We start from the raw sequence: 144,179 nt of genomic DNA, 5'->3' as shown, positions 1-144,179 counted from the left end.
CGTTGCTAGGAAAAAGTAGTAAAAAAGCCTATATTACTGAAAGTGGTGTAGCTACAGAATAATGCTATCTAAAAGTTTCCCATATCAGATATAGGCTTGTTAGTCCCACAATTAATATGGCTGGAAAAGGACTGGGATCTAATAATTCTATAGTTAGTCTGTTTTATCATCCCAATTGTATGCTACATATAGCGATTGCCCTGCTATTTTCAAAGTTGTATAACCAGCGCTACTAGTAAGTGAAAATAATCACTGACCACCTGGTTTGTCTTTTTACTACAGGATGATGCTATCTAATGGTTTCCCATATCAGATATAGGTTTATTAATCTTTCGTGATTAATATGGCTGGCGATAGATTAGGATCTAATAATTCTATAGTAAGTCTGTATTATCATTACAATTTATATGCTGACTATAGCGATTGCCCTGCTGTTTTCAGAGTTATATAACCAGCGCTACTGATAGGTGAAAATAATTACTGACCACATTCTGTGTCAGAGAGCGCTCGCGGCGCCGCTGCTAGCTGGCTCACACTTCCGGGTGCGACGTCACATTACCCACAACCCCAACGTACGTTTCACTTAAACAAGCTTTATCAAGAGGAACAGATTGTAGACACAAACAGTGTCTTTATAGCAGGGAGAGCCAATTAGATGCCTGAATTATAACAGACATGGGAAACAACCAATACCAAAGAAGTCATTGGTTGTATCTACAAAGAAATGTAGTAAATTAATATATTGGACATGTCTAAACATCAAAATAAATTATATAATAACAATTGATGAGTATACAAGAGATCCTTAGTGCCAAATGTGTTTTCTATGGGATTATATCTGATGAAAAAATGATATACATTATATATATAATTCAATCACCAGTTTTTTAAATATAGATCCAATAGAGTTAGGGTATGTAATTCAATCACCAATGTATTGAATATAAATCCAATAGGATATAAAAATACATATCTAATATAGAATTCACACAATTGTGTCACCAAAATAAATGAAAGGATAATAATCATAAATTCATGAACCATAGAAGTATAGTTGATTTATTCAAGATAAAAAATCCAAATGGAGAAAAAAGGAACAATGGTATTAGGTAAGTATCATAAAGCTAATGACAAATTCCGAATATAGTTCTCAATATTAGGAGGAATGAGCAAAATGAAAACCATATGATGTCATAATATTAAAAAGAAAATGACATATAGAGTATCAGTAATTGTCTTGAATATAGTATGTAGGATCTATAATATAGGCAATCTACATAGGAATGACATGTAAGATGGAAAATAGAAGAAAAACAGGAGAAAGACAATCCTATCAGCCCAAAAAACATGCATAATTGGTGTTTTCATTTAGACCACTGGGCATAAGAGAATCAAGTAGAAAGATCCATTTAATTTCTCTCTGGAGTAATTGTTTATTTATATTCCCTCCCCTTATGCCCAAATGAATCTGTTCTATGGCAAATGCTTCTAAACCATGAGCTATGCCTCCACGTTCATTTAAGAAATGCCGAGCTACTGTCGTAAGTTGTTTGAATTTTTCTTTGTCAGTCTTTGCATTTCTTATAGTTCCTACATACTCAAGAATACGTGTTTTCATAACTCTACTAGTCATGGCCACATAATATTTCTTACAGGGGCATCTAAGGGCATAGATCACACCTCTGGAATTACAATTGAGGAATTGGTCAATTATATGATTATCTCCAAACTTATCCTTGAATTCTTTTGTTTTGATCATGTGATCGCAGGCTTTACAACTTCCACATTTGAAAGACCCTGTGATAGTGGGTGGATTTTTCTTGTTCTTACAGAAATAGCTTTTAACCAACCTATCTTTCAAATTTCTAGTTTTCCGCCATGTTCATGTTATGTTTACCTTATCGTCCCAAGTGGATTTGAGAACGTTGTTATTTAATAAAATCGGCCAGTGTTTTTGTAATATCTGGCGAATATTTCTCCACTCTTGACAGAAATTGCCAATAAATCTGATTTTATTAGAATTGATTTTAGGTGTTACTGGGTATAAGAGATCATCCCGATCTTTGGTTTTTGCTTCATAAAAAGCTCTCTTTATAATCCGTTTACTATAACCCCTCTCAGATAGTCTCTCTTTTAGTTCTTCCGATCGTATCATAAAATCTTTCATATTTGTACAGTTTCGTCTGATATGTAGGAACTCTCCTTTAGGGATATTCTTAACCACTGAAGGACAGTGAAAACTTGTGTTGTGTAAAATGCTGTTTGTCGCTGTTTGTTTCCGAAAAAGGTCAGTCTCAACCGTATCTCCTATCCCTCTTTTAATTGTAATATCTAGGAAATCAATTTTTTCCAAACTCATCTCATAGGTCAGTCTCAAGTTGTTATCATTGGTGTTCAAGATTGTAATAAATTCTTCAAATTCCAAGGCATTTCCTCTCCACAAGATGAGGATGTCGTCAATATAACGAACGCACATAATTATGTGGTCAGAGAACCTCTTTAAATCATCATTAAACACAGTTTCTTTCTCCCACTGACCCAGGTAGAGATTAGCAAAGGTCGGCCCGCACGCCGCCCCCATTGCTGTTACTTGAGTTTGAAGATAAAACTGATCCTCAAATATGAAGAAATTTCTGGTTAGAATGAATTTTAGTAATTTAATTAGGAAATTACTGAAAGGAACATCTTGATTTGTCTGTAAGAAATATCTCACCGCCTGGATTCCTGTTGAATGACCAATACTGGTATAGAGATTCTCCACATCACAAATTATTAACCATGTGTCTGAATCAATTACAATACCATCTAGTAATTTTAGAACATCCGTGGTATATTTTACATATGAGGGTAGGCAGTTGAAATACTTTCTTAGGAAGACACTAGCCTGTTCGGTCAGACTGCCCATCCCGGATACGATTGGTCTCCCTGGTGGAGTTATTTTATTTTTATGTATTTTTGGCAAAAGATATATGGTTGGAATTCTTGGATTGGCTACCTGTAGAAACTCATACTCTGTTTTATTAATAATCTGTGATTCAAAAGCATTCTTGATAATAGTATCATAAGTCTTCTGGAAATCCCCTAGAGGATTGGAAAAGAGGCGGTGGTAACAATTAGTATCTTTTAATTGGCGGTACATTTCTCGCTTGTACATCTCTGTTGGCCAAATGACCACATTACCGCCTTTATCCGATGGTTTGATTAACACATCATTCCAAAGTTCCATTTCTTGTAGGCATAGATGTTCTTGTCTAGTTAGGTTATTATTGATAATTTGAGAGCGGTTGGTCTTTAAATCATCAAGATCACGTGATACTAATTTTTCAAAAACCATAATTTCTGGAAATTAACATCTTTAGGAAAGAAAGTGGATTTTTTTCTTACAAATAGGTCTGTGAGAGGAAGTAGAAACATCTGACTCCGGTGTCTATTCTTCCATAAGTTGCTTTAAGGTATCAATTGCTTCCATTTCCTCAATGCTATTAAGTGAGGAACTAGGTTCAATTTCATTCTCCCTGTAGTTGGATAGATCTGAAGAGTTTTTATTGTAAAAAAGAGACAACTTCAGTTTTCAAATAAATAAATGTAAATCTTTTTCTCAACAAAAGCGATCAAAATTGGTTACTGGGGAAAAGGAGAGGTCTTGGCGTAAAAGATTTAAATGTATATCTGTTAATACTTTGTCTGACAGATTTATAATTTAGAGGGACTGTCCACTTATTTTCCTCTCCATTGTCATTGATTGAATTCGCGGTTGTCCTTCCAACCCCAATGACTTCTGTCTCTTAAACTTCTTGCCACCTCTCCTGGTGGCTTTGGGCCGGACCCTCCCTCGTCTCCCATTCTGTGTGGCTTCTCTAAAAAATTACTTTGATTGGAAAAATGATCTCTGCTTCGATTGTCCGATCTACTATTTGTAGTCTCACTATTTGAAGCTTCAAAATCAGATGAATCTCAACTACCAACAGGATCTTTATTACTCTTATTCTTTTATTCCATTTGAAGATGGTTCCTTCTAAGTAATCTTTGCGATCTCGAGCAAATTTATTCTTTTTCTTCTCCATTATTATTTTCTCAAATTGTTCCAAATCTCCTTTGTATTTAGTATAAGTCGCTTGGAAACTAGTATCATTTTCAAAATCTTTAAGTCTGGTACTAATTTGTGCTATATCTTTAGAGTACATATTGTCACGGTCGTCTGTATTTCTTGATCCGATTCGGGACCCTTGGGACTAGCTGGAGCAGGACTGAAACAGAACCTAGCAGCCTGGATGATCTTCCTGCTCATGTTCTTGCTGAATGTAGAATATAGCAAGGGAATGAGCAGTCCGGAAATGCTGATATGAACAGAGCACTTGGAAATGCTGGCAGGAACAGAGCACTTGGAAATGCTGGCAGAAACAGAGCACTTGGAAATGCTAGCAGAAACAGAGCACTTGGAAATGCTGGCAGAAACAGAGCACTTGGAAATGCTGGCAGAAACAGAGCACTTGGAAATGCTGGCAGAAACAGAGCACTTGGAAATGCTGGCAGAAACAGAGCACTTGGAAATGCTGGCAGAAACAGAGCACTTGGAAATGCTGGCAGAAACAGAGCACTTGGAAATGCTGGCAGGAACACTGGAGCCAAGAACTATCCTCTGGAGAGAAGTGTGTTGTTCTGGCAATGAACAGATCACTGTAGCAGGTTTAAATAGTGTGTCACAAACAACTATTGGCTGTACAGTTCATGTGATCACAGCTATTGAATCTGGTTAGTCTGGAAAGATCACCTGACTGCATCCAAGATGGCCGAGCCCATGCAGCAGAACAAACAGTATGTGTTTGTTTACAAACGGAGGTGTAGAGGACTGGAATGCTGCAGACAACCAGAGGGGACCCAGCTAGCCGTGATATGACAGCGGCGGGTAAGGTAAGTGCAGCTAAGATCCCGATGTGTGACACATATCTAGAGTAAGTGTATCATGTTTAAGAGTTACCTGCATCAAATCTTTGGAACATTTGAGTAAGATGTTCTCCCATTCAGTTTTGAGTTCAGCAGTAGCCAACTGATAAGCAGGATATACCCTTGGTCTAAGACCCCGTGGTGTCAAAGAGTGTTTTAAATAATTTTGTGTGGTGGTTAAATTCCACCATACCCTATTTTGTTTAAATAATATTTTTAGTCTATCCAGGTCCTCTTTCCAGGTATTATCACCTTGATTTGTAAAGTCATTATTCTTTTCAGGACAAATCAAATTGATACTTTCATTCCATTTCTCACATCTACTATTGAGATCTGCTTGGATATTGAAATTAGCCATAATAATTAAATAATTGAAATCCAATATAGAAATGAATTGTCATCCTCTATTAGTATGTCACTAAGGGCTAGATTTACTAAGCTGCGGGTTTGAAATAGTAGGGATGTTGCCTATAGCAACCAATCAGATTCTAGCTGTCATTTTGTAGAAGGTACTAAATAAATGAAAGCTACAATCTGATTGGTTGCTATAGGCAACATCCCCACTTTTTCAAACCCGCAGCTTAGTAAATCTAGCCCTAAGTATGTTCAAATATTATATAGTAAAAAGCTTGTGCTGAACAATAGAGACTGAGAAAGAAAACTCAGCAATCATTTATAGAGAAAAGGAAGGGAAATCATCCGCACAGAGCTAGGATACACCTCATTGCTATGAGACAGAATATATACTGTTGAAATGAGGAGGTGCTCTTTCCATTTTCAACATGAAAGGGAATAGGAAAGAAAAGTAATGGACTGTCAAAGCACTCCAATCCAATATAGGTGCACGTGTAGATATTATACAGGGCAAATGCCTTTATTAAATGTATCTTAAAAACATATCAGCACAAGTAGTACTAATGCCCTCATTGGTAAGAAGTGAAATATATATAAAAAAAAGAAAGAATAATGTGAGAGAAAAATAAAGTAGTGTATTAAAAATAACCACGGATTGTGGATCCAGGAGAAAAAGCAGGGCTCTATTATTCAAAAATAGATCAAATCCTTATGTTTCCTACTATCACCAGAAGTGTATTGCATAAGATGGAAAATGTATAACAAATGATGTTGAGATAGGATATTATACAACCATATGTTCATGGAGAAAGGAACCAGTATATGTATCCATTTCAAGGGGAGAGATAGAATGGAGAGATCTATATTAATTCAAATAATGTTACTGTAAGGTATCACTATCTGGTGGTTACCCAAAACATATATTGAATATCCATGTAGGAACTACATCCATGCTCTTAATATAATAATATTTAAAAAAACTGGTGATTGAATTATATATAATGTATATCGTTTTTTTCATCAGATATAATCCCATAGAAAACACATTTGGCACTAAGGATCTCTTGTATACTCATCAATTGTTATTATATAATTTATTTTGATGTTTAGACATGTCCAATATATTAATTTTCTACATTTCTTTGTAGATACAACCAATGACTTCTTTGGTATTGGTTGTTTCCCATGTCTGTTATAATTAGAGTTGCTCACTGACCACCGTATTTTGGTTTTGGTTTTGGATCTGGATTACCGTCGTGTTTTGGTTTTGTTTTGCAATTTTGTTTAAAAATCAATGTTTTTGGGCATTAAATAACCTAATTTAGTGCTCCACCTGTTTCTTGGATAAGTAAGGTAATTCTAAAGCTAATAAATTAGGAAGAAAATGGTTTAATCCCTGGTAGGCCATACTTGATTCTGCACACAAACCTGGTTGTCTTCCTCTTCATTTTAGCCTATGCAATGCAGCCATCTTCTTTGGGTGTATATTACACCCTCCACTTGTAGTTAAATAGAAAAAAAAAGCAGCCTGCATAGACTGTAGAATTAGAAAGTAAAAATAAATGGACCAAGGTAGTTTGGTGGCTATATATGCCCCACCTTCCCCGGCCTCTACTTGTAGTTGAATAGAAAAAAAGCAGAAAAATTAATGCAAAAGAATGGGGGACACCCGAAAAACAAATGGGAGTGCTAAATATATTTTTTGGGCACTGCTGCAAAAAAGGACTTTTTTGACAGCCAGATAAATTTCTGCAAAAGAATGGGGGACACCCCAACAGCACTTGGAGTGCCAGAAACTGAACAAAAACCCTCCTCTCTTTTACTCTTACTGCTGTAACAACTGATTACAATGGTATTGAATACAATCAATCACTGTCCCTGCGCTGATCTAGCCAGTGTGACCTAACCCTGCTCTCTCCCTCTGTCAAATGGTGATGGATTGCTGTGGAGGCTGGTATTTATGCTTTTCAAATCTCGTGAGAACCGAGCTCAGAAAAACGAATGCGTCACAATGACGTTTTGCCTCGATTTAGAATCCGAATGGGCAGGAGAGTACCGAGCGTGCTCGGCTCGGTACTCGGATACCCTAAATTCGGTAGGATTCGGATCTCGGGGAACCGAGCCCGCCCATCTCTAGTTATATTTCAGGCATCTGATTGGCTCTCCCCGCTATAAAGACACGGTTTGTGTCTACAATCTGTTCCTCTTGATTAATCTTGTTTAAGTGAAACGTATGTTGGGATTGTGGGTAATGTGACGTCAGTTCTGACGGCACACCCGGAAGTGTGAGCCAGCTAGTGGTGGCGCCGCGAGCGCTCTCTGACAAAGAATGTGGTCAATGATTATTTTCACCTATCAGTAGCGCTGGTGATATAACTCTGAAAACAGCAGGGCAATCGCTATAGTCAGCATATAAATTGTAATGATAATACAGACTTACTATAGAATTATTAGATCCTAATCTATCGCCAGCCATATTAATCATGAGAGATTAATAAACCCATATCTGATATGGGAAACCATTAGAGAGCATCATCCTGTAGTATAAAGACAAATAAGGTGGTCAGTGACTATTTTCACTTACTAGTAGCGCTGGTTATACAACTTTGATAACAGCAGGGTAATCGCTATATGTAGCATACAATTGGGATGCTAAGACAGACTAACTATAGAATTATTAGATCCCAGTCCTTTTCCAGCCATATTAATTGTAGGATTAACAAGCCTATATCTGACATGGGAAACCATTAGATTGCATTATCCTGTAGCTACACAACTTTCAGTAATATAGACTTTTTTTATTATTTTTTCCTAGCAGCGCTGGTCATACAATTTTGTTAATATCTGGGCATTTGCTACAGTTAGCATACATTTGGGATGTGAATATAAGACTAACCATAAGGCTTTTGGACCCTAGTCTATGGCCAGTCATAGCTATCAAGGTGTTATGGTTCTGTTCAAAACCAATTCCTTAATTACAGCCATGGAGCCAGACACTTGATATAAACGTTTTAAACTGTTTATTGCAGAAAAGTATAGTCCAGGGTAGGCAAAATAAACAGTAAACAGTTCAGGCTGAATGAAACAATGGATTTCCAGATCTTGGCAAACAACAGGTAAATAATAATGAAATGCAGCAAATAACTTAACTGAAACCAGTTTGCAGTAGTAGCCAGAAACATGCAGGTAATCCAAGAACAAAGACACTTGAGCAGGCTAGGCACTTCAATGACAAGCAAAGGATTCTGGAAAAGGCAGGCATACATAGGCCACAGACAGGTGTGGATGATTAACTAGTTAACCCCTGATAGTAGGAAAGTAGGAAAGGCCGAACAGCAGCACCCCAGGAGAATCACAGGCACTGCAGGGTAATATGCACACAGGGAAACAAGGCAAATAATAACACAGGGCAAAATGCACACAAAGGATACAAGGCAGATCATAACACAAGGGAGACTAATAAGCTTATATCTGATAGAAGTATTACCAATAGATCAGACTCCGCTTATTATATTAAGAACATGGATGTAGTTCCTACATGGATATTCAATATATGTTTCGGGTAACCACCAGATAGTGATACCTTACAGTAACATTATTTGAATTAATATAGCTCTCTCCATTCTATCTCTCCCCTTGAAATGGATACATATGCTAGTTACTATCTCCATGAACATATGGTTGTATAATATCTCAACATCATTTGTTAAACATTTTCCATCTTATACAATACACTTCTGGTGATAGTAGGAAACATAAGGATTGGATCTATTTTTGAATAATAGAGCCCTGCTTTTTCTCCTGGCTCCACAATCCGTGGTTATTTTTAATACACTACTTTTTTTTTTCTCTCACATTATTCATTCTTTTTTTTTTTAATATTTCACTTCTTACCAATGAGGGCATTAGTACTACTTATACTGATATGTTTTTAAGATACATTTAATAAAGGCATTGCCCTGTGTAATATACACATGTGTACCTAGATTGGATAGGAGTGCTTTGATAGTCCATTACTTTTATTTCCTATTGCCAATGTTCTACTCCCAGGATCCAAATTACCCAACAGAAGGTTATACTCCCTTTCTGACCCGGAGACTAAGGCTATGCAGGAGTATGTGGAGGAAAATTTGCAGAAAGGTTTTATCAGACCTTTAAAATTTCCAGTGGGAGCTGGGTGTTTTTTTGTTTCCAAAAAGGACGGTAGTCTACGCCCGTGCATCGACTTTCATGGCCTAAACAAGATCACCATTAAAAACACATATCAGCTCCCACTCATATCAGTCCTGTTTGACCAACTAAGGGATGCTACCACTTACAACAAAATTGATCTTTGTGGCGCTTACAACCTCATACGCATCAGTCTGGCCATTATGAATACTTGGTAATGCTCTTCGGCCTGTGTAATGCACCTGCTGTCTTTCAGGATCTTATCAATGAGGTTTCGTGATTTCCTTGGACAGTTCGTTGTGGTGTATCTGGATGACATCCTGATATATTCTCAGTCTCTGCCACAGCATCGAAACCATGTTAAACAAGTTCTCCTAAGACTTATAGAGCATCATTTATTCGCCAAACTGGAAAAATTTGAATTCGATTTCCAAAGAGTGTCCTTCCTTGGATACATAATCTCCCCCAATGGATTCTCTATGGATTTTTGCAAGGTCTAAGTAATTTTGGAATGGGTACGTCCCACAAATTTGAAAGCAATTCGAAGAATTCTTGGCTTCACCAATTTTTTATCGGAGATTCATCCAAGCCTTTTCTAATTTAGTGGCTCCCATCACTGCTCTTACCCGCAAAGGGGGGATCCCAGTAATTGGTCACCGGAGGCCATTGCGTCCTTTGAAGCCCTTAAAAAGGCATTCACTACTGCTCCGATCCTCAAGCATCCCAATCCACAGTTACCATTCATTCTGGAGGTGGATGCCGCTGAAGTAAGCGCTGGTGCTCTCCTATCCCGGTGATCATAGAGTGCATCCATGTGCCTTCTTTTCACGCAAATTTTCTGTAGCCGAGGGTAACTACTGTGGGGAAAGGAGTTGACTGCGTACTTGTTAGGAACCTCTCTAGCCGGTACAGCACAACCCGGAGTCTGCTCTGCCAGTCAGGTGTTCACTGGAGCCCCTAGTGGTGGGGACAGACTTGGCCGCAGACTAGCAGAGGGTCGTGAAGTGCGTACCGGCTAGGGAGAACCCAGGAAAGCGGAGTGACATCCAGGCAAGGATCGAGGGCCGGCAGCAGACAGCGAATCCAATAAACAAGTCGAGGTCAAGGGTCACGAGCAAACAGGAAGGTTGGTATACACGCCAGAGGTCGGGGTCACAAGAAACACAGGCAGGGTCCAAATCCAGGCAAGGGGTCATACACGAGCAATCCAACAGAATATCCAAAGGACAGGAATAAGGAGCATAGCAGGTTAGCAGACTGGTAACAGAAGCTATAAACGGCAGTGAGGCTGCAGACCCGTACACAGATGGAACAATCAGGGCTTGCCCCTGGATATACACACTTGCAGGCTAATTGCCAGCTATACCATTACCCAATCAGGGCTTGGCCATGGCATGACACTTGCAGGCTAATGCCTGTTAACTCAGCCCACAGGTGGACCTTTCACACATGCGCACGGCTACTCAGCCTGCCGGAGCGCTTACAGACTAATTTCGGCGTCCGGCGTTGCCCTGGCAACGGTCGGCCCAAAATACCGGAAGTGACGTCCCGGTCGTCATGGCGACGGCCGGGGCGTCGGAAGGAGGCAATGTGTGTTGCGACCGTGCCTGAGGCCACCGTGACTGTCTAACAGTACTCCCCTCTTGAGGAGGGGTCAAAGAATCCCGACACCCAGGTTTCCCAGGGAATTTTTTGAAAAATTCTTTGAAATGTTTGGCAGCATGAAGCTGTCTTTGTGGAATCCAGGACCGCTCTTCCAAACCACGATTCTTCCATTGAACTAGGAAGTGCAACTGCCCCTGCACTCTCTTAGAATCGAGAATCTTCTGAATGGTATAATTCCGCGGTTTGTTCCTATTCTGTACAGGCGAAGTTGACGACTGGGATAGACTAGAGCAGGGGTAGGCAACCTGCGGCTCTCCAGGTGTTGTGAAACTACAAGTCCCAGCATGCTTTGCCAGTAGATAACCAGCAGAGAGGTGGCAAGGCATGCTGGGATTTGTAGTTTCACAACACCTGGAGAGCCACAGGTTCCCTACCCCTGGACTAGAGTATAACACAGGCTTAAGGAGGGATCAATGGAATGTGTTGGGGATCCTCAGTGAACCAGGGATTTTCAATTGGAAAGCTACAGCATTGATCTTCTTGACAATGGGGAAAGGACCGATGAATTTAGGCCCCAGTTTCCTGCAAGGCTTTCGGAGCCTAATATTGCGTGTGGACAGCCACACTTTCTGGCCCACTTTGAGGGAGCAGGTGGTACTGTGACGGTCCGAATTTTTTTTTGCAAAAAAACGAGGCTCGTCTCAATGATGACTGCACTTTTTTTCAGATGACCTTGAGATCCCTGGCTGTGGAACAAATTTCCGGAATACCAGCGGACTTGAGAGAGCACAAGGAATTGAATCTGGGATGATAACCAAAATTGCAGTAAAATGGAGAAATTTGAGTAGATGCATTACACAAAATATTGTAGGCAAACTCTGCCCAGGGTAACAAGGAGGACCAGTTGTCGTGAAATTCTGAAGTGTAACAACGCAGGAACTGCTCTAAGGACTGGTTAACCCTTTCAGTTTACCCATTAGACTGAGGGTGGTATGCAGATGAATGACTGATCTTGATGCCAAGAAGGAAACAGAAGGATTTCCAGAATTGTGCTATGAATTGGGACCCACGATCAGAAACAATGTCAATAGGAAGTCCATGGAGATGGAATATGTGCTGGATGAAAAGGACAGCCAGATTTCGAGCACTAGGGAGCCTGGTTAGTGGTATGAAGTGAGACATCTTGCTGAATCGATCAACCACAACCCATATGGTGTTGTGTCTGCAGAGAGTGGCAGATCGACTATAAAGTCCATGGACAAATGAGTCCAGGGTTTTGCAGGAATGAGCAATGGAACCAACTGACCTACCGGACGATTCCTGGGAACTTTATTCCTGGCACAACCCTCGCAAGAGAGAACATAACTCCTGACATCAGTACGAAACTGTTACGGATTACTGGATACACTACTAATCTTGATTAACGCTGGCTTACCTGAAGTGCGGAGTCTAACGATCTCCCCGGTATTCACCAAGAACCGCCGCAAGGCGGGATGGGCTTTGCTGCCAGGAGTCGCAGGTCGCGGTCCTCAGGTTTGCCCCAAGATGTAGTACAGCGGGATAGGAGCAAGATGTGAATGGTCGGACAGGCCGGGTAGGTACACAGGGAGGCAATGCAGACAGAGTCGGAAGCAATCTCAGAGGCAATCAACTGGGTCGGTACACGGGTCACCATAACAGATGCGTGATCAGCTAGCCGGGTCGGTACACAGGAATGGCAGATAAACATATAGAGAGAGAAGCGTGAGACAATCCAGGTCAGGAGCACAGGCAATCAGAAAGGTCAGCAAGCCAGGTCGGTACATGGGAGAAACAGAATCCAGAAGAGTCAGCAAGTGGGGTCGGTACACAGGAGGGCAAACACACAGGAAGCAGGAACAAGGAGGACACATGAATCAGGAGCCAGGAACTGGTAAGTTGCTCTGACACTCACCAAGTGTCAGAGCTATGCTTTTATACTGTGTTCACTTTTGAATTCCCCACCCTAGGTAACGATCATGTGACTGCCCTAGGTAGCGATCACGTGACCGCCGTACCCGGAAGTGCTGCTTTTAGGTCCGGCGGCGCAGCGGGGGAAACGAGGAGGGGTAAGTTTTCGTGACAGTACCCCCTACCTTAAAGGTGGACTCCGGACACCTACACAGGTTTATAAGGAAATCTTTTATGAAAGAGTTTGAGTAGACGGGGAGCATGAAGGTCGACTGCTCTTACCCAGGAGCGTTCCTCGGGACCATATCCTTTCCAGTCTACTAGGAATTGTACGACACCTCTGTTTTTACGGGAATCCAGGATTTGTTTTACTTCATATTCACTCTGATTCTGAATAACAGGAGGAGGAGCCCTAGGATTAGTGGCACATTTGTTAGTAACCACTGGTTTCAGCAATGACACATGAAAAACATCTGGGATACGTAGAGAACGTGGTAAGCTTAGTCTGAAAGCTACTGGATTGATGATCTCAGAGATGGTAAAAGGACTAATGAACCTGGGAGCAAATTTCTTGCTAGGAAATCTTAAACGAATGTTCTGTGTAGATAGCCAAACTTTATCACCGATGGAGAAATTAGGACTGGCTCTTCTCCTTTTATCATAGGCTTCCTTAGAACGAGTGATGGCTTTTCTAAGACTTGATTTGGTTTGTTCCCAGATATGCGAGAAGTTACAAAATAATACGTCCACTGCTGGGACTTCAGAAGCAGAAATTTGGAAAAGGTGGGTAATCTAGGATGGCAGCCATAGAGAACGAAAAAAGGAGAATTAGAGAGAGCCTCGTGGAAATGGTTATTATGGGCAAACTCACCCCATGGAAGGAGATCAACTCAGTTGTCTTGATTGACAGAAATTAATATTCTTAAGAATTTCTCCAATTCCTGGTTGGTTCTTTCTGTGAGGCCATTAGACTGGGGGTGATATGCATTGGAAAAATCAAGCTTGATTCCAGATTTGTGACAAAAGGATCTCAAAAACTTGGATATACACTGAGATCCTCGATCGGAGACAATGTGATGAGGACAACCATGAAGGCGGAATATCTCTTTAACGAAAATATCAGCTAACGAGGAGGAAGATGGAAGACCTCTCAGTGGAATGAAGTGGGCAGTTTTGGAAAAGCGGTCCGTGACCACTAGGACCACAGTACAAGACTTGGAGGGGGGTAGGACCGTAATGAAATCCATGGAGATTTGTGACCACGGGTAATCAGGAACTGGTAATGGAAGTAAATGACCATAAGGCATCCTCCTGGGGGTCTTGTGTTGGGCACATATGGAACATGAAGACACAAACTTCCTTACATCTTCCCGTATGAAAGGCCACCAATAGTTGCGAGATAACAGGGCCCAAGTCTTGCGAATGCCAGCATGACCTGAGAAGAGAGAACGATGAGCCCATCATAGGAGTTTGATGCAAAGAGGTGCAGAAATGAAGCTCTTTCCTGGAGGACAGCTTTTCTTGATATGTGAGCAGGATCAAATGAGCGAGATAGAGCATCTGCCTTGATATTTTTAGATCCAGAACAGAAGGAAATGTTGAAGTCAAATCCGGAGAAAAATAAGGACCATCTTGCTTGTCGAGGATTTAGGCAGCGTGTAGTATTTAAATATAACAAGTTCTTGTGATCAATATAGATGGTGATGGGAAACTGGGCTCCTTCTAGGAGATGCCTCCATTCAAAAAGAGCCAATTTGATGGCCAGAAGCTCCTTGTCACCGATACCGTAGTTCTTTTCAGCAGGTAGCAGGCGACGGGAAAAGAATCTGCACGGACGTAGTTTACCGGTAGAATCTCGTTGAGAGAGCACTGCTCCCGTACCTACGGAGGATCCGTCCACCTCTAGAATGAACGGGCGAGAACAGTCAGGTTGTTGGAGGATGGGTGCTGAGGAAAAGAGAGATTTTAAGGTAGCAAAAGCTTGGGTGGCCTCTTCAGACCATACCTTGGCATTCGCAGACTTACGGGTTAAAGCAGTGATGGGTACCACCAAGGTAGAGTATCCTTTAATGAACTGGTGGTAGTAATTGGAGAGCCCTAGGAACCGTTGTGTAGCTTTAAGGCCCGAGGGTTGAGCCCAATCTAGTATGGCTTTTAACTTGGTAGGATCCATTTGCAATCCAGTGCCAGAGATTATATAACCTAAGAAAGGAACTTGTCTCTGCTCAAAGATACATTTTTCTAATTTACAATATAGATGATTCTTTCTAATACGAGACAGAACCTCCAAGACATGTTTGCGATGTGATATTAAGTCTTGGGAGAAGATGAGGATATCATCTAGGTAGATGACCACACATTGGTATAAAAGGTCTTGAAAGAGTTCATTCATGAAACCTTGAAAAACAGCCGGGGGATTGCACAACCCAAAAGTCATGACCAAGTATTCAAAGTGGCTGTCCCGAGTGTTGAAGGCTGTCTTCCGCTCATCCCCCTCCTTAATGCGCACCAGGTTATAGGCTCCTCTGAGGTAAAATTTAGAAAAGATGGTAGCCCCCTTTATACGATCAAATAATTCTGAGATTAGTGGTAAGAGGGTACCAATTTTTTACGGTGATGGCATTTAGGCCTCGATAGTCAATACAAGGGCAGAGGCCCCCGTCTTTCTTCTTTACGAAAAAAAAACCTGCCCCAGCAGGAGAAGAGGATTTTCGGATAAAGCCTTTTCCCAGATTATCTTGGACATAGTCCTCCATGGCCTTGGATTCAGGAACGGAAAGTGGATACACTCTACCTCGGGGTATTGGTTTGCCAGGAATAAGATCTATGTTACAGTCCCAAATTCTATGTGGAGGGTGTTTCATGGCCTCCTGTTCACAAAAGACATCGGAAAAGATTTGGTAGGGTTCAGGAAGGAGTGCCAAGAGTAACCTCCTGTGGCATTTGGGATCCTCTTTGGGAACTACCTTTGAAAGGCAATGGATAAAACAATGTTGTCCCCAAGATAAGATATGGCCGGACTGCCAGTCCACGTTAGGGAAATGGAGACGAAGCCACGGAAGTCCAAGGATAACCGGATTAGTAGATTTATTAATTACGAAGAAGGAGATACTCTCCTGATGAAGTACTCCAATCTGAAGATGAAGAGGAGTGGTGCGTAAAAAGATGGATCCTTCAGGAATTCTTCCCCCATCGATGGCTAAAAGGGAGATAGGTTGTTCTAAGGCTTGCGTGGGGATGGAGAATTGTTTTACCAAGGCAGCAGAAATGAAATTCCCAGCAGCTCCGGAGTCAAGGAGTGCGGACTGAGAAAAGGTATATCGTCCAGACTGTAAAGAAATGGGAATAGTGACACAATCATTACTATAAGGAACTGAGGGAGACGGAATAAGGGGGCCTAACGACACAGTTCCCAAACACGTTAGGCCCTGTCGTTTCCCGGACGTTTGGGACAAGAGTTCAGAAGATGACCGCTCTCTCGACAATATAAACATAACTTGTTCCGGAATCTTCTGTCCCTCTCTTCGGCCGACAGGCGGGTCCTCGGGAGGAAGAACAGGTGTCTGGAAATTAGGAGCCAAACGGATCATACTACGTCGAGATTGTTCCCTGACGGAATTACGCTCCTTGAAACGTAAGTCAACCTTAATGCAGAGAGAGATGAGATCGTCCAGAGATGTAGGGATTTCTTGGGACACCAGCCCGTCTTTAATCCGATCGGAAAGACCCTGCCAGAATGTGGCCACAAGAGCCTCGTTGTTTCAACGCAGCTCAGAGGCCATAGTTCTGAAGAGAACCGCATACTGACCCACAGACTGGTTGCCTTGGCGAAAACGCAATAACCCGGTACCTGCGTTGGAGACCCTTTCTGGTTCATCAAAGATCTTCTTGAAGGTGGACAGGAAGGTGGAAAGGTTATGCAGGATGGGATAATTTCTCTCCCACAATGGGGACGCCCATGCTAAGGCTTGACCAGACAGCAGCAAAATCACCTAGGCCACCTTAGTCTTCTCAGAAGGACAATTCCCGGGTAACAGTTCAAATTGAATGGAGCATTGGTTCAAGAATCCTCTGCAAAGTTTAGGGTTTCCATCATATTTAGGCGGATTAGGTATCCGCAATTGGGAGGAAGAGGCTGATGCTGCAGGAGGAGGGTCCGGAGCTGCACTCACTGGTGCAGGAGGTCCGGCGGCCACTAAGGTGTTCTGAACAACGTCCAGCCGGGTTGATAAGCTCTGGAGGAATTTCAAAAGTTGCTCTTGGTTCACCTCCTATTTATCCATTCTTCCTACTAAATGCTCCAGTAGATCTTTAGCCGCTGGATCCATGGTCAGAGCAAACTGTTACGGATTAATGGATACACTACTAATCTTGATTAATGGTGGCTTACCTGAGGTGCGGAGTCTAACGATCTCCCCGGTATTCACCAAGAACCGCCGCAAGGCGGGATGGGCTTTGCTGCCAGGAGTCGCATGTCGCGGTCCTCAGGTTTGCCCCAAGATGTAGTACAGCGGGATAGGAGCAAGATGAGAATGGTCGGACAGGCCGTGTAGGTACACAGGGAGGCAATGTAGACAGAGTCAGAAGCAATCTCAGAGTCAATCAATAGGGTCGGTACACGGGTCACCAGAACAGATGCGTGGTCAGCTAACTGGGTCGGTACACAGGAATGGCAGATAAACATATAGAGAGAGAAGCGTGAGACAATCCGGGTCAGGAGCACAGGCAATCAGGAAGGTCAGCAAGCCAGGTCAGTACACGGGAGAAACAGAATCCAGAAGAGTCAGCAAACCGGGTCGGTACACAGGAGGGCAAACACACAGGAAGCAGGAACAAGGAGGACACAGGAATCAGGCGCCAGGAACTGGTAAGTTGCTCTGACACTCACCAAGTGTCAGAGCTATGCTTTTATACTGTGTTCACTTTTGAATTCCCCACCCTAGGTAACGATCATGTGACCGCCCTAGGTAGCGATCACGTGACCGCCAAACCTGGAAGTGCGGCTTCTGGGTCCGACAGCGCGGCTGGGGGACGTGGAGGGGTAAGTATTCGTGACAGTAACGATGGCCACCATACAGTACGGGATAAGATTTCCCATGTTTTCCGGATTCCGGGATGTCCAGCAGTCTTAATATTGTGGGCTTCTGCAAGAACCGCCTTCCTTAAATGGACCGGAACAAATAAACATCGCTCCGGGGTATTTTCAGGAGCTAACCGTTGAAACCTCTGAAGAGAAATGCTCAGGTCTTGGGTCAGCCCAGCGTGAATTATGGAAGAGGGAATGATAGGCTCCAGATTTGTAATTGGAAAATGATGTGCCAAGAAGCTTCTGGACAGAGCATCTGCTCGGACATTTTTAGAACCTGGTCGGTAGGTGATCACAAAATTGAATCGAGTAAAAAATAGCAACCAACGGGCCTGTCTGGGGTTCAGACGTTTGACCGACTGAATATATTGTAGGTTTTTATGATCCGTAATAACGGAAATCCGATGTGTAGCACCCTCCAGCCAATGACGCCATACCTCAAAGGCCCATTTAATTGCCAATAGTTCTCGGTTACCCACATCATAGTTGGCTTCTGCTGAAGAGAACTTACGAGAAAACTAGGCACATGGGTGTAGACGGTGAGTATGGAGGTCCTTTTGGGATAAGATGGCACCGGCACCGGTTTTGTCGCTATCCAATAACGATTGTCGAATCTCGAGTTGTGTTTCCAACGCACAAATATTTATTCTCTAAAGTAGCAGAATAATTCAAGCGAAATAATAATAAGTACAGCCGTTACTTATCGCAGGCGCTCTGGATCCAGAGAACAGTCATTCAAGTCTGAAGTCTGTGGTCAAGATGACTGAACACTACATGAAAAACACCTGCTTATATGCAAACAGAAATACAGTAAAACAATGCAGATGGTGTGGCTTGCATCTATTGGTCCAGGCTTCAGGAAATTCCAGGGGGTTGCAGATCATAGGCTAGTTCAAACTAAAGAATCCAAAGGTGGAGGTCATCTCTCCAGGGGATGTGCTTCTTTCTTCCCGCCAAGACTACAGTTACAACTAGTCTATTAGCATTTTACAGTCAGCATCATATTAAAGGTTTATTACCTAACATCAATAACTAGCATATGCATTGTGCGATCACTTCGCCGAATGCACCGGACAGCTGCTGAAGTAAAGGGGATCAATATGATACCACACATTTCCTTTAACCTGTACCATATGTATTACTAATATGCATATAACGTATAATATTACACATAAACACTACTATATTCTGACATAAATAACTATGTGTTGTGACTATCATTAATATGTGCTATTTACAAAGATGCGTATTGGTGCGAATATGTGTAAATGTGTAAAAAACGCTATTGCCACGTGTTGTGGCTGCGTACGCCCTTCCACGCCATAGCGTGCAATACGCATCTTTTCAGACAAAGACAACCAAGTTTGCTCGATATTAAGTGAAATTACTTTATCCAATTTGCAGACTTCGACAGTTCCACCCTTTGATAGTGTAATAAACTATCACATAATCATCGTTTCAAGTTCAGGATTATACAACACTTTTTCACAGACCATTATCTCGGTATCTCTCACCACCCTTTCAGTCTCGTTCTCAGTGTTTCTCCCAGAAGACTGTTTTCCACACTTCAACACAGTAGGAACACATTTGACACATAAACCAATTGCTAAGATGACACCCAGTATAAGGAGAAGGAGTTTACCTACACTAGCAACCATTTCCTGTATACACTCCCCCAGACCAGAGAACCATTTCACAGGGTGAAACTAGGAGAACCAACCTGCCACCTTTTCCCCGACCTCATATAACGAAGAATTATGGTTCCTTCGAAATTCCCATTTCAGTTGCAGAATTTCATCCTTCTTCCAGTCTATAACCTCTTTGGGGTCATCTGTATTATTGGTGATGTATGTGCAACACTTGACATCACACTGGGTGGCCAAAGTCACATAGTATCCACCAGTAATAGAGGTAAGATAATTCAGTACCAACCTATGGTGCACCAACTCCTTCTTGCACGCTTGTAGCTCCCTTCCAGTATACCTGAAAGTGTCATCATACATCTCGGGGATATTGTCTATCAATTTAGCTAGGTCTTGAATATATTTAAAGTTTAAAGTTCCCCAAGCGGTCCTGGTTAGGTCTAGAGCAACCATAACTTGAAAACCAGCGGTTTCACTAATCAATGTTGTAGCTATGGGTTCCTCACCAGGAACCATATTTCTCTTGCCACGGTGTTAATACTATGTGTGTGTGTGTGTGTGTGTGTGTGTGTGTGTATGTGTGTGTGTGTGTGTGTGTGTGTGTGTGTATGGTGGGGATGTAGTCTTGTGAATACCAACCATTTCTTCATGAGTAATAGTCATGATTTCAGGAACCAGTTTACCTATGAAACACAAACCCTTGGAACTCGGAGTTACCCAGGAATAAGCTTTTCTCCCACAAACAAAGTACACGTCATCTGGGAGAAAATAAGAAACAGTATGCCCATTGATAACATCACACAACGTTTTGACAAAACATACCCCTGCCTAGTGTCTCCATTTGTTCAAGACACGTGTCAGCATGGATAATATTCTTACAATTACCTATAGAGACTTTCCCAATGGATACTTTCTTATATCTGTTTACACGTCCTAGTTTATGGAGTCCATCAACATTTCTGCCTATTGGTGACCTTGCAAATCTCCCTCCAAAATGAGTGTGGCAAGCCATTGTCTGATCTGACAGGTTAGGTTCCCAATTCTCCAGTCGTTTTACGTGTGAGATAATTAGACACAGTAAAGACCGGTCTAAGGAGTATTGCCGAAACTTCAGACTAGGGGACCTAGTGTTATTGTACTTCCCTTCTATAGACCTCCTTCTCCTTAATTCGAGGACCCCAGAGATGTTTAGTGGGAATGGCACTAACCCTATGTTATGCTGTCCCTGAGGCAAAGAAGAGCACATCCAGCACTCAGTTTGGTTTAGAACCTTACCCACTAAGGAGTGATAATCCCCCAGAGGATGCCCGCCCACTTTCTAGATTACCTGTGGACTGGCATTGCTGGATGCATTTCTCTTCAACTAGGGAATCACAGTACTTACAAATACAATATTCATCAGACAATAGCCCCTCACACTGTCTCCGAGTTCCAGAGCTAGCAGACCTTTTCATAACCCCTGGACCAAGCTTGATAATGGGCTGCTCTGTGTATTCTAATAACTTTTCCTTGAAATCCATCTCATCAGTATCACTACCAGATCCTGTCTCTGTCATCTGTTCTCCTTCACAAAAATAGGGTGTCCTATAAAAAATGCAAACAAGAAAAATCCTGGAACAGAAGAAAAACAAAAATCGCCACTCCATCGCTGGAAGGATAGTTTGGGCAACATCCTTGGCTCAGGTGTCTTGACTGCAGGCTTTAGGTCTCCCGGAACAGGTTTACGAGTGACAGATCGGTGTCGTCCGTCTCAGCTTTATTTCGCACTTTCTCCAGGTTACTGACTTTCCTGCAGTGGATAGAATGGACCCAAGTGTCTCTTTCTGCAACCTTCAGTGATGTGGTACTGGTCAGCAGCACTTGGTACGGGCCGATCATAACATATTCCCCGGGTTCAACATCATGACAGTTCGTTTCTGGCATACCAGGTGACAGCAATTTTAGTTTTTCTTGTTGTAGCTTTAGCTGTCTGCTCATTTTTATGAGATATTGCACAGTCACTTCATTATTACACTTCAAGTCGTCTTGTGGACTTACGATCAAATGAGGTTGTCGGCTGAACAGTATCTCAAAGGGGAACAGATTAGGAGGGGGTCTGGGAGTGGTTCGGATGCTATGGAGGACTAGTGGCAAAGCTTTTGGCCACGCCAACCAGGTTCAGCCATTATCTTACCAAGCTTGTTCTTAATAGTACCATTCACTCTTTCCACATTACCGCTGGTTTGTGGTCGGTAAGGGGTGTGAAGTCTGCTACTGATTCCCATGAGCTTATACATGTTCTGGAAGATAACACCGGTTAAGTGGGTACCCCTATCACTTTCTATGATTCTAGGGATACCGTATCTACACGAAAACCACTGAACAATTTTCTTTGCAGTGAACACAGCAGTATTCGTGGCTGCCGGATATGCTTCTACCCAACTGGAAAACACATCAATACATACTAACACGTATTTGAAATTCCTGCAAGGTGGTATTTGGATATAGTTAATTTGTATTACCTTAAAAAGCTCTGTCCGTAGGAGGGATGTGGGATGGCTCAGTTGGTATAGTTTCCCAACGTTTTTCCTCAAACAAGTAAGACATGACATTGCCTTCTTACTGGCCTGAGAAGAAAAAACAGGTGCACACCAGTATGCTCTCACTCGTTTGCACATACCTTCCCTACCCATATTAGTCACACCATGTGCTGACTCAGACAGGCTTGGGTAGTATGCTCTGGGAGCCACAGGCCTACCTTGTCCATCTCTCCAGATTCCCAAGGATGCTTGGCCACATCCCTTCGCCTTCCAGACCGCCTTTTCCTGAAGGGAATAAATCTTACATTTCAATTAATCTCTGCATGTCTAATGTCTGAAAAACCATCATAGTCTTGGTTGATACAGTTATAGGTTGCCCTGCTGCCCATTTAGCAGCTTCGTCCCGCCTGTTGTTGCCCAATGACACCAGAAGTGTGGGCTTTACATTTTATGACGGCTACTGTCTTGGGTAACTGTATCACTGTCAAAAGTCCTTTTATGTGTTGTGAGTGTGCCACTGGCGTGCCTGCTGCTGTCGTAAAGTTTCTAAGACGCCAAAGGGCCCCGAAATCATGCACTACCCACGAAAGGCGTACCTAGAGTCAGTATATATATTGGCTGACTTACCCTTTGCCAACTCACACGCTCTCCTTAATGCTACTAGTTCGGCCACTTGGGCTGAATGAGGTGGGCCAAGGGGTCCAGCTTCTACAACATCCTGATGTCTACAACAGCATAACCAGTACATAGTTCTCCCGTCTCCTTCTGTCTATGACAACTCCCATCTGTATAAAACGTAAAATCTACATTTTCTAAGGGGGTGTCACGTATGTCAGGCCTTGCATTAAAGGTCTGGTTCAGATATTCCATACAATCATGCCTATAAGTATTCTTGCAAAACTCATCACCAACCAGGGTCTCCTCACCTCCCACCATTTGATGGTGATGTTTGAGGGTGACATCAGAGCTAGTTCCCATTTTGTGAACCTAGCTGAAGAGACATGTCTGGTTTGAGCTGAATTCAACAGAGCTGATACTGCATGAGGTGTATAGACAGTTGAATCATGTCCTAATACTACGTCCTCGCTCTTACTTACCAGAAGAGCAGTTGCTGCTACACTTCTTAGACATGTTCCGAGTGATCTTGCCACAGTGTCCAATTGCACTGTAGTATGCTACCGGTCTGTTAACGTCACCATGTTTCTGAGTGAGGACACCTGCTGCACAACCATCAGCTTCTGTACAGTATAGCTCAAAAGGCTTTTCATAATCAGGTATTCCCAATGCAGGTGCTCTAGTCAGACTATATTTAGGATTAAAGAATGCTTGCTCTGACTCCTCGGTGTGTACAACACGTTCTGGCTTTGAGGAAGAGACTAGCTCCTGCAATGGTAATGCCAGAATAGAAAAACCTGGGATCCAGGATCTACAGTATCCACACATCCCCAAGAAGGTACGGATTTGCTTCTGGTTCTGCGGCAGTCATGTGTTGTATTGCCTCAATTCTGTCCATTGTCATGTGTCTTAGGCCCTGGGTGAGACAGTGTCCTAAGTATTTAACCTTAGTCTGACATGGCTGTAACTTGTCCTTTGCCACCTTGTGCCCTGTATGTGAAAGACGAAGTAACAGTAATTTAGTATCATGTAAACATGACATAAAAGAATCAGAGCGCAACAACAAATCATCCACATATTGAATCAGAACAGACCCATTGCTTGGTTGAAAGGATGGTAAACAGTCATGTAAGGCTTGGGAGAAAATACTGGGGCTGTCAATGAACCCCTGGGGAAGTCTAGTCCATGTGTATTGCACCCCCCTATAGGAGAATGCAAAAAAGTATTGGTAGTCAGGGTGAAGAGGGACTGAGAAGAAGGCAGAACAAAGGTCAATGACAGTAAAGTGACTAGCAGACGGTGGAATCTGCATGAGGATGACAGCTGGATTGGGCACTATGGGGAATTGGCTCTCAACAACTTTATTAATTCCCCTTAAGTCCTGGACTAATCTATAGCCCCTCCCCCCCACTCTTCTTCACAGGGAAAATTGGTCTATTTGCTGTGCTGGATGTACGAATTAAAATCCCTTGTTGCAACAGCCTCTCAATAACAGGATACACCCCTAATTCCACCTCCGGTTTTAATGGATACTGTGGGATTTATGGAGCTATCCTACCACATTTTAGATTTACCATCACAGGAGCTAAATTTGCCATCAATCCAGTGTCCTGTCCATCTTTGGTCCATAGGGAACCCGGTATTTCCAGCAACATCCCCTTTACCTGAGATGGACTTTGTTCTATAATGGTAGAGTGTAACATTAACCTTTGTGGGATGTCCAATATATTCTGTACCTCATGCACGACCTTCTCTGGTATATCTAGAAATACCAGGATTAGAAAGAGAAAAAGAAATAGAAAGAGAAAAAGAAATGATCGATTGGGGCACTCAAAATGGACTAAATGTTGGAAATTTTGCCTAGAAAAAGCTTCTAGCGAAACGCGCGTCGGCAGACGCCGCGTTCACTGTTCACCTTATCAATCCTGGTAGTTTAAGATAGTGAGCGAACCTCTTATAGGAATAAGAATAGTTAAATACCTAGCGGGGAATATTAGAACCCTAAGCAATTACCCAGTGTTTCCCACATAGTAGATACAGCCTCAATGCAGTCCTGATACAGCAAGAGGGGACAAGTGTATCGGATCAAACCCTCGTACATAAGAGGGGATAAAAGCTATTGATTATGCCATAATAAGGGCAGCCTAAAACGGATCAATTTGGCTGCACATGATAAGCCCCCAGGGCAGTGAAGCAAGCAATGTAATTTGTGGAACACATACTCCTATAGTGACTGGAGGGATCACTCCGGTCATCACATTATATGCCCCAAGAGTCCGGTTGACCACAATTATATACATTAATAGGCTTATGTTTGGTTAGAACATCGGACATATGTGTCCAGACTAACTGGGCTATTATACAAATACCAGTTTTTTCTGGTACACGGTTTTGGCTTCTTTATAACCTAGGAGCATAGGTATTTATTTTGTATTTCAATTTCAAGAGGCTAAACCCATAGCACTGTTACATAATGTCATATCCAGGGAATTGACTTACCACTGGAACTAACGTTATAAACAATATTTAACACAATTAAAAAAGTCTAGTGGTTTATGGTGCAGTAATGCGGCTGGACAAATCAATTTTGTCCTTTTACCAGTTTCTATATCCTATTAGTTTCATTCCATATTCACTTTTTATATTTCGCTATTAGAATGTTTTAATAATACCAATAAAGAAGTATTTAACAGAATTTAGTCTACATTTATCAAAATTTCAAACATTTAGTCCATTTTGAGTGCCCCATTCCTTTTTCTCTTTCTAATCCTGGTCTATAATAAATCAATGGTTGGGGCGCACCGATCCTCATCATGTATAGCTAAAGCCATTTAGGCAAGATTGACATATACATTATTGAGGAAGTATATGGACTACCTGGTGCGGTTTCTCCCTTTTTGCAATTAAACTCCATATCTAGAAATACACCATCAGGGGTATAGTATATGACACATCCCATTTTGCACAACAAGTCCCTTCCCAGCAAGTTAGTAGGAGCCGCTGCAACCAAGAGAAATGAAAGCTTGGTATGCAGAGGCCTTCTGTGATTTTGGTTATAGGGTAATGTAACATTCTCCCTGTTACCCCCATAGCTGGAATAGTTTTGCTAGTTACCTGTAGTTTAAAAGGAGAAGTTATCACTGCTCTGGCCACCCCTGTATCTACAAGAAAAGTTTGTTTAGTACCAGCTATGTCAATTATCATTGTAGGTTCTTCCCTCAGACTCTCAGTTAACCTTACTGGCTGTAGACTACAGGTATGACCTGACCCCTAGCGCTGACTATCACTTTCCCATGCAGCATTTGATGCTATTATATGTGCGGGTAGCTGTGAGTCTTCTAACCTATGTGTGTCTCTTCTTTGTGGGTATCTATGTGTCCCACCCCTGTGTGTACTGTATCTTTCCTTCCTACAATCCTTCCTGATATGTCCGTCTTCATGGCAGTTGAAACACTTCACTACTCTATGTCTCTGGTTATGTGAGTTGTATGCTGGTGGTCGTGTGTGTTTTCCCTCTAAGACTTGTATACTTACCGTCATCAACCTATCACTTTTCTCTTCCTTCTTTCTAAAAATATTTTTGTCATGTTCCACAGCAGACTCCCTAAGGGAATCTACTGTGATGCCTCTCCAATTAGGTAATGATGTTTGTACCCTTGCCTTTAAGTTCTCCTTTAGACCATTCATTAGTACCGTTACAGCCACCTCCCTATGATGTGGATTCTACCTGATATCTGCTATCCCAGTAAACTGTGTCATTGATGTAAGAGCTCTAGAAAAAATATCAGCTGCCGTTTCACACTCTTTATGTTTAATGGTGAAAATCTTGCTCCAATTTACTTCTACTGGAGAATAGATGGCCAAATGTGAGACAATTTACTGAATATTCTCTTGATTATCCTCATCTGTTAAGGTTTTGTCTTCCTCCAACAAATAATCTTTAATACATTTTTGTATGTTAGTATTGGGAGGAAGGCATGCCCTCAACACCAATCGCCAATCCTTATTGGTTGGTTCATGTGCGTTTCCTAAGTCTTTGACAAACTTCTGACATTTAGCCAACTCTTTTCTAGGATCTGGGAACTCAGTCATAATGGAACGTAGTTCTGATCTAGTCCAGGGACAATGCATTGAAACATTTCTTACAGGAACTATAGCATCCTTATCTGCTTTTCCATTAGGAACTGCTATTGTGCGGACAGGATAAGTACCAATCGGTTCACTACCTTCAGGACTAATCACAGGAATTGCTGCTTCAGTACCTTGGATGTTCTCTCTCCTAGTGGTTACCCCACTACTCTCACCTATCTCAGCCACTGCCCCTGCTGGTGGGACCGCTCCCTTTCCATACTTGCGTTAAACTTCTAACATGTTAATAGCATGGGCAATGGCTGAAATCACGGTGGGTTCATCCTCTTCTTCAGAAACACTTGCTTTAAATTTACTTAAAACAGGATATAACTTAGCAATTTCTTTTTTATCATTTTTAGTAACGGCTGTACTTATGCCCCCTACCGCATAGGGCGGCGGGGGTGTGCTTGCGCAAAGTTCTCCACGTTTCTCAATGGCTACTTCTGCCATGCACTCGTTTTTCGCCACGCCTACTTCCGCTGTGCACTTGCTGCTCTGCCACGTGTTTCCTTCCATTTGCCACAACTTTAAACAATCATTATGTTTAGTTCTCACTTTGTTGATTTAATCAACCACACCTTGTTTTTAACATTATTCGGTACCTCTGAATTGAAACTACCTATCGTTGGGAAAGGTCTAACACAATCCTTGGTCATCTTGACCCACTTGTCGCAATACGCCATTGCGTATGCACCATATTTCTTACACATAAGAAATCTCGCTGAACCAATAGGCCCTTCTTCAAGCAGTACATTGACCATCTCTAGCGTATGCTTAGCACCCATGTTGAACAATATCAAGCTCTATGTGGACCACAGGGCTATCAGCTCCTCGATACCCTGCCTCTCCAACAAATATTGTCAACACTTTGCCACCTGCAATCTACCGCTAGAGATCTTTAACGGCCGTGGACATATTTGCTCAAGCCGCATCCACTCGTTTCCTCTCGCACCAAACGAGGACCCCTAACACAGAAATATCAATGCGGACCACAGGGCTGTCAGCTCCTCAATACCCTGCCTCTCCAACAAATCTGTTGAGTCTATTAAAACTGGCAGCATCTGGCAAAATCAATCAACGAGCCTTGCCAACATAATTCTTCCAAGCTGCTCCCCCAAGTCACAATCACGGCCTTACCGTGCGATCCAATCGCACCGCTTAAAGATACTAACTTTCAGTAAACATTGCGATTACTATTGGACACGCTTTGCGAAAACCTCCTTTGTTTTCGCCACCAGTATACCTGACTCGTATACTGTACACCAGTTGGGCACCTGCCTCGTTATACAGCAACTGACACTCTATTCAACAATAGATCAAACCTTAGTGTATCTAGGTCACAAAATCACACAACATACACCTTTTCTGCGCAGAAAGTCAACTTCCCAACAATATTAATAACGTTTCAGAGACTTTAACAAGTGATTATACTATGCATGTATAACAAACTATCAAAACTATTGTCTAAACACGTGGCAAATCTACCAGAAGTTCACATACGCTATGCAGGAAGTACACATACGCTAAGCAATGCAATACATTTAAAACGCAAAAATGACAATAAAAAGAAACAGTTTTCTCTCTAGATTCAAGTTAGCGCTCCTTAGATAATGCAAAAACGGACATTCGGTTTCACAACACAGAATGATAAACAGATTTTGAACACATTGCGTTCTTACCCGTATATGACGCGTCAATCCACCCTTTGTTTAGGAACCGAAATCAGTAGGTCTTGCGTATCGTCCGGTAGCGTAATTTCCGCGCGAGCCTGGTCCCCATGGCTGTGCCCAACACCTGTAGATAAAATTGCAGATCAAATAAAAAATAATTATGATCCAAAATGAATTTTATGGATGATATTATAAAGTCACATAACACTGGATCCATAGAATCCTGTTTATCCCAAAAAAAATTAACAGACTCCAAACCTAACTCATGTGGTATATTGGAGTACAGTGATTCAACATCACAGGTCAGGAAGGTATAGGTAGATTTCCAACTTACAGACTGAATCAGCTTAAGAAAACTGGTCGTATCCTTTATGTGTGACTTTAGAGATGAAACCAATGGTTGCAAATGAACATCAACAAAATAGGACAAATTACTAGTGAGGGAACCCACACCCGAAATTATAGGTCTCCCAGGAGGTGAAACTAAAGATTTGTGAATTTTGGGCAAATGATAATAAGTAGGTGTCACCGGGTGTTGAGAAAACAAAAACCAAAACGTTATTGTCCCTTCTGATAATACCAAATCTAACATAAATCTCAACTCAGATTGAAAACTTGATGTAGGATCTCTATCCAACTTCCTATAGAAACGGTCATTACTCAATTGTCTAACTGCCTCCATGTAATAATCAGATCTATCTTGAACCACCACACGCCCGCCTTTATCGGCTGATTTAATTATGAGGGTGGTATCTTTCATTAAACTCTTGAGAGCTACTCTCTCTTGGGCAGTAAGATTGTCCCTGATCGGTTCACATACGGATTTATCACAAAGTTTTCTAAAATCTTCCATGGTGCTTCTGTAGAAGCTATCTACATAGGGACCCTTATACTGGAGTGGATAAAAATTGGATTTTGTCTTAAACCTCTTCGAGGACATTGAGGAGTTAATGTCAAAAAGACTCACCTCAGAAGGAGAGTCATTCTCATTGCTCTCCATGTATAAAGATTCTAAGTCAACCAGTGCCATTTGTTCATCAACATCACACAAAATTGGAGAGAGAGCTTGTTTATTCTTCTTAATAGCTTTCAATGCAAAGTATCTTTTCCTACTTAAAGTCCTGATGTAACGATTTAGATCCACAAAGAGATCAAAAAGATTAGGTTTCTCTGCAGGGGCAAATTTTAAACCCTTCTGTAAGAGTTTTAATTCAGATTGTGTAAGTGTTTTTGAAGATAAATTATAAACACCTTTACCTGTTACTGATGATGTGGGTTTCTTATTCGATTTGAACACCCCTCCTCTGGATCCTCTGGCTCTTCTTCTCTTAATCTTTTTGGTGTATGAATATCTAGATCTCGATCTCTTTGAGTGTATGATGGAGCATGATAGCCCCTTCCTAAAAAAGAGGAAGAAGAGGCAGAGGTAGCAGACGAGGTCGCAATGTTCCTGCGGGAAACTACTTTCTCCTGCGGGTCCCTCCTCATAGGTCTAGTATCTTTTCTGTATGGAGCTCGAGCTCCTGTATTATCCAAAGGGTGATCCTCATATTCACTATCAGGTTCTGGATTATATGTATCCCGGTCTAGAGCAGGTCTATAAATTGAGTTATCCTTCTTTGATTTATTATTAGGACCTCTCCATTGGGCAGTCCTGGGTGAGGGAGTATTGTGGGTATTGAACTTCCTATTGAATGGTTGACGAGCTTTACTGTGGAAATCATACTGTCTAGAACCAGTAGATCTATCTCTCCTGTTTGATTCTCCCCTCGGGAACCTATTATAAGTTCTAACTCTATCATTTTCATAATCTGTACGATCTCTCAAAAGTTTACCATCTTTACGAGCTACCAAAGCTCTCTCAAAGTCCACAACCCTCTTATTGATCTTATTGTCCCTTTCTTTATAACCATCAGAGTTTTCATAATCTCTGAGAGAGTCCTGAACTTTTTCAATATCCTTCTGTATCGTCTCAACCTTCTGATTTCTATAGTGAATCAGAAGTTTCATCAATTTGATTGAGCAATTATCCAAAATAACATTCCATTCATTAGTAAAGCTAACATCTTCCTGAAAGGAAGCCATCTTATTTATCCGCAGACCTCTGGGAATAATATTATCATCCACATATTTTTGTAATGTAACTTGGTCCCACCAATGTCTTGTTTCGGATAAGCAAAGTGTTTCCAATTTATTAAATAAACGGTACATTTCCACATTCCCATTAGATTCTACTTGCGATGGTCCAGGGACTACTCGAGAGAGATAGCCCTGTCTCCTCTCAATTCTGTCCGATATACATTTTAAGATAGACATATTGTTGAAAAAAATGAGCCAACAACCTACTAGCTGTAGTATTGATAGGTATAAATACTGAATGGGTGAGCAGCCCAAACAACCAGACACAGCAACAACACAAAGTTAGATATAGAAAGAGGGCGCTCTAAAAACCTATTAGATACCTAAAATAAACAAAACTATGGCCAGTTGCAGCTCTCCTTACAGGCTCTGGGACCTGATTAAGGATATATACATAAACAAAAAGAAAACTGAGAGCGCAAAAAACTGTAAGCCACTAGTTGGAATAATTACAAGTTCATTTATTATATAAAATAACATGTATTTAAAGATGATATAAATATACCATTACACATATTTATAAAACAATAGCCAGTATTGGGTATAACAAAAAACTGGCATATATCAGATTCAACACTCTAGATGTGTCAGAGCACATAAAATATTCCCTAAATGGATTCACAGCAGATGTAATAATAATTGGATATACTCGTGTATATGTATAGGTTGAAACTTGTAGACACAACTAAGTGTGTGAGATGATAATCCAACAAATACACGGCTCAATCCTGGAAAATGAATGTACTAGAGCACACGAATGTAAAAACAAATCCTCATACCGCAGATGATTTAGTCCATGATAATGGTAAAGTCACTCATGAATAATTCAGGAAGTTCATATGAACAAAACCTCATGTGTGAAATCCCCAATTGAGTACACAAAAGTCACCCTCTCTGTGAGAGGAACATTGTTGCCTTTTAAGATGTTATATACTTGATGTTAGTCCCGAATAGGCAATCTAATGTGATAGTAAAGATCACTCATGAATAATTCAAGAGGTTCATATGAACCAGACTTCGTGTATAAAATCCCCAATTGAGTACACAATAGTCACCCTCTCTATGAGAGGAACATAGATGCCTTTTAAGATGTTGTATACTTAACGTTAGTCCCGAATAGGCAATCAGATGTCATGGAGATTCAGCCTCAAAGCAGTATTATATAGAGGTTTGACCATTCAAATCACGGAGGAAGTTTCTTCAACCCCGGGGTATATTAGTGACTCCGCTGTTGCAATCACTGACTGGAATCCAGCAAATACCTGACGCGTTTCTCGGCACTCTGGTCGTTTCATCAGAGGTGTAATTATCAGAACAGACCAGCCTTCTCTATATAGTCAGTGCTTCTAATCACATGGGGATAGTAAACCAATCCTTTATCGCTGATCATGTGATACAATGGTGCAATGGAATAAGGTTCCTGTTTAGAAAAAAGGTTCCCATTCAGAAAAAATATCAGCTGTTGAATACGTCACTTGTAACTCAGCTGTGAAAGATGTAATCCTAATTGTAAGATCCGCTGGTTCAAATCATCATTTGTAGACACCAATCAAAAATAAAAAATAAAAATTTGTTATTGGTGTATCTGGAGATGGTTTTTACACATCAAAACATATCGGATCTGCACAGCTAAAGATACTATAACATATAAAGTAAAATAAAGGTATAAAACAATAATTTTAATGTATAAAAAGATCAATACTACAGATTGTTGGCTCAAAACAATAATAATAATAATAAAAATAAATATAAATAAATATAAATATTAATATAAAGTTCTCATAATTTACTCCTTCTTAACATATATCGAATTAGATCGTTAAAGTCAAATTAAAATTGACTAATTATAAATACCGAGAATAAGTACTTTAAAACATATAGAAACAACTTTAGCAGATATTGTTAAGCTCTATAGTATCATTCAAACCTAAAGGTGTCAGAGTTTTTAACTTAAAAATCCAGTAAGCTTCCCGCTTACACAGCAGATGAAACCTATCCCCCCCCTCTCATAGTTTTGGTAATATGCTCGATTGCCCTAAATTTAAGACCTGTCAAACGACCCTCTTGACATTGAATAACATGTAGAGAGAAACGATGTGTTACATGGCGTACGGATCGCATTTGCATGGCTAAACAATATTAAACCAATATACTTTCGTTCATCCAATTATACAACTTCAACAGTCCACCCTTTGATAGTATAATAAACTAAAACCTTAAAGATGTTATATGCAGGATCTCAGTACCACGTTTCATTGTTATGTAATACAAATCCCCCTTGGTGTATGACCACGCTGTTTGAAGATCTAAACAAGTTATCATAAGAGAGAGTCTTAATCCTCTAAACGATTTATTCTTTTACTATAGACCGTACATTTCTGGAGCTTGGAGATAACCTTTTATATGCCCTTCAAGGGTACAATAAAACATGTAATACATTATTTGGAAAGGTACAGAGTACAACAGATCATGTATCAGTTATACAGAATACTCTACTACAGTTCTTCAAGTTTAACAGGTTCATCTGTCCAACGCATGTCTTTAAGCTCATAATACATTTAAACACTTCATGTTCATTAATAGCATCATCCAATGTCTATCAATAATGTCATATACAATCTCCTTCAGCTTGCGTTAATATACACTTCTAATAATGTCATCAGTTCTTTTCATCAACACTTGTGGGCGGGCTATTGTCTGTTCGTTCTTCCCAGTCTCCCGATACTCAGATTTAACAGTGAGCAGCTTGCAAAGCATTGGGAGACTTCAGACTAAGGGACCTAGGTGTCCTACTTTTTCCCTTAGTGACCTCCCGCCTATAGTTCGGGTACCTCAAGAATATTTAGTAGAAAGAGAACTAATCCTACTTGATATAATCACTGAGGCACGTGTGAGCACGCCCAGCACTTTGTTTGGTCTAAAACCTTACCCTCCCAAGAATGATAATCATTCTCAAGGATGTCTGCTCAAGTCCGAATATTAATGGATTGGCATCGCTGGGTGTATCTCTTTCTAACCATGGGGTCACCGTACTTACGGACGTAATGCTACTCAGACAATAGCCCCTCACACTTTCTTCAAGCTCCGAGGTTTCCAAATCTTCCTTTACCCTTGAATTGAATAGAGTAATTGGCTGGACCGATTATGCTACTAACTTCTCCTTCCTCCCCAATACCTCCTTATCATTACCTGAACCAGTCTCTGTCACCTGCTAATAATCAAAAGAATTAACCGTCCTGAGAAGAGACTGAAATGAGAGAACACAAAACAGGAAAAACTACAACTTCATGCTAGACAACAGTCTTAGCCTTTGGCTCAGGTGCTACTAACTGCATTCGAGGCCTTCCAGAACAGACTCATGAGTGCCCTTGGACCCTTCTCTGAGTGTTGGCCCCTCTGCAGTGGGTGGAATGGGCACCAGTGTGTCTCTGCTACGCTTGAAGCTGTGATGCTGGTAGCCTACACCTGGTACCTGTCTGTCAAATAACCTAAGTTTAAGAAATTATTACTCCACAACTTACTCTCCCGATCCAACATCCTGACAGTTAGTGTGACCTTTCAGGAAACAGTGTTTTGGACGTTCTTGGTTGCTGTCTCACTATTTACCTTCTCTGAAGGTCTAACCTAGCCTCCCAGTTACAATCTCACCTCACGAGGGGTCAAGAACATTTCAAAAACTGACAGGTTAGGAGTCTGCCCAGGAGTGATCTTTTGGTAGCGGGAGAGGACTAGTGGCCGAAGCTATCAGTCACTTCAATCAAGTTCCAACTCTTATTCTATTCAATTCGTTCTACCGAGTACCACTACTTTTTGTTCACACTGGTTTATGGCTAATTGAAAGTATGTGATTTGTTACCACTACTCATATATTATACCTCTATTATCAATAACATGAATACCCCTATCATCTATAATAACTCTAGGACTATCACATTGAATAACAAAAGTTTTGAGTATGACACAGTAATACATTAGACACATTTCAATACACCTTTACCCAGACATATTTCATTGGTACACCAGTGTATACTTGAGGATCCTGCAAGGTGGTAATTGGATGACGTGTATTTGTTTTACCTGGAGGAAAACCCATCAGCAGGAGGGATATGGGATGGCTCTATTGGTCTACTTTGTCCATCTTTCCAGAGTCCACCAAACTCCTCACCACATCTCTTCACCTTCCAGACAGTTTATTCCTCAGGTAACACAAATCTTTATATATTAACCAATATGTGTATGCGTGCATGTGTGTGTTCACATTTTAGAACTAAAATAATACAACGAAAAACAAAACAAAACATAGATTTGTTAGCTGTCACATAAAATCCTGCTGTCTATTTGACAGCTATGTTCGCCCTGGTGTGACAACCATGTATGGTCGTGTGTGTAAGTGTGGACCTTACTAGCAGCTACTTCAGTTGGTAACTGTGTCACTGTATAAAGTCCTCTATGTAGTGTCCTAATCATGTGCTGGTATTGCCATAAAACGATTTCTCAGTCACCTCAACATCGCCCCCTAGACTAGAAAAATGCTGAAGACCAATGTATATCAATCGATTTTCTCTCTGCCAACTCACATGCCATTCTCAGTACCTCACATTCAGCTATTTGACTAAGTGGGAAAGGCAAAGGGGTCTATTTCTATAACACTTTCTTCAAATATAATAGTATCCAGTACATGTCTGTCTAACAGTGAAAAATATAAAACACGAAAATTCTACATTTTCTAGGGTTTCACATTATGTCGTATCTTGTGGTAAAAATCCTACTCCAATATTCTATACAGAGATGCATATCTGTATGTCTAACCTCCAGCAATCTCCTCTCCACCCTTTGTGCATCCATATAAAGGCACATTTTTGAACAGGAGGCACGAATCATAAGACAAAAAAAAAACAACACAGATATGCAATCTAAAAAACATGAATCGTATTTCCACAACAGAACCTTTCTGCTTAAAATCAGCAGTTTCTATACCCATGAAAACAAAACCCCTGACTGTTTCTGTAACTCATGTTAATCTAGTGTGTGTATCTCTGAACTTGTCTTATGTAAAAAAAATAAACATATGTCTTTGCCCCATTGTTGAGACTGTGTCTGATTTTATCTCTACCAGAGCAGAGAGAGAGAAAGGGAGAGAGAGAGGGAGAGAGGGAGAGAGCGAGAGAGAGAGAGAGGGAGGGAGAGAGGGAGAGAGAGAGGTACTAGCGTTTGTGTAAAGAATGAGAAATAGGAAAGCAATGAATGATGGGAATACAAAGATTTGAATACAAACATACATGCAGAAAGGGAGATTTTTACAACAAAATGACAGCTGGATTGGACTCTGACTCTATGGGGAAATGGCTGTATTCATTTAACTATGATCCCTCCCAAGAATGACTAGGAGGTCTTAACCGTGCAATCCAGTGTCGTCCGTCATTTGTTCATTAAGAACTCGGTATCTTATTGACTACATACCTTTTCAACGGACTTTCCTAACTTATAATAGAGAAATGTAAAAATTAACTGTTGATGACTCATCTGAGATACATAAACAATATTTTGGAGCAAAGTATGTATATACTTTTTTGCTGGATAATGATTCTCAGCCAAACAAATTATCATGAGACACTGCAGCCTAAAACAAAGAGTGTTCCATTTGTCTATTGTTAATTAGTCTTTCAAGAGTAATTCTTCTATTTCTCTATCTCACCCCTTTTAAACACTAAGTTTATATATCTTCTGTGTACCCTTATCTGTGAGAAGAAAAACAAGATAGTTATCTTAAAACAGCAAACAAAACAAACAATTCCATTCTTTTCCATCGGCCAGCGATTTAGGAAAGCAAACATGTGACAACATAAAACAAACAAACAAAATCAACAAAGATTAATTTTTAAATCCGTTTCCTGCACACTAAAACTTACCACAGTTTAAACCCCACCTGGTTGTAGGATTACAGGTCTGACCTAACCTCTAGGGTTGGCTATGGTTCTCCCCCAAGGCATTGGCTGTTATGAGGTGCACAGGAAACTGTTGAGAAGTCTCTGAGACTTGTGTGCGCCGTCTCTGTGGGTGTCTGTGTGATTCCCCCTTAGATGGGCCAATTCTCTTTGCTTCCGCTCTTGTCATTGTACAGTCCTTTGCTTGGTGTCCCATTTTAGTGCATCTAAAACACTTCCTCAACTCATGTTGTTTCTTTTCCTTAAATCAGGTGTTATTATGCTGTGGTTGTGTGTGCCGTCCCTCTAGTGCTTGGATACTCACCATCATTAACCTATCACTTAGTGTCTCTTTCTGTTTATTTATATTATTATCATGTTCTATAGCTGACTCCCTGAGAGTATCTACAGTGATCCCTCTCCAGTTTGGTAATGAAGTTTGCACCCTTGTTTTTAAATTAGTACTGCAACAGCAACCTCCCTGTAGTGTACATCATCCTTTATGTCTGATAACACAGTGTATTTGGCCATCGCTATCAGAGCTCTAGAAAAATAGTCCACTGCATTTTCACTATTCTGTTGTTTGATAGTGAAAATTTTACTCCAGTCCACTACCACAGGAAAGTATATGGCCAACTGAGAGATTATGCGTTTAATATTTTCCTGATTGTCATCATCTGTTAAGGACTTCTCTTCCTCCAACATACAATCCTTAATAAGCTTTTGTATATCAGTACCGGGAGGAAGACACGCCTTAAACACCACTCGCCAATCTTTATTAGTTGGCTCATGTGCATAACCTAAATCGCTAACAAATTTCTGACACTTGGCTAAATCTTTCCTAGGGTCTGGGAACTCAGATATAATTGCACGCAGTTCAGATCTAGTCCATGGACAATGCATTTCTACATGTCTTATGGGAACTACGCCATTTCTGTCTGCCTTCCCATTGGGAACTGCTATTGTGCGGACAGGATGCAAACCTACTAAATCACTACATTCTGAACTAGTTGCTGGAATTGCTGTTGTAGTATAATGGATGTCTCCCCTTCTATTAATCTCTACATTATTCTCAACGATTTCAGCCGCTGCCCCTGCTGGTGGAACCATTCCCTTTCCTTGTCCATGTGGTGCCTCTTGCATGTTACCAGCGTAGGCAGTGGCCGAAATGATGGTGGGTTCACCTTCTTCCCTTGATAGCTTATCCTTAACATAAATTATAGGATACAAGTTACTGGTTACATTCTTAACATTTTTGGTATTGGCTGTACTTATCACATCAATCGCATTTGGCTGCGAGGGCGCACGTGTGCTCAGTTCTCCACGCTTTGCACTGCACACTTCCGGAACGCACACTTCCGGTACGCTCATTTCCGCTGTGCGCGTGCTTTTCGCCACACTTACTTCCGCTGTGCATTCGCTGCTCTGCCATGTGTTACCTTCCATTTGCCACAATTTTAAACAATCCTCATGTTTAATTCTCGTTTTTGTTGATTTAATCAACCGCACTTTATTTCTAACAATATTTAACACCCCTGACTCAAAACTACCCATGTTTGGGAAAGATCTTTCACAATCCTTGGTCATTTTGACCCACTTGTCGCAATATGCAGTTGCGTATGCACCATATTTATTAAACATGAGAAATCTTGCTGAACTAACCGGCCATTCATTAGGCAGCACAACACGAACTATCTCTAGCGTTTGCTTCGCATCCATTGTGAAAACAACCTATTTCTCAACGCTACGCAAAAAGACTTTTTTTTTTTACCTGTTCTCCTTTCAAACAGAACCTACTAGAGATTTTTATCCGTGGATGGTTTCACAGGCTACACCCACACACCTCCTAACACAGAAATATCATTGCAGACTAAAGGGCTATCAGCTCCTCGATACCCTGGACTCTACCACAAAGTCTGTTTTGCACCGTATACCCCATATACTACTTATTTAAATCACGTGCTTCTTCAATACACCGTATGCTACATAAAAATTCCACATACTACCTATTCCCACACCATATACAGCTTAGAATACTGTATATTACCTATAACACCGTATACCCTGTATACTACTTATTTAAACTACACCGTATGTTACATAAAAAATCCACATACTACCTATTAAATTACACTGTATGTTACGTAAAAAATCCACATACTACCTATTAAATTGTTCTTATTTCAAACACAACCTTGCTCATCCAGTTTCCCTGGTCAGGCAGCAACCGATATCTCTGTCTTTTCAATAGTAAATCACCTCTTTGTCTGTATTCAGCAGTATGCAAATTCTTCCCTTATCTATCTCTTTTCAACAGTATGCAAACTCTTCTCTTATCTTTATGCATACCAGTCACATAAAACCTTTTGTTTTCTGCACAGAAAATAGATTTCCCAAACAATGGTAGTCTTACAGAGGTTTTAACAAATGCTTATATAACAGACTATGAACATATTAACACATATGTAGACTATGTTACATATATAACAGACTATGAACATGATTGTTTAAACAAGTGGTAACAATAACAGAAGTTCATACACGCTAAACAGGAAGCACACATACACTAGGCAATGCAATACCCTTTAAAACGCAAAACGACAATAAAAAGAAACATTTTTCTTTCTTGTCCCTAGATTCTAGTTAGCATTCCTTCAGATTACGCAACTACGGACATTCAGCTTCTCAACACAAAATGGACAACAGGTTTTGAACACATTGCGTTCTTTCCCATATGAGACGCGTCCGTCAATATCCACCCTTTGTTGAGGAACCGAATTCCATCAGCGTTGCATACCTTCCGGCAACGTAACCTCCTAACTCAAGAGCCCCCAAATTATTAAAGTAATTTTATCGTTTTCAAATAAGCATTGCCCAAGCGATTGTATTGTGTTTCTAACGCACAAAGTGATTTATTTTAGCAGATGTAAATAGTCAACCATTCAATACATTATTATATTATGATACAGTACAGTACAGCACAGCCAATACCAAAAAATAAATACATACCAATGCAATCGCATGCGCTTGCTGCGCACCCACGGGACCCGGTGGACAGTATATCTGTTAGAATACTGTGTCACAGTTGACTGAGAACTAAAGGGTGTGCAGCGATGATTATATACAGTACAGTGTTACACTTGAACAATAGAGATGACGTAGATTGTTTCTATAGGTCCAGACGTTGGGTGGGTCCAGGGCAGACAGGTAATAGGTTGATTCAATCTAAGCAATCCAAAGGTGGGGGTCGTCTCTCCAGGGGGTCTGCTCCTTTTATAGCCAGCATCATACAAAGGATTATTCCCTAATAACAATAACTAAAGTATGCAATGTGCGATCTCTTCGCCGACTGCACCGGACAGCTGCTGATGATTAGGGCTTCAATATGATATCAGGCATGACACCTTTCCTATAACCTAAACCTTTAATAACACTAAAATGTACATATAATCATATTATATAAACTAATAATAAACCAAATATTATCTGCTCATAAATTACAGTGTAACGGTACCAATATGAATACGAATTATATAAATAACTAAATGTTGTAATGCGAGTGTGTGCGTGCGTATTTTACCATGCGAACGCACCATGCCACGTGTTACGTGGCGTACGGATCGCATATGCATGGCTAAACAATATTAAACCAATATACTTTCGTTCATCCAATTATACGACTTCAACAATACTCTTTGAACACCCTTCTCTTTTTTTAGAGTTTACCTTATCCTCGATAACACTATTCACACTAATGTACCCTCACAACTATCTCAATCTGAAGCACGTTTACTCCTCTTGCTTCAGCTGTGCCCTCTTCCACTTCCATGTAAACTCTATATTGAGCAGGGTCCTTTATACCCTTTGTTTTTATGTCTGCATTTATTTTGTCTACCTTGTATGTCCCTGTTTTATGTATATACTGTTTTCCCTACTGTACGGCTCTTCGGAGAACTGTGGCACCTTACAAGTCTACGATAATAATAATAATAATAATAATAATAAATAGGTGTCTGTGCAAATAAGGTTTAGTAACAGTGATGCAAATGCATCAGGTATAGTGGTGTACAGTTACCAGTAATGGAATATATGGGCTTTAGGCCATCTTATTTAGTTGTAATAAATAAGGTATGTTTTTCAATGTCACTTACACATTCCTACTTTACTCTATAGCACATACTACTTAGTTACATAAGGCAGAAGTATCACTTGACATAAGAGTTGTCACTCTTGCATTGTGGAATTGTCACTCTTACTTCTCTGCCTCTCCACAACTGCAGTTATGCTAGCGTACTCATGTGGCTCTAGGTAGTAGTTCCATCTCACCCTGTTCTTGGCTACACTTTGATTTAATAGCAAGAGCAAATGCAGTCTTGGACCTCCCAGATGCAAGCATCCTTGCTTATACCACTCAAGTCATGTGCAGGACAGATTAGCAGCATCCTGCCCTGACTGTATATTCGGTCTAAAGACTTACAGCTCTGTGTAACATCACTGCTACTGGTGCCTCCTCCTCGGAACTTAGACATAGTTGAATATCAGTAGCATTTACTCAAGCAGTAATTATAATATACCAAACTCAGATCTATACTCTGAATGGGCAAGAGACGAAGGGTATCGAACTGGTTTTACCGTAAACAGACTCCTCTCTGTTCCCCATCCTTCCTCCTCTTCTCTGGGTAACCAACCAACCTTCAATCAGGACACCCGATATTCACTGTAAGAAAGCCTGAGTCACTTTTTAAACAGTCAAGTCCCATGCATGTTCTCCTCACATGCCCTTAATATGGCAGATTGCTCGTACGTCACAATGGTGTGGCAGTCACGTCTTAAGAGACATTACACAATAAACTGGAAACCACTTTTTCCAATTGATTTTAGTTTTTTATTGTATATTTAAAGTCACAAAAATAGGCATTTCACCGATTTTATTATTCATAGTTTTGTCTATTGTAAATTTGGCCAAACATTGATAATTAGCCATCACGCATATTAGATTTTGCATAGTGTACTGGTTGCTCAATATCAAAATTAGCTCAGTAGTTAGAGATGTTGAATTAATATAGAATATAAATCCATTCTTAAGGGAATTGGTTTTACAATAATTAAGAAATGTCTAAAGGGAACTAAAATGATAAATGAGCGATTGGAATTGAATATAGATATCTCCTCTGTTTAGTAAATTATACTCTGGCTACAGCACACAAGTCATAAGGATGTGGACTTAGTGTGAATGCATAGAGAGGATCTTCCCGTGGGCGAGGTTGGTCCCTTGGAATCTCAAACGAAAATTGCTGCAGGAGAGTTGTGAAGAACAGGAAAAGTTCCATTCTAGCTAGTTGCTCACCCACACAAACTCGTCGACCTGCAAGAGAACAAACCATATTAATAACATAAATAAAAAAATATATATGTCTTAAACTTAATATGTACAACTTTCTGGAATCCAGCATTTCAGCAGAGGCACAGCGGAGGTTTCAAAATATCTTTATAAACTAAATTACTGTGGTACAACCATGTTTTAAATAATTTTAGTTACCCTATCAGGCCAGTTTAAGTCTTTAGCTTTGGGTCATTATGGTGGCTTAGTGGTTAGCATTTCTGTCTCGCATCACTGGGGTCATGATTTCGATTCCTGACCATGGTCCTCCAGGTTCCTCCCACATCCCAAAAATATACAAGTAGGTTAATTGGCTGCTATTAAATTGATCTTATTGTGTGTGTGTGTGTGTGTGTGTGTGTGTGTATGTGTATTAGGGAATTTAGACTGTAAATTCCAATGGGCAGGATCTAATGCGAGTTCTCTGTTCAGCGCTGCAGAATTAGTAGCTCTATATAAATAACTGTTGTTGATGATGATGATTGTCTAGTGCCACATTCTGCCTCATTTAGACTTAGGACTAATTGTGCATCAGACAAAACCATGTTGAGGACAGGCAGAATTAAAGGTGGGAAGGAAGCAACTCCTAGCTCAACTCTAAATTGCAGTGTAACCAGGGCCTGAATAAGAATCACAGACGCCCTAGGCTACTACACTGGTTGCCGCCCCCCCACCAATGTGCGTATACATATACACACACATTATATATATATATATATATATATATATATATATATATATATATATATAAATAAAATTGTAAAACATTAATTAATACATAAAACACACTTTATTATGCACTTTCTCTCTTACCTGATCTTGCAGCGTAGACTACCTGGTGTTCTCTTTTGCTTGTTCTTGGAGCATTAGCCGTTGGCTGGCTTCTGAAAACTTGGGAGTCCTGTATTTAAAATGTGCAAAAATTGTATTATAGTGCAACATTTTAACAAACCCTGAATAATACAAAACAACCCCTAGTACAGTCAGACAATAAAATATATAACAATTATTTACACTCATATAGTAACATCTACCAGCCCTGTCTATCTAGTATTTAGTATTCTAGTGACCGCTGAAACCACAGTCAGCACCCACATTACCGCCACACAATACAGAGATCCTGCCCTTCCGCAAGCTATTTCATCACCTCCCCCACCAGCCAATTCATCCCCCTTCATTTTTATCAACCCGCACCAGACAGTTTATGACCCCCCCTATCCAATTTATTAACCCCCCCTCTAGCCAGTTCATTACCTCCCTATTGCCATTTCATTAATCCCCCTATCCAATTTATTAACCCCCCTCTAGCCAGTTCATTACCTCCCCATTGTCATTTCATTAATCCCCCCTCTCCAATTCATTAAACCCCCCCTGTAGCCAGTTCATTACCTCCCCATTTTCACTTCATTAATCCCCCCTCTAGCCATTTCATTAACCCCCCATCCAATTCATAAGCCCCCTCTATCCAATTCATAACCACCCCCACCCAATTCATAAGTCCCACCTCTAGCCAGTTAATTACCTCCCCATTTTCACTCCATTAATCCCCCCTATCCAATCCATACTAGCCAGTTCATTAATCCCCACATATCCAATTTATAAGCCTCCCCCCCATTAGCCAGTTCATTAATCCCCCCAGTCATCTCTCCCCCCCCCCTGATATTTAACAAGCTGCACTTACCTTGCTGTCTTCTGTTCCTCCTCTCTCCAGATGCCGGCACTTGTCATCTTCACATGCAGCTAACAGCATCCAACGCTGTTAGCTGCACTGTCACTGCGGGCGCGCTCTGCTTGATTACAGTGGTCACAGGAGATGTAAGATCTCACGTGACCACACTAAGCAATAAACTGCAGCCACACTGACAGCGCAGCTAACAGCGTCGAATGCTGTTAGCTGCGTGATTGGGTACAGGAGCATGCGGGACCGCCCCCTTGAGGACAGGGACGGCCCCATTAGAGGAGAAAGAAGCCGATCGCCGGCATTTGAAGGAAAAAATAAAAACAGCTTGCAATTCTCCCGCGCTGCGCCCCCCAGGACTCAGCGCCCCAGGCTGCAGCCTGATCAGCCTAGTGGTTGATCAGGCCCTGAGTGTAACAATAAAGCTGTCCAGTATTTGTATGGTACACACAAAAGCAGGAAATATTTTCCATGGATGCCAAAACAAAAATTGCATTTGTACCCCTTGCATTGTAACATTATGGGCTAGATTTACTAAGCTGCGGGTTTGAAAAAGTGGGGATGTTGCCTATAGCAACCAATCAGATTCTAGCTGTCATTTTGCAGAAGGTACTAAATGAATGAAAGCTAGAATCTGATTGGTTGCTATAGGCAACATCCCCACTTTTTCAAACCCGCAGCTTAGTAAATCTAGCCCTATGTGTCCAAATGCAAATTTGCAGCCTTTGAGGCTCAGAGTTAAGCATACGTTAATTTTTTGGGGACATACGCATTTCCATACTGCATATGTACGCAAAAATGCACATCATAGACTGGAGACAAAATTTTCATCTGGAGAGGCGGGAGCTTAAGTGTGCAAGGGCTAGTTGAGAATAGTGAGGGCATTTTCCCATAAGTGTAACACTCCCCTGGAGATGAGACATTGTTAAACACTGACAAATCACAAGATACTGCTCTAAGGCGGCATATCTCCTGAAGTACTACAGGACTGGGGCAAAAATACTCCATGATGATAATGATGACCATCAGTAGCACTATCTGCTTCTGATTGGCTGCTTGTATATTAACCCCTCCAGTGAACAGTAGTTATTATTATCATTTATTTAAAAGGCACCACAACAGATCCACAGGACCGTACATGGAATTTACAATAGTTTACAATACACAGATGGCAACGAACCATCACACATTAAATAACACATTATAAAAACTACAAAACACAAAAACTCAATAATAAAAAGACATCTATTAATTAAAAAATTACACACACATAACTTGGTAATGCAGATCAAGTTTTTTACAGGGCAGGGAGTAAGAGTATCAGTAATGTCCAACATGAAGTGGGTGTGGGCTCAAGAAAATAGGACGAGGGAAATAGGCCTTAAAGTACAAAGGGTGGTGCAATAGTAGAAGTAGAACACAAGGAAAGAGGGCCCTGCTTGTGAGAGGTTACATCCTAAAGGGGAAGACACAAATAGGGTGGTACATGGTGGGACAGAGGTGGTCTGTCACTCACCGGACGGTTAGTGCCTCTGGTCTGGTACGTGTCTCTCTCTCATTCCTGCCGGCGCCTGTCCTAAGCCGCGGCCGTCCGCTATCTTGACTGGATTGCGCATGTGCAGGACTCTTGAACTTAAAACCTTGCTTTTAATCCTATTGGTGAATCAATCACCACTCACTATTTTAGGCACCTGTGTCCTTAGTATCGTTGCCTGTTCTTGGTTCTCATTCCCTTGAGACTCCTAGGTGTTTCCTGTGTTCTGCTCGTGTGATCGGTTTTGCTGTGGACAAGTCCTCTCTGCTCATCCGTGATAAACTTGCCTGCTACAGACTACCTCAACTCTGCTGCATGCCTACACCTGGACAAGCCTTATCTGCTCTTCTGTGGTAAACGTACCCGCTATAGACTGCTTGCCATTCCGCTGCATACCTGCACCTGGACAAGCCTGCTCTGCTCATCAGTGATAACGTACCCGCCACAGACTATTTTCTATTCAGCTGCTTGCCTGCATTTGGACAAGTCTCCCTTGCTCATCAGTGGTATACTTGCCGCTACAGACTACCTGCTACTCCGCCACCTACCTGCACCTGGACAAGTCTTCCCATCACCGCAATGGTACAACTTGCTATCCGCAGACCACTGACGCTCCCGCTACCTACCTGCACCTGGACAAGTCTTCCCATCACCGCAGTGGTACAACTTTCTATCCGCAGACCACTGACGCTCCCGCTCCTACCTGCACCTGGACAACTCTTCCCATCACAGCAGTGGTATAACTTGCTATCCGCAGACCACTGACTCTCCCCGCTACCCACCTGCACTGGCACGAGTCTTCTCTGCACATCAGTTGTTATACCTACCTCCGCATTATAGTTGCAAGTCACTGACTCTCCTGCCGCATAGCTGCAAGTCGCTGACTCTCCATCGACATTCCTTATCCTAAGTTGTTGTACTGTTCCAACCATTCACCATACTGCCCAGAGGATCGCTGTGATAAACTCCGCCCCTCTGGTAAGCATAATCACACCTGGTGAATCCTGGTAGAAACTCCTAGTGCCCGTGACATGGTGATAGCCAAGGCAAAAGAGCATAGAGGAGGGTTGATTGGTTTACATTAAGAAATGAGGTTTAACGGTATGCTTGAAGCCTTGGAGAGCAAATGCTACTCTGATAGAGCATGGAAGATCGTTCCACAGGTAGGAAACAGCCCGGGTGAAATCCTGAAGGCATGATTTAGTAGAAGTAATCAAGTAATCAGAGTGGTAGTGAAGCAGCAGTTGTTGGCAGAACAGAGGGAATGCAAACGAGTGTGGGTAGAGATGAAGTTGGAGATGTAAAGGGGAGATTGGTTGAGAGAATTAGAGGTGAGGGTAAGGAATTTAAATTTAATTCTATGGAGGAATTCAATTCTTTCTGAAGTACTGCCGCGCTAAAACTATTACCGTTATCATGGTAGTTTTAGCCCGGCTTTCAGCTCGCAGCTGAGCTGCGAGCAAAAAGCTGGAGTTACTTTTAACAGTAACGCGCCCAATTGAATATGCCCCTATAGGTCACATGGAGCCTGTGTAGGGTCTGGCAAAGAGGAACATCAGATAAAGAATGTCAGGAGAGGAAAAATAAGGCAAGCAGAGGGAATGAGGATAGACTGAAGGCCGGCGTTGAAAAGGACAGAGAGGAGGAGGTTACAGTAATCAAGGTGAGAGATTATAAGGATTTGAATAACAGTTTTGGTAGCTTCCATGGTGAAAAAGGGACAGAACTTGGATATATTCTGGAGGTGGAAGGAGCAGGATTTGGAGAGGGACTGAATGTGAGGTCTGAAAGAGAGGGAGGAGTCAAGGCTGATCCCTGACTTGAGGGACAGAGAAGCCCTGGAGGAGGGAAGACGATTATTTCACTTCTAAAAATATTGAGTCATTAAGGAGAGCAAGGCAAAAAATGGAGTAAATCTGGTCCTGGACAAACCATGTTATTGCAAGGGGTGCAAATTAGTTTATTATTTTGCATGTAAGGAAAATACTGGCAATTTTTCATGTAGCACACATATACTTGAGAGCTTTATTTTTACACAGAAATTTAAAGCTGATATGGGACGTGCCCTAGCGAAATTATAAATCTGTCCCCACATTTTAAATTTACCTCCCCCTAAAATGCAACATGGTTTTGCCAAGGTGTAAAGTTAATCCTCTTTTTGCTTTGCTCTCCTTTTTGACTCGGGCCCATTGAGTTTAACAAAGTCCTTAGACATCCAAGATGACCAAGAGATTTGGGAGCATAATTGGTTCTGGAGGCCATAGAGCTGATGAGGTTACCAAGGAAGGAGGTGTAGAGGGAGAAGAGCAGGAGACCAAGAACGGATCTTTGGGGAACTCCGATGGGTAAATGAAGAAGGGGGAGGTGGAGATGGGTGTAGAGACTGAAAAGAAGTGGTTTGTAAGGTAAAACCAGGAGAAGACAGTGTTACAGAGGCCTAGACATTGGAGATTTTGGGTTTATTGATAACACTGTCAAAACACTATTCTCTCTTGTGTATATGGTATTTCATTCGATTATTACATTGTGTACAAACTTGTTGATTCAACTTGCACACTGTTAACCTGTACCAGTACACACTTGTTGGCGTTAAAATACACATTTTGTCCATGACATACAACTGATGCAGACATACTGTGGTTTTGGAGATTATTGGAGATTATTACTCAACATACACATGTAAGTACACTATTTAAGCATCAGAATCTTCACACATATATTGGGAGCACAAAATGCAGCAGCCATTAAATGAGACCTTTTAGCTGGATTTACTCTAACTCTAATTGCGACCCTTTGTAAAACATGAGGGTAAACTTGCAAAAATCAAGGGTATCAGTATCTCCCAAAAAGTAATGCATAATGAAAAAAAAATGCCTTTACATTTCCATTGGTACGAAGTATACTCTTTCAACATCTGACTATTAGGTTGTAGTTTAAGGATAGTAGTAGTATTTTTTTATATTATATTTGAAAGAGAATACTTCTCTATTTTTTCCCCCATATTCCCCTTTTGGCTATGTGATCTTGTCTCAATTGTCCTAATAATGTATTATGTAGCAGTAAACTGTGGCAAAAATATGTGAGTTATAAAGGACAATTCCACCCAAAAACATTATATTGTGGTATAATTAGAGGTAAGTTAGAGCTGCAGGACGAGACCGGCATTCTAAGAAAGGGGAAAGAGGGCATCATGGGAGTCGTCACAGACTACTACAGCAACCTCAACTCCCTAAGACTATCGGCACAGATGCGGCTGAAATATTCCTGTCAGGTATCACTAACACTAATGATCCTGCAGGTAAAGAGACCATGGACGCCCCCCCTTACACTGGGGGAGCTGCACTTTGGCGTTAGATCCTTTAGGCCAGGTAGGACTCCGGGCAGTGACGGTTTCCCAACTGAGCTCTATGTAGCGCTGGGGGACCTCATTGGCCCGTACCTGCTAGAGCTGTACTAGGAGATGGTAGTGAAGGGCATAATGTCTCCTACTCTGAGAGAGGGACTGATGACGATCCTGTACAAGAGCAAGGGGGAGAGATGTGACCTTAAAAATTTGCGGCCCATCTCTCTCCTGAACGTGGACTACAAGATCCTTGCCAAGGTAGTGGCCAACAGGCTAAAGGTTGTCATTGGACAGATTGTTCATCTGGATCAGACTTGTGGCATTCCTGGTCGCAAGATTGCCGACAGTCTTGCGTTGCTGAGGGACACGGTCCACTAAATCAAAGATCGCCATGCACAAGTGGCCCTGGTCAGTCTTGATCAGGAGAAGGCCTTTGATCATGTTTCTCATGATTTTATGCATAGAGTTTTGTGCAGGTTTGGCTTGGGTGATATGTTTTGTTCTTATATTAACCTGATGTACCTTGATATTTACAGCTTGGTGTTGGTGAACGACTGGATGATTGACCCCTTTTCCGCAATGTCTGGGGTCAGACAAGGCTGCCCTCTTTTACCTCTTCTTTTGTTTTTTTGTATAGAGCTCTTTGCGATGTGCATCAGGAGGAATCCAGAGATAAGAGGCATCATCGCACCGGGACCAAACCGACTAAAGGTCAAGTGTTAGCTTTACATGGACGATTTCACTGTCTTCTGCACTGACCAGCGTTCAGTGACAGCACTTGTCCAGACCTGCGAGAACTTCGGCCGAGCTTCAGGGGCAAAGGTCAACTGCAGGAACTCAGAGGCGATGCTCTTCGGGCAGTGGCACCTGTTATCCCCTGCTGCATTCCCCTTCACAATCAAGTCAGACTTCTTGGTATTTGGTTTGGTGTAGAGGGCACGGCCCTGAAGTGTTGGGAAGAGAGACTGGTGACAGTCAGGCAGAAAGATGTCTTATGAAACCTGAAAGACCTTGCCATCATAGGGAAAGCACTGGTATTGCGCAACAATATTCTTCTCGTTCTGCAGTACACAGCTCAAGCCCATCATGAGAACAGTCTTCCACTTCATCTGGGGCTCCAAAATAGACAGAGTGAAGCAGTTGGTTATGTACAGGGAACCCCTCAAAGGTGGGAAAGAGATCCCAGATATCGCCACCATGGTGCAAGCCTTCTTCGTTTGTAACTGCATCCGCAGAACTATTATTGAAAACAATATTTGCTCTACTGGGAAGTCCACGTCTCGATTTTTCCTCCTGCCTCTTTGTTGGACCCTTGGTTGGGACAAGTGGGAAAGCTCCTTCCTTTACAACTGGACTACACCTTGGTTTTACCTGGATGTTGGACAATTGGTGAGGGAGCACCATCTGGAGGGACTTAAACCAGACTTGTGGAAGCCAAAAACTGTCCACAAGCTCATCAGAGCGAAAGACATTATGGAGTCAGTTCCAGGGCTCCCTGTTGCTACAGCCAAACATGTGTGGGAGAATGTCGCCTCTAAGAGGCTGACTAATGGACATAAAGACATTGCATGGCTGGCTATACAGGGGGGGTGTTATGCACGTGTTGTCGCTATCCAATAACGATTGTCGAATCCCGATGTGTGGTTCCAAAGCACAAAATAATTTAATAGCGTAAAAGTAGCACAATATCAATGCGAAATAAAACAAGTACAGCCGTTACTTATCACAGGCGCTCTCGATCCAGTGAACAGTCATTCAGGTCTGAAGGCTGTGGTCAAAGAAGACTGGTCACTAAGCCCAGAGCCCCTGCTTATATGCAGTCAGAAATACAGTAAAACAATGCAGATGATGTGGCTTGCTTCTATTAGTCCAGGCTTCAGGAAGGTCCAGTGTACGACAGGTCATAGGCCAGTTCAAACCAAAATATCCAAAGGTGGGGGTCATCTCTCCAGGGGATGTGTTCCAATTTTCCCGCCAAGAATCCAGTTTCAACTAGTCTATTTGCATTTTACAGTCTGTATCACTTTAAACATTTATTCCCTAACATCGCTAACTAGAGTATGCAATGTGCGATTCCTTCGGCGAATGAACCGGACAACTGCTGATGAAAAGGGGATCAAAATTATACTAAACATGACATAGTTCCTGCAACCAGAACCTTTGATTTCACTAACATGCATATAACTTATAATATTAAACATAAATACTACTATTTTTCGACATAAATATATATGTGTTGCAACTACAATTAATGTGTACTAATTACAAATGTGTGTGTTCGTGTGAATGTGAGTAAAAGTGCAAAACCTGTTATTGCCACGTGTTGCGGCTGGATACGCCCTTCCACGCCGTAGCGTGCTCTACGCATAATTTCAGACAAAGACAACCAAGTTTGCTCGATATTTATTGAAATGACTTTATCCAAGTTGCTGACTTCGACAGGGGGTCTGCCTCTCACGACATTCATGCACTTCCGGAACCTGTGCAGATATGTTCACTGCCTCTTTTGTATCACCAGAATGGAAACAGCACAGCATATGTTTTGGGACTGCCCCACTGAACAGGCACTTGCCAGGAATCGCCTCATTTTGAAGCGGGAGAAGATGACCATCCAAGACTGTCGCAGGCTGATCCACAGCCTGCTAAAAGACTATAACTACCTTGACAGTCCTGAGGAAGAGGAAGAAGATTGATTGCTGTCTCCCTCTTCTCCTTCTCCCCCTGTGTGTGTTTATTATCATTAGAGATGGTCACTGACCCCCGTGTTTTGGTTTTGTTTTTGGTTTTGGATCTGGATTACCGTCGTGTTTTGGTTTTGGTTTTGGTTTTGCAAAACCGCGATTGAGTGTTTTGGTTTTGTTTGGTTTTGTTGGAAAATCATTTTTTTGGGGCATAAAGTAACCAAATTTAGTGCTCCACCTGTTTCTTGGATAAGTAAGGTAATTCTAAAGCTAATAAATTAGGAAGAAACAGTTTAATCCCTGCACACAAACCTGATTGTCTTCCTCTCCATCTTAGCCTATTGGCAATGCAGCCATCGTCTTTGGGTAAATATTAAACCCTACACTTCTAGTTAAAGATCTAAAGAAATGGACAAAGGCAGTTTGGTATCTGGCTGCATCACCCCCCCCCCCCTCCTCATCCACTTGTAGTAAAATAGAAAAAAAGCAACCTGCATAGACTGTAGAACTAGAAATTCGAATATACATAGAAATGGACAAAGGCAGTTTGGTATCTGTCTGCATCAGCCCCCCCCCATCCACTTGTAGTAAAAAAAGCAGCCTGCATAGACTGTAGAACTAGCATATACAAAGAGATGGACAAAGGCAGTTTGGTATCTGTCTGCATCAGATCCCCTCTCCACTAGGAGTAAAATAGAAAACTATTCAGCCGTTATCTAATCTAGAATAGAAATAGAAATTGAGAAAGGCAATTTGGTATCTGTCTGCATCACAATCATCAACATCCTCATTAGCGCCCTCGTCGCCTACACAAATCTCCCCCTCATCCTCTTCTAATTCCAAAGTGGCATCCTCAATTTGTGTATCACCGGCTACACTCGGGCTGTTCAGGCACACATGAGCAGAACTGCTGAAAGAGCCCCTCTTTATGGGTACATTATCAGAATGCTCACGATTAGACATACCACTGGTGGATGGACTCTCCACAGGGATTGGTGTCATTTCTGATTCTGAGCATACATTATCCTCTAATGCCTTACTGTTTTCTTGCAGCTCCGCTTTGACGCGTAACAGTAGTTGTGTACCACTTGTAGGCTCTGTAACATTTTTGGATCTGCCACTAATAGAGAAAGGTGAAGGCCTTATTCTCTCTTTGCTACTGTGTGTGTAGAATGGCATGTTGGCAATTTTTATTTTATCGGCACTTAACTTTTCCTCAGTTACACTTCTTTTTCGCTTCAACACGGTAAAAAAAAGTTTTCGTGTTTGTTTTTTGGACTGATTTCAAAAGACTGTGTAGTTTTACATCGCCTTTCCCAGATGACGTACTGGGAACACTACCATCAGGACTGGTGACAGAACCTGGTTGCTCATGCTGCTGATATGTGGACTGCTTTGAATCCATTATGAGACCAAAGCACTTGTAGTGCTACAAATTGTTTTAGATACTGCTGACAAACAGGACTTTTGACAGCCAGAAATATGAATGTAAATGAATGGGGGACACCCCAAAAGCACTTGAGACTGCTAAATATTATTTTTTGAGACTGCTAAAAAATAGTACTTTTGACAGCCAGAAATATTAATGCAAAAGAATGGGGACACCCCAAAAGCACTTGGAGTGCTAAATATTGAAAAAAAAGACTCCTCTATCCTCCTCTCTTCTAAATCAATTGTTATCAGATCTGTAATCAGAATTGTAATCAGAATTGTTAGCAGGATTGTATTCTCTGTCCCTGCTCTAATCAGCCTGTGACTACACCCTGCTCTCTCCCTCTGTCAAATGGCGATGGATTGCTGTGGAGGCAGGTATTTATAATTTTCAAGTATCGCGAGAACCGAGCCCCGAGATCCAATGACGTCACGATGATGTTCGGCCTCGATTTGGAATCCGAGCGGGCGGGAGAGTACCGAGCCTGCTTGTCTCGGTACTCAGATAGGCAAAGTTCGGGTGGGTTCAGTTCTCAGGGAACCAAGTCCGCCCAGGGCCGGATTAAGGGAATGGAGGCCCCTGGGCTAAGGGGGCCTCCATTCACCCGTGAGGGTCCCCCCCCCTGGTGAGCTGAGCCGAGCCACCCCCAGGGCACTTACCTCCTTCTAACACATTGTAGTCCTTCCCCGGCGCGCTGTACGCTCTTTACTGAGGAGAACTTGTGAGAGTGAGACTCACGAGATCTCCTCAGTGAGGGGACTACAGCACGTCGGGAAAATACCGCAGTGAAAGTGCTCAGCAGCATTGATCATGCCGGGGGTGTCCCCGCCCCCGACCGATCAATAATGCTGCTGAGCCCTTTCAAGGGCCCCCTGGATGCCCGAGGCCCCTGGGCTGTAGCCCAGTTAGCCCTAGGGTTAATCCGGCCCTGAGCCCGCCCATCTCTATTTATCATTAAAACCTTTGGCTTGTGCTTCCCCTCACTTACCCATTCCAATCCATTCCCCTATCACAGTTTAAAGTGTTATTGAATGTCATGCCTTATTTATGCACTCTTCCCATATTTGTGTCTGTCTCAATAAAGCTTTGGGCTTGTGACTTCCCCACGCTTCCCCTCTCACCTACCGTCCCCTCACATCCATTCTTTTTTTAAATGTTATATTGTTTAAGTTTGTATGGTTAGTGCAGTACTCAATGTATAGTGTAGGATATCATATCTTGTACTTTATGCCTTGTATGGTACTAAAATGTATGAATGATTGTGTTTTACGGTGTACTGCGTACACTTGAATGTCATGTATAGTGTGTTTTTTGTACCTTTATACAAATAAAGTTACTTTTTCAATAAAAAAAATTAGAGGTAAGTTAAACAACAAAATCTCTCTTACCTCTGCATCCCCTATCCTCCAATATGGCAGTTTCCACAATGCCTCAAATGGTTCCAAGAAGATTACTCGCGGTGCCTAAGTCATGTAAATAGGAAGTTCACTGGGAAGAGGCTTGACAACCCTCCCTGATTTATGATAAGCTCCTCAATAAAGAAAGTTTTTATAGATTTACCTGCAGAAAATGGCATGAAAGCTTCTCTCTTTACAAACTTCCCATTCTCATCAAGGAAATGATTGGGATAAAACTGCAGAGGTTTTTCCCAAGCTTGCTTATCCTTCAGCACAGATGACAGGTTGGTGATGATGGTGGTCCCCTTTGAAAATAATATTAAAACATATAAATTATATAAAATAATTATACATGATCAGGTGCGCACTTCAGGTATATTCTAGTTGCCCAGAAACCCCCTCTCACACACTCACTGGAATAACAACAATTCTGTGGGTTAGAAAAAAATCTAAAAACATCCCAGTTTATACTTGCATTAAATAAACTGTTCCAGAGGCACCTTGCGCGAATTGAATCTGCCCCAAAGAATCATTCTTGTGGGAAGCTACCTATTTTTTTAACCTACAAACGTGACAATCAAAATGAGCTCAATAATTGTTCTTCCATATGTTTTGGATCTAGTGTTTGTATGTGAATTTAGGAAAGAAAAGGAGAGAGTAAGTTACCTATGCTTCTCTGCAGTTCCTTGGCTGCCAAGAGTAATATGACACACTTGGGGGGTTTATGCAGAGATAGATGCAGGTCCAAAATGGAAGAGCAAAATGTGCTTTCTGTACTGCATATGCACAGTGAACAGGACTACATCTCAGTCTATATGTAGAGAGTAAGAACGGGAGAGAGATAAGGGTTGGGCTATCAGCCCAAGTATAGTTAGGGCATGTTAACACTTCATACTACCTACGTAGATGTGGAGGAGGTAAATCTTATGCTGCTGTTTCTCCCCTGGTACAACACCCATCTTGATAACCATCAACACATACCTTGCCTCGTCTTTTAAAAAATAGATAAATAATAGGGGTGAAAAAACAGACCCCCCACAAGAAAAAAACAACTGTAGTGCTGTCAGCACTAGGCTATGCCAGCCAGGGGGATTCCCACGCCCTGACCTCATTGCATGGAATATTTTTTGTGATTATAAATATCAATACACTGCGACAAAGAGCTCATTTGCGGCAAAGCTCTCGTTTGAGCTAATCATGCGTCATCAATGAGGGTTTTTAATTCTGCCAAGACCTGTATTTTTACAATAAAGATGCCACTGGAGCTTAGGTGAGGAAATATAGGAATCTAAAGAGGGTAGTGTAGGGATGTATTTATTTCAATTACATTTATTTTTAGTGAAGTATTTTGTGCTTTTTTATTACATTTGTCCCTGGAACACGATAGGACCCAGCGAGTTCAGGATGCCAGGCAACATTTGGTACCTCAAGTGCCAGCATACCCCGCCAGACATAGGTATGTTAGAGTTTGTAATATTACAAGCGCTAGCATGGCTAACCACTTAAAGGTGCCTAGGTCATGCTCGGACCTGTAGCGCACCATTGACAAAATTATTATTTAACCAACTCTGCATACTAAGTAAATGACACTATTTTAATGGATGCAATTTACGTTTTCGGCGTAAACTTTGCTCGACTGTGCACGAGGCCGTGGGTGAGTAACTAACACTAATAAGCTTGGGCTTGCTGCAGAAATTGTCGGGGGTGGCGCACAGCGTTGGGGCCACACAGCAGAAACTGCAACCGACAATAGGCTGTGACAAGCTGGACTATAACAAGGAAACCCACAGTGTGGGGTCCCCCTCTCAAGTGACACAACTACAGCCTCTTCAGCACAGGGCTAAATTCGTTAGGGCAGAGGTGCTCAAACGCAGTCCTCAAGAGCTACCAACAGCTCATGTTTCCAGTATTTCTTTTTTCATGCAGAGGTGAGCCAATCTATTTTCCTGGGTCAGAAATTATCCAACCTGTTTCTACTGACAGAAATCCTGAAAACATGACCTGATATTAGCTCTTGAGGACTGGATTTGAGTGCCTCTGTCCTAGGGGAAATGTACCCACAAAAAAATTATATGCCCCCACTCCCCAAGAAAATAATAGCCCAGTGCTGAAAACACAGGAGCTCTTACCAACACTTGTGTGTGGGTTGTTAATAAGTGTTAAGTTTAAAACTCGGCCACCTACATTTTTTTTCCTATAAAATGTTCCTAATTGACTGTTGAGTTGAATCCCAGAGAATCGAGAGAGAAAGCACAGGTATGAGGGTAGGATGAAGAGAGTATTCTGATGACAAAAGCATAGACTAAAACATAAGAGGCATTAGAAACAAGTAAGAGGAAAGAAACAGTTGTGATAAAGAGAAGAAATATTTAAAAGTAAATAATACAACGGTGATCGAGAACAAGACGTAGCTGCCCCTTTAACAGAGTACCATTTATTCAATCAGATTTTTAATGGTGGAATGTTGTGAATTATTGACAGAACACAACTTTAAAACTTAACTCATAGCTAGAGGTGAAGCATAAACGCTATAGATAAAAGAAGACTAAGAAAAAAGAAATACAAGAGGGACTAGAAATGCATATAGTGAATAAAAAGTTTGCATCCTGGCTTTCACATATACGGTATCTAAAAGAAATGTGTTACTATTATAAATATTCACTAAATAGTAGACCAAATTTAACTCTCATTTACCTTTGGTATAAACTGTCCCTGTATTTCCATGTCTCTGTAGGTCATATGCGGCAAAGCCAAAGGGGCGATATCCCCACTCCGTTGTATTTCATGGATCACAGCATTAGTATATGACATTTGCAACAAATCTCCCATTGTAGGTTTTCTTTCTCTTCCAATCACTTGATCAATTTCCTCATGAACTTTGGCTAAATCAGAATGTTAATTTCTACTTGAAAACAAAGCTAACAAACACTGTTCATTATTTCACTTGAATAACTAAATACCACTTAGATACTTAGCATATAGGAGTCAATGTAAGAAAGAAATGGATATTAAAATAGTTCCAGTTTGTGAAAAAAATAAACCATATCCTCAGCCCTGCAGATGTATGCATAGTGTGTCCAAAGTGGTGGTATGGAAAATGTAAGTGAATGGAATTTGATAGATTTAAAATAAAGACAGTAGGATATGTGGCAATATGGAATATCAACGTTTACTAGCCCACTTCCACCGCTGCATATATATTAGACTTAAAGGTAGCAAATACTGACTTCAAATAAACAACAGACACCTTGACCAACATTCCATTTTCAGCCAGTTACTTTGTTTGTTTTTTCTCTAAGAAACACATGATCCTCCTAAGCTTTTATCTGGAGAAATCCAGTTCTTGTGGGACAGACCTATTTTCCTATTGTGCATTTCCAACGAATATTCTCTCTGGGCATCTGTACAGTACTCTCCTGAGCTTCTCTGTGGTGAAATCCAGTTCTCTTGTGACAGACCTCTCCAACATCTCCAATTGTTTCTCTGAGCATACCTGCCAGTTGCATTTCACACCGAAACCTCACACTGGGCTTTCCACTGAGTCCCACCACTGAGCTTCAGATGGGTGTGACACACAATGTCATTCCTGTTGGGGCAGATCCCAAACTCCACAGCGTGATCAGGTTACAAACTGGAACCACCTAGTCTACAGCCATCACACATCTCTCTCCCTAGCTCACAACCTCTGGGGTGAGTGACCTTGGGATGAGGTCACTTATTCCGAAGTCCCTCTTCCATTTATTTGGTCAAGGTCTTCCCACTCCTTTAAGTCCATCCCAATTTTTCACCGATCTGGTAGTCTTATCTTCTATGTTTCTTTGTCTCTTTTCTGTTTGGACATTTGTAACTTATTTTGCACTACGACACTACTCCTTCAGTCTAGTTGGTACCTTTTCTCTTCCTAGATAATGTCATGCTTGCACCTGTAACGCCAGTGCTGGTGCTGCACTACATTTCCTATGTGCAGTTAACTGATGCTCATCTTTACTTACAATTCTTTTCGCGTTTGTAGCTTTTCCATGGTGATAAGGCTATCTTTCTTATGCCTGCGATAAGTGACTGCTGTGCCGTGTTTGCTGGCATTTCACCAGCCCTTCACTCTTTTCTATTTAAGGCAGTGCTTTAAGTGTGCCATTATGGGATTGTATGTCATACCAGCACTTCTAAACTGGCACTGTTTTCACCAATCTGAAAATAGTTTCCAGTTTCGCCCTGATGATCATTTTCTTTTTTTTTCTGAAGAAGGGTAGGTTCGTTTTCCGCGAGTCATGAGTGGGCGGGTGATAGGATTGCCTGCAGGGAGATATTATGGAGGGAGAGGGGAGAAGATTGTCAAGGGTAATGTGTGAGAGAGACAGGAGAGAAGATGGTACAGGGAGATATGTGATGCAGAGTTAGCCCCAAAATGGAAGTAAATTACTCCTAAAAAAAAAAAAGAGACAAAAATAGAGTATTTCAGCCCATATGCGTCGGCCTCTGCATCAGCAGCATGTGCACCTGGTTTACAACTGGTCATTATCAACAGCGAGTATCTATAGTACATGCCAAAGATATGCCTTGTAACATCCAGATATCTATGTTTTCGCAGGTCTGCATTAACAACATTTGTATAAGCACGCCTTTACTGTACTTGGCCTATGATACAACGTCCCTTCCCTGTTCCGCCTCTCCGGGCGCAAGTGGGAGTAAATGCCAGAATAGCACAAGTCTGCTTCGGCACATATTCATGCACCCACTTTATGGGCATGCACACAGTGTTTTCTTGCAAAATACGCTACACAAACCGGCATACATCCCACTCTGCATCAGCCCCTTTGTCACCAAATTTTGGTCAGATTCCATACTGACCATTTTCTACTGCTTAGCTTTATATTCATACACAGAGTTAGTCTTCAACTATTTCCACTTCATCATCCTTGGAGCTAACCAAGACGTCCATTTAATCATGCAGTAGCTGGTAAAGTATTTTTAATCTAGCCTTAAACGCTAAAGCTTCCTTCCGAGAATGAGCCGAAGTCAGTGCTTCAGTCTCTTTCTCATGAACCTCTGCATATTGTTAGGAACCCCTCCAGCCGGCACAACACAACCCGGAATCTACTCTGCCAATCAGGTGTTCACTGGAGCCCCTGATGGTGGGGACAGACTGGGCCGCAGACTGACAGAGGGTCGTGAAGTGTGTATCGGCTGGGGAGAACCCAGGCAAGAGGAGTGAGCTCCACGCAGAGGTCAAGGGCCGGCAGCAGACAACAGTATCGGTGAACAAGCTGAGGTCAGGGGTCACAGGCGGATAGCAGAAACGGTAAACAGGCCAGAGATCAGGGTCACAGGAAACACAAGCGAAGTCCCATTCAAAGCCAAGGGTCATACATGGGAAATCAGTAGTGGTATCAGGATACAGGAACAGGAACAAGCAGGTCAGCAGACTGGAGCTCAGAAGCTATAACCGACAGTGAGGCTGCAGACCTCACTGCCTTAAATACCAGTACCAGCCAATCAGAGCCTGACACTAAATCACATGGACAGGGGTACTGACAGTAATAATTACTTAGTTAGCCCACAGGCTTGTTTATTCTTGCACACGCGCCCGGCTGTACCCAGCCGCCGGGACGTGGCGCTACTGTTGTTGGCGTCCGACCGTTGCCTTGGAATGACGTCCCGGTCATTATAGCAAGGAGGAAGGTGAGAGTCGCGCCGGTGCCCGCGGCCGCCATGACTGCTAACAGTACCCCCCCTTGAGGAGGGGTCAAGGCACCCCGACAACCAGGTTTTCTTGGAAATTTCCTGAAGAACTCCTTCAACTGTTTAGGGGCATGAAACATGAAGTTGTCTCCGAGGAACCCAAGACCGCTCTTCTAATCCACGATTCTTCCACTGTACTAAGAAGTGCACCTGCCCCTGCACTCTTTTAGAGTCGAGGATTTTCTGTACCAAAAAATTTTTGGGTATGTTCCTAAATCCCACAGAAAGCCCTGTAGGCTGGGATTGATTCGGGTATAATACTGGCTTAAGTAACGAACAATGAAACGTGTTGGGGATCTTCAGAGAGCCAGGAATCTTCAAACTAAAAGCTACCGGATTAATCTGTTTAGTAATATACTGCAGATTTTTATGATCCGTTATAACGGATATCTGGTGTGTAGCGCCTTCCAACCAATGTCGCCATTCCTCAAAGGTCCATTTGATTGCCAACAGCTCTCGGTTTCCCACATCATAGTTGGCCTCTGCTGAAGAGAACTGGCGAGAGAAATAGGCACATGGATGTAAGCGGTGAGTCTGGGAATCTTTTTGAGACAAGATGGCACCCGCACCGACGTCAAAGGCATCAACCTCAAGAATAAACGGTGCCTTAGGATCCGGGTGTCTGAGGACCTGAGCAGACACGAAGGCGTTCTTCAGGGTTTCAAACGCAGTTATTGCCTGAGATGTCCAGTTAGCTGGGTCGCCTCCCTTGCGAGTCGAGGTGACAATAGGAGCCACAATATCCGCAAAGCCGCCAATAAATCTCCTGTAATAATTGGCCAATCCCAGGAATCTCTGGACCGCCTTGAGGTTATTCGGTTGTACCCAGTCTAAGATTGCTTGGACCTTGGTTGGGTCCATGGAGAATCCTTCCGAGGAGATTATATAACCAAGAAAGGATACCTTCTGAACCTCAAACTCACATTTTTGGAGTTTAGCATAGAGATGATGTTTCCTCAACTTTTGTAAAACTTGTCTGACATGACCCTGGTGTACTGACAACGAGTCCAAATATATGAGGATGTCGTCCAAGTAAACCACAACGAAATGTCCCAGAAACTCACGTAGCACTTCATTAATTAGATCCTGAAATACTGCAGGGGTGTTACTAAGACCAAACGGCATGACCAAATATTCATAGTGGCCAGAGAGCGTATTGAATACTGTCTTCCACTCATAACCTGCTCTTATACGTATGAGGTTATATGCACCCCGGAGATCAATTTTGGTGAAGACTGTTGCACCTCTTAGTTGATCGAACAATACAGAGATGAGAGGAAGTGGATAGGTGTTTTTGACTGTGATGAGGTTCAACCCTCTGTAATCAATACAGGGTCTTAGCCCTCCGTCTTTTTTAGATACAAAAAAAACAACCAGCTCCTACTGGAGATTTGGATGGCCTGATGAAGCCCTTTGCCAAATTCTCCTCAATATAATCCTGCATGGACTTGGTCTCGGGAGCCGAGAGGTAATACAGGCGTCCCTTGGGTAACTTGAAACCAGGTATGAGCTCGATGGCGCAGTCGAAGTCACGGTGAGGTGGTAGAGTATCCGCCGCTCTCTTGGAAAACACGTCCCAGAAGTCGTGGTATTGTGAGGGAAGTTGCTCCGGAATAGACTGGTTCACCCGCAGCGGTAGTGACAAGCAGGACTGTTCACAATAAGAACTCCACTGGACAATTTCTCCTTTTACCCAGTCCTTTACAGGGTTATGCCGGGAAAGCCATGGGTGGTCCAGGATAAAAGGAACCGATGAGCAATCAATAAGGAGAAAGGTTATTGACTCTGAATGGAGGGCTCCGATATTCAATTGTAGTGGCGGGGTCTCCCAGGAAATCTTGCCACCAGGTAACGGACCTTCATCTAAGCCACAGACCGTAATAGCAGACTTGAGTCTTACCATTGGAATTTCAGCAGCGCGGGCGAACCCGATGTCAAGGAAGTTGCCCGCAGCTCCACTGTCAATGAAGGCTGCCAGATCCATGGAACAAGTACTGAACGTGAGCTGTGCAGGAATCAATACGGCATTTTTCGGGGAGACAATCTGCAGACCTAGGTGAACTTTCCCATCGTTCCCTAGGCATGCTCTTTTCCCAGTTTGTTTGGGCAGGAACGGGAGAAATGGCCTCTTGTGCCACAATAAAGACATAGGCCTTGTGATCGTCTCTATCTCTTTCCTCAGGGGAAAGACGATATGCTCCTAATTGCATCGGTTCCTCACCATCCGTGGAAACAGGAACGAAGACGGATGGAGGTGATGATGTCTCCTTTTCGGTTTTCCGCTCTTTAAACCTCCTGTCAATTTTAATGGAGAGGTGCATCAGATCCTCCAGAGAGGTAGGAGATGGGTATTGCACCAAAGAGTCTTTGATCTGTTCCGATAGGCCGAGACGGAACGGACTACGTAAGGCGGGGTCGTTCCATCCACTATCAGGTGACCATCTACGGAATTCAGCGCAGTATTCTTCTGCCGACGCCGGCCTTGTTTCAAGGCCCGTAGATGAGCTTCCGCGAAGGCCACTCGATCCGGGTCATCATATAGTAGACCCAATGCCTCAAAGAAAGCGTCTACGGACTGCATGGCAGGACTGGTCTGTGGCAAAAAAAAAGGCCCAGGACTGGGGGTCACCTTGTAGGAGGGAAATAATAATCCCGACTCTTTGATGCTCTGACCCGGAGGAGCGGGGTCTCAACCGGAAATAGAGCTTGCAGCTCTCCCTGAAATTCCGGAACAGAGATCTATTTCCAGAGAAGCAATCCGGCAAATTCATCTTAGGTTCACAGGTAATACTTGGAGTGGGTTGTGAAGTTTTTGCGGTTTCTTCTTGAACAGACAGACGCTCAGACAATCCCTGGATCATCTGATACAAGGGCTGCTAGGGCTTGTGCCGGAGACGGTGTAGATCCACTTGCATCCATTCCAACCTCGTCTCCGTGAGTGGGCCAGTTATAATGTTAGGAACCCCTCCAGCCGGCACAACACAACCCGGAATCTACTCTGCCAATCAGGTGTTCACTGGAGCCCCTGATGGTGGGGATAGACTGGGACGCAGACTGACAGAGGGTCGTGAAGTGTGTAGAGTGGAGTGGAGTGAGGTCCACGCAGAGGTCAAGGGCTGGCAGCAGACAACAGTATAGGTGAACAAGCTGAGGTCAGGGGTCAGAGGCGGATAGCAGAAACGGTAAACAGGCCAGAGATCAGGGTCACAGGAAACACAAGCGAAGTCCAATTCAAAGCAAAGGGTCATACACGGGAAATCAGTAGTGGTATCAGGATACAGGAACAGGAACAATCAGGTCAGCAGACTGGAGCTCAGAAGCTATAACCGGCAGTGAGGCTGCAGACCTCACTGCCTTAAATACCAGTACCAGCCAATCAGAGCCTGACACTAAATCACATGGACAGGGGTACTGACAGTAATAATTACTTAGTTAGCCCACAGGCTTGTTTATTCTTGCGCACGCGCCCGGCTGTCCCCAGCAGCCAGGACGCGGCGCTACTGCTGTTGGCGTCCGACTGTTGCCTTGGCAACGGTCAGGTAGATCCCGGAAATGACGAACCGGTCGTCATAGCGGCGGCCGGGACTCCTGCAGGAGGAAGGTGAGAGTCCCGGCGGTGGAGATTTAATTTAGACTGTCACTGAGGGCAGGTAATTCAATTTCTACTGTGTGCTCCATGTGGAGAGTTTAAAAAAAATTACCGTATTTCCCCATGTCTAAGACGCACCTTTTTCCCCCAAATTTTGGGTCTAAAGAAAGGTGCATCTTATACACTGCAATCGCTACTTACATCGATGAAGAAGTCGAACCTGGATGTGAGAGAGGAGTCCCTGCTAATCGGAACAGCATGTCCCCGCTGGCTGTATGGAACAGCGTGTCCCGATGGCTGTATGGAACAGCGTGTCCCCATGCGAGCTTTAACCCAGCGATTAAGAGGAGCAGTGGGAGTAACTTGCACTAGAGGCTCCAGTGAAGAGGTGCTGACTGCGATCGATCCGGGTGAACCGGAAGTCCTGCCGCGTAACCGGAAGTAGCGGGTCCGCCGGGCTGTTCCAACTCCAGCCCCAGGCTACAATTTCCGTGATAGGCGCTCCGTGAGGTAAGGCACTCAGCTAGGAGCCACCAGGGCCAGGGGGGACTCTCAGAAGGCAGCCGGGAATCTGGCAACCGCCAAGAGGGCAGCATGCTCAGAGCATCAGATGGCGCGGGATGTCCGGCCGGCAGTGGGAGACCCCAGGCGTCTCAGGAAGCAAACAAGTCACCAGCGAGTCCAGCAAGTGTTCTCCACTACCCAGGTGCTGATGGCGGATTGTAGTCTCAAAGGTAAGGGAGAATATGAATCCTCTGAGTGGGAGAGCACAAATTACCGGTATGCGACCATCCGATGGTGTCTGATTGGCAAAAGGACCTGATACATGTTTTTTTTCATTTTGGGCCCCAAAATTAAGGTGCGTCTTATATATGGATGTGTCTTATACATGGGGAAATACGATATGTCCTCTAGTGTTCCTTTTTTGAATCTGCTAGTGGAACAGTGAATCCTGAAAGCTCTTGAAACTAATGGTGCACTTTAACTGATAACTGTCATCTGCTCTCGCCCCTTCCTCTCTTCTCTTTTCTTCTCCTTATCTTCTCCACCCCCTCCCATCTTTCAACTCCCCTTCTGGTGGCGGAAAGACTTGTCCCTGAAAAATATCCACCATCCTAACTGGAGAGCAGGTAAGTGTTTTGGGGGTTATTACTATTATGTGAGTGCTGGTGGGGTATTAATGTTGTTTGGGGTCATATTAATGTAATGTGGTGTCTCTATTAAATGTGTGAGCTAATAAGTTACTGTCAGGATTCACTGAGGGAAATTTGAATGCTATTAACTAGATATCTGGGCTGGTTTGGGAGAAGAAGGTCAATTTATTAAATGTACACACAATTAATTTAATGTTAGACTGGTAGGATTCTTAATTATTTTACATGGGTGCTATTCAGTTAATGTTAGGATGGTTGGGGGGAGGCTTAGAAGGTTCACTTATAGAACCTCTATCTGTTTTCCAAACAGTGCCCCAAAATTCCAGGATCTTGCCAAGCTGTAAATAACCTTATAAAAACCAGCAGCAGCAGGTAGTAAAAACTTCAAGAACAGGCAGGACAGAGCAGTACAATCTGGAAAATGTGCAGATTCTGGTGGGAAAGTATCAATTTGTTCGACTGTCCTGTGGTGATAGGACTTCATCACAACTGTCCTTCTTCATACTGTTCTACTTGGGAAGGAGGAGACACTAAATTTTCACGGTGTTTGAGTGATAAGGGAAGGGGTTGAGGGTGGCCTAGCAGAGAGATAACCACACACAGATTAATAAGAAGCCAAAACGTAGAATTTTGATGGGGTCTGAGGAAGGAGGGGCTTGGATGGCGGCTTTGTAAAGGACTAGGCACACCTTCTTAGTAGGCAGAATTTACTATTGCTTTCACCAAGAGGAGGGAGTGGGGCAGTGTTTTCTCTCACCCAGGGCACAGAATTCTCTTGTTATATCTCTAAAGCAGAGTAGTGTAATCTAATGCACATGAAAATTGCATCTGCAATATAACAGTACCCTATGCACAGTGTACTATGTATAAGCAATAACAATAAACAAAGTGGTAAATGAATAACTAAAAATCAATTACACCCCAAATTCTCAACATGCCCCACCATTAGTTAGCCTGGGCTAGTTTCCACTTAGCAGGGAGATCATGAGCATGGAGTTCAGGCTGGTCAACACATGGCTGGTACTATGTTGACTTTTGAGGTACAAAAGTCAACATAGTACCAGATGTACGCTGAAAAGTGTTGGGACTTTTCTCAACCTCCCTGGGCTGTTAATTAACAATAATGGGACAACTGCAGTGGAAACCAAGAGCAAATGCAGCATTTCATGCTCAGCAGACTTATGCCCATCAAAGTTGCCAATTTGCGCTGTGTAAATTACTTTCATTGGCTGCAAACTGATTCAAGTAAAAAAGTGGGATAATTGCTTTCATTTTATAAAATGCAACACAAAATTGACCAAATCCGAATGCGATGGACAATAGTAATTTTATACTTTTGTTTATGTGACCTACACAATAAATATGCTTTTCTGCTCTTAGCTCACCCTTCATTTTATTTCTTGCGTATATAGAAAATAGATCAAGTTACAACAACTACTCTAAACAACCTACTTGGCAGTATTAGACATAAGGAATGGCTGGCAATGTTTGACCATGCAATTAGCCAGGTAAATGACTTATAGTACAGCAGCACCACACATTTATATTAAGGGTAATTAACAACTCGCAAAAGTGCAGTCATAAGCCTTCTTTAGGTCATTCCTTGAGTATTTCAAGGTAAACACTCACTTCACAGTCCTATGAAATGCACCTGCAAAATAGCTTTATGCATTGCAAAGGCATCTGAAAATGTCTATGGTGCATACATTGAAAAGTCACTTCAAAGTTCAACCTTCTAACACTACCCACTTTATTCTTTTAAACTTTTATGTTTATCTCTTAATATACTACTCACTTTAGCTTAATATATGGCTTAAATTAATTCAAGACAGTGTGGTATCAGGACTGTCTTCATTACATTTGGCACTATTGTGTGTTTGAAACTTTTTACTACAGTTGACAAAGTCTGCTTTCAAATGCACTAGATGCGCAACTGGAAGGTGTAAAATACATCACATTAAAAGAAAAGGACAAGTCATGAAACCTTTAGTAGCAGGGGATTTCATCCATGTAGATGCTCTCTTTCCGTATTAAAACAATCTTTCCGCAATACGAGCTGTGGATGTCTGTGTGCTAACCATGCCCTTTTACCCCCTTGGGCCCTGAACAATCTACAGTGAAGCAACCAATCTCCTCTCCCCACTATCCCTGCAATTAACTGCCTCCCTATTCTAACACAATGCCAAGAGGGGGGAAAATGGCCCCAGGAGGAGATCTCCTACCCTACCTCTCCAAACAGAAAACTCCTGCCAGATCCAGTGATCACTCGGACTCGGATCCTGACACTGAGGATTCGGCTCCTATGACTCGCCGGGACTTTCTATCCCTCCTCAAAGAGCTGAAGGATGTCAAAGCTTTGGTGCAAGCCCTCCACTCACTAAAAGCAGACATTGCTGACATGGGCGGTAGAACCGATCATCTTGAACACAGAGTGGAGGAGGTGGTGACCCACCAACCGTCAGTCGGAACGGAGCTCCATCAAATCCGCCAAGACATCGCCCAACTACAAGAAGGTCAAGAAGACCAAGATAATCGAGCACGTCGAAACAATATAAGAATCCGTGGGATACCAGAACAGATTGAATCTGCCCACCTGGACCTTTATCTCAAAAAACTTTTTACTCAACTCTCCCCTTCGACTCCTGAGGATCTTCTTCTCCTAGATAGAGCTCATCGGGCACTGATACCCCGCTTCCAAGATCCGTCCCAACCTAGAGACGTCATCCTTAGAATGCACTACTTCACGGCGAAAGAGGATATCATGAGGGAGGCCCGTTGCCTCCAGTCTATCACCTTTGATAACGTTAGCCTTCAAATCTTCCAAGATCTTTCCCCAATCACTCTAGCTAAAAGAAGAGACTTTAAGCCTGTCACCACTCTTCTCCGCCAACGACAAATCAAATACCGTTGGGGATTCCCCTTTCGTATTCTGATATGGCACCAGGGTGCGATGCTCATGGCTAGAACTCTCTCTGCTTCTAAAACTTGGAATTACTGTTGATCTTCCAGCTGAATCATCTTCTCTTCCTCAGAGAGCAACAAGACCCTCGTCGCGTCAAACTCCCAGTACCGAATGGACCACTGTACCTGTGTCATCACCATCATCTGATATACCCTCCGGGACTTGATTCTGCTTGTCAGGTTTTGTCTTTCAGTATTCTTAATGTTTTTTTTTTCTTCCCCATTCTCCTCTTCTTACTATTCTGCTCTTTCTCCAGTGTCCATCCTAAATGCCTCATATTGGAGAAAGCCTATGTATAACTCTGGATCTCCACCCTCAGTGGGATCCCCTTCCTCCAGTTGCTCACACTGCTGGCTATCAGGCTCACTTTCCTGTGACTCCTCCTATACCTTTCCGATGTGCTGTATTAGACTGGAGGGGTCAACACTGGAACATCACCTTACCTTACGATACTCATTGTATTTAATGTTTCCCCTGTACTATAGCGAACTGTGTTTTCTCGTAGTTCTGTTTTTTTGTTCTTTTTTTTCTATATTTTCGCTGGGTGTTCTTGTGTGCCAGTTCCTCCCCATAGAACCCACTTGATTGTCCATGATGATGCTTTCCTAGTCGCTCTGCATCACTCTCTTACCTGACCTGTTTCGGGTGGGAGATGTTACACGGAACCACCCGACTACTTAATAATGTTACCTTTATTGCAATGTTACTTGATACTACTTTATAGTATTTTCTTATAAAGTGTTTACTTGCATTGTTATGTCTTGTTTTACACTTCTATTTCTCTTTATATCCTTGCCCTCCCTCCCCCTCATTTGTTTTCACCTCAATCCATACCACCCGCATTACTCCGCACTCTTGCTATCCCTATATTCCCCCCAGGTTGCTTCGCCCATTACCCACATTTAACCCCTCTGCAAAACTCTCAGTTCAGATACCCCAAGGGGATATACCCCCTGATCCGTCTGCTCGGATCCTCGCGATGCGTCATTTGGATGCCCCGCCGCGCTCCCTTGGAGCTGTAAGCTCCTTTGCTGACCTATGTGCTCCCCCAGTACATAGTAACCTCTCCCGATGTCGGCACAATTGGTCCCGGCCTTTTTTGCCGAGTGACCCATTCCCCCCCCCTTCTCTACCACTAAACTTTCCCTATTACCAATCGACCACATGAAACACTCAGACTTAACTCCCTCGCTTACTTCTACAAACCCTTCCCCTCCCTCAACCGACCACAACTTGTCAAGCTTGCTCTAAATCTCTCTCCTCCTCGCTGCACATGGGTCTTAGAGATCTTTCATTTAATGTTAAGGGGTTGAATAGCCCCCAGAAAAGAGGTAAGCTTTTTACGACCCTCAAACTCTAGTTGGGTGATTTCATTTTCTTACAAGAAACACATTTCCAACATAACTCACATCCCGAGCTCTGCTCAAAAGCATACCCAGACACACACCATGCATGCGATCACTCAACCAAAAAACGGGGAGTCACAATTTTGTTTGCACGTCATATCACTTTCAAACCCATTGATTCCCTGGCAGACAGAGAGGGTAGGTACCTTATCTTAGTAGGTAAAATTAACAATAAACTTTACACCCTGGTTAATGTTTACGCCCCAAACCAACGCCAGAGTTGTTTTTTTTTTCAAAACTAGATGTCTTAGTGTCCCGCCTGCGCCAAGGAGATCTTATCGTAGCGGGAGACTTTAATTCTGTCTTGAACCATTCCTTGGACCGTTCCACCCCTATGGCCGCACCCCCTGCCGGTCCGGGCTCAATATCTTCTAAGTAGCTCCTCAGTCTCATGAAATCCCAGCTTCTCTACGACTCCTGGAGAGTCAAAGACCCGACTGCTCGTGACTACACATACTACTCTCCACCCCATCATTCCTACTCGCGCATAGACATGATCCTGCTCAGCCATGATTTGGCACTAAACCTCCAGGCAGCTCAAATCCACCCGATGATTTGGTCTGACCAGGCTCCTATTTCTATTGACCTCTATGGCCCTTCAGTCCGTCCCCGCTCCATGACGTGGTGCCTCAATGATTCGTTACTTCACAATGCACATATAATATTCCAGCTCGGGACTCGTTTTGAAGAGTATTTTGAGCTCAACGACACCCCGGATATTTCTAGAATTACTCTTTGGATGGCACATAAGGCAGTCCTGAGGGGACATTTACTCAGCATTGCCTCTAGGAAGAAAAAAGAAACCCTCAACCGGACTAACGATCTATCCCTTAAACTACAATCCCTGGAAACCCAACAGAAGGCTGCTCCAGACCCCGCCACCTTGCTAGCCCTGCGCGAGACTAAAGCTCAGCTTAATCTTCTCCTTTCAAAACAGGTAGCCAAGCGCCTTAAATGGCTCCGACAATCCTTTTATGAAAAAGGGGACAAGGCGGACAAAATTCTAGCTGCTCGACTTCGATCAGGTAGATTCCATAAAAATATAATATCAATCCGGGATCCCAACAACCAAATCCTCCATGACCCTGCTGCTATCAGGGAAGCCTTTCAACAATACTACTCCGCCCTTTACAACCTTTCGTCTACTCCGGTCCCTCCCCCATACCAATCCAACGATGAGTTGATTTCAGAGTTTCTTGCCACATCTAAACTCCCTAAACTATCCCCTCAAGCCCTCCAGCACCTTAATGAAGAACTCTCATTAGACGAAATCCAACTTGCAATTAAATCACAAAAAAGTGGCAAGTCCCCGTCCCCGATGGCTTTACAGCAGCCTATTATAAAAAATTTCTGAGCTTGCTTGCCGCCCACCTGCATTCCCTATACAATGGCGCCCTCCGGGAAACCCCTTTCCACCAGAAATGCTCGAAGCCAAAATAATATTGGTCCCGAAAGAGGGAAAAGACCCACTCCATTGTGACAGCTACAGACCCATCTCTCTTCTTAACCTAGACTTAAAAATATACGCTAAAATCCTGGCAAATCGCCTAAATGAATTCCTCCCATCATTGATCCACTACGACCAGGGAGGCTTTATCCCCGGATGCCAGGCAAGGGATAACACCATGAGAGCGATTGATGTCATCCATATTGCAAACACCAGAAGATCCCCTACTATTATTCTCTCTCTAGATGCTGAAAAAGCATTTGACAGGATCTCCTGGGGTTTTATGAGAGCAGCTCTTGAGGCCTTTGGCTTCACTGGCCACTTTCTCACTGGCGTCCTGGCACTGTACTCCTCACCTTTGGCTAAAGTTCTGATCAATGGTACACCTTCAAATTCGATAGCCATCCAAAATGGTACAAGGCAAGGTTGCCCTCTCTCTCCCCTCATTTTCGCTTTAGTGATCGAACCACTGGCTTCACAAATGCGCTCTAACCCCAGCATTTGGGGAGTGCAGGTGGGGGACGTTAACTCTAAAATCTCGCTTTTTGCGGATGATGTCCTACTCTTGCTTTCTCAGCCGGCCATTTCCCTCCCCAACCTATATAAGGTTTTCTGGACCTACAGTGTGATATCTAATTACAAAATAAATTACACAAAATCGGAGGCCATGCTGATCCATGTGTCCCCCCGGGAGGCCGAAGTATTGCGGTCCTCTTTCAAATTCAATGGCAGACCAGGAAAATAAAATACTTAGGAGTCTATCTTACATCTCGATATGACCTCCTTTTCCGGGAAAACTTCCCACCCCTACTTTCCAAAACACAATCTGATCTGGCTTCCTGGAACCATCTTATTATCTCATGGCTGGGCAGGATTATAGCAGTCAAAATGAACATCATACCCAAATGGCTGTACCTCTTCCAAACCTTACCAGTTGCTGTTCCTGCCACCCTCCTATCTAGTATTCAGAAAGCTCTGACTCGCTTCATCTGGAATCATAGGTCCCCTAGGGTCTCGCTTAATGTTCTGAAAAAGCCCATTTTGAGTGGTGGCAGGGGACTACCCGATATCAAGCTATATTATCTGGCCTCCCACTTCTCCCAAATTGTTGCATCATATGTCCCCTCGGGTTCCACCTCGTGGCTTGACCTAGAGGCGGCATATATAGCCCTCCCTGATTTCTCCCCGATTTGGGGTTTACCCCCTATACACCGTCCCCCCCCCTTTCAAATTACTCCCTACCACCAAATTTGATATCAAGGTTTGGGATTCCTACTCCTTCAAACTAAAACTCACATCTGCCCTTTCCCCCCTGACTCCCATTTGGTTTAATCCTATATTCCCTCCAGGCCTCTCCAAGATAAGATACCATCTTTGGAATCAGGCTGGCCTCAAATTCCCGTCAGATTTCTCGAAACAAGGCCAATGGCTCACCCTAGCTGAACTTCAGCCTCACCCCCTGGCCCGAATCCTTAACCCTTTTGAGTTCTTTCAAATCACCCACTTTTTACGGTCTCTACCACCCAAATATTTATTACGCCCCCCCTTACCCCATTCGAGAACCTTTGCAAACTTCACCCCATGGATAAAGCTATGATATCACAACTTTATAATATCTTTCTCAAAGCCACTATTCACCCGCAACTCTCACATGAGGCCGACTGGGAGAGAGATCTTGGCCCTCCCCCGGATAAGGAGGCCTGGGAGGACATGAGACTGGGGATAGCCAAAAGCTCCATATCGACCAAACTAAAAGAAACATCCTATAAAATTTATTACCGTTGGTACTATAGCCCCACCCGACTTCATACAATGTTCCCCTTCTCATCACCTGACTGTTGGCGGGGTTGTGGCCATAAGGGATCAATGCTACACATCTGGTGGACTTGTCCAGTTATTACTCCCTTCTGGGACGCGATCCATCGTTTTATCAACACATTGTTTGAGGCTCCCGTTGCAAAGGATCCTTGGATCTTTCTCCTTTGTTACCCCCCCCCAGACCTTGACAAATTTTCTAGAAAACTAACTGCACACATCCTCACAGCCGCCAAATCCCTTATAGCCCATAACTGGAAATCCAGCTCTCCTCCATCTTTATCCACGCTCAAAAAGCAAATATGGCATGTGGCAGCCATGGAGGAGATTACTTATTACCTACACGATAGAGGTTACAACTTCAACCAAGTGTGGGCTCCTTGGCAGTTTGCAGAATGTTCGTTTCCCTCTGGCCATTAACGACTCCGCCATGACCCATGAGCGGCGATTAGGACCCTACTCCTGTTCCGCCATCTTCTGATCCTCTAACATATACATCTCACCTTCTTCTTGATTACACTCCTGCAGTAGCTTTTGTGGTCTCCCCTTCCCCCCCCCCATTTATTCCTTTCCCTTCTACGTCTTCTTTACCCCTACCCCACTTTACTTTTTGTATTGTTGGTTCATATACTTAACCAAAAGCAAAAAATAGAATGAAAATATGGTCAATCTTTGTTTCGAATTGTTGAAAAAGTGCCTTCACTGGAACTTACTATAATGTAAATATCTTTCAATGTTTATTTTGTAAATGTTCTACCTCATTTTGTACATGCGTTTTATTGACTGACCATCTAAAATAAAGAAATTAAAAAAAAATAAAAATTTGTCCTACAAAGCTAAACATCACTTTTGCCTGTTGGGGCAAAATGAGGTGCTTACTCAAGGTCTGTACTCAACAAGGAATATCCCCAATCCACCCACCTCCTACAATCAGCTGATGAAAATGATTACACCCCTGCAGACACAACTTCCTAGGTCTGCAGATCCATGCTCTTCTCTGTAAAACATGATGTATTTGCAGAAGAGTAGGAACATAAAAGAGAATTTGCACTGCAGTTTTGCTTAGCACATACTGTAAAGTCTACAGTATACATATAGTGCACTGCACTATGTGAAGCACCAAAAGAAGCCCTGCATTTCTTTCCATTATCTGCAGAAATAAGAGCGATTTAGGGAACTTATGTCCTCCCATGACTTGACAGATATGTTTATTAACCCCATTAAAGCAGTATTTTGTAGTCTCGTGACCAGTCACAATTTAGCATTTTGGCTTTTTTATATGTAGAGTATCAGTGTGAATTTTATATTGTTTTTTTCCCTGATAGAGTTTTCTTTTAAATAAAAAGACTCAATTTTAGTGTTATAAAAGCTAAATTTGCCGAACATTGTTGTAAAAAATACACTTTTCCATGATTATTTTGATATATAATATGTGCCATTTTTACTAGATCAGGGTAAGTTATAGTGGCTACATGTAAGTGTTCTTATATTTTTATTTAAGTTTTTTATTTTTTGAGTTTATTTTAAACTTTGATATATAAATAAATATATTGTGACAAAGGGAGTTGTTTGCCACAGGCTTCTAAAAGAGGAGTTAGTTGTTTACCGGACAATCTGCAGAGCAAGGCTGCATACAGAGTTACTCATTTGTACAGTAGTACACCCAAGTTAAAAGAGATAGAGGTGGAGGACCTATGTGTGACAATATAATAGTAAAGAGTCTGATTTAACTTACATTTCTCTTACGTCCTACTGGGGGACACTGCTAGACACTGCTAGACATAGGGGTTGTTCAAGGAGTCAACGGCACTTTAGCAAAAAAAACTTGTGAATATAGCTCCACCCCAACTACACCACTTCCACAGGAAGGTGTATTAAGTTTAGTTTAGAGCCCTTAGGAGTCGGCATGTTTTTCAGGGCTCCTGCCCTGAATTCTAATTTTTAAGGACTTTGTACAGATGTTATTATTTTAAACTAAGGGGGACCAACATGCTGGGCTCAGGGATGCCTCCAAGTGGGTGGACAGCCTGCAGCCTTTTTCCACCCCTGGTCCCTGATCTGGGGTGAGTAGCTCGACAGCTATCTCACCCCCAGGAATGCTGTACAATTTTTTTTTTTTACTCTGAGAAAGTGTCTCCTGCAATCCGTGCAGGATATGGAAGCAAGCTGTCAGCACCGGCACGCAGGCAACACTGACAGCCTCAACCAAAGCGGACATTGAACAGAGCAACGGTCGTGTCTCTGTGTCGGACAGAAAAGGGACAAAGGAGCAGCCACAGCAAGTTCTCCATTGGATCATCTGTGCCCTCCAGTGGTGAGTCCAGCGGTGGCTACACTCACCACTGGAGGGCACAGAGAGGAATGGAAATCTGTGACTTCAACATTTTGGGCATAGGAAGCAGAGTTTGTGTATCCTCCTTCCCGTCTTCCTGGCACAAATATCGCCATTTTCTGTTCCAGTGTAGCTGCGGACCCTGCTGTGCCCCTCGATTAGAGGGCAGGTTTTTATTGTCCTGAAAAATGCTCTTTTCTGCTTCCTATCAGTATGTAAGTGTGTGTTTGTGAGCCTACCATTCTATGTGGCCATTTCTTTACAAAAACATTACATGTATATCCCTCTTTAAGTATATATGATATATGTTGTTTATTAACAGTTACATGCAGGGGCTGTTTGAACAGGTATAGTGTCATTTATATAAAAAAATACTGGACCCTTGCTCATATACAGTACAGCTATTCTGAATAGAATCCTGCATAACTAGACAAAGGGACTTCCAAGTCTATAACGCATAATAATTGTGCAAAATGTAACGCTACATTGTCTTGTGGACATTCTGACCTGGAGGCCCTGTGTACATCCTGTGAGGTGGATTTTCGGGACCAGTGCCAGACTCAATCTATTGTTGTGGAAGAACCTGCATAGCTGCATCCTCTGACATCATCCATAGCAGAATTTCCAAGGGTAATGTCTCAGCAAGAGGTAGGTGAATCTTCCACTTCTACTTCCGCATCACACCTGTCAAATTCATAAAGGGTTCTACCAATCATGGTTGTATCCCACGTGGAATACACTTTAGCGGAGTCCTCCCAGGGATTGGCTAAGGCCTCTTCCTCACTGGAATTCATGCTTAACGCATCACACAGAACATCACACAAGCGTCAGTTTTCACAGGAATCTAGGATATTAGACCCAACTTCTGACCTCTCAGCTGAGGATGAGGGCAAAACTCCCAGAGACTCTGGAGAATTCAGGTAGTGTGGAAGAGTCATCCATTGTCCAGGGCGTGGATGATTTGGTGCTAAGTGTTCTTTAGACTTTTGGCTTTACAAACCCAGAGATATCACGTGCAACTGGTTTCTCGCTCATTAAGAGGCAGATGAAACAGCTCACTTCTTTTCCTTCATCTACCCAATTACTGGACATGATTTCGGATGCATGGAAAAAGCCTGACAGCCACTTTCATATACCAGAAAAGTTTAGATTTCTCTACCCTCTTCCGGCAGAAGACATGGTAAACTTTTACAAACTTGAACCAACCTATAGCTCGGTTGACTAGAACTACTACTCTCCAGGTACAAGGTGGATTTTCATTTAAGAACAACACGGATAGAAAATGTTATTTTTTTTTTTGCAACATTCCGCTGGCCAAACCAAAGTATCCCAGGTTTCACCTCTTCAGCAGATCTAGAGGATCCCCCGCAAGGGGTGGGTTCTGTTGAGGCCTGGAGACTTCAAGATGAGAAAACCCTAAGCCATCAGAGTCTGTCTCAGCATGCCGTCTCACCCTTTCACAGGAATTTGGTGGGAGCACGTCTAACGTTGTTTCAGGAAAAGTGCCTGGAATCATCACCCGACTCCTGGGGTCAGGGGGATTGTCACTCGTGGGTATGTAATAGACGTGCTCCAGTTCCCTCACTGATGTTTTTTTTATCACATGGCTTCCTGCCTGTGGTCTCCGGTGCAGAGCACTCCAAGTGGCAATTCAGAATCTATTGGATTTTGGGGTAATAATTCCACTCCCTTCACTGGAAAGAGGTTTGGGGTTTTACTCTCAACCAAAAGGTACGAGTCCTGGATTTCAGAAAGGAGTCTCTCTGGTTGGTATTTGCAGTCATGGAACCAGGAGAATTCATGACTTCCCTGGACATAAAAGATGCTTATCTTCATATCCCCATATGACATGGTCATCAGTGTCTTCTCCGCTTTGTAGTAGGAGAAGCCCACTACTAGTTAAAGGCATTACGCTTTGGTCTAGCTACCGCCTCAAGGGTTTTTACCAAAGTGATGGCAGTAATGGTGGGCCTTCTCCAGCCACAGGTACTCGCAGTGGTCCCTTACCTGGACAATGTCCTTCCTAGAAGCACATGGCTGGGTCATCATCCTTCCAAAAGTTGGCAGAAGATGTTCATCACGGAGAACAAGGTCTGTGCGATCCAGTCCAAGACGAAGTGCCTCTTAAAGAGACGAGAAGTCTCTACTTCAGTGCATGAAGTTGTTGGGCACAATGGTCTCAGTTTTTGTGGTGGTGCTATTTGCACAATTTCACTCGCCGTCGTTCCAGTGGGAACTTCCGCGCAAATGGTCAAAATCCCATCTTCATCTGGACAAGTAGATGATTAGACTGTACACCATGGGCCAAGTCTCTCACCTAGTGCCTGAACAAGTCGTACCTTTCCAAGGGTCGTTCTTTCCAGATGTGGGAGTGAACACGGGTGACCACAGATGCCAGCTTGTCAGGATGTGGAGGGTTCATCACAACTCTCTGATATCGGGGTTTGTGAGACCAGGAAGCGTTATTTCCTAACAATGTACTGGAGCTTTGGGCAATTTACAATGTACTTGTCCAGGCACAGAGTTTTCTGTGGGGCAAGCTGCTCATAGTCCAGTAAGACAATGCAACAGTGGTAACATACCTGAACCATCAGGAAGGCACCCGCAGTGTCAGGGCCATGAAAGAATCTTCCAGGATAGTGTTGTGGGCGGAACGGCACATTTCTGCTACCTCGGTAGTCTTTATCCAAGGGATAGAAAACTGGAGGCTGATTATCTCAGGTGTTTGACCTCCTAGTCCAATATTGCAGTTGTCCAGACATAGATCTGAAGGCGTCCCGGCTGAAATTCAATGTTCCCCTATTTTGTGCATAATCCCAAGATCCAGCCGCAGGATTCGTGAACGCCATGGTGATCCCATGGCCGTTTCACCTGGTCTACTTATTTCCTCCACTTCCAATGCTTCTGTGGGTTCTCAAGAAGATGAAGACATAGCAGAAGTGGCCATCCTGGTGGCCCAAAATTGGCCTTGACGAGCATGGTACTCCATTCAGATTGCCTCTCCACCCAGTCTTACTCGCACAAGGTACTCATCGCTGCCATTCATTAAGTCGGCTGGCTTTGAGTGACTACTGAAATGATAATCCTCCAGGCATAAGGGTTTCTCGCTTCTGTGGTGAAGCCATGATTAAAGCCAGGAAACCTTACTCTGCGGCAGATTACCTTCTGGTCTGGAAGGCTTATGTTCTTTGGTGTGAGGCAAATCATTGCCACACCTCAGGTTTCAACCTTTCCAGGCTGCTCGTCTTCCTCCAGGCAGGGCTTGATAAAGGCTTGCGATTATTTTCTTTGATGTTGCTAGTTTCAGAGCTTTTAGACTCTGTGGCGCTTAGGTATCTTATCTAGTAGGGGAGGTTTTCTACTGGTGGTGTCTTCTGTATGCCGAGTGTTTGAGTTGGGGGCTTTATCTTGTGTTGCCCCCTTTCCTAGTTTTTAATTCGGACCGTGCGGTGCCTTGCACCAAGCCCTCCTTTGTTTTAAAAGTTGTCTCTGGCATCCATTGGTGCTATGTAGTCCGTACTGCAGGGCTTCACAAAATCACAGATTTGATTGTGCAGTATGATGTGCACAAGCTTGGTTGGCTGGACTCCAAGGTGTCCTTAGCTCATTGGATAACTTCTACCATAAAATTGGCCTATGGGAGGTCAGCTAGGCCAGTGACAGGGAACTTGTCAGTTCATTCGACCAGGACTGTGGATTCTATCTGTGCCGCACATCATGGAGCTTCATCTGGTTGTGTCGGACCGCCATATTGACATCAATTCTACAGGTTGCAAGGCTTTGCATCCCAGGATGCCAGCTTTGTCTGCTAGGTTTTGCATGCAGCCATGTCCAAGCAATCCCTCTCTTAGGGGTAGCTTTGATATGTCCACTATGTCTAGAGGTGTCCTCCAATAGGACATAGGAGAAAATAAGATTTTTGACTCACCGTAAAATCCATTTCTCGTAGTTCATTGAGGGACACTGCGCGCCCACCCTTGCTTGTGTGATGTACTCGGTTAACTGTGGTTGTTTGTTCTGGTTAACCTATTTTTGACCCTCCATTGGGCTTTGTTATACATAAACTGAATACTCCTTCCTGTGGGAGGGGTATAGTAGGGGTGGAGCTACACTCACAAGTGCTTTTGACTCCTTGGACCACCTACTATACCCTTTTGTCTAGCAGTGTTCCCCAATGAACTACAAGAAATGGATTTTACAGCGAGTCTAAAATCCAACTATTTTGAAATGGTTTAAAAGCTCTCTTTCTATAGCTAACAGTCAGCTGACAGGGTGTGTCTATAATCAAACAGATTATCTGCAGAGAGCTCTTTTTAAATGCAAGGTGGGAGTGTCATCTGTCCATCAAGTTAGGGCTGTGAGAGAAGAGTAAACTATTTAAACTTGTCTTTTTCTTTTATTCAAAGTGACCAATGCCATCCAGTGACCGGCGTCTAGGGAACTGGTCTATGTTACTATAGCATTAGGGACGCAAGAAAGTGTGTGCAACTTTATGTTAAGAATTATTTTGACCTAACATTACTTTTACCTGACAGTAAAAGCAAAGTAAAAAGTATGAAGGGCTTTGTGTGTGCATCAACAGAAATGTGCCCGTGTCTCTATAACATACATACATATATATCCCACTAGGTCAGATTGACCTTGGTGGATACTGTGAATATATTGTATCTTTTACAGCAACCCCTTGTTTGCTGTAACTGGAGCTGACATACCAGCTCCAGTTAGATATGAAACAAGCAGTAATGTTTGTTTGTTTTTTTAATATGAGCATTAATATTGATTAAACCCAGTAAGGGCTGGACGATCATGGAAATACACAGCACAGCATTCTATCGAACAATTTGAATATTGAATAATTGTATATGCTAAAGTACTGCTACTCACACTGAACATCTGGGTAGAGGAGCATGTATAACAGTGCCCATCTCAACGTGGTACTTGTGGTTTCTGTCCCAGCTCCAAATAAATCATATGTCGTCAAAAGTAGATTTGCCTCAGTGAAACTACTACCTCTATCTTTTACCTAGAAGAAAGGAGTTGCTTTATTAACATTTATTGTGTGATTACATTTGAATTATATGTTCTTGTACATTTTAAAATGTAAATTGTATAGTCTCAGTCCTCGCTGTATTCTGCTAAACACTGCAAACAAATTAATAATAGCTTTAGTGATTTGTGTATTTTAAGTGAGATAGATCTGGTGCTAGTCTCAAAACAATGTAAAGTGACATGAATCTAAAAACAAAGTTACATAAAACCACAGTGTAAGTACAAAAAATAAAATCAGTGATGAAGAAGGCTTATGATATTCAGAGTAGCGACCATCTTTTCATGCACCACTTCTTTATGATCTAAAAATAATACAAAAAGAAAGGAGGAGGCAAAATGTGTAGTAAGTATAGTATGGTGTAGTTATGGGCAAAATCATAATGTTCTGGAAATCATAATATTAGGTGGCTGCATACCAAATACGAGATTAAATAAGGCTGAACTGAGTTGCTCTTGACGGCATCAGAGTTACTCCAATTTATTAGATGTTTGGTCCCTTGGAGTCAGAGAAGCATAGACAGAGTCCATTCATATATAGTTTAGTATAATTATAGACGTCTTAATAAAGAAGAAAAATACATGTATATTGAAAATAGCTTATCTGTATTATATAGATAGATTAAGCACACCGTCTTTATATGAACCAAATGTCATTAAATGCCTTCTACTTGTCAGGATTCCCAATATAAGACCACAGAGAGAGCGTAGTGAACAAAGTATTTTTTATTAAACACCAGTTACACAGGTCTCAGGACGCAGTACGGTAGGTTATGGCAGAAATAGCAAGAGAACGCAGATGCAGAATGCGATGGCCTACAGGACTTTACCATGAAGTAGTGGAGATGACACACAAGGTGCGACAGTCTGCGGAGCAAAGCACTGAAGGTAACGGACACAGGATGTGAAGGTCTGCAGGACTTTACCAGGAGGTAGTAAAGACTGCTAGTAACAATCTGCAACAGGTTAGTTTTCTGCAACACTGGAGAGCTGAAAGCAGGTATTGGTGGTAATACATTGCAGCAGGATGATGCTGAAACACTGGAGAGCTGGAAGCAGGTATTGGTGGTAATACTATGCAGCAGGATAATACTGAAACACTGGAGAGCTGCAAGCAGGTAGAGAGTCACAGACAAGCCGAGTCAGAGGTCACAGAAAGAGGTGCAAAAACGGAGGGACGATCAGAGGTCAATACCAGGAGATCAATCAGGAGAGGACACAGGAAAAGCAAGACAGGTAAAGGCAACAGATGAGCTGGCAAAAGCTGCTGGGATAAACAGACTTTTATAGGCCAGAGACAGGTGTTAAGCATTCTGGAGTAACCAGTTAGCTCTGGCAGGTAAGAGAGCAGTCAAAGTACCACAGTGGCCCAGAGGGAGATATCTATATATATCTATACCTATACATAATATAATATATTATATATATATATATATATATATATATATATATATATATATATATGTGTGTGTCCGATTAATGTTCCTTACACACCATCTAAAGCGTAAGAAAGATATTGGAATTCTTGAATTCAAACTCCAAAAAGCAATGAAACTACGACGATTAAGGCAGAAACCTTAATGGACGTGTTCCTTGCGCAATACAGACATGTGAGAAAAGTGGGTGTTATGTGAGAGAACCTGGTTGGCAGTAGGAGGGGCATGTAATAATTTAGGGGGCATGGTGGCATGTGATAGAGAATTGTTGGTGGGCAGAGGGTGGGTGATTTCAAATTTAGATACACAAAATTTGAAAATTATCAATATTTTTACTTTAAAAAAAGCCATGAAATTCCATTGACAAAAAACCTTACGGTTTAACATGTCCGATTAAGGTTCCTTACACACCATCTAAAATGTAAGAAAACTATTGAAACTCTTCCACTTAAACTCCAAAAAGTAATACAATTACGACGATTAAGGCAGAAGCCTTAATGGATGTGTTCCTTAAGCAATACAGACATGGTTTGCCATCACATCCTGTGGTTAGCTGCAGATTCAGCACTATCATGGAGTGAGATTGCTGTCACTCACAAAATGGTGGAGCTGCTAATTCACAGATTTGTGTGTTCACTGGAATACACACATACAGTACTATTACATTTTCTTAGTTTAGCTTTATCGTAGTTTAGGGTCTGGGTCTCTTAGAAAGAGACAGTAAAGCAACTTCATAAAAAATTGCCAACAAGGAACCTATAGACGCATAGAGGGTACACGTTGTTATTATTATTATTATTATTATTATCATCATTTATTTGTTAGGCGCCACAAGGTATCCACAGCGCCGCACACAGTACTAACAGTAGACTATACAGGGTGAAACCATACAGAAAAATTAACAAATAGTACCTATACTTCAGAAACTCCGGCCAGTCATATGCAGTAAAGACGGAGCGGAAGAACAGGTATGGAGACAGGAGGGGAGGGGGCCCTGCTCATACGAGCTCACATCCTAAGGGAGGGTAAACAGACCAGGCACAAGAGGAGACAGTTGAGTCAAGAGGAGAGAAGGGAGGAGGAGCTAAAGGGAGGAGAGGGGGTTAAGTAGATGGTTGGTAGGCTTTGAGGAAGAGGTGATGTGGGAAGTGGTTTTCCTGCAGCCCTCTACCTGTCAAGACAGCAAGCAGGTAAACTGAGGATTGTATCAGTGTGCAGTTCAGGAAGAGTAACTGAAACACTCACCGGGGAAAAGTTGTTGGTGGGATCTCACATGCTGTGTGCAGTCCCTCTCACTGATTTTTGCTCACGACACTCAACTTAGCAACAGTTGACACAGACCCTCAGTCTAGCTGCTCCTCTCTCTCGCTGATGCCCAGGTACATCACCGGATCTCCAAAAAACAATAATAAAAAGTAACCAAATCACTTATACTCCGAATACTATATTATATATGAAATTGTGCACATCTATAAAGCCGCACAGCTTTATAGATATGCACAATTTCATCCGATCCATGGCGGGGGTGGGGTAATTGATCACCGCCGCCCCCCCCCCCCCCCCCCCCCCTAACGCTGGGACATTCTTTCTCCCACCCCTCACTGACTGTCGGGAGTGACGTCATCATCATGTCCCGACAGTTAGTGAGGCGCCCGCCAGAGAGGAGCAGAGCATGGAGAAAACTCCATGGTAAGTACAGAAGTGAGAGTGTGTGTGGGAGTGTGTGAGTTGGGGGGAACAGAGAGGACATGGGTGCTGCAGGGGGGGAGAGGACATGGGTGCTTCAGTGGGGGGAGAGAGGACATGGGTGCTGCAGGGGGGGAGAGAGGACATGGGTGCTGCAGGGGGGGAGAGAGGACATGGGTGCTGCAGGGAGGGAGAGAGGACATGGGTGCTGTGGGGGGGGAGAGAGGACATGGGTGCTGCAGGGGGGGAGAGAGGACATGGGTGCTGCAGGGAGGGAGAGAGGACATGGGTGCTGCAGGGGGGGAGACAGGACATGGGTGCTGCAGGGGGGGAGACAGGACATGGGTGCTGCAGGGGGGGAGACAGGACATGGGTGCTGCAGGGGGGAGACAGGACATGGGTGCTGCAGGGGGGGGGGACATGGGTGCTGCAGGGGGGGGATATATGGGTGCTGCAGGGGGGGGATATATGGGTGCTGCAGGGGGGGGAGGGGAGATGGGTTCTGCAGGGGGGAGACAGGACATGGGTGCTGCAGGGGGGGGAGACAGGACATGGGTGCTGCAGGGGGGAGACAGGACATGGGTGCTGCAGGGGGGGAGGACATGGGTGCTGCAGGGGGGAGGACATGGGTGCTGCAAGGGGGGAGACAGGACATGGGTGCTGCAGGGGGGGAGACAGGACATGGGTGCTGCAAGGGAGGGGAGGATATGGACACTGCAGGGGGGAGATATGGGTGCTGCAGGGGGGGGGAGGGGACATGGGTGCTGCAGGGAGGGGGGAGACAGGACATGGGTGCTGCAGGGGGGGAGACAGGACATGGGTGCTGCAGGGGGGGAGACAGGACATGGGTGCTGCAGGGGGGGAGACAGGACATGGGTGCTACAGGGGGGGAGACAGGACATGGGTGCTGCAGGCGGGGGGGACAGGACATGGGTGCTGCAGGGGGGGAGACAGGACATGGGTGCTGCAGGGCGGGAGACAGGACATGGGTGCTGCAGGGGGGGGAGACAGGACATGGGTACTTTATACTCTCGCCCCTGAAAATAAAAGCACAGGTTTTCGTTAGATTTAAATGAAGCAGCAAAAACAATGCTAGCAAGGCACTGCTATGGGTCAAACCAGAGTCAATTTTCAACCTGGCGACAGAGAAATATTTTAAAATATCAATTGTTTTGTAATTTACCATTTACAATTTGCATGCAAGTTATTTTTAATCAAATCTTTTACGCAATGCCACAGTTTAATACTTTGCATTAACGTTAAGACAATTAAAAGTTTTAACAGGATGAGTGGCTAATCGACCTTAGGCAATTACCCTGCTAATCTCATATTTACTGCATTAAATGACAAAGTTGCAGTTTTCTAAAGTAATTAATTCCATGAGATTGAATTGCAGAGACAGAAAGTCACCCATGTAGCCCTAGCCTAAATGGTACCACAATGAATTGACCCTCCCCCATTCTATTGCAATAAACAACACTGTGCATCAGCTGTTTACTAGGCTCCCTTTGAAAGACCACGTGGCGTCTGCAGCACAACTCCAAAAATAGACACAAAGGGAGGGTGTGCAGAGGGGGAGAAATACTATCTCCCTGTACTGTCTTATCGCAGCTCCATTTTCCAAAGAAAGCACTGGTATTGTTAGCTTCGTCCCCTCCCCCAAGGGAGCCACATCTCCCTTGGCTCTCTACCGATCCTTGGATACCAAACAAAACCTGGAATCTGTGAAGCGCCTAGTCACCTGAGCTGGAGCTTCGGGTTTCACAACAAACAGATGTGAAGTGAGGAGGCAGCTCCAATCATCCCCACTATGCTCGCCCACAGAAAGACACAAATCCCACACCCACCCGTAAACCGATCGCTCATTCTGTACCCACAGCTCTTCATTATCAATATGCTTCTAACAGACTCTTACAACTTCCCAAAGTACACACCAAGCACTCTGCAACCCCAACCCTGTAATGCAGATGTATGCTCTATATAGGATCGCTCATCGGGAACCGGCGCCTCCGCCCATTAACATTATATTCAATACAGATGCATAAGGTAAAGGCAGAAACGGAAAGAACACAATCTCATTTATTATTATTATTAATTTTTATTTTTAGGGCGCCACAAAGTATCCTTAGCGCCGTACAAGGACAAACAATGGCACAGTACAAAGTGAAACAGCACAGTACAAGTAACAGTAAGCACTATAACTCTGGGGGCTCAGTCCCAGCAAGAAAGAGAGGGAGGGGAAAAGTGAGTACAGGCAGGTAACTATGGCCCAAGAGGGTGGGCACGGATGACAGGTAAAGAGTCACTGAGGGGAGCGGAGGGAAGCGAGAGGAGACAGAGGGCAGAGGGTTGGAGAGGAGGTAGGAGAGCCCTGCTCAAAGGAGCGTACAATCTAAAGGGAGGGGAAGACAGACAGGCACATGGATGAGACGGGAGAGACGGAGACGGAGTCGAGGAAGTGGGAGAAGGGAAGAAGGGATGAGAAAGAGAGGAAGCCGACCAGTGGGAGTTTAGGCATGAGACTGGAAGGCTTTTAGGAAAAGGTGGGTTTTTAATGTTCGTTTGAAAGAGGACAGATAAGGGGAAGTTCTGATGGAGCGGGGGAGCTTGTTCCAATGGAGGGAGCGGTGCGGGAGAAGTCTTGAATACGTGCGTGAGAGGAGGTAATCAGGGGGGAAGAGAGGCGACGATCGTTGGACGATCGCAGAGGGCGGGAGGGAGTGTGAATAGAGATAAGGTTAGAGATGTAGGGAGCAATGGAGTTGGCGAGGGCCTTGTAAGTGAGAGTGATGAGCTTGAAAAGGATTCTGTAGGGGAAGGGGAGCCAGTGAAGGGCTTGGTAGAGTGGGGAGACAGAGGTGAAACGGCGAGAGAGGAAAATAAGCCTAGCAGCGGCGTTAAGTACAGATCTAAGAGGAGCGAGATGAGAGAGGGGGAGGCCGATAAGGAGAAGGTTGCAGTAGTCCAAGCGGGAGATAATCAGAGAGTGGACGAGAGATTTGGTGGCATCCTGGGAGAGGAAGGGCCGAATGCGGGCAATGTTGCGAAGCTGGAAAAGGTAGGATTTGGCGAGAGAGTGAATGTGAGGGGCAAAGGAGAGAGAGGAGTCGAGGATGAAACCTAGGCAGCGGAGTTGGGGAACAGGGGAGATAGAGGAGTTGTCAACAGTGATGGAGAGGTCGGAGGGGAATGAGGTACGAGAGGGAGGAAAGACAATGAGTTCAGTTTTAGCAAGATTGAGTTTAAGAAATCTAGAGGACATCCAGGAGGAGATGGCAGAGAGGCATGCGGATACCCTGGAGAGAAGGGAGGGAGAGAGATCAGGAGAAGAAAGGTAGAGTTGGGTGTCATCAGCATAAAGGTGGTACTTGAGGCCGAAGGAGCTGATGAGTGCACCCAGAGAAGAGGTGTATAGTGAGAATAGTAAGGGTCCAAGGACAGAGCCCTGAGGGACCCCGACTGGAAGGGAGGAAGAGGGGGAGAGAGACTCAGAGGTGGAAACAGAGAAGGAACGGTCAGCAAGGTAAGAGTTGAACCAGGAGAGGACAGTACCGAAGAGGCCAATGGACTGGAGGGTGTGAAGCAGGAGGGGGTGGTCAAGGGTGTCAAGGGCCGCTGAGAGGTCGAGGAGAATCAGAAGGGCGTAGTGGCCCATGGCTTTAGCCGAGAGGAGATCATTCGTAACTTGAGCCAGGGCAGTTTTAGTGGAATGGAGGGGGCGGAAGCCTGATTGGAGAGGGTCAAGGAGGGAGTGTTCAGAGAGGTAAGTGGAGAGACGGTTGCATATATATATATATATATATATATATATATTACATACAGCATGTATAGTGCACGCACTGAGCACAGATCAGAGAGGGGCTGCGGGAAAATGACAGGACGGTCAGTGCAGCAGGCAATCATAATATTATTGCACATACCATCAAAGTTCGTGTACACAGTGTCCTATGAGTTTCAGTTCGCGGTCCTCAGATCCACCAGCAGGTTCTCGTCTTTGATGTCCCTGTGAACCACCCCACAGCTATAACCGTGCCGCACAGATTCCGATAGTAGGTCAGCGCAGCACAGAACATCTTTTAAATCTCCCGCCCCAAGACAAGTGAAGTGAATAAATTAAGTGAAGTCACCTAGGGGCGGGACGTTCAAAATGGGAACTGTAACGGCCTGCTCTGGCATCAGCTCGAAGCGATTAAACTTTGTAAAAAGAGTGGTGCCAGGGCTAAAAATGTTTGTGAGTGTTCCCCTCAGCCCCAAAACTCCAGTCATCTTCCTCCCATCAGGCAATTATCTCTAATTTCTCGGGCTAACAGAAGGAAATTTCTTAGCGAGAGTGGGACAGCCATATTTGTGCTCTCAAGTGAAGCCATTTTCAGTACACCCAGCACAAGACTCTATCAGACATGCGCAACATTATGACATTTTATGAAATCCCCTATCTTTAAAATGGGGCATGTTTTACCAAATTGTAAAAAACTGTAACTTTCTGAAACTTGTGAAACCTCAAAGGCACTTCTCAGCCCTAATAGCTGTCTAACAAAACTCACCGCGTGTCTTTAAACGCCCTGTACACTGAGTTATGCTCCCCCAAAAAACCCAGAAAAACGACTTTTGCGAAACAGGAAGTAGAAAAAAAACGGACAGATTTTGAAATTTAGATTGTTCCTAAATTGTCATTTTTTATTCTTTTTTTCTGAAATTTCACATACGGCACCTGTGGACAGTTCTCCATTCGCATGCCAAATTTCAGTTTCATAGCTTTAATACTTTTTAAAATGTAGACCCTCAAACACCATGCCCCCCTCTCACAAATTCCCTATGGGAAAATGACGTTTTTCAACCTTAATATAAGGGCACGACTGTGCCCTTATAATATATATACACACTTACAAAGGTCCAACATAGTTCCTGGCAGACAGGAGCTGCAGGATGCAGATCGTGAGACTTCTTATGGGAACAAAAGGAGGTAGCTTGTGGGAGAATGGTTGGGTCATTATCGAAAGGCATCCAGACATTAGAGCGATGGTGTATAAAGACAAAGCAGAATTTTAACATTGAGAGTTGGACTGGGTCCAACATGTGTCATGAACTTCAGTGTGCCCAAAATATGATTTCACCAAAGAGATTAATGATCTTAATGGCCATTGTAAATAATCTGAAAGAAAAACAGGATTGGCATACAAGGATCACATACCGCCGGACCAGGATCCTTTCTGGGCACTTTTTTCAACACGGAGGTTAGTTCTCCCTTTTTGGTCTCATACAGTTTTTCTTATTGGAATGGACTTTCTTTCATTAGTTTTTTGCACTTTCAGATTAGATTTTGCTGGTACTCAGCGATTACTGATATAATCATACTCCAAAACAACAACGATTATTATTGATTTTACCATCAGTGTTTTTTACTCAGGACTGTACCTGTTGCTGAACCGTTGAACAATCTGCAACTATGTCTATACCAGTTTCATTGTTATTTCTATGCTTTTTATCCATTGTGGACATTTAAGTGGACTATTTATATCTATATTCATTTTACCCAAGGAATATTTTTTGCCTATAAGGCTTTGTCCTACCGTAATAAGGCACCATTGGTTTGGACCTTGTTTGTGATACACCATTAAATAAGTTTTGATATATTTTACATCTGTTCCATACTCCATTTTTGCGCCAGGTTATACCACTTTGTTGTATTTGTTCCTATAGGGGAAGGGATCTCCCCCCCCCTTTTCCTCACAAGGTATTTCCATCTTGGGCAGCATTTTACATTCAGGAAACGCGGTCTATCCCTTCCATTTTTCATAATTTGTCTACATGGAAGATGTCACTGTCTTCTATGCTGACCAGTGTATGATGACAGCACTCATCCAGACTTTCAAGAACTTTAACTGAGCTTCAGGGGTAAAGGTTAACTGCGGGAAGAATTTGGGTGGTGGCACCTGTCATCCCCCGCTGCATTTCCTTTCACAATCAAGTTGGACTTCTTGGAGTTTGGTTTGGTGGAGAGGGCAAAGCCCTGAATTGTTGGTAAGAGAGACTCGCTACTGTGAGACAGAAAGTTGGCTTGTGGAGCCTCAGAGACCTTACCATTGAAGGGAAAGCACTGGTGCTGTGCAATGAGATTCTTCCTGTTCTGCAGCACACGGCCCAAGCTTCGCCACCTCTTGCTGCCGTTTACAAGACCATCATGAGGACACTTCTTCCACTTCATCTGGGGTTCCAAAACCGACAGAGTGAAACGGTCGGTTATGTGCAAGAAGCCCTTCAAAGGTGGGAAAGGGATCCCAGATATCCCTACCATGCTGCGAGCCTTCTTAATTTGTAACTGCATCCGTAGAACTCTTATTGAAAAGAACATTTGCTCTGCTGGGAAGTCCACGTCTTGCTTTTGCCTCCTGCCTCTTTGGTGGACCCTTGGTTGGGGCAAGTGGGAAAGCTCCTTCCCTTACAACTGATTTTACCTGGATGTTGGACAATTGGTGAGGGAGTACCACCTGGAGGGACTTAAACCAGACTTGTGGAAGCCAAAAACTGTCCACAAGACGTTATGGAGTCTGTTCGAGGGCTCCCTCTTGCTACAGCAAAACACGTGTGTGAGAATGTGGCCTCTAAGAGGCTAATAGACATAAAGACATTGCATGGATGGCTATCCAGGGGCGTCTGCCTCTCAGGACATTCATGCATTCTCTGAATCTGTGCAGATATGTTCACTGCCCCTTTTATATCACCAGAAGGGAAACAGCACAGCATATTTTTTGGGACTGCCCCACTGCACAGGCACTGTTGGGTGCCTTGAAACATGAACTTAAAGATGGTGTGCCCAGGACTTACCTTTCATACCATTCGGTATTTTATGGATTATTTCCTGGAACCCACACCATTGGGGCAATCCAGAAGGCCCTGCGCCTTATGAACTGTTTTAAGGACGGTATATGGCTTGCTAGGAATTATCTAATTTTGAAGTGGAGAAGACGACCATCCAGGACTGTCGCAGGCTGATCCACACCTGCTAAGAGACTATAACACCATTAACAGTCCTGAGGAAATGGTGAATAGTGGAAGATGATTAATTTTTCTGTCTCCCTCTTCTCCTTCTCTCCCTATGTGTCTGTTCATTCAATAAAGCCTTTGGCTTGTGTCTTCTCCTCACTTACCTCCTCCAACCCATTCCCCCATCACTGTTTGAAGTGTTATTGAATGTCATACCTTATTTATGCACCCTTCCCTATATTTGTGTCTGTCCTCAATAAAGTTTTGTGCCTGTGATCTCCCCACCCTACCCCTCTCACCTACCGGCCCCTCACATCCATTGTTTTTTTGAAATGTTAAATTGTTTAAGTTTCCATGGTTAGTGCAGTAATTGATGTATAGTTATATCTTGTACTTTATGCCTTGTATTGTACTAAAATGTATGAATGATTATGTTTCACAGTATACTGCGTACACTTGAATGAAATGTATTGTGTGTTTTTTTGTACCTTTATACAAATAAAGTTACATTTTCAATCAAAAATCTGAGAAGTCAAAAAAAGTACAAGCATGTACTTTACTTTATCTATTGTCTCTGCACTAGTCAGATTTAGTAGACACTATTGTCTATGAGGAAGACGAGGATGATGAGGACTCCCAGTCATTTACCACATGCGAAAGGATGAGTCAATTGCCCCCACAATCTGTGCACCCCAACGCATCCCCGTTACCATGAAGGACAAAGTGCTTGCTGACCTAGACAGTATGACAGGTCTCAGTAAAATTACCCCAATAGAGGAAGCAACACAGTGAGTAGCTGTGCAACGCAGCCATGGTAGTTGCAATGAAAAAAGATGAGTCAGTCAGACTATACATAGACCCCTTGCACCTAAACAAACCACTCCTGAGGCCTCAACACTGTCAAAGTTGAATCATTGGATGAAGTAATTTTAAATTAATAACTATTATTATAGAATCCTGTGCGATTGCAATTTGTATGCATTGGAATACGAATGTTAAATACACAATCACATAGAAAAACACAACTGTGACAGGATGGACCGCCCATGCCACCCTGTCTGTTGCTGCTGGGAACCGCCTGGGCTTACTTTGCCACCGTTCCCTTTCGTTATCCCAAATTCGCCCTCTTGCCGCAGTAGGAGGGGCTTACAAATGCTGCTACTACTGGACTAATTACCGGCATTCAATACCGGGTTTCTTCTGAGTAACTGACGCTGCGAGTGTACCCAGTTACTGGCGTACCTGGGCTGGCACTCGAGACCTCTTGCTATGGATCAGGGGTGCTGTGGATGGATCCCCCCTGGCCTATCACACTAACCAAAGCTGCAGGGTAGCAGGCAGAGCGGTGGTACCGGAAAAACTGGGTCAACCTCAGAAACAGCCAGAGAACGGATTAGATTTAGGGTCTACTCTGCAGGTCACAGGAATACAGCAATATTGAAGATGTTTTCAAGCAGGTCTTTGAAGCAAGTGATGTTTATTTGCTCTCACACTGGTTGAAGGTACCAGTGATCAAGTCAGATGAAACAATAAGAACATTTCAGGGTACAAGACAGTGCTTTTTATACTGATTTGGACAAAGACTATTTTTAGAATCAGGATGCAATGTGTTTACACAAACATTGCAAAGCCAACAATATTTACACTTTTCTATGAAATTCAAGAGATGCTGTGATGCTCTGCATCTGGTTTTCAGATGCAGAGAATCTATGAGATAGTCTTAATTAAAAGTACCTGCATTCAATGTTGGACCTTCACACATCAAAAGATCTAATTAGCATGGGGCCCCTCTTCAGACAGTCCAGAATACACATTCCCAAAGAAAGGTACAAACCCCAAACAAGCCACTTCACCACAACACAACACACAAAAGACTTCCATTCACAAAGGCTTATTGTATCAGATATATACCTTAAGAAATAATGCATCTGGTTGTCTCTTGATGCAGAATCTCAGATAAACTCTTATCTACGGCTACCACTTTTGCTCGAAGGCCTGCCTCCCGCGGAGATGATTCAGTTCTACATCATGTCCTCTGGACTCTTTAATTCCTCCTACACTATGGCTTCTGATCCCATCTAATATAAGCGAAGCAATCCTTGATTGGGAGGATAGAGCGAAGGCCTTCGGTCTTTGAGCAGTTTCAGCCTCAGAGCTGATTGGGACTTTTTGAGTGTTTATTTATCTATAACATATCTTGTTGATATATTTTTTTTTCTTATTTAATAATCAGAGTATATCCTTTAGTGTTGGGTTTGATCAGGTTATTCATATACTCCTTCAATATATAGCAAGATTTTCTATGTTACTAGTAATGTTAACCTTACAGGTGATAATTGTAATGTTTTTTGTTTGGTTTTATGTTAGTCTTAATTTTTTGTTGTTCTTTGCCATCCAACTGTGTTACTATCTTGGGTGGGTACACTGTTTTTAGGGCCATGTCTCCATAGTTACTGATTTTGCCAGATGATGTCTCCCTCTGGCAACTACTTTAATCCCAGCATTGGGGTTATTTATGTTTGTTTTTGTGTTCTGTTTTCATTCCACCCTTTCCGTAGTTGTCCTCTTCCCCTTAGTCCCCCTTCCCCTACAGGCTAGCACGTCTTTCTACTTACCAAGTGTAATCTCTCCGTGAGGTCCCCAAAGACTCTTAGGAAATCAAAATGGTTAAGTTTTTATCTCTAAATGCAAGGGGATTGAACTCTTCTGCTAAAAGACGTTTAGCATTATCTTTTTTTTATAAGCAAAAAGCCGATATCATAGCAGTACAAGAAACACATTTTTTGGCTAGAGCCCCCCCTGTCTTTAAAGATCACAGATTTCCAGTTTGCTATACCGCAAATGCTCCTTTTAAACGCAGTGGAGTAGCCCTCCTGTTCAGTTCCAAATCGAATTTTACTCTTAACTCTAAGTTCGAGGATAAAAATGGGAGATATCTTATTGTGGTGGGATTGCTAGATGGCAAATTGGTCACTATTGTCTCACTATATGCACCAAATTCAAAACAAATCCCTTTCCTTAGATCCACATTACGAGAAATTGAGAAACATAAACAGGGCACTCTCATCCTTATGGGAGACTTCAACATTGTAGCTGACCCTAAATTAGACCCTAAATTAGCCATCTTCCCGCGCAGCAGATAATACAAATGGTCCCTCAGTTGCCTTTGCTAGACTATTGGCGGAATATGGACTTTACGATGTCTGGAGGACGCACGCCCCTTTAGAGCGGGATTACACATACTACTCTGCGGTACATAACGCCTATTCTAGAATAGACCTTAATTCTGTCGGATAAATGGTCTTTGCAAAACACCAGGTCAACTAAGATCCTCCCGATATCGTGGTCTGATCATGCTCCGGTGGTCTGGACCTGGTGATACCCGCAACAAGTAATTTCCCCTGGCGCTTGGCGAATGGCCCCATATCTTTTGACCTCTCTCGAGGCAAAGACTGCCCTTAAAGAAACGCTTGATATCTATATTGACACCAACTCTCCGGAGGATACCTCCGACTTTACTTTCTGGTGCATGCTCAAAGCTGTAATGCGAGGCACAGCCATTCAGACTTAAGCGTGCATACCTTAGCAACCAAAGGAGGTTGGAGGCGGAGTTGTTCTCCCTCGAGTCTTTGAATAAAACCCATCCCTCAGAAGATCTTAAGGTCCGCCTGTCTTTAGGAAAAGATCAATTACAGAAATTATTACTTTTTCGTACTCAGTCTTGAGTAAACTGCATCAGAAATACTACATTTCAGGAAATAGAGCACGGAGGTTGCTTGCTAGAAAATTGAGAGGACAAAGGGCCCAAAATCGTATTAAATTTCTAGTAGATGAATCCGGTGTCAGAACGTCTAACCCACGAGATATTGCCAATAAATTTGCAGCTTACTACTCTAAACTATACAATCTCTCTGAGTGTGATATCTCCCCCCAACCGACTCCAAAATTGATTGAGAATTTCTTGAGCCAGCTAAAGCTACCATCTTTAGACTCTGACTCTCTAACTTCCTTAAATGCCCCATGGTCACAGGATGAGATTGCACGCATTATTAAATCCTTACCTAAAGACAAAGCTCCGGGACCTGATGGATTTATTAACAATTTTTATGCTACATTCCAGACTCAGCTTACCCCACTCCTAGAACAGTTATTTAATGCAGGCACTTAGCAGGGTAATTTCCCTTCGGAGATGCTGGAGTCCCGTATTGTCACGATACCCAAACCGGGCAAGGACCCATCTAAATGTCAGAACTATAGACCAATCTCCCTTCTTAATACGAATATTAAAATTTATGCTAAATTGATTGCCAATAGGCTTAATCCCCTTATTCCGGCCTTGAATCATCCAGATCAGGTTGGTTTTGTCCTCGGAAGACAAGCATCCGACAACACACGTAGAACGATTAATATACTAGAGCAAGCCAATAAACATCACCATGAACTATTGATTCTGTCATTGGATGCGGAGAAAGCCTTTGATAGGCTTCATTGGGGCTATATGGCGCGAGTCCTTGCTCGGTTTGGTTTTAGTGGGGGAATACTTCAATCGATACTAGGTACAAAGGTCCCTCCGCAACGGTCTATAGCAATGGCATCTCCTCAGCCAGATTCACACTTTCAAATGGTACTAGACAGGGCTGTCCCCTTTTGCCCGTCATCTTTCTCTTAGCTATTGAATCCCTGGCCGAGCAAATCAGGCAACATCCTCATGATTTGCTACAGGAATTTGGTAGGGCCTCCTATTACAAATTAAACACAACTAAAACGGACGCTCTCCCGATTAACTTGACTTCTGGGTCGCCTCAAGACGGCCTTCCCTTATTCTTGGAGGTCCCTTTCTATGCCCTATCTGGGAATTATGATAACCCCCTATTTAGATTCCCTCTTGGAGGCCAACTATGCTCCACTATTGTTACAGTTAAACACTCTAGCAAAAGTGTGGCAACATTATGAGGTCTCCTGGTTAGGCAGGATAGCCGCGTTCAAAATGTCCCTTCTGCCCAAAATGATGTACTTATTTAGGACTTTGCCCTTTAAGTTGCCCAAATTCTACATGGACAAACTACGTAATTTACTTACCTCTTATGTATGGAAAGGGAAACCTCCTAAACTAGCTCATTCAATTATGGCACGTTCAAAAAAGGGGGCCTGGCCTTGCCGGATTTGGTCAAATACCAGGAAGTGGCCATCTTAGCTCAGCTCCGGGACTGGGCTCTCCCGGGTTCCCTTAAATCATGGGTCAATTTGGAGAGAGGCCTCAATAGTGCATTCCCACTGGCTGATCTTCTCTGGATTCCTAGGTCCTGGAGACCCCCCCAGACTACCCTCCCTCGTCTCACGTGTGATGCACTGATAATCTGGGACAAATTTATAAAGACCTTCAACTTTGTCACTCTCCCTACCTCTAATATTTCCCTTCTTGCAGTATCAAAACTTATTCCTAACCTAAACCTCTCTCTGTGGTATTTAAAGGACATCACTAAACCTTAAATTGCTATACTCTGACTCAGGGCTATTATCCTTCTCTGAACTGAGAGATAAATTCCACATTCCTAACCAAGATTTTTACAAGTACCTCCAAGTTAGGCATTGGTTGCATTCCGTGCACCCACAGGGCTCCTTCCTTCAACATCCTCCGGCTATCTTTCTATCTAGACCAGTGATTCCCAAACTTTTGCAGTTCGCGGCACCCTTAGAGTCTCCATAATTTTTTTAAGGCACCCCTCCAAAATAATTATCGAGCAGTCCTGTTTTAGAAGTAGTTGGGTCAAAAAATTGTAATAAGTATTTAGGTCACGACAGAAATGCTTATGTAGTTGTATGCAAAAATGCTCCCTCTGCATCCAGACACTCTGCCCCCACTGCATCCAGACACTCTGCCCTTTCTGAAGCTGCCCCCTCTCATGCTGTTCCCCCCTCCTCTGCCCTCTGTCCCCCCTCCTGTCACGCTGTCCCCCTCCACTGCCCCTCTCACGCTGCCCCCTCTGCCCTCTCTCACGCTGTCCCCCCTCCTCTGCCCGGTCACGCTGTCTCCCTCCTGTCACGCTGTCCCCCTCCACTGCCGCTCTCATGCTGTCCTCCTCCTCTGCCCACTGTCCCCCTCCTCTGCCCTCTGTCACAGATCCTCTGCCCTCTCACGCTGTCCCCCTCCTCTGCCCTCTGTTACGCTGTCCCATCTCTTCTGCCCTCTGTCCCCCTCCTCTGCCCTCTGTTACGCTGTCCCAGCTCCTCTGCCCTGTCCCCTCCTCTGCCCTCTGTCACGCTGTCCCAGCTCCTCTGCCACGCTGTCCCCCTCCTCTGCCCTCTGTCACGCTGTCCCAGCTCCTCTGCCACGCTGTCCCAGCTCCTCTGCCCTCTGTCCCCCTCCTGTCACGCTGTCACTCTCCTCTGTCGCCCTGCTGTCACTCTCCTCTGTCCCTCTCCTCTGTCCCCCTGCTGTCACTCTCCTCTGTCCCTCTTCTGTCACTCTCCTTTGTCCCCCTGCTGTCACTCTCCTCTGTCCCTCTCCTGTCACTCTCCTCTGTCCCCTTGCTGTCACTCTCCTCTGTCCCCCTGCTGTCACTCTCCTCTGTCCCCTTGCTGTCACTTTCCTCTGTCCCCCTGCTGTCACTCTCCTCTGTCCCTCTCCTGTCACGCTGTCACTCTCCTCTGTCCCCCTGCTGTCACTCTCCTCTGTCCCTCTCCTGTCACGCTGTCACTCTCCTCTGTCCCCCTGCTGTCACTCTCCTCTGTCCCCCTGCTGTCACTCTCCTCTGTCCCCTTGCTGTCACTCTCCATTGTCCCCCTGCTGTCACTCTCCTCTGTCCCCTTGCTGTCACTCTCCTCTGTCCCCCTGCTAAACACTTACCAATCCATGCGGCGCCGGGACCCAGCATCCTCCTCTCTCACGCAGCACGCGCAGCACTGCGTGAGAGAGGAGGATGCTGGGTCCCGGCGCCGCGCGGATTGGTAAGTGTTTCTGTTTGGTTTTTTTTATGGCTGGCCTGCGGCACCCCTGAGACAGCGCCGCGGCACCCCTGGGAGCCGCGGCGCACAGTTTGGGAACCGCCGACCTACACTATCAACTGGAAGTAACAAAGCGGCTATCTACTTCTGGTATACCCACCTCAACACAACTCAGCACCTGGTAAAGGCCTCTTCCCAGCTAGCCTGGGAGAGGGATATTGGCCGGGAATTTAACTCAGATCAGTGGGGTAACATTTATCAAAATGTCCACAAGATGTTGAGGTGTTTAAATCACTCGGAGATGCTTTTCAAGCTACTTTACAGACTCTATATGACCCCCGATAGGATGCATAAGATATGGCCAGATCAGTCCAGGAACTGTTGGCGTGGATGTGGAGATATAGGGGATATTTCCCATGTCTTTTGGAGTTGCCCAAGGGTCAGAGATCTGTGGGCAGAGGTGTATGTCCTAATTTCTAAAGTTATTCGAACTCCGATCCCTACTACACCAGAAGTTGCTCTCTTACATTTCTTTCCTCCGCAAGTGTTAGCGGGAGATAGGTATCTCATAGGCCACATTTTTATAGCTACTCGAGCGGTGATTGCTCAAGCCTGGAAATCAGCTACACTGCCTTCCATAGGCAAGATAATTTCTAAGGTGCAGCTAAGTTGTGACATGGAGACGTTGGGAATCCCTTACTCTTCTTCTGCCTCCTCTCCCCACATTATATGGTTTGACTGGAATCAATATGTAGCTAAATTCTCAGTCCCACCAGCCTCAGGGGGAGCACTATGTAACCCCCCCACAGTAATTTCCAAGGGCTACTATTTTTGTCGCTTTTCTAACGATTTGTATAATCTGTAAAATGTTGAGAAAGGTACTGTTTCGTGCTATTGATGTGTATTGATGTGTATTGCCTCACCCTTAGCTCTCCCCCTTGCCCCCCCCTTTTTTTTCCCGTGTAATTTTCAATGTATGTCTTTTTGTTTTTTTGTGTACTTTGTAACCAAAAGGAAAAACTTTAATAAAATCATTATTGGAAAAAAGAAATAATACATCTCCTCTAGCAAGGTTAAACAAGAAACAAATTTCTTCCCCTGGTCTCAGAACTTAAAGATTTCCCTTACCAAAATATACACAATATCAAAAATAGGTGCATGTGCAATTATATAAATAAGTGCCCTGCGATACTTCCTTTAAATAAATTTATACCAGAAGTTATTTATCAGTGATCCAGTCACAACAACAAATACACTTACATTCACACGTACATTTGTAAATAGTTCACTTTTAATAAAGTTCCAACTCACATCATTTTATTAGTAAGACTTAAAGGTTATTTATACAACTATCAATTTACAGTAAAGGTATTTATCGTTCAGGTTCTAAGAAATGTATGGTGTTTGGTCTTATACTAATTCACTTTTTACCAGCAGGAATTCTGTACATTCAGAGAATCGATCACACAAAGAAATCGCTAGTTATGGTAAGTATAAGGTTCATACCAAAAAAAAACTTTGTAAAAAGGGTTAGTTCAAACCAGTTTTGGTTGGTTCCCTCAGGCAAGACACATGCTAAGCTGTTGGAATGACTTTCCCCCACTTTTAGAGAGAAATCCTTTGTACTGACTTATGATCTGCATTGTACTGAACTGTCTTACACCCTGAACCAATAAAAAAAAACCTTAGGCTATCTTTGTGTACATTGTGACAGCAACATTGTTTTTTTCTAATATAAACTGTATAAAACTAGGCCATTGAAACAGCCCCAGTCTTTTTGCCCACACAGACTTCAGGACTGATGACTGTCCCTGGATGCAGGGGTGCGCTATGTGTAATGTATTCGCTTATACTTTCTTGTATTTTGTTATACCTTCTTATACTTTATCATAGTTTGCTGTAATTCTGCTATGTTTTGCTATTAAATCTCTTTGTGCATTGGAACCACATTAACCGCATTAGACAACCTTATTGGTTAGATAGTAATGGACATAACAACACCCATTGAGAACAGGTGAACAAGTTATTGCTGACATGCCTGAGGCAAAAATCTTTAGCACCCTGGATACTAAATGCAGATTTTGGAAGATACCTCTGGACAAAGAGTCATCCATGGTCACCATGTTCATGACACAATCAGGGCCATCTTTTTGATTGGGCACAATGGCCAGCTGCCCGGGGGCCCCACGGGCAAGGGGGCCCCATAGGCATGGCTCTTAATGAGAATGAATAATCCTGCAAAAGAAAAAAACCTGCAAAAAAAATCTTCAAGGGTCACTGAGAAAGTACATCTATCCATCTCTATCTCTATATATCTATATCTGTATCTGTATACATCTATATATCTATATCTGGGGGCCCTGGTGCACTGCTTTGCCCGGGGGCCCATAATGTTGTTAAGATGGCCCTGGACACAATATGCTTTTCTGTGTATGCCTTATGGTCTCACCACCAGTGAAGTTTCCAACGATGCATGGAACAACTGTTTGCATGCTTGCAGGATAACCATGTGAAATTGTTGTCTGGGGCCGCAACATGCAAGAACACGATTAGCGCATCCATCAGGTGTGGGAAAGAATCCGTACCATAAACTTAAATCTCTACCCAGACAAATGCAAGTTTTGGGTGTCGGAAGTTCCATATGTGGTTCCCCTACTCACTGACAAGGGAGCCAAGCCAGACCCTGAAAAAACAGTGGCCATTTAGCAAATGACGTTCTCTGAGGACAAACTCAGACTGCAACGATTCCTGGGAATGACAAACTACCTGTCAAAATTTCTTCCCATCTACAGTGAGACACCACCAACTGCACCACTAATACAATGGTTTACTATCACCTGCCCAGCGGTTATTGTCGCGCTGCACCAGGACTCTCATCCCTGTTACAAAGCAACAATTGCAACAGCAAGTACAAACACAAGTACAAATGGTACTTACCTCAAAGCAGCTGTCCAACAAAAGGACCCAGGAATGACTCGGGTAGTGAGTCGGTGTGAATGGGTCACGACCAGGGTTATTCCTGTGATGGAGCCAGATATGCTGCTCTATGAAAGGTGTCAGCTCATTGGCCTCTGCTGTCCCCTTTTAATGACTCAACTTGATAATGCAGGGCAGACACAGACCTATTATCTGTATCTTGAAGGGAAGGATGTAAATGTATAACCTGCCAGAGCCTGGCAGGAAGTGAAGTCATTGGGTAATCATGTTAGGAAGTTCCTGTTCTCTGTTCAGCATTTTAGTTATATATGTCATGCTGAGTAAACACGTTTTGTCTTATTCCTGAGAGTTGTTACTCCAGTCTTTCTACACCCACATCAATAGTTAAGCTCCTGATTGGAATGTAAAGTAGTGGGAAACCTGTGAGGTAGTATTCAGATGTTAGATGGTAGCTAGATTAAATAAATATATACATATATATGTATATACACATATATGTGTATATATATATATATATATATATATATATATATATATATATATATATATATATTCCATAGACAAAAAACCATCTAAAATGTAAAAAAAAAATATTGAAACTCTTCCACTTAAACTCCAAAAAGCAATGAAATTACGACGATTAAGGCAGAAGCCTTAATGGACGTGTTCCTTGAGCAATACAGACATGGTTTGCCATCACATCCTGCGCTTAGCTGCAGATTCAGCACTATCATGGAGTGAGATTGCTGTCACTCACAAAATGGTGGAGCTGCTAATTCACAGATTTGTGTGTTCACTGGAATACAGTACTATTACATTTTCTTAGTTTAGCTTTATCGTAGTTTAGAGCCTGAGGGCTAGATTTACTATCAGGCGTGTTTGTAAACCCGCTGACTTTCGGCGGGTTTGGCGGCGGTTTAGCCATCGCCGGATTTACTAAGGCTAAAGCCGCCGTCCAAACGATCAGAAAAGATGTTTTCAAACCCGCCTCTGTATAAAGCGCCATGATGGTTTCAACAATGTTCAACATACAAACAGCCGGATTTACTATTAGGGGGTTTATAAAGCCGCCGGAAAACCGCCATTCAAAAGACCAAAATGAAAGCGCTGCTTGTGAGCGGCGTGATGGTTCAAACAGTGTGCTGTTTCAGGTATTTTGCCAATCAGACCATAAGAGAAAGGCCTATTTAATGTCCAATGACCCATTAGGACTGTGTATAGAAAATGGCCAAAGTGTCATGAAATTTCAGGCTACTGTTTTTTTTTTTTCCCATTATTTTTTCACCCAGTATGATTGCATAGTAAAATCTCATTTCACCTGTCCTTTTCTAGTTGTTTTGTACTTTCCAAAAAACCACTAGAATACTGTTGCCTCAAAGAAATTAGGATGGGAATTGTTGCATTACATAGTTAACCCTTATTTTAATGCTAATGCAATCCACATGTGAAAAATGTTTTTTCTGCCTGAAGCAATCACAGACAATCACCGTCTATTGCCCAGCAGTTAATCATGATGCTTACATAAAGGGCCCCTCATTATTTGGCAGGTGTGGGTTTGTTGGAGAATGGCTTTTGCAGGTAATGTGGTGCATTCTTGCCAGTGTATGTTTGCAGCTTTTTACCTGATGGAGGCAGAAAGGCGCCAGGAGGAGGAGGATGAATAGCAGTTGGCATCTGTTCCGCGGAGCCTGCAAAGACCCCGCACTCCACGTGCATTTCCAGTGCGTTTAAATCTGGAGTCTTTGGCTGATGTGGAGGTAGTACAAATGTTTCGCCTCAATCGTCACACAGAAAGACTTACAAACACAAAGGACAAACTACACTAAATACAGATACACTCTCCACACAGGCACACACAAGTAACACAGACAAAGGACAAGTTAAATACAAAAAATACAAGACAGAAAATAAAAGAGAAAATAAATGTACAAAACACAAAAATACCAAAGGACTACTCACACTTCAATCAGATATCGCTCCACCAATCCACCAAAGTCCAACTTTCACCAACTCTCACAAAGCACAAACCAACTAACTCCTCTCTCAAAACTCCTCAGAACCCTATCAGAGAAAAAAGTGTCAGGCCAGTGGTTTATATAGGGCTTGTGATGTAAAATCCCATGAGTTTGAAAATAGCCAATAATAACAAGCCAGGAGACAGGTGTTATTTTTAAAAAAAAACGCCCCTTTGCACGAAAGCGCCGTCATTTAAAGCAAAAGCGCCATGTTCTATTCTCCAAAAACATACTAGTAGGTTAATTGGCTGCTATCAAAATTGACCCTAGTCTCTACCTCTCTGTCTGTCTGTGAGTGTGTGTCTATATTAGGGAATTTAGACTGTAAGCTCCAATGGGGCAGAGACAGATGTGAATGAGTTCTCTGTACAGCGCTGCGGAATCAGTGGCGCTATATAAATAAATGGTGATGATGATGATGAAAGCCGCCAGCGGCTTTGAGCATTACATCCCGCCGTGACATCGCCGGCGGCTTCAAATTGAAGCTGAAATGCGCCCATTAGTAAATCCGACACCCATTAGTAAATCAATGCAAACCCGCCGGAAAACCACCGCGATGCATGGCGGCTTCAAGGCGCCATGCGTCACGCCTGTTAGTAAATCTAGCCTGGGTGTCTTAGAAAGAGGACAGTAAAGCAACTTCATAAAAAATTAGAACTACAAAATCCCTACAGAGCATTTCTCCCTCCAAGACTTGCCTGCTTATTAAAGATACCTGCAGAACATAGCTCATCACTAAACAGTATCTGCTCCTGAAAGATCCCTGCAGAGCATTTCACCACCCAAAACACTTCCTGCAGCTGACCGACCCCTGCAGAACATCCTTACACTCAACATACTACCCCCTCCTGACAGATCCCTGCAGAGCATTCCTCCCACCAACACTGTACCTGCTCCCAGCAGATGCCTACAGAATATCCCTCCTCCCGAAACACAATACTTGCTCCTGACATACCCTTGCAGAGCATTTACCCCTCCAAGACTGTGCCTGCTCCTAAAAGATACCTGCAGAACATAGCTCATCACCAAACAGTATCTGCACCCAAAAGATCCCTGCAGAGCAATACTCCACCCAAAACACTTCCGATAGCTGACAGACCCCTGCAGAATATCCTTACACTCAACATACTACCCCCTCCAGACAGATCCCTGCAGAGCATTCCTCCCACCAACACTGTACCTGCTCCCAGCAGATGCCTACAGAATATCCCTCCTCCCGAAACACAATACTTGCTCCTGACATACCCTTGCAGAGCATTTACCCCTCCAAGACTGTGCCTGCTCCTAAAAGATACCTGCAGAACATAGCTCATCACCAAACAGTAACTGCACCCAAAAGATCCCTGCAGAGCATTACTCCACCCAAAACACTTCCGATAGCTGAAAGACCCCTGCAGAATATCCTTACACTCAACATACTACCCCCTCCAGACACATCCCTGCAGAGCATTCCTCCCACCAACTGTTCGGAACCCCTCTAGCCAGGACAGCACAACCCGGAGTCTGCTCTGCCAGTCAGGTGTTCACTGGAGCCCCTAGTGGTGGGGACAGGCTTGGCCGCAGACTAGCAGAGGGTTGTGAAGTGCGTAACGGCTGGGGAGAACCCAGGAAAGCGGAGTGAAGTCCAGGCAAGGGTCAAGGGCCGGCAGCAGACAGCGAATCTAATAGACAAGCCAAAGTCAGAGGTCACAGGCACGGTAGCAAGGTCAAGATACAGGCAAGAAAGGTCAGGGTCACGAGCAAACAGGCAGGGTCCAAATTCAAGCAAGGGGTCATACACGGGAAATCCAATAGAGTGTCCATGGGAAAGGGACAGGAACAAAGGCAGGTACTAGGATCAAGCAGGTCAGCAGGACTGTGGCAGAAAAGCTATAACCGGCAGTGAGGCTGCAGACCTCACTGCCTTAAATACTGGTGGCCACCAATCAGAGCCCAGATCTGCAAACGCCCACAGGAGGTAGTAATCAATGGGCCAAGCCCCCCTTCATTAATCAGCCCACAGGCTGCCTATTTGCGCGCATGCGCCCGGCTTCCAGCACTGCCGGGACGCAGCGCTACAGAAGAAGCGTCCGGCCAAGGCAACAGCCAGGCAGGAAGCGTAAATGACGTCCCGGTCGTTAAGGGGACGCCAGGGGGAGCCAGAAGCGAGCCGTGTGACAGTACCCCCCCCCCTTGAGGAGGGGTTAAGGAACCCCGACACCCAGGTTTCCTAGGAAATTTATTGAAGAATTCCTTCAAATGTTTGGAAGCATGAAGCCGTCATCGCGGAATCCAGGACCGCTCTTTTAAACCACGATTCCTCCATTGAACTAGGAAGTGCACCTGCCCCTGCACTCTCTTAGAATCGAGGATCTTAAGAATGATGTATTTGTTCGTGCTCCGTGCCAGCGAACTCGAAGACTGGGATTGATTTGGGTATAACACAGGCTTAAGCAGAGAGCAATGGAATGTGTTAGGGATCCTCAAGGAACCAGGGATTTGACGTCCAGGGACGTCAAACCAGGGAAATGACGTCCCGGTCGTCAAGGTGACGGCCGGGGCGCCAGGGAGAGCCAGAAGCGAGCCGCGGCGGATGTGAGTACCGCCGCGGCTCGTGACACCAACACTGTACCTGCTCCCAGCAGATCTCTACAGAATATCCCTCCTCCTGAAAACACAATACTTCCTCCTGACATACCCCTGCAGAGTATTTCTCCCTGCAAGACTGTGCATGCTCCTTAAAGATACCTGCAGAACGTAGCTCATCACCAAACAGTATCTACTCCCAATGATCCCTGCAAAGCATCCCTCCACTCAACATACTACAGCTCCTGACAGATCCTTGTAGAGCATTCCTCCCTCCAATATTGTGCCTAATCCTAAAATACTGTATATCTGCAGTACATTCCTCCTCACCAAATATGGTTCCTGTGGCTGATGGATTCCTGAGGAAAATCTCTCTATGCATTTAGATTACACTATTGAGCAATTTACTAAAATAGTCTTGATGGCTTTATGTATCCTTAAAAATTAGCTTAAGGATTGTGAAATAATGTAATGTCAGAGAACCATCCTCTAACCCCTGCACAATACATAGAGCCATCCTCTGACCCATGCACAAGACAAACAGCCATCCTCTGACCATGTACAACACAGAGGTCTTCCTCTGATCCCTGTACAACACAGAGAGCCATCCTTTGAGTCTGCACATCACAGAGAACCATCCTCTGACCCTGTACAACACAGAGGTCATCCTCTGACCTCTGCACAATACATAGAGCTATCCTCTGACCCCTCCACATTACATAGAGCCTTCCTCTGACCCCTGCACAATACCTAAAGCCTTCTTCTGACCCCTGTACATTACATAGAGCCATCCTCTGACCCATGCAGGATACATAGAGCCATCCTCTGACCCCTCCACATTACATATAGCCTTCCTCTGACCCCTGCACAACACAGAGAGCCATTCACTGACCCCTGCACTACACAAAGAGCCATCCTCTGGTCCCTGCACAACACAGGGAGCCATCTTCTGACCCTGCACAAAACAGAGAGCCATCCTCTGGCCCCTGCACAACACAGAGAGCCTTTGTCTGACCCCTCCACATTACATGGAGCTATCCTCTGACCCCTCCACATTACATAGAGCCTTCCTCTGACCCCTGCACAACACAGAGAACCATCCTCTAACCCCTGCACAATACATAGAGCCTTCCTCTGAACCCTGCACAATACATAAAGATTTCTTCTAACCCCTGTACATTGCATAGAGCCATCCTCTGACCCGTGCACAGTACATAGAGCCTTCCTCTGACCCGTGCACAACACAGAGAGCCATCCACTGACCCCTGCACAACACAGAGAGCCATCCTCTTACCACTGTGAAATATATAGAGCCATCTTCTAAACCCCTCCGCAATACACAGAGCCATCCTCTGACCCCTGCACAATACATAAAGCCTTTTTCTGACCCCTACACAGCACAGAGAGCCATCCTCTGACCCCTGCACAACACAGGGAGCCATCCACTGACGTCTGCACAACAGAGAGAGCCATCCTCCTACCCCTGCACAATATATAGAGCCATCCTCTGACACCTGCACAATCCAGAGCCATTCTCTGACACTTGCACAATACATAGAACCATCCTCTGACCCTGCACAATACATAGAGCCATCCTCTGACCCTGCACAATACATAGAGCCATCCTCTGACTCTGCACAATACATAGAGCCAACCTCTGACCCCTGCACAATACATAGAGCCATCCTCTGACCCCTCCACATTACATAAAGCCTATCTCTGAGACTTGCAGAATACATAGAGCCATCCTCTGACCCCTGCACAACACAGACAGCCATCCTCTGACCATGTACAACACAGAGGTCTTTCTCTGATCCCGGGAAAAACACAGAGAACCATCCTTTGAGGCTGCACATCACAGAGAGCCATCCTCTGACCCTGTACAACACAGAGGTCATCCTCTGACCCCTGCACAATACATAGAGCTATCCTCTGACCCCTCCACATTATATAGAGCCTTCCTCTGACCCCTGCACAATACCTAAAGCCTTCTTCTGACCCCCGTACATTACATAGAGCCATCCACTGACCCCTGCACAACACAGAGAGCCATCCTCTGGTCCCTGCACAACACAGAGAGCCATCCTCTGACTACTGTGAAATATATAGAGCCATCCTCTAAAGCACTGCGCAATACACAGAGCCATCCTCTGACCCCTGCACAATACATAAAGCCTTATTCTGACCCCTGCACAGCACAGAGAGCTTTCCTCTGACCCCTGCACAACACAGGGAGACATCCACTGACGCCTGCACAACACAGAGAGCCATCCACTGACGCCTGCACAACAGAGAGAGCCATCATCTGACCCTTGCACAATATATAGAGCCATCCTCTGACACCTGCACAATACAGAGCCATTCTCTGACACTTGCACAATACATAGAGCCATCTTCTGACCCTCCAGAATACATAGAGCCATCTTTTGACCCTGCACAATACATAGAGCCATCCTCTGACCCCTGCACAATACAGAGAGTCATCCTCTAACCCCAGCACAATACATAGAGCCATCCTCTAAACCCCTGCGTAATACACATAGCCATTCTCTGACCCCTGCACAATATATAGAGCCATCCTCTAACCCCTGCACAATACATAGAGCCATCCTCTGTTCCCTACACAACACAGAGAGCCATCTTCTGACCCTGCACAACACAGAGAGCCATCCTCTGGCCCCTGCACAACACAGAGAGCCTTCTTCTGACCCCTCCACATTACATAGAGCTATTCTCTGACCCCTGCACAACACAGAGAACCATCCTCTATATCCTGCACAATACATAGAGCCTTCCTCTAACCCCTGCACAATACATAAAGATTTCTTCTGACCCCTGTACATTTCATAGAGCTTACCTCTGACCCCTGCACAACACAGAGATCCATCCTCTGGTCCCTGCACAACACAGAGAGCCATCCTCTGCTCCATGCACAACACAGAGAGCCATACTCTGACCCAGCACAATACATAGAGCCAACCTCTGACCCCTGCACAATACATAGAGTCATCTTCTGACCCCTGCACAATACATAGAGCCATCCTTTGACCCTGCACAACACAGAGAGCAATCCTCTGACCTCTGCACAACACATAGAGCCACCCTCTGACCAATGCACAACACATAGAGCCATCCTCTGACCCCTGCACATTACATAAAGTCATCCTCTGAACCCTGCACAGCACAGAGAGCCATCCTTTGACCCTGTACAATACAGAGGCCATCCTCTGACCCCTGCACAATATATAGAGCCATCCTCTGGTCCCTGCACAACACAGAGAGCCATCCTCTGGTCCATGCACAACACAGAGAGCCATACTCTGACCCAGCACAATACATAGAGCCAACCTCTGACCCCTGCACAATACATAGAGTCATCTTCTGAACCCTGCACAATATATAGAGCCATCCTTTGACCCTGCACAAATCAGAGAGCAATCCTCTGACCTCTGCACAACACATAGAGCCATCCTCTGACCAATGCACAACACAGAGAGCCATCCTCTGACCTCTGCATAATACAGAAAGCCATCCTCTAACATATGCGCAATACATAGAGCCATCCTCTGACCCCTGCACATTACATAAAGTCATCCTCTGACCCCTGCACAGCACAGAGAGCCATTCTTTGACCCTGTACAATAAAGAGGCCATCCTCTGACCCCTGCACAATATATAGAGCCATCCTCTGACCACTGTGCAATACATAGAGCCATCCTCTAAACCCCTGCACAATATATAAAGCCATCCTCTAACCACTGTGCAATACACAGAGCCACCATCTGACCCCTGCACAATATATAGAGCCATCCTATGACCGCTGCACAATACATAGAGCCATGCTCTGATACTTGCACAACACATAGAGCCATCCTCTGGTCCCTGCACAACACAGTGAGCCATCCTCTGGTGCCTGCACAACACAGAGAGCCATCCTCTGGTAACTGCACAACACAACACAGAGAGCCATCCTCTGGTCCCTGCACAACACAGAGAGCCATCCTCTGACCCTGCACAACACAGAGAGCCATCCTCTGGCCCCTGCACAACACAGAGAGCCTTCTTATGACCAATCCACATTACATAGAGCTATGCTCTGACCCATCCACATTACATAGAGCCTTCCTGTGACCCCTACACAACACAGTGAGCCATCCTGTAACCCCTGCACAATACATAGAGCCATCCTCTGACCCCTGCACAAGACAAGGAGTCATCCTCTGATTCCTGCAAAATACATAAAGCCTTCTTTTGACCACTGCACAATACATAGAGCCATCCTATAAACCCCTGCGTAATACACATAGCCATCCTCTGACCCCTGCACAATATATAGAGCCATCCTTTGACCCTGCACAACACAGAGAGCAATCCTCTGACCTCTGCACAACACATAGAGCCATCCTCTGACCAATGCACAACACAGAGAGCCATCCTCTGACCTCTGCATAATACAGAAAGCCATCCTCTAACACCTGCGCAATACATAGAGCCATCCTCTGACCCCTGCACATTACATAAAGTCATCCTCTGACCCCTGCACAGCACAGAGAGCCATTCTTTGACCCTGTACAATACAGAGGCCATCCTCTGACCCCTGCACAATATATAGAGCCATCCTCTGACCACTGTGCAATACATAGAGCCATCCTCTAAACCCCTGCACAATATATAGAGCCATCCTCTGACCACTGTGCAATACAGAGAGCCATCATCTGACCCCTGCACAATATATAGAGCCATCCTATGACCGCTGCACAATACATAGAGCGATCCTCTGATAGTTGCACAACACATAGAGCCATCCTCTGGTCCCTGCACAACACAGAGAGCCATCTTCTGGTCCCTGCACAACACAACACAGAGAGCCATCCTCTGGACCCTGCACAACACAGAGAGCCATCTTCTGACCCTGCACAACACAGAGAGCCATCCTCTGGCCCCTGCACAACACAGAGAGCCTTCTTCTGACCCCTCCACATTACATAGAGCTATGCTCTGACCCATCCACATTACATAGAGCCTTCCTCTGACCCCTGCACAACACAGAGAACCATCCTCTAACCCCTGAACAATACATAGAGCCATCCTTTGACCTTTATACAACACAGAGAGCCATCCTCTAACCCCTGCACAATACATAGAGCCATCCTCTGACCCCTGCACAAGACAAGGAGTCATCCTCTGACCCCTGCAAAATACATAAAGCCTTCTTTTGACCACTGCACAATACATAGAGCCATCCTCTAAACCCCTGCGTAATACACATAGCCATCCCCTGACCCCTGCACAATATATAGAGCCATCCTTTGACCCTGCACAACACAAAGCAATCCTCTGACCTCTGCACAACACATGGAGCCATCCTCTGACCAATGCACAACACAGAGAGCCATCCTCTGACCTCTGCACAATACAGAAAGCCATCCTCTAACACCTGCGCAATACATAGAGCCATCCTCTGACCCCTGCACATTACATAAAGTCATCCTCTGACCCCTGCACAGCAGAGAGCCATTTTTTGACCCTGTACAATACAGAGGCCATCCTCTGACCCCTGCACAATATATAGAGCCATCCTCTGACCACTGTGCAACACATAGAGCCATCCTCTAAACCCCTGCACAATATATAGAGCCATCCTCTGACCACTGTGCAATACACAGAGCCATCATCTGACCCCTGCACAATATATAGAGCCATCCTATGACTGCTGCACAATACAAAGAGCCATCCTCTGATACTTGCACAACACATAGAGCCATCCTCTGGTCACTGCACAACACAGTGAGCCATCCTCTGATCCCTGCACAACACAGAAAGCCATCCTCTGGTCCCTGCACAACACAGAGAGCCATCTTCTGGTCCCTGCACAACACAACACAGAGAGCCATCTTCTGGTCCCTGCACAACACAACACAGAGAGCCATCCTCTGGTCCCTGCACAACACAGAGAGCCATCCTCTGGCCCCTGCACAACACAGAGAGCCTTCTTCTGACCCCTCCACATTACATAGAGCTATGCTCTGACCCATCCACATTACATAGAGCCTCCCTCTGACCCCTGCACAACACAGAGAACCATCCTCTAACCCCTGCACAATACATAGAGCCATCCTCTGACCGCTGCACAATACATAGAGCGATCCTCTGATAGTTGCACAACACATAGAGCCATCCTCTGGTCCCTGCACAACACAGAGAGCCATCTTCTGGTCCCTGCACAACACAACACAGAGAGCCATCCTCTAGACCCTGCACAACACAGAGAGCCATCTTCTGACCCTGCACAACACAGAGAGCCATCCTCTGGCCCCTGCACAACACAGAGAGCCTTCTTCTGACCCCTCCACATTACATAGAGCTATGCTCTGACCCATTTACATTACATAGAGCCTTCCTCTGACCCCTGCACAACACAGAGAACCATCCTCTAACCCCTGAACAATACATAGAGCCATCCTCTGACCCTTATACAACACAGAGAGCCATCCTCTAACCCCTGCACAATACATAGAGCCATCCTCTGACCCCTGCACAAGACAAGGAGTCATCCTCTGACCCCTGCAAAATACATAAAGCCTTCTTTTGACCACTGCACAATACATAGAGCCATCCTCTAAACCCCTGCGTAATACACATAGCCATCCCCTGACCCCTGCACAATATATAGAGCCATCCTTTGACCCTGCACAACACAAAGCAATCCTCTGACCTCTGCACAACACATGGAGCCATCCTCTGACCAATGCACAACACAGAGAGCCATCCTCTGACCTCTGCATAATACAGAAAGCCATCCTCTAACACCTGCGCAATACATAGAGCCATCCTCTGACCCCTGCACATTACATAAAGTCATCCTCTGACCCCTGCACAGCAGAGAGCCATTTTTTGACCCTGTACAATACAGAGGCCATCCTCTGACCCCTGCACAATATATAGAGCCATCCTCTGACCACTGTGCAACACATAGAGCCATCCTCTTTACCCCTGCACAATATATAGAGCCATCCTCTGACCACTGTGCAATACACAGAGCCATCATCTGACCCCTGCACAATATATAGAGCCATCCTATGACTGCTGCACAATACAAAGAGCCATCCTCTGATACTTGCACAACACATAGAGCCATCCTCTGGTCACTGCACAACACAGTGAGCCATCCTCTGATCCCTGCACAACACAGAAAGCCATCCTCTGGTCCCTGAACAACACAGAGAGCCATCTTCTGGTCCCTGCACAACACAACACAGAGAGCCATCTTCTGGTCCCTGAACAACACAACACAGAGAGCCATCCTCTGGTCCCTGCACAACACAGAGAGCCATCCTCTGGCCCCTGCACAACACAGAGAGCCTTCTTCTGACCCCTCCACATTACATAGAGCTATGCTCTGACCCATCCACATTACATGGAGCCTCCCTTTGACCCCTGCACAACACAGAGAACCATCCTCTAACCCCTGCACAATACATAGAGCCATCCTCTAAACCCCTGCGTAATACACATAGCCATCCTCTGACCCCTGCACAATATATAGAGCCATCCTTTGACCCTGCACAACACAGAGAGCAATCCTCTGACCTCTGCACAAAAGATAGAGCCATCCTCTGACCAATGCGCAACACAGAGAGCCATCCTCTGACCTCTGCATAATACAAAAAGCCATCTTCTAACCCCTGTGCAATACATAGAGCCATCCTCTGACACCTGCACATTACATAGAGTCATCCTCTGACCCCTGCACAGAACAGAGAGCGATCCTCTGACCCTGTACAATACATAAGCCATCCTCTGACCCCTGCACAATATAAAGAGCCATCCTATGACCACTGTGCAATACACAGAGCCATCATCTGACCCCTGCACAATATATGGAGCCATCCTCTGACCGCTGCACAATACATAGAGCCATCCTCTGACACTTGCACAACACATAGAGCCATCCTCTGGACCCTTCACAACACAGTGAGCCCTCCTCTGGTCCCTGCACAACACAGAGAGCCATCTTCTGGTCCCTGCACAACACAGAGAGCCATCCTCTGGTCCCTGCACAACACAGAGAGCCATCTTCTGACCCTGCACAACACAGAGAGCTATCCTCTGGCCCCTGCACAACAGAGAGAGCCTTCTTCTGACCCCTCCACATTACATAGAGCTATCGTCTGACCATTCCACATTACATAGAGCCTTCCTCTGACCCCTGCACAACACAGAGAACCATCCTCTAACCCCTGCACAATACATAGAGCCTTCCTCTGACCCCTACACAACACAGAGAGCCATCCTCTAACCCCTGCACAATACATAGAGCCATCCTCTGACCCCTGCACAAGACAAAGAGTCATCCTCTGACCCCTGCAAAATAAATAAAGCCTTCTTTTGACCACTGCACAATACATAGAGCCATTCTCTAACCCCTCCACAATACATAGAGCCATCCTCTGACCCCTGCACAATACATAAAACCTTCTTCTGACCCCTGCACAGCACAGAGAGCCTTCCTCTGACCCCTGCACAACACAGGGAGCCATCCACTGACGCCTGCACAACACAGGGAGCCATCCACTGACGCCTGCACAAAACACAGAGCCATCCACTGATGCTTGCACAACAGAGAGAGCCATCCTCTGACCCCTGCACAACACATAGAGCCATCCTTTCACCCTGCACAATACATAAAGCCAACCTCTGACCCCTGCACAATACATAGAGCCATCCTCTGACCCTTACACAACACAGAGAGCCATCCTCTAACCCCTGCACAATACATAGAGCCACCCTCTGACCCCTGCACAAGACAAGGAGTCATCCTCTGACCCCTGCAAAATACATAAAGCCTTCTTTTGACCACTGCACAATACATAGAGCCATCCTCTAAACCCCTGCGTAATACACATAGCCATCCTCTGACCCCTGCACAATATATAGAGCCATCCTTTGACCCTGCACAACACAAAGCAATCCTCTGACCTCTGCACAACAAATAGAGCCATCCTCTGACCAATGCACAACACAGAGAGCCATCCTCTGACCTCTGCATAATACAGAAAGCCATCCTCTAACACCTGCGCAATACATAGAGCCATCCTCTGACCCCTGCACATTACATAAAGTCATCCTCTGACCCCTGCACAGCACAGAGAGCCATTCTTTGACCCTGTACAATACAGAGGCCATCCTCTGACCCCTGTACAATATATAGAGCCATCCTCTGACCACTGTGCAATACATAGAGCCATCCTCTAAACCCCTGCACCATATATAGAGCCATCCTCTGACCACTGTGCAATACACAGAGCCATCATCTGACCCCTGCACAATATATAGAGCCATCCTATGACTGCTGCACAATACATAGAGCCATCCTCTGATACTTGCACAACACATAGAGCCATCCTCTGATCCCTGCACAACACAGAAAGCCATCCTCTGGTCCCTGCACAACACAGAGGTCTTCCTCTGATCCCTGTATAACACAGAGAGCCATTGTTTGAGGCTGCACATCACAGAGAGCCATCCTCTAACCCTGTACAACACAGAGGTCATCCTCTGACCCCTGCACAATACATAGAGCTATCCTCTGACCCCTCCACATTACAGTGAGCCTTCCTCTGACCCCTGCAGAATACCTAAAGCCTTCTTCTGACCCCTGTACATTACATAGAGCCATCCACTGGCCCCTGCACAACACAGAGAACCATCCTCTGGTCCCTGCACAACACAGAGAGCCATCCTCTGGTCCGTGTACAACACAGAGAGCCATCCTCTGACCACTGTGAAATATATAGAGCCATCCTCTAAACCACTGCGCAATACACAGAGCCATCCTCTGACCCTTGCACAATACATAAAGCCTTATTCTGACCCCTGCACAGCACAGAGAGCCTTCCTCTGACCGCTGCACAACACAGAGAGCCATCCACTGACGCCTGCACAACAGAGAGAGCCATCCTCTGACCCCTGCATAATATATAGAGCCATCCTCTGACACCTGCACAATACAGAGCCATTCTCTGACATTTGCACAATACATAGAGCCATCCTCTGAACCTGCACAATACATAGAGCAATACTCTGACCCTGCACAATACATAGAGCCATCCTCTGACCCTGCACAAAACATAGAGTCAACCTATGACCCCTGCACAATACACATAGCCATCCTCTGACCCCTGCACAATATATAGAGCCATCCTCTAACCCCTGCACAATACATAGAGCCATCCTCTGGTCCCTGCACAACACAGAGAGCCATCTTCTAACCCTGCACAACACAGAGAGCCATCCTCTGGCCCCTGCACAACACAGAGAGCCTTCTTCTAACCCCTCCACATTACATAGAGCTATCCTCTGACCCCTCCACATTACATAGAGCCTTCCTCTCACCCCTGCACAATACATAAAGATTTCTTCTGACCCCTGTACATTTCATTGAGCTTTCCTCTGACCCCTGCATAACACAGAGATCCATCCTCTGGTCCCTGCACAACACAGAGAGCCATCCTCTGGTCCATGCACAGCACAGAGAGCCATCCTCTGACCCTGCACAATACATAGAGCCAACCTCTGACCCCTGCACACTACATAAAGTCATCCTCTGACCCCTGCACAATACAGAGGTCTTCCTCTGATCCCTGTATAACACAGAGAGCCATTGTTTGAGGCTGCACATCACAGAGAGCCATCCTCTAACCCTGTACAACACAGAGGTCATCCTCTGACCCCTGCACAATACATAGAGCTATCCTCTGACCCCTCCACATTACATTGAGCCTTCCTCTGACCCCTGCAGAATACCTAAAGCCTTCTTCTGACCCCTGTACATTACATAGAGCCATCCACTGGCCCCTGCACAACACAGAGAACCATCCTCTGGTCCCTGCACAACACAGAGAGCCATCCTCTGGTCCCTGTACAACACAGAGAGCCATCCTCTATACCACTGTGAAATATATAGAGCCATCCTCTAAACCACTGCGCAATACACAGAGACATCCTCTGACCCTTGCACAATACATAAAGCCTTATTCTGACCCCTGCACAGCACAGAGAGCCTTCCTCTGACCCCTGCACAACACAGAGAGCCATCCACTGACGCCTGCACAACAGAGAGAGCCATCCTCTGACCCCTGCATAATATATAGAGCCATCCTCTGACACCTGCACAATACAGAGCCATTCTCTGACATTTGCACAATACATAGAGCCATCCTCTGAACCTGCACAATACATAGAGCCATCCTCTGACCCTGCACAATACATAGAGTCAACCTATGACCCCTGCACATTACACATAGCCATCCTCTGACCCCTGCACAATATATAGAGCCATCCTCTAACCCCTGCACAATACATGGAGCCATCCTCTGGTCCCTGCACAACACAGAGAGCCATCTTCTAACCCTGCACAACACAGAGAGCCATCCTCTGGCCCCTGCACAACACAGAGAGCCTTCTTCTAACCCCTCCACATTACATAGAGCTATCCTCTGACCCCTCCACATTACATAGAGCCTTCCTCTCACCCCTGCACAATACATAAAGATTTCTTCTGACCCCTGTACATTTCATTGAGCTTTCCTCTGACCCCTGCATAACACAGAGATCCATCCTCTGGTCCCTGCACAACACAGAGAGCCATCCTCTGGTCCATGCACAGCACAGAGAGCCATCCTCTGACCCTGCACAATACATAGAGCCAACCTCTGACCCCTGCACACTACATAGAGTCATCCTCTGACCCCTGCTCAATACATAGAGTCATCTTCTGACCCCTGCACAATACATTGAGCCATTGTTAGACCGGCCACCGGCGGGCACCGCCGCGACACTCATTACCTTCTTCCGACGTCCCGGCCGTCGCCATGACGACCGGGGCGTCACTTTCCGGTTTTTCGGGCCGACCGTTGCCAGGGCAACGGCAGGACGCCGAAAATAGGCTGTAGGCGCTCCGGCAGGCTGAGTAGCCGGGCGCATGTGTAATAGATCAGCCTGTGGGCTGATTGATTAGCAATTCAGGGGCGGTGCCTGATTCAGAGCTAGGCTCTGATTGGTGGTCTTCAGTTCTTAAGGCAGTGAGGTCTGCAGCCTCACTGCCGGTTATAGCTTCTGTTCCAGTCTGCTGACCTGCTCTGTGCCTCGTTCCTGTCTCTTGGAAATCCCATTGACTACCCGTGTATGACCCCTTGCCTGGATTTGGACCCTGCCTGTGTTTCTTGTGACCTTGACCTCTGGCTTGTATACCGACCATCCTGTCTGCTCGTGACCCCTGACCCCGGCTTGTTTATCGGATCTGCTATCTGCTGCCAGCCCTTGACCTCTGCTTGGACTCCACTCTGCTTACCTGGGTTCCCCCTAGTCGGTACGCACTTCACGACCCTCTGCTAGTCTGCAGCCAAGTCTGTCCCCACCACTAGGGGCTCCAGTGAACACCTGACTGGCAGAGCAGACTCCGGGTTGTGCTGTACCGGCTAGAGGGGTTCCTAACATTATAACCGGCCCTCACGTTTCGGAGACGAAGTTGGTATGGAAGAAAGCGGAACCAAATCTTCTCCTCTTCAAGCCCTGGCAGTTCATATTGAGACTCTCTACCAGATGATCCGGGAACTGTCCCAGCGTTTGTCCTCCCCAGACGGGGTCCCCCGGACTTCACTGCTCAGTTCTGGTTCAGTTGATGAACCCAAGTTAAATTTGCCGGACCGGTTCTCTGGAAATAGAGCCCTGTTCCGGAATTTTAAAGAAAGCTGCAAACTCTACTTTCGGCTGAAACCTCGGTCTACTGGTTCAGAACAGCAGAGAGTGGGAATTGTCATCTCCCTCCTGCAGGGTGACCCCCAGTCCTGGGCCTTCACCCTACCACAGTCGAGCCCTATCATGCAATAGTTGGAAGCCTTCTTTAATGCACTAGGCCTCCTTTATGATGATCCAGATCGAGTTGCCTCTGCTGAGGCTCATCTATGGGTCTTAAAGCAAGCTCAACGTTCTGCAGAAGAATACTGCGCTGAATTCCGCAGATGGTCGCCTGACTGTGAGTGGAACGATCCAGCATTACGCAGTCAGTTTCGCCTAGGACTATCAGAGGAGGTTAAGGATTCACTTGTGCAGTATCCTTCCCCCGCCTCATTGGAGAGCCTTATGCAACTTGCTATTAAAATTGACAGAAGAATCAAGGAGAGGAGAACAGAGAAAGAGGCATCTTCTTGCTCATCTGCAATTGTTCCCACTCTTACGGATGTTGAGAAGCCTATGCCCACAGGGCCGCTTCACCTCTCTTCTGACGAAAGAGACAGGAGACGGTCACAAGGACTATGCCTTTATTGTGGGAAGAAAGGCCACTTCTCCTGCTCTTGCCCTTACAAACCTGAGAAAGGAGCATCTCTGAGAAAGATACACTTAGGCCTGCAAGTTGTTTCCCAAAAGAATGCTGTCCTGATTCCCGCACAAGTCACTTTTGGTGCCAGTTCCGTGGCCTTATCGGCCTTCATTGATAGTGGAGCAGCAGGCAATTTCCTTGATATCGGGTTCGCCCGCTCCGCTGGGATTCTGCCTGTAAGACTCAAATCCACTATTACAGTCTGTGGCTTAGATGGGAATCCATTGCCTGGAGGTAAGATTGAATGGGAGACTCCGCCTTTATACTTGAACATTGGAGCACTTCATTCGGAGTCCATAACGTTTCTCCTTATTGATTGGTCATCGATTCCGTTAGTCCTGGGCCATCCCTGGCTTTCTCGTCACAACCCTGTTGTGAATTGGGAGAAAGGAGAAATCGTTCAGTGGAGCTCGTATTGTTCACAGTCTTGCTTGACCCTGCCTCTGCGAATCGTCCAGTCTATTCCGGAGCAACTTCCCTCACAATACCACGACTTCTGGGACGTGTTTTCCAAGAGAGCTGCGGATACTTTGCCACCTCACTGTGACTTCGACTGTGCCATTGAGCTCATACCTGGCTCCAAGTTACCCAAGGGACGCTTGTATTCTCTCTCGGGTCCCGAGACCAAGTCCATGCAGGATTATATTGAGGAGAATTTGGAGAAAGGCTTCATCAGGCCATCGAAATCTCTGGTAGGAGCTGGATGTTTTTTTGTGTCTAAAAGAGACGGAGGACTAATACCCTGTATTGACTACAGAGGATTGAACCTCATCACAGTCAAAAACACCTACCCACTTCCTCTCATCTCCGTATTGTTCGACCAATTAAGAGGTGCAACTGTTTTCACCAAAATCGATCTTCGAGGTGCATATAACCTCATTCGGATCAGAGAAGGAGATGAGTGGAAGACGGCATTCAATACACTTTCGGGCCACTATGAATATCTGGTCATGCCGTTTGGTCTTATTAACACGCCTGCGGTGTTCCAAGATCTGATTAATGAGGTGCTACGGGAGTTCCTGGGTCATTTCGTGGTCGTCTATTTGGACGACATCCTCATATACTCCAAATCCTTATCTGTACATTAGGGCCATGTCAGACAAGTTCTACAGAAACTGCGAGAGCACCACCTCTACGCTAAAATAGAAAAATGTGAATTTGAGGTGCAGAAAGTATCCTTCTTAGGTTATGTAATCTCCTCTGAGGGATTCTCCATGGACCCAACCAAGGTCCAAGCTATCCTGGATTGGGTACAACCGAATAATCCAAAGGCGGTGCAGAGGTTCCTGGACTACGCCAATTACTATAGAAGATTCATTTGCGATTTTGCTGAGATTGTGGCTCCTATTGTCACCTTGACTCGCAAAGGAATGGATCCCACGAACTGGTCACCCCAGGCAATAACCGCGTTTGAGACTTTAAAGAAAGCGTTTGTATCAGCTCAGGTCCTTAGACATCCAGATTCTGAATTACCGTTTGTTCTTGAAGTTGATGCCTCCGACGTCGGTGCTGGTGCCATCTTGTCTCAAAAAGATTCCCATACTCACCGCCTACATCCGTGTGCCTACTTCTCCCATCAGTTTTCCTCAGCAGAAGCCAACTATGATGTGGGTAACTGGGAGCTATTGGCAATCAAATGGGCCTTTGAGGAGTGTCGACATTGGCTAGAAGGCGCTACACATCAGATCTCTGTTATAACTGATCACAAGAATCTACAATACATACAGTCGGCCAAACGCCTGAACCCCAGACAGGCTCGTTGGTCGCTGTTCTTCACCCGTTTTAACTTTGTGATCACCTACCGTCCAGGTTCTAAGAATGTCCGAGCAGATGCTATGTCCAGAAGCTTCCTGGCACATCATGTTCCGGTTACTAGTCCTGAACCCATCATTCCCACTTCCATGATCCATGCTGGGTTAACCCAAGACCTGAGCTGCACCCTGCAAAGATTTCAAAGGTTAGCTCCTGATAACAATCCGGTAGGATGCTTATTCGTTCCTGTTCATTTAAGGAAGGCAGTCCTGGCTGAGGCACATGATAGTAAGACTGCTGGACATCCTGGAATACAGAAGACTTTGGAGATCCTCTCCCGTACTGTCTGGTGGCCATCGTTGCTCGCTGATGCCAAGAGTTATGTCCTCTCTTGTGAGGGTTGTGCCAGGAGTAAGGTTCTCAGGAGTCGTCCTGTAGTTCAGTTGCTTCCATTGTCTATTCCTGCAAAACCTTGGACTCACTTGTCTATGGACTTTATAGTTGACCTGCCACTCTCTGCAGGTCACAACACCATCTGGGTGGTAGTTGACCGCTTCAGCAAGATGTCACATTTCATACCACTACCCAGGCTCCCTGGTGCTCGAGATCTGGCCATTCTGTTCATCCAGCATATCCTCCGGCTTCATGGACTTCCTACTGACATCGTTTCCGACCACGGTTCCCAATTCGTGGCACAATTCTGGAAATCTTTTTGTACAGTTCTTGGGATCAAGATTAGCCTCTCGTCTGCTTACCACCCTCAGTCGAATGGGCAAACCGAAAGGGTTAACCAGTCCTTAGAACAGTTCCTATGATGTTACACCTCGGAATTTCATGATAACTGGTCTTCTCTGTTACCCTGGGCAGAATTTGCGTATAATAATTCATGTCACTCATCTACCAAAACCTCTCCATTTTACTGCAATTTTGGTTTTCACCCCAGATCTAATTCCTTATACTCTCTCAAGTCCGCTGGTATTCCGGAAATTCGTTCCACGGCCAGGGATCTCAAAGTTATCTGGAAAAAAGTACAGTCATCATTGAGACAAGCCTCATTTTTTCGCCGTGGGGGGGTGGAGGGCTCAACGATCAAAAGCATTGGTGGTCAGTGGTTAGCAACACACAGCCAATCGCCAGGCTGCCTGTTGCTATCTATAGGGAGGGGGGGAACTGCCCTGCATATCTATAGGGAGGGGGGGGGGGGGAACTGCCCTGCATATCTATAGGGAGGGGGGGGGAACTGCCCTGCATATCTATAGGGAGGGGGGAACTGCCCTGCATATCTATAGGGAGGGGGGGAACTGCCCTGCATATCTATAGGGGGGGAACTGCCCTGCATATCTATAGGGGGGGGAACTGCCCTGCATATCTATAGGGGGGGGAACTGCCCTGCATATCTATAGGGAGGAGGGGAACTGCCCTGCATATCTATAGGGAGGGGGAGGAACTGCCCTGCATATCTATAGGGAGGGGGAGAACTGCCCTGCATATCTATAGGGAGGGGGAGAACTGCCCTGCACATCTATAGGGAGGGGGGGGGGGGAACTGCCCTGCATATCTATAGGGAGGGGGGGGGAACTGCCCTGCATATCTATAGGGAGGGGGGAACTGCCCTGCATATCTATAGGGAGGGGGGGAACTGCCCTGCATATCTATAGGGGGGGAACTGCCCTGCATATCTATAGGGGGGGGAACTGCCCTGCACATCTATAGGGAGGGGGAACTACCCTGCATATCTATAGGGAGGGGGGGAACTACCCTGCATATCTATAGGGAGGGGGGGAACTACACTGCATATCTATAGGGAGGGGGGGGAACAACCCTGCATATCTATAGGGAGGGGGGGGGACTACCCTGCATATGTATAGGGAGGGAGAGGGGGACTGTCATACAAATCTATAGGGTGGGAGGGGGGGCTGCCATGAAAATCTATAGGGAGGGAGAGAGGTTGATATGTATGAAGGAGGGCAGAGGAGGGGGGCTGATATATGTGACTGGGGGAGTTTTGATGTGACGGGGGGATAGCTACAGAGTGGAGGTAAGGAAAATAGCTGCAAGGGGGATGGATGCAGGGTGGGAGGTAAAGAAAATGGCTGAAGCAGGGGTTAAGGAAAATGACTGTGGGGGGGTTGTGGTTAAGGAAAATGGCTGCAGGGGGTATTTAAAAAATAGAGCAGCTTTGGGGGGCAGAATCTCATGATTGTGTGGTGGTCACATGGGTGTTCTCAGCAATCACTAGAATACTAAATATTAGTGAGATGGGGCTGGTAGAGGTTTGTATTTGATTGACAACAAATATTCAGATATTGCTTATATATGCCTGTCCAATGGGGTACTTTTAGCTGGCCATAATGGAGTGTTTTGTTTTAACTAAAGGGCCTAATCATTCAGGGTTTGCATTATAATACATTTTTGCATTTTCAAAACAGGACGCCAACTTTCCAGAAGCCAGCGAGAGGATAGCAAAGTTGCAAGAGAGAAGAGCAAGAACAGGTAAGAGACAATGGCACAATCTGTCTAAATTTGAATGCTGGAGAATACACCTGAACATTCATATTCAGGAGTATTCCTATACACCTATATATTCGGAGGGGGGGCGCTGCGGCCAGATTAGCCTAGGGCGGCCAGAACCCTTAATCAGGCCCTGCTCTGACCCCTGCACAACACAGAGAACCATCCTCAAACCCCTGCACATTTCATAGAGCTTTCCTCTGACCCCTGCACAACACAGAGATCCATCCTCTGGTCCCTGCACAACACAGAGAGCCATCCTCTGGTCCATGCACAGCACAGAGAGCCATCCTCTGACCCTGCACAATACAGAGAGCCAACATCTGACCCCTGCACACTACATAGAGCCATCCTCTGACCCCTGCACAATACATAGAGTCATCGTCTGACCCCTGCACAATACATAGAGTCATCTTCTGACCCCTGCACAATACATTGAGCCATCCTCTAAACCCCTGCGTAATACACATAGCCATCATCTGACCCCTGCACAATATATAGAGCCATCCACTGACCGCTGCACAATACATAGAGCCATCCTCTGACACTTGCACAAAACATAGAGCCATCCTCTGGTCCCTGCACAACACAGAGAGCCATCTTCTGACCCCTACACATTACATAGAGCTATCCTCTGACCCATCCACATTACATAGAGCCTTCCTCTGACCCCTGCACAACACAGAGAACTATCCTCTAACCCCTGCACAATACTTAGAGCCATCCTCTGACTCCTACACAACACAGAGAGCCATCCTCTAACCCCTGCACAATACATAGAGCCATCCTCTGACCCCTGCACAAGACAAAGAGTAATCCTCAGACCCCTGCAAAATACATAAAGCCTTCTTTTGACCACTGCACAATACATAGAGCCATCCTCTAAACCCCTGCATAATACACATAGCCATCCTCTGACCCCTGCACAATATATAGAGCCATCCTTTGACCCTGCACAACACAGAGAGCAATGCTCTGACCTCTGCACAACACATAGAGCCATCCTCTGACCAATGCGCAACACAGAGAGCCATCCTCTGACCTCTACATAATACAGAAAGCCATCCTCTGACCCCTGCGCAATGCATAGAGCCATCCTCTGACCCCTGCACATTACATAGAGTCATCCTCTGACCCCTGCACAGCACAGAGAGCCATCCTCTACCCTGTACAATACAGAGGCCATCCTCTGACCCCTGCACAATATATAGAGCTATCCTCTGGCCACTGTGCAATACATAGAGCCATTCTCTAAACCCCTGCACAATATATAGAGCCATCCTTTGACCACTGTGCAATACACAGAGCTACCATCCGACCCCTGCACAATATATAGAGCCATCCTCTGACCGCTGCACAATACATAGAGACATCCTCTGACACTTGCACAACACATAGAGCCATCCTCTGGTCCCTGCACAACACAGTGAGCCATCCTCTGGTCCCTGCACAACACAGAGAGCCATCTTCTGGTCCCTGCACAATACAGAGATCCATCCTCTGGTCCCTGCACAACACATAGAGCCATCTTCTGACCCTGCACAATACAGAGAGCCATCCTCTGGCCCCGTACAACACAGAGAGCCATCTTCTGACCCCTCCACATTACATAGAGCTATCCTCTGACCCATCCACATTACATAGAGCCTTCCTCTGACCCCTGCACAACACAGAGAACCATCCTCTAACCCCTGCACAATACATAGAGCCATCCTCTGACCCCTACACAACACAGAGAGCCATCCTCTAACCCCTGCACAAGACAAAGAGTCATCCTCTGACCCCTGCAAAATACATAAAGCCTTCTTTTGACCACTGCACAATACATAGAGCCATCCTCTGACCACTGTGCAATACACAGAGCCATCATCTGACCCCTGCACAATATATAGAGTCATCCTCTGACCGCTGCACAATACATAGAGCCATCCTCTGACACTTGCACAACACATAGAGCCATCCTCTGGTCCCTGCACAACACAGAGAGCCATCTTCTGGTCCCTGCACAGCAAAGAGAGCCTTTCACTGACCCCTGCACAATTCATGGAGTCATCCTCTGACCCCTGCACAATACATAGAGTCATCCTCTGACCTCTGCACAATACATAGAGCCATCCTCAAAAACCCCTGCGCAATACACATAGCCATCCTCTGACCCCTGCACAATACATAGAGCCATCCTTTGACCCTGCACAACACAGAGAGCAATCCTCTGACCCTTGCACAATACATAGAGCCATCCTCTGACCCCTGCACAATACATAGAGCCATCCTCTGACCCCTGCACAACACAGAGAGCCATTCTCTGGTCCCTGCACAACACAGAGAGCCATCCTCTGACCACTGTGAAATATATAGAGCCATCCTCAAAACCCCTGCGCAATACACAGAGCCATCCTCTGACCCCTGCACAATACATAAAGCCTTCTTCTGATCCCTGCACAATGCAGAGAGCCTTCTTCTGACCCCTCCACATTACATAGAGCTATCCTCTGACCCATCCACATTACATAGAGCCTTCCTCTGACCCCTGCACAATACATAGAGCCTTCCTCTGACCCCTGTACATTGCATAGAACCATCCTCTGACCTGTGCAGAATACATAGAGCCATCCTCTGACCCCTCAACATTACACAGAGCCTTTCTCTGACCCCTGCACTACACAGAGAGCCATGCACTGACCCCTGCACAACACAGAGAGCCATCCTCTGGTCCCTGCACAACACAGAGAGCCATCCTCTGGTCACTGCACAACACAGAGAGCCATCCTCTGGTCCCTGCACAACACAGAGAGCCATCCTCTGGTCCCTGCACAACACAGAGAGCCATCCTCTGGTCCCTGCACAACACAGAGAGCCATCCTCTGGTCCCTGCACAACACAGAGAGCCTACCTCTGGTCCCTGCACAACACAGAGAGCCATCCTCTGGTCCCTGCACAACACAGAGAGCCATCCACTGACCCCTGCACAACACAGAAAGCCATCCTCTGGTCCCTGCACAACACAGAGAGCCATCCTCTGGTCCTTGCACAACACAGAGAGCCATCCTCTGACCTGTGCAGAATACATAGAGCCATCCTCTGACCCCTCAACATTACACAGAGCCTTCCTCTGATCCCTGCACTACACAGAGAGCCATGCACTGACCCCTGCACAACACAGAGAGCCATCCTCTGGTCCTTGCACAACACAGAGAGCCATCCTCTGACCACTGTGAAATATATAGTGCCATCCTCTAAACCCCTGCGCAATACATAGAGCCATCCTCTGACCCCTGCACAATACATAATGCCTTCTTCTAACTCCTACACAGCACAGAGAGCCTTCCTCTGACCCCTGCACAACACATGGAGCCATCCATTGATGCCTGCGCAACACAGAGAGCCATCCACTGACGCGTGCACAATACAGAAAGCCATCCTCTGACCCTGCACAATACATAAAGCCATCCTCTGACCCTGCACAATACATAGAGCCATCCTCTGTCCCTGCACAATACATAAAGCCATCCTCTGACCCCTGCACAATACATAGAGCCATCCTCTTAACCCCTGCGTAATACACATAGCCATCCTCTGACCCCTGCACAATATATGGAACCATCCTCTAACCCCTGCACAATATATAGAGCCATCCTCTGACCCTGCACAATACATAGAGCCATCCTCTGACCCCTGCACAATACATAGAGCCATCCTCTGACCCCTGCACAATACATAGAGTCATCCTCTGACCCCTGCACAATACATAGAGCCATCCTCTAAACCCCTGCGCAATATACATAGCCATCCTCTAACCCCTGCACAATATATACAGCCATCCTCTAACCCCTGCACAACACAGAGAGCCATTCTCTGGTCCCTGCACAACACAAAGAGCCATCCTCTGACCACTGTGAAATATATAGAGCCATCATCTAAACCTCTGCGCAATACACAGAGCCATCCTCTGACCCCTGCACAATACATAAAGCCTTCTTCTGACCCCTGCACAGCACAGAGAGCCTTCCCCTACCCCTGCACAACACAGGGAGCCATTTTCTGACCCTGCACAACACAGAGAACCATCCTCTGGCCCCTGCACAACACAGAGAGCCTTCTTCTGACCCCTCCACATTACATAGAGCTATCCTCTGACCCCTGCACATTACATAGAGCCTTCCTCTGACCCCTGCACATTATTATTATTATTATTATTAATTTTTATTTATAGGGCGCCACTAGGTGTCCGTAGCGCCGTAGAGGGACAAACGAGATTACAATACGAGGTGAGACAGCACAGTACAGTAAACAATAATCACAGTAACTCAGTGAGCTCAAAGCACCGCTAGAGGGACGGAGGAGGGGAGAGGGGAAGGTCCGCCAACGACGGAGTCCAAGAGGGAAGGCACGGATGACAGGGAGACCCCTAGAGGGGAGAGGAGGGAGCGAGAGGGGACGCGGGAAAGAGGGTCCTCAAGGAGGAGGGCTAAGTAGCTGGAGAGCAGAGAAACAGTGGTGAAGACAGGAGGAGAGAATACCCTGCTCAAAGGAGCATACAATCGAAGGGGTGGGGTAGACAGACAGAGAGACACGGGGGAGAGATGGAGGAACGGAGGATAAGGATAAGGGGGGAGGAAGAGGCAGAAGAAAAGGTAGGAAGTTAAGTGGGAGACTGGAAGGCTTTAAGAAAAAGGTGGGTTTTTAAAGCCCATTTGAAACTGGACAGATGAGGGGAAGTTCTGATGGAGGGAGGGAGCTTGTTCCAGTGGAGGGGGGCAGCACGGGCGAAGTCTTGGATACGCGCGTGGGAGGAGGTGATCAGGGGGGAAGAGAGGCGACAGTCATTGGCAGAACGGAGAGGGCGGGATGGAGCATGAATAGAGAGGAGGGTGGAGATGTAGGGTGCAGTGGAGTTGGCGAGGGCCTTGTATGTAAGAGTGAGGAGCTTCAACAGGATTCTCTAGGGGAAGGGGAGCCAGTGAAGGGATTGATAGAGGGGGGAGACAGAAGAGAAGCGGCGAGAAAGGAAGATGAGCCTAGCGGCTGCATTAAGTACAGATCGAAGGGGAGCGAGATGAGAGTGGGGGAGGCCAGTAAGGAGGAGGTTGCAGTCGTCCAAGCGGGAGATGATCAGAGAGAGAGTGAATAAGACATTTGGTGGCATCTTGGGAGAGGAAGGGCCGGATGCGAGCGATGTTGCGCAGCTGGAAGCGGCAGGATTTAGCAAGAGAGAAAATGTGGGGGCCAAAGGAGAGAGATGAGTCGAGGATGACACCGAGGCAGCGAAGTTGGGGGACAGGGGAGATAGAGTTGTTGTCAACAGTGATAACACATGTGATTCTCACATTACAGAGAGCCATCCTCTAACCCCTGCACAATACATAGAGGCTTCCTCTGACCCCTGCACAATACATAAAGATTTCTTCTGACCCCTGTACATTGCATAGAACCATCCTCTGACCTGTGCAGAATACATAGAGCCATCCTCTGACCCACTTTACATAGAGCCTTCCTCTGACACCTGCACAACACAGAGAGCCATGCAATGACCCCTGCACAACACAGAGAGCCATCCTCTGGTCCCTGCACAACACAGAGAGCCATCCTCTGGTCCATGCACAACACAGAGAGCCATCTTCTGGTCCCTGCACAACACAGAGAGAAATCCACTGACCCCTGCACAACACAGAGAGCCATCTTCTGGTCCCTGCACAATACAGAGAGCCATCCTCTGGTCCATGCACAACACAGAGAGCCATCCTCTGACCACTGTGAAATATATAAAGCCATTCTCTAAACCCCTGCGCAATACACAGAGCCATCCTCTGACCCCTGCACAATAGATAGTCATCCTCTGACCCCTGCACAATACATAGAGCCTTCCTTTAAACACTTGCGTAATACACATAGCCATCCTATGACCCATGCACAACATATGGAGCCATTCTCTGACCCCTGCACAACACAGAGAGCCATCCACTGATGCCTGCACAACACAGAGAGCCATCCACTGACGCCTGCACAACAGAGATTGCCATCCTCTGACCCCTGCACAATATATAGAGCCATTCTCTGACCCCTGCACAAATACAGAGCCATCCTCTGACACTTGCACAATACATAGAGCCATCCTCTGACCCCTGCACAATACATAGAGCCATTCTCTGACCCCTGCACAATACATAGAGCCATCCTCAAAAAACCCTGCGCAATACACATAGCCATCCTCTGACACCTGCACAATATATACAGCCATCCTCTAACCCCTGCACAATACATAGAGCCATCCTTTGACCCTGCACAATACAGAGAGCAATCCTCTGACCCTTGCACAATACATAGAGCCATCTTCTGACCCCTGCACAATACATAGAGCCATCCTCTGACCCCTGCACAACACAGAGAGCCATTCTCTGGTCCCTGCACAACACAAAGAGCCTTCTTCTGACCCCTCCACATTACATAGAGCTATCCTCTGACCCCTCCACATTACATAGAGCCTTCCTCTGACCCCTGCACAACACAGAGAACCATCCTCTAACCTCTGCACAATACATAGAGCCTTCCTATGACCCCTGCACAATACATAAAGATTTCTTCTGACCCCTGTACATTGCATAGAACCATCCTCTGACCTGTGCAGAATACATAGAGCCATCCTCTGACCCCTCCACATTACATAGAGCCTTCCCCTGACCCCTGCACAACACAGAGAGCCATGCACTGACCCCTGCACAACACAGAGAGCCATCCTCTGGTCCCTGCACAACACAGAGAGCCATCCTCTGGTCCCTGCACAACACAGAGAGCCATCCTCTGGTCCCTGCACAACACAGAGAGCCATCCTCTGGTCCCTGCACAACACAGAGAGCCATCCACTAACCCCTGCACAACACAGAGAGCCATCCTCTGGTCCCTGCACAACACAGAGAGCCATCCTCTGGTCCATACACAACACAGAGAGCCATCCTCTGTCCACTGTGAAATATATAGAGCCATCCTCTGACCCCTGCACAACACAGGGAGCCATCCACTGATGCCTGCACAACACAGAGAGCCATCCACTGACGAGTGCACAACAGAGAGAGCCATCCTCTGACCCCTGCACAATATAAAGAGCCATCCTCTAACCCTGCACAATATATAGAGCAATCCTCTGACCCTTGCACGATACATAGAGCCATCCTCTGACCCCTGCACAGCACATAGAGCCATTCTCTGGTCCCTGCACACTACAAAGAGTCATCCTTTGACCCTGCACAACACAGAGAGCAATCCTATGACTCTTGCACAATACATAGAGTCATCCTCTGACCCCTGCACATTACATAGAGCCATCCTCAAAAACCCCTGCGCAATACACATAGCCATCCTCTGACACCTGCACAATATATACAGCCATCCTCTAACCCCTGCACAATACATAGAGCCATCCTTTGCCCCTGCACAACACAGAGAGCAATCCTATGACTCTTGCACAATACATAGAGTCATCCTCTGACCCCTGCACAATACATAGAGCCATCCTCTGACCCCTGCACAATACATAGAGTAATCCTCTGACCCCTGCACAATACACATAGCCATCCTCTGACCCCTGCACAATATATACAGCCGTTCTCTAACCCCTGCACAATACATAGAGCCATCTTCTGACCCCTGCACAATACATAGTGTAATCCTCTGACCCCTGCACAATACACATAGCCATCCTCTGACCCCTGCACAATATATACAGCCATTCTCAAACCCCTGCGCAATAAACAGAGCCATCCTCTGACCCCTGCACAATACATAAAACCTTCTTCTGACCCCTGCACAGCACAGAGAGCCTTCCTCTGACCCCTGCACAACACAGGGAGCCATTTTCTGACCCTGCACAACACAGAGAACCATCCTCTGGCCCCTGCACTACACAGAGAGCAATCCTCTGACTCTTGCACAATACATAGAGCCATCCTCTGACCCCTGCACAATACATAGAGCCATCCTCTGACCCCTGCACAACACAGAGAGCCATCCTCTGGTCCCTGCACAACACAGAGAGCCATCCTCTGACCACTGTGAAATATATAGAGCCATCCTCAAAACCCCTTCGCAATACACAGAGCCATCCGCTGACCCCTGCACAATACATAAAGCCTTCTTCTGATTCCTGCACAACGCAGAGAGCCTTCTTCTGACCCTTCCACATTACATAGAGCTATCCTCTGACCCATCCACATTACATAGAGCCTTCCTCTGACCCATGCACAATACATAGAGCCTTCCTCTGACCCCTGCACAATACATAAAGATTTCTTCTGACCCCTGTACATTGCATAGAACCATCCTCTGAACTGTGCAGAATACATAGAGCCATCCTCTGACCCCTCAACATTACACAGAGCCTTCCTCTGACCCCTGCACTACACAGAGAGCCATGCACTGACCCCTGCACAACACAGAGAGCCATCCTCTGGTCCCTGCACAACACAGAGAGCCATCCTCTGGTCCCTGCACAACACAGAGAGCCATCCTCTGGTCCCTGCACAACACAGAGAGCCATCCTTTGGTCCCTGCACAACACAGAGAGCCATCCTCTGGTCCCTGCACAACACAGAGAGCAGTCCTCTGACCACTGTGAAATATATAAAGCCATCCTCTAAACCCCTGCGCAATACACAGAGCCATCCTCTGACCCCTGCACAATACATAGTCGTCCTCTGACCCCTGCACAATACATAGAGCCTTCCTCTAAACCCCTGCGTAATACACTTAGCCATCCTCTGACCCGTGCACAACATATGGAGCCATTCTCTGACCCCTGCACAATACATAGAGCGATTTTTGACCCTGCACAACACAGTTAGCCATCCACTGACGCCTGCACAAAACAGAGAGCCATCCACTGACGCCTGCACAACAGAGAGTGCCATCCTCTGACCCCTGCACAATATATAGAGCCATTCTCTGACCCCTGCACAAATACAGAGCCATCCTCTGACACTTGCACAATACATAGAGCCATTCTCTGACCCCTGCACAATACACATAGCCATCCTCTGACCCCTGCACAATATATACAGCCATTCTCTAACCCCTGCACAATACATAGAGCCATCCTTTGACCCTGCACAACACAGAGAGTAATCCTCTGACCCTTGCACGATACATAGAGCCATCCTCTGATCCCTACACAACACATAGAGCCATTCTCTGGTCCCTGCACACTACAAAGAGTCATCCTCTGACACCTGCACAATACACATAGCCATCCTCTGACCCCTGCACAATATATACAGCCATTCTCTAACCCCTGCACAATACATAGAGCCATCCTTTGACCCTGCACAACACAGAGAGCAATTCTATGACTCTTGCACAATACATAATGTCATCCTCTGACCCCTGCACAATACATAGAGTCATCCTCTGACCCCTGCACATTACATAGAGCCATCCTCAAAAACCCCTGCGCAATACACATAGCCATCCTCTGACACCTGCACAATATATACAGCCATCCTCTAACCCCTGCACAATACATAGAGCCATCCTTTGCCCCTGCACAACACAGAGAGCAATCCTATGACTCTTGCACAATACATAGAGTCATCCTCTGACCCCTGCACAATACATAGAGCCATCCTCTGACCCCTGCACAATACATAGAGTAATCCTCTGACCCCTGCACAATACACATAGCCATCCTCTGACCCCTGCACAATATATACAGCCGTTCTCTAACCCCTGCACAATACATAGAGTCATCCTCTGACCCCTGCACAATACATAGAGCCATCCTCTGACCCCTGCACAATACACATAGCCATCCTCTGACCCCTGCACAATATATACAGCCATTCTCTAACCCCTGCACAATACATAGAGCCATCCTTTGACCCTGCACAACACAGAGAGCAATCCTCTGACCCTTGCACAACACATAGAGCCATTCTCTGGTCCCTGCACACTACAAAGAGCCATCCTCTGACCACTGTGAAATATATAGAGCCATCCTCTAAACCCCTGCGCAATACACAGAGCCATCCTCTGACCCCTGCACAATAAATAAAGCATTCTTCTGACCCCTGCAGAGCACAGAGAGCCTTCCTCTGACCCCTGAACAACACAGGGAGCCTTTCTCTGACCCTTCCACATTACATAGAGCTATCCTCTGACCCCTCCACATTACAAAGAGCCTTCCTCTGACCCCTGCACATTGCAGAGAACCATCCTCTAACCCCTGCACAATACATAGAGCCTTCCTCTGACCCCTGCACAATACATAAAGATTTCTTCTGACCCCTGTACATTGCATAGAACCATCCTCTGACCTGTGCAGAATACATAGAGCCTTCCTCTGACCCCTGCACAACACAGAGAGCCATCCTCTGGTCCCTGCACAACACAGAGAGCAATCCTCTGGTCCATGCACAACACAGAGAGCCATCTTCTGGTCCCTGCACAACACAGAGAGCCATCCACTGACCCATGCACAACACATAGAGCCATCCTCTGACCACTGTGAAATATCTAAAGCCATCTTCTAAACCCCTGCGTAATACACAGAGCCATCCTCTGACCCCTGCACAATACATAGTCATCCTCTGACCCCTGCACAACACAGAGAGCCATCCTCTGGTCCCTGCACAACACAGAGAGCAATCCTCTGGTCCATGCACAACACAGAGAGCCATCTTCTGGTCCCTGCACAACACAGAGAGCCATCCACTGACCCATGCACAACACATAGAGCCATCCTCTGACCACTGTGAAATATCTAAAGCCATCTTCTAAACCCCTGCGTAATACACAGAGCCATCCTCTGACCCCTGCACAATACATAGTCATCCTCTGACCCCTGCACAATACATAGAGCCTTCCTCTAAACCCCTGCGTAATACACATAGCCATCCTCTGACCCGTGCACAACATATGGAGCCATTCTCTGACCCCTGCACAATACATAAAGCCATCCTATGATCCAGCACAACGCAGAGAGCAATCCTCTGACCTCTGCACAACACAGAGAGCCATCCTCTGGTCATTGCACAACACAGAGAGCCATCTTCTGGTCCCTGCACAACAAAGAGAGCCATCCTCTGGTCCCTGCACAACACAGAAAGCCATCCTCTGAGCACTTTGAAATATATAGAGCCATCCTCTAAACCACTGCGCAATACACAGAGCCATCCTCTGACCCCTGCACAATACATAAAGCCTTCTTCTGACCACTGCACAGCAAAGAGAGCCTTCCTCTGACCCCTTCACAACACAGGGAGCTATCCACTGATGCCTACACAACACAGAGGGCCATCCACTGACGCCTGCACAACAGAGAGAGCCATCCTCTGACGCCTGCACAATATATAGAGCCATCCTCTGACCCCTGCACAATACAGAGCCTTCCTCTGACACTTGCACAATACATAGAGCCATCCTCTGACACTGCACAATACATAGAGCCATCCTTTGACCCTGCACAATATATAGAGCCATCCTCTGACCCTACACAATACATAGAGCCATCCTCTGACCCCTGCACAATACATAGAGCCATCCTCTGACCCCTGCACAATACATAGAATCATCCTCTGACCCCTGCACAATACATAGTCATCCTCTGACCCCTGCACAATACATAGAGACATCCTCTAAACCCCTGCGCAATACACATAGCCATCCTCTGACCCCTGCACAATATATACAGCCATCCTCTAACCCCGGCACAATACATAGAGCCATCCTTTGACCCTGCACAACACAGAGAGCAATCCTCTGACCCTTGCACAATACATAGAGCCATCCTCTGAACCCTGCACAACACAGAGAGACATCCTCTGACCACTGTGAAATATATAGAGACATCCTCTAAACCCCTGCGCAATACAAAGAGCCATCCTCTGACCTCTGCACAATACATAAAGCCTTCTTCTGACCACTGCGCAATACATAGAGCCATCCTCTGACCCCTGCACATTACATAGAGCTATCCTCTGACCCCTGCACAGCACAGAGAGCCATCCTCTGATCCTGTGCAATACAGAGTCCATTCTCTGACCCCTGCACAATATATAGAGCCATCCTCTGACCACTGTGCAATACATAGAGCCATCCTCTAAACCCCTGCACAATATATAGAGCAATCCTCTGACCACTGTGCAATACATAGAGCCATCCTCTGACACTTGCACAACACATAGAGCCTTCCTCTGGTCCCTGCACAATACAGAGAGCCATCCTCTGACACTTGCACAACACATAGAGCCTTCCTCTGGTCCCTGCACAATACAGAGAGCCATCCTCTGACCCCTGCTCAATACATAGAGCCATCCTCTGGCCCCTGCACAATACACAGAGCCATTCTCTGACCCCTGCACAATACATAGGGCCATCCTCTGACCCTGTACAACACAGAGGCCATCCTCTGACCCTGTGCAATACATAGAGCCATCCTCTAAACCCCTGCACAATACACATAGCCATCCTCTGACCCCTGCACAATATATAGAGCCATCCTCTGATCTCTGCACAATACATAGAGCCATCCTTTGACCCTGCACAACACAGAGAGCAATCCTCTGACCCCTGCACAACACATAGAGCCATCCCTTCACCCCTGCACAATACATAGTGCTATCCTCTGACTAGAAAACTATATATCAGAAATGAAAAACATAAATATATATATGGGGAAAAAATAAAAGAACTGAAAACTTCATGCAACAATGGGCCCCCCTGGGCAGAAAATGTAAACAGATATCAAGCAGGACTTTTGAAAATTCAAATTAATTTTGGACATTTTCAAGCATGGACATTTGGAAGTACAAATTACTTTGGGACAGGGGCAAGCCGGACTTTGGATACAAATTTATTTTGGACTTTGTTTACAGCCATTTTTGGATTGAAAGCTGCGGACAAGAGAAAACTTCATTGGTGAGTAAAAATAAAATAATTGTAACATAAAAGCAGATAGCATTTAAATTTCTGAATGTGGGAAAGTGATTGGTCAATGAAGTGTCTGTGAGCACATTATATATATATATATATACAGAGCCGTAACGATGGTGGTGCGGGCGCTGCGACCGCCCCGCCCCGGGCGCATGCCCAAGGGGACGCAGCCGCCCGATACCTGCCTTCGTGCCCAGAGGAATCGCCGCTCTAATTCAGCTCCCCTACAAGCAACAATCCATTCCCGGCAATGCAGTGGAACGCATGTGAAAGCAGGAAGTTCGGCATTTGGAACGCATTTGCGTTTCAAATGCCGAACTTCCTGTTGTTGGAACGCACATGGGTTCCACTACATTGGAACGCATGTGAAAGCAGGAAGTTTTGATTTGGAACGCATTTGCGTTCTAAATGCCGAACTTCCTGTTGTTGGAACGCACATGCGTTCCACTGCATTGCCGGGAATGGATTGTTGCTTGTAGGGGAGCTGAATTAGAGCGGCGATTCCTCTGGGCACGAAGGCAGGTATCGGGCGGCTGCGCCCCCTTGGGCCTGCGCCAAGTATCCTGGCAGAGTGTCAGTTTGGACATGTTTTATATGCAGGTGTGATACCTGTTGATTATAATATGAAGAGATCCTAATGTCCTGCCATTTGTAGCAGCCACTACTATTACTTTTTATATCTAAGCTTTGCCAGTGCAGCTCATACATACAGTACTCTTTATACCACCTTCTTTATAACATCGCTCTTGTTTACCATCAGGTCTATTCTCCACACAAAAATACATTCAAATATATTATGTCCAGTATACACCAACTTTCTATACCAGCAGTTCTGCCTATATATTTAGTGGGAATTATATGGAGCACTTTATAATGTTTACTGTATGTACTGTATGTAGTATTTGTAGGGTATGTACAAACATAAACATGAATATTTTGGTGAAGGACAAATTTGGAAAACCTCTACATCAAAGTCCTGCTCTCGGCCCTGATAGTACGTCTCCTTCCGTTATATTGACATCTGCTTGGGTTCATCATGAAAAGTGCCTATCTGTGTTTTGTGATTATTGTGTTTTTGATTATTTGCTAAAACATCCGGTTGTTACAGTGAGAGAAAAATTAAATGCTGCTTGATGTGAGCATGTCATCATTATTTGATACAACATAGACAGGAAATTTGTGCTTACAGCAAATTGCATGTCAATTTTATTTACACGTTTTGCAATATAATTTCCGTCCCCTGAGGTGTTGTGCAGAAGGTCTTGCAGAGAGTCTTAATCACAGATCACTCAATTTGGATTCATGATGAGCTATACAAGCTATGTTTTCCAGGTCATAAATATATAAGAAGAAAATAACCACACACAGAAACTGCAGTCTATCTGGAAGTAAGAAATAGCAGTACCCGTTCCCATATGAAATCTTGTAGCCTTGAGCCATCTGATATACAGTTTCTGCCTGTTTACAAGAAGTTAATCTGTCAAGAAATATATTCAGTAAAGTGATAGCCGCACCCACATAAGGTTGGCCACACCCACTTGTCAAATGCCACTCCCACTTAGATGGGGGGCGCCGGTGCCCAGTCTCGCCCAGGGCACCACAATGTCTAGTTACGGCACTGTATATATATATATATATATATATATATATATATATATATAATGTAGTTGTCTATTAGCACTTTTGTGTAATACATTATTTATTCACAACTGGAACCTTGTTAGTTGGGTCTGTGATGAAGCGGTGGTTCTTTATGTAGCTGTTCTGAATTCCATTCAGGAGATTTAATAAGTTTATATTATTGCTTGTGCTATTGGCTTTGTTTATGTGGTCCGGACCACTGTATGGTAATAGCCAGTAAGGTATATGTAATACTGATACCGAGTGTTACAATATAATTCTATACTGACATGTCAGTGTATTATATTTTACCTTAATCTGCCTATTCCACTTGTGATCTCATTCCCACTTTTAACCCGGGTTGTAATTCATTGTGCGGGCGATCAGCCAGCACTGGTTTTCTATGTGTATTGCCTATAAGGCTTTAATTTGCTATACAGATTAAATTTATTACAGTTGTACCAGCGCTTCCTTATCTTTTTTATTTTTTATCATTTTGGTTAGATTCAGATATCTATCCCAAGGCAGCAGCGGTCTCCTGTTATCATATTAATATTAATAGATTATTGAGCTCCCGATAGTGTTTTATTTAATTTGGTTTGATGATTGACAGACAGAGCACTTTCCAGATTGACAATGTATGTAGCATAGTACCAGGGCAGTGACAGTGTGTGTGTTAGTGCAGTACTAGGGCAGTGACGGTGTGTGTTAGAAAAAAAATTAAATTAATTTAAAATACATGAGAAGAGGGACGGAGGAGAGGGGGAGCGATTGACAAGAGAGACGGAGGAGAGGGGGAGTGATTGACAAGAGGGACGGAAGAGAGGGGGAGTGCATGAGAAGAGGGACGGAGGAGAGGGGGAGCGCATGAGAAGATGGACGCAGGAGAGGGGGAGCGCATGAGAAGAGGCATGGAGAAAAGGGGGAGCGATTGACAAGAGGGACGGAGGAGAGGGGGAGCAATTGACAAGAGGGACGGAAGAGAGGGGGAGTGCATGAGAAGAGGGACGGAGGAGAGGGGGAGCGATTATAACTTACTTATAACTAATGCTGCTAATTCAGCACAGTTATTACTTATTTTCACTACCTCTGAGGAAATCACTAATTAGTGATGAAACACGTTAGGTCAAGTGACCAAGCTGCTCTCATTCATTCATAAAGTGAATATTGGAGAAGTGTGCAGGATACTGCAGCCGGAGTGTGTATGGTCACAGTTAGCGCTACATTATTTCTACAGTTTCAAGGCTCGTGTTAGACATTTCAGCCAACCTAGTGGGTATATGATCCCTGTATATGTCCATCTATTGTGGTGGTTTATTATCGAGACATCTATCTTGGAAGCACGGAGTGTCGCTCACAAGAGCTAGTGGAGCGGGACTGATCTCGTGAAGTCAACTCACATACGGTAAAACCAATTGCTTGTCTGCTAAGGACCGGATGTGTGGCATTACGTTCCACGGAGAAACGCCTATCAATACTATTGAGAGTTATGTAACCTTTAGGCACATTGATGAGTGCCATTTATTGTGTCCCGCTGGACTGAGTTAACCCGATATTAATATTGACATTGTACAGCTTTCAATTTCAACATCTACAAGTTGATTTATATTTATTGTTATCACCCACGGAGCTCCGTGTTTTCACTACCATCTATCTACCCAATGAGTATATTTACATCCAAGTGTTTGATCCAATTTTCAAAAAGCGGAGTTTTTGATAGGAGTTATCCTTTCTATATCCACAAATATAGTTGTGTTAATATACACATTTTTTGGCAGCCTTGTTACCAGCTGCCTATTCCATCAAGTCCGTTCATATTGATCAGCTGGTCTATTAATATGGTATTTGTTTTATTTAATTGTTGGTTTTATGTTCTACAAATTGTTTTAAATATACCCACGCATTGTATTGGTTCCATATAGAGACGGATCATTTCCGCACTCAGCGCTGTTATTTGTGTGTTTATTACTTCTTTCTCGGCTGGTGAAGCACAGAGCAGTTTTAAACTTCACGCCTCCCCCCTCAGTGCAGTGAATAAATTATCTGATGTCACTGAGGGGGCGGGAAGTTTAACATGGATTCCCTAATAGCCGCCTCTGGCACCGCACGAAGAGATTACACTTTGAAATAAGAGCGGTGCCAGGGCTAAAAATGATACAATGTGCCCCCCCTTATACCCAAAACATTAGCCAGCCTATCTGCAGCCAATAAATTTCTCCAATTCGTCTGCAGTTTACAAAAGAAAATCGGTATGCGGGGAGAGCACAGCCATATTTGTGCTCCCAAGTGAAGCCATTTTCAGTACACCCAGCACAAGACTCTATCAGACATGCGCAACGTTATGACATTTTATGAAATCCCCTATCTTTAAAATGGGGCATGTTTTACCAAATTGCAAAAAAACTGTAACTTTCTCAAATATGTGAACCCTCAAAGACACTCCTCATCCCTAATAGCTGTCTAACAAAACTTACCGCGTGTCTTTAAACGCCCTGTACACTGAGTTACGCTCCCCCAAAAAACCCAGAAAAACGACGACTTTTGCAAAACAGGAAGTAGAAAAAAAACGGACAGATTTTGAACTTTAGATTGTTCCTAAATTGTCATTTTTTATTCTTTTTTTCTGAAATTTCACATGCTGCACCTGTGGACAATTCTCCATTTGCATGCCAAATTTCAGTTTAATAGCTTTAATACTTTTTAAAATGTAGACCCTCAAACACCATGCCACCCCCTCTCACAAATTCCCTATGGGAAAATGACGTTTTTTTAGATGTAACCTTAATATAAGGGCATGACTGTGCCCTTATAATATATATATATATATATATATATATATATATATATATATATACATACATATAAATATATACACATATACCCAGGGTTGGAATACTTATATTTCTTTTGTGATAGTATATGAGTGTCCTGCATATTTCCTTTTTATTAATCAATGACACTGTTGCCCTGCTCTAAAATTCTTTAAAAGTAAATACACAGTCCTTACTTTTTCCATCTCCACTAGATAGGCATCGATAAAATCACGAATGTAATTAGGATTCCAACTTTTCTTATGTTCTGAAACCATTTCTTCTAGGAATGCAATCAATTCATACTCTGGTCGAAGAACATGATCAACAAGCCATGAAATGTTCATTAGCCAAGGAATTTCATTTAGAATCTAAAAAATAAAATGAAGATTTTTGCCATGATTTGTAAATACTGATTCATACATAACCATTCTCCTATGGCCCAGTCTAGGCTGATGTGACTCAGGTTTATATTACAGGGGTAATAATGTAGAAGAGTACCAGCGCTGTAGATTCTTTCTGTTTATATGGGATCCTAGGAAATGTAATGTCAGTGTCAAATTAACTAAAGATATTTTGCTGTGTCATAGTTCCTAGTGATTTCCATGCCATTATATAGGGCTGTTTTGAGAAATAAAAGAATAGTCAATAGTTAAACTGAGTGGCCTGGGGGACCGATGCCCCCCTGCCCCCCGGCCCAGCCCGCCCCTATCTCTAGGTTGATACATGTTGTAAGTAAATGAAGGTCTCTCGCCTAGGATAACTACTATAATGTGTCTGAATAATATAGATTATTGCATAAGTCTAAAAAGCAATAAAGGATTATTATTTCTGGGAAACTACCTTTGTGAGTGTTTTTTTGATTAGATTAGTTATAAATACCTTTTAAATGGTGATTATCATATTTACTTTACTATTAGTTCCTCAGTGCTATAAGCACGTCCTTTTACAAGGGCCATCTTCTGATTCATGTACATAATTTGTTTGGATCATCATCATCTCAATGTACAGCCCTGATTTATATTATAAATAAAGGATAATAATAATTTCATTGTAATTTAGCTTATAACACATAATAGAGCATATTACTAGGTGCCAATCAGAAGGTGCATAACTATTTATGTTTATGAGGTATTTCTTTTAACTTTCTGGCATCAAAAACTTGGAGAACCACTGCCGAAGGGGAGGGCTGGCAAATTTCAGCCCGGGGGGCAAGACTCGACTCAGCAGCCTATTTTGATGAAAGTAAAATGCAGGTGGCCCAGTGACCCAGCCCAAGGTAGTCCACTATGGGATCGGCCCGGGGGGGGGGGGCAGATGCCCCCCTGCCCTCCAGCCCAGCCTGCCCCTGAGAACCAGGGTGTAATATAGCCGCACTTTAATATAAGGCATTTAGAACACCTGAGCCAAGAGTCCAGATTCAGCCTTCAAAGCTGCATCAAAGAGTCGTAGAAGCCATTGGAATTTCAAATCATCATACTCATACCGATCTCCGAATGCTATGGAACAGATCACATTGCTAACTGCATTGTTAATGAGAAAACAAGGATCAAATGGATGACCTGGGGAGAAGAGCACAATGTTGTTTTACTCATATACCCATAGAGATATATTTCATAATCAAGGGAATGTATTAGGTTTAAAAAATATTTTGATCTTTTAATAACATGGGTCCATCATTCCAGTAATTATTTATATATTTAAATAATAGGAGCATACAGCTATCCAGTCATTCACAATCTATATACATACGACTGTAATAGACCTTTCTGAGATCTGAATACAGAACACAGACAATGCGCTTCCTCTGTCACTCTCTCCTCCAGGGATTTCTTTCCCATCCCGAAGTTTCTCAGCGTTGACAAGGTGAATCTTCTTTGCTCTTTCCAGGAACTTCCATATCTGACCAACACCAATCCTGAGAATAATACATGTGTCATTTTCCTTTAAGGTCGGCGTATTGTGATATTAGACAGGCCTACAACATGTCTATGATTTGTAGCTATAGAAATGTAGGGTATAACCTTTGCATTGGGGTCAGATAGATGTTAGGAATGCAAAACAAAACTCCCAGTGCTACAGTTGTCAATTTAGCATCTGGATCAACATGGCTAGCATTTATGAATATTTGCACTTGATGGACCTGTGTCTTTTTTTGACACTCCCTGGTTACGGAGTTTACATGATATGGTTATATCATGTAAACTATATAATTTAACAAATAAACAATCTGGGTGGATTTATTCAGAAAGTACCTCTGGAATCGCTGGTATATCCTATTTTCTCAAAGAGTGGAAATCGGGGTCGATCTGCTATATCCTCAGACCTGTTGATCAGAGCTTCCTTCATCACTTCAAATCCATTGAACACCACTATTTTATTCCAGAAGTACTGCAGGCTAAATATATTCCCAAACTTTTTGCTTAGCTGTTGAAAACACGTATTTAATAGGAAATCAGTAATGATATGAATACAATTAATTTGTAAACCTATCTATAAAAAATAATACAAGTGTTGCAACCTAATACAGATGAATAATAATGTCTTTATTATGATACAGCAAATCTTTTTTTCTCAACAATTAGTCTTGATGTAAGCACAATAAAGTTATTTAACCAATGTGACACATGCAGTACAGATAACAGTGAACAAGGTGAATACAATTTACGAAGAAAAGTTCTGAGTTAGATTTATTACATATATTTATTACACTACAAGGGGTAATTTCATGCTTAAGTGGGGATATAACCACCATGTTTAAATATATTCATTTTCTAGATAAACGAAAGATCCATGTTCATAAAACCCTCTGAGAATATGTTAAATATAAGGTCCCCTGGTTTTAACAAAACAGATTTAATCTTCAATAATGAAAGGAGTTCTTTACTGTAAGGGTAACTGCGGAATGTTGTGGAATATTGTCTGACACTTTAGATTCAAGAAGGGACTTACAGAATTCACAGGGCTACTGACATTTACAAACATGCATGCTTTATTTTTATTCTTTTTTGCTTTTCATCTTCCTCTTTTAGTTGGATTTCTGAGAATGAAGGCCTGAACCTGATGCACCTGGCATTATAATCTAAACAACTATCTAAATATGCAATCTTTCTCATCATCACCATTTATTTATATAGTGCCACTGATTCCATAGTGCTGTACAGAGAACTCACTCACATCAGTCCCTGCCCCATTGGAGCTTACAGTCTAAGTTAAGAATAAACTGAAGCGCCCAACTATCCCAATCAGAAGGTCATTATTTCACAGATCATTTATTAGGTAATAAAATAGAAATTTGCAAATATCATTAAACTGGCAACTAAACAACATATTAAAGTGGAAATAAACACCCAAATGAATTACCCCTACTTTAAAACTCCATAAAAGAGACATGTATATAACCTTGTATGTGTGAAAATGATAAAGGCTAATTTTTTTTACTGAATATCAGATCTACCATGCAGGATTTTGCTGTTTAGTAGTTAATGAGAACAATAACAAATTATAGCCGAAATACAATATTTTCCTGATTGGTGTCCCCTCAGCAACCAGTCACCAAAATAAACCAATATCAGCCAACACCTGCAGCTAGCAGTGGATCGGATGGGCATGGGTTCCCCCCCCCCCCTTCCCCATCACAACTAGAAAAGCAGTCCTCAACAGAACATGGTATATAGGCCCATTGGAATTCAAACATTATCTATAACAGTTTCCAAGTTTTTGCAAGACTTGATTACCATGGGACAATTTTTTCAAAAAACATCTATTTCTCATGATTTTGTATTGCTGAATTGACAATAAATGAAAATATTTTAAAAAAATAGCAGACATACTTATCTGTTTAAATAAGTATGAGTAAACAGGTGTGTAGATAAACTGCATGACATAGCATACATTGCTGTTAACTTTACAGTTTATTGTTTAAAAACGTTGAGTTGTGACATTCACAAACTTATTGTAGCATGAAATGAATACATTGTAATGTCTATTAAGTTGTTCTGATATTTAATAAAAATGAAACAGTACATTTTTGAACCCTCTACAATGTATTAAATATGTTATGGAGCTTGTTTCACATCAGCATAGAAGAGTTATGCCTAGTGTGACCCTTTTCAATATATTTCTGTTTTGGCTGTTATACCCTAATAAGGTGAGAACATATAACGTACCTGGTAAAAGGTGACTTGTGGTTTGCTGAAGTCTATCTGCAGAATGTTACCTAGAAAGGGTACACCTTTGGGACCTTTAGGGAACCGTGAACACTTCTCCCTTCGCTTTACAATGTCAAAGAGGAAAAGACAAATAATGAAGGAGATTCCCAGTAAAAATACATTGGAAAACAAAACGGAGAGAAACTTCATTTTTTTAGCTCAAATTCTGGTCAGTATTTGCTGTCGAATCCTTTCGTCACATAATATGCAAGTGCCAGATTTATCTTTGTCTATCCAAAGTACAAATCTAGTTCAAGCATTACCACACATAACGACTCCCAGTAACGCCTCTCACCGAACTTTGGAAATCTTCCAAAGACCTGCAGATTTAAAGTGACCTAACACATATGAAGCCAGTTATATGCACACATCCAAACAAGCAATGGGTGAAGTGGGGCGGTGTGTCAGTATGACATACTTCTACCCACTGTCTTTCAAGTTGCTCACATGCTCCCAAGCAGGCACATTAGAGATACTGTTGCCAGCAGTTACAGGGATCCATTAGAGGGTGAGAGGGACAGAGCTGGAGTCATAGGGCTGCAGGATGTGGGGCCATTAGACACATAGGGAGAGTCTCTCTGCAACAGGCTAATGAGTTCATCAGTAGGGGCGGGGCTTCCATGGCACAGCTCTGTGACTGGCTGCAGCTTCCTGTAGCACTGCATGTGTAAAGCATGTTCAGCAAGCTGCTTCTAGAGGAGTCCCCTGACCTACAGGCAATGAATTACCAACTACAATGTACCT

The 144,179-nt window shown here is 44.4% G+C and overlaps 1 protein-coding gene across 1 annotated transcript; it reads right to left on the bottom strand.

Moving 5' to 3' along the window:
- Positions 1-41,598: 41,598 nt before the first annotated feature.
- On the bottom strand, positions 41,599-143,677 carry LOC142099426 (cytochrome P450 2D15-like). Its single transcript, XM_075182861.1, has 9 exons — positions 143,394-143,677; positions 141,480-141,651; positions 140,990-141,142; positions 140,626-140,786; positions 139,422-139,595; positions 79,503-79,641; positions 56,869-57,056; positions 54,338-54,479; positions 41,599-42,094 (listed from the first exon to the last, which is right to left on the bottom strand). Exons 1-9 carry the CDS (start codon positions 143,583-143,585, stop codon positions 41,913-41,915), a joined length of 1,503 nt encoding a protein of 500 aa, XP_075038962.1. The 5' UTR covers positions 143,586-143,677; the 3' UTR covers positions 41,599-41,912.
- Between the last annotated feature and the right edge of the window lie 502 nt (positions 143,678-144,179).

Source organism: Mixophyes fleayi, chromosome 8 (assembly GCF_038048845.1).
Source record: "Mixophyes fleayi isolate aMixFle1 chromosome 8, aMixFle1.hap1, whole genome shotgun sequence".
Lineage (NCBI taxonomy): Eukaryota > Metazoa > Chordata > Amphibia > Anura > Limnodynastidae > Mixophyes > Mixophyes fleayi.
Note: the sequence above shows the minus strand (reverse complement) of the source record. Positions and strands in the feature narration are given on the sequence as shown.

Coding starts and splice junctions, on each gene's coding strand:
- LOC142099426 (XM_075182861.1), bottom strand. CDS start 143,585: ATGAAGTTTCTCTCCGTTTTGTTTTCCAATGTATTTTTACTGGGAATC. Junction 141,652..143,393: donor CACAAGTCACCTTTTACCAG/GTACGTTATATG, acceptor TGTTTTCAACAG/CTAAGCAAAAAGTTTGGGAA. Junction 139,596..140,625: donor AATCTGGACTCTTGGCTCAG/GTGTTCTAAATG, acceptor TTTATTTTTTAG/ATTCTAAATGAAATTCCTTG.